Below are 144,179 nucleotides of genomic sequence, written 5' to 3' on the forward strand. Positions count from 1 at the left end.
AAAATGAATAGACCTATTTTCATATAATGAAATACAAAAGTGGGAATATACAAAACGGGTGAAATATGGCAAGAATGAAATAGAGTGAGGGTGAAATGGGTAAAGGGTGAAATAGGGTTAGGAAAAGGGTGAAATAGGGTTGGGAAAGGGTGAAATAGGATAAGGGAAAGGGTGAAATAGGGTAAGGGTAAAATAGGGAAAGGGTGAAAAAGGGTAAGGGTGAAATAGGGAAAGGGTGAAATAGGGAAGGGGTGAAAAAGGGAAGGGGTGAAAAAGGGAAGGGGTAAAATAGGGAAAGGGTGAAATAGGGAAAGGGTGAAATAGGGAAGGGGTGAAATAGGGAAGGGGTGAAATAGGGAAAGGGTGAAATAGGGAAAGGGTGAAACAGGGAAGGGGTGAAATAGGGAAAGGGTGAAATAGGGTAAGGGTGAAATAGGGAAAGGGTGAAAAAGGGAAGGGGTGAAAAGGGAAGGGGTGAAATAGGGAAAGGGTGAAATAGGGAAAGGGTGAAATAGGGAAGGGGTGAAATAGGGAAGGGGTGAAATAGGGAAAGGGTGAAATAGAGAAAGGGTGAAATAGGGAAGGGGTGAAATAGGGAAAGGGTGAATTGGGGTAAGCGTGAAATAGGGTAAGGGTGAAATAGGTTAAGGGTGAAATAGGGTAAGCGTGAAATAGGGTAAGGGTGAAAAAGGGTAAGGGTGAAATAGGGTAAGGGTGAAAAAGGGAAAGGGTGAAAAAGGGAAGGGGTGAAATAGGGTAAGGGTGACATAGGGTAATGTTGAAATAGGGTAAGGATGAAATAGGGTAAGCGTGAAATAGGGAAGGGGTGAAATAGGGAAAGGGTGAAATAGGGTAAGGGTGAAATAGGATAAGGGTGAAATAGGGAAAGGGTGAATTGGGGTAAGCGTGAAATAGGGTAAGGGTGAAATAGGTTAAGGGTGAAATAGGGTAAGGGTGAAATAGGGTAAGGGTGAAATAGGGTAAGGGTAGAATTGGGTATGGGCAAAATAGGGCAAGGGTGAATTAGGTTAAGGGTGAAATAGGGTAAGGGTGAAATAGGATAAGGGTGAAATAGGGTTAGGGTGAAAATAGGGTGAGGGTGAAATAGGGTAAGAGTGAATTAGGTTAAGGGTGAAATAGGGTAAGGGTGAAATAGGGTTAGGGTGAAATAGGGTTAGGGTAGGTTAGGAATAGGGTTCATGGCTTGGGAAGCGGGAGTTTTCCATAGGCAGCACTCCCTGGAATTCTGGAAGGTATGATAAATGACAGAAATGTAATGAAAATGAACGACGCTCTGAAGGAACCTAACCCCCCCCCCCCCTTTGCAGAATTTTTCTACACAGTGCTGGCGTTTGAATCCACCCTTTTGTAGATAAGAATATAAAATTTATTCAGCTCCGCACTCGCATTATTTATTTTTTATGATTGAAAAAAAGGTATTTAGAACGCCCAGAATCTACGTCTAAATCTAAACATGCACACGCACGTGTATTCAGAAAAACTTGTTTCTTTTTTATTTTAAAGGGGTACTACCGGCTGAAAATATTTATATCTACATAAATAGAATAAAATTCCCAGAGCAAAATGCTGAACGTTTTATCAAAATCTGATAATAAATAGTGAAGTTAATTAATTTCAAAGTTTAGCAACATTTTGTGTGTATAGTGATATGCACGTCGGTTGAAGATGTCACCATTTCACTATATCAATATTGTTTCATTTTTTTCATTCGAATGTGAATGATATATGTCTCCTTTGTAATAAAATAAGTTGCAGCAATGAATAATGTAATACACTAAATCAGTTGTCAATTTAGTTGTTTTGGTACTTGAAGGGGAAAAATGAATAGACCTATTTTCATATAATGAAATACAAAAGTGGGAATATACAAAACGGGTGAAATATGGCAAGGGTGAAATAGGGTAAGGGTAAAATAGGTAAAGGTTGAAATAGGGTTAGGAAAAGGGTGAAATAGGGTTAGGGAAAGGGTGAAATAGGATAAGGGAAAGGGTGAAATAGGGTAAGGGTAAAATAGGGAAAGGGTGAAAAAGGGTAAGGGTGAAATAGGGAAAGGGTGAAATAGGGAAGGGGTGAAAAAGGAAAGGGGTGTAAAAGGGAAGGGGTAAAATAGGGAAAGGCTGAAATAGGGAAAGGGTGAAATAGAGAAGGGGAGAAATAGGGAAGGGGTGAAATAGGGAAAGGGTGAAATAGGGAAGGGGTGAAATAGGGAAGGGGTGAAATAGGGAAAGGGTGAAATTGGGAAAGGGTGAAACAGGGAAGGGGTGAAATAGGGAAAGGGTGAAATAGGGTAAGGGTGAAATAGGGTAAGGGTGAAAAAGGGAAAGGGTGAAAAAGGGAAGGGGTGAAATAGGGTAAGGGTGACATAGGGTAATGTTGAAATAGGGTAAGGATGAAATAGGGTAAGCGTGAAATAGGGAAGGGGTGAAATAGGGAAAGGGTGAAATAGGGTAAGGGTGAAATAGGATAAGGGTGAAATAGGGAAAGGGTGAATTGGGGTAAGCGTGAAATAGGGTAAGGGTGAAATAGGTTAAGGGTGAAATAGGGTAAGGGTGAAATAGGGTAAGGGTGAAATAGGGTAAGGGTGAAATAGGGTAAGGGTAGAATAGGGTATGGGCAAAATAGGGCAAGGGTGAATTAGGTGAAGGGTGAAATAGGGTAAGGGTGAAATAGGATAAGGGTAAAATAGGGTTAGGGTGAAAATAGGGTGAGGGTGAAATAGGGTAAGAGTGAATTAGGTTAAGGGTGAAATAGGGTAAGGGTGAAATAGGGTTAGGGTGAAATAGGGTTAGGGTAGGTTAGGAATAGGGTTCATTGCTTGGGAAGCGGGAGTTTTCCATAGGCAGCACTCCCTGGAAGTCTGGAAGGTATGATAAATGACAGAAATGTAATGAAAATGAACGACGCTCTGAAGGAACCTTCCCCCCCACCCCCTTTGCAGAATTTTTCTACACAGTGCTGGCATTTGAATCCACCCTTTTCTAGATAAGAATATAAAATTTATTCAGCTCCGCACTCGCATTATTGATTTTTTATGATTGAAAAAAAGGTATTTAGAACGCCCAGAATCTACGTCTAAATCTAAACATGCACACGCACGTGTATTCAGAAAAACTGGTTTCTTTTTTATTTTAAAGGGGTACTACCGGCTGAAAATATTTATATCTACATAAATAGAATAAAATTCCCACAGCAAAATGCTGAACGTTTTATCAAAATCTGATAATAAATAGTGAAGTTAATTAATTTCAAAGTTTAGCAACATTTTGTGTGTATAGTGATATGCAAGTCGGTTGAAGATGTCACCATTTCACTATATCAATATTGTTTCTTTTTTTTCATTCGAATGTGAATGAGATATGTCTCCTTTGTAATAAAATAAGTTGCAGCAATGAATAATGTAATACACTAAATCAGTTGTCAATTTAGTTGTTTTGGTACTTGAAGGGGAAAAATGAATAGACCTATTTTCATATAATGAAATACAAAAGTGGGAATATACAAAACGGGTGAAATATGGCAAGAATGAAATAGAGTGAGGGTGAAATGGGTAAAGGGTGAAATAGGGTTAGGAAAAGGGTGAAATAGGGTTGGGAAAGGGTGACATAGGATAAGGGAAAGGGTGAAATAGGGTAAGGGTAAAATAGGGAAAGGGTGAAAAAGGGTAAGGGTGAAATAGGGAAAGGGTGAAATAGGGAAGGGGTGAAAAAGGGAAGGGGTGAAAAAGGGAAGGGGTGAAATAGGGAAAGGGTGAAATAGGGAAAGGGTGAAATAGGGAAGGGGTGAAATAGGGAAGGGGTGAAATAGGGAAAGGGTGAAATAGGGAAAGGGTGAAACAGGGAAGGGGTGAAATAGGGAAAGGGTGAAATAGGGTAAGGGTGAAATAGGGAAAGGGTGAAAAAGGGAAGGGGTGAAAAGGGAAGGGGTGAAATAGGGAAAGGGTGAAATAGGGAAAGGGTGAAATAGGGAAGGGGTGAAATAGGGAAGGGGTGAAATAGGGAAAGGTGAAATAGAGAAAGGGTGAAATAGGGAAGGGGTGAAATAGGGAAAGGGTGAATTGGGGTAAGCGTGAAATAGGGTAAGAGTGAAATAGGTTAAGGGTGAAATAGGGAAAGGGTGAAAAAGGGAAGGGGTGAAATAGGGTAAGGGTGACATAGGGTAATGTTGAAATAGGGTAAGGATGAAATAGGGTAAGCGTGAAATAGGGAAGGGGTGAAATAGGGAAAGGGTGAAATAGGGTAAGGGTGAAATAGGATAAGGGTGAAATAGGGAAAGGGTGAATTGGGGTAAGCGTGAAATAGGGTAAGGGTGAAATAGGTTAAGGGTGAAATAGGGTAAGGGTGAAATAGGGTAAGGGTGAAATAGGGTAAGGGTGAAATAGGGTAAGGGTAGAATAGGGTATGGGCAAAATAGGGCAAGGGTGAAATAGGGAAGGGGTGAAATAGGGAAAGGGTGAAATAGGGTAAGGGTGAAATAGGATAAGGGTGAAATAGGGAAAGGGTGAATTGGGGTAAGCGTAAAATAGGGTAAGGGTGAAATAGGTTAAGGGTGAAATAGGGTAAGGGTGAAATAGGGTAAGGGTGAAATAGGGTAAGGGTAGAATAGGGTATGGGCAAAATAGGGCAAGGGTGAATTAGGTTAAGGGTGAAATAGGGTAAGGGTGAAATAGGATAAGGGTGAAATAGGGTTAGGGTGAAAATAGGGTAAGGGTGAAATAGGGAAAGGGTGAAAAAGGGAAAGGGTGAAATAGGGTAAGGGTGAAAAAGGGTAAGGGTAGAATAGGGTATGGGCAAAATAGGGCAAGGGTGAATTAGGTTAAGGGTGAAATAGGGAAAGGGTGAAATAGGGTAAGGGTGAAATAGGGAAAGGGTGAAAAAAGGAAAGGGTGAAATAGGGTAAGGGTGAAAAAGGGTAAGGGTAGAATAGGGTATGGGCAAAATAGGGCAAGGGTGAATTAGGTTAAGGGTGAAATAGGGTAAGGGTGAAATAGGATAAGGGTGAAATAGGGTTAGGGTGAAAATAGGGTGAGGGTGAAATAGGGTAAGGGTGAATTAGTTTAAGGGTGAAATAGGGTAAGGGTGAAATAGGGTTAGGGTGAAATAGGGCTAGGGTAGGTTAGGAATAGGGTTCATGGCTTGGGAAGCGGGAGTTTTCCATAGGCAGCACTCCCTGGAAGTCTGGAAGGTATGATAAATGACAGAAATGTAATGAAAATGAACAACGCTCTGAAGGAACCTCCCCCCCCCCCCCCCCTTTTGCAGAATTTTCCTACACAGTGCTGGCATTTGAATCCACCCTTTTCTAGATAAGAATATAAAATTTATTCAGCTCCGCACTCGCATTATTGATTTTTTATGATTGAAAAAAAGGTATTTAGAACGCCCAGAATCTACGTCTAAATCTAAACATGCACACGCACGTGTATTCAGAAAAACTGGTTTCTTTTTTATTTTAAAGGGGTACTACCGGCTGAAAATATTTATATCTACATAAATAGAATAAAATTCCCACAGCAAAATGCTGAACGTTTTATCAAAATCTGATAATAAATAGTGAAGTTAATTAATTTCAAAGTTTAGCAACATTTTGTGTGTATAGTGATATGCAAGTCGGTTGAAGATGTCACCATTTCACTATATCAATATTGTTTCTTTTTTTTCATTCGAATGTGAATGATATATGTCTCCTTTGTAATAAAATAAGTTGCAGCAATGAATAATGTAATACACTAAATCAGTTGTCAATTTAGTTGTTTTGGTACTTGAAGGGGAAAAATGAATAGACCTATTTTCATATAATGAAATACAAAAGTGGGAATATACAAAACGGGTGAAATATGGCAAGAATGAAATAGAGTGAGGGTGAAATGGGTAAAGGGTGAAATAGGGTTAGGAAAAGGGTGAAATAGGGTTGGGAAAGGGTGACATAGGATAAGGGAAAGGGTGAAATAGGGTAAGGGTAAAATAGGGAAAGGGTGAAAAAGGGTAAGGGTGAAATAGGGAAAGGGTGAAATAGGGAAGGGGTGAAAAAGGGAAGGGGTGAAAAAGGGAAGGGGTGAAATAGGGAAAGGGTGAAATAGGGAAAGGGTGAAATAGGGAAGGGGTGAAATAGGGAAGGGGTGAAATAGGGAAAGGGTGAAATAGGGAAAGGGTGAAACAGGGAAGGGGTGAAATAGGGAAAGGGTGAAATAGGGTAAGGGTGAAATAGGGAAAGGGTGAAAAAGGGAAGGGGTGAAAAGGGAAGGGGTGAAATAGGGAAAGGGTGAAATAGGGAAAGGGTGAAATAGGGAAGGGGTGAAATAGGGAAGGGGTGAAATAGGGAAAGGTGAAATAGAGAAAGGGTGAAATAGGGAAGGGGTGAAATAGGGAAAGGGTGAATTGGGGTAAGCGTGAAATAGGGTAAGAGTGAAATAGGTTAAGGGTGAAATAGGGAAAGGGTGAAAAAGGGAAGGGGTGAAATAGGGTAAGGGTGACATAGGGTAATGTTGAAATAGGGTAAGGATGAAATAGGGTAAGCGTGAAATAGGGAAGGGGTGAAATAGGGAAAGGGTGAAATAGGGTAAGGGTGAAATAGGATAAGGGTGAAATAGGGAAAGGGTGAATTGGGGTAAGCGTGAAATAGGGTAAGGGTGAAATAGGTTAAGGGTGAAATAGGGTAAGGGTGAAATAGGGTAAGGGTGAAATAGGGTAAGGGTGAAATAGGGTAAGGGTAGAATAGGGTATGGGCAAAATAGGGCAAGGGTGAAATAGGGAAGGGGTGAAATAGGGAAAGGGTGAAATAGGGTAAGGGTGAAATAGGATAAGGGTGAAATAGGGAAAGGGTGAATTGGGGTAAGCGTAAAATAGGGTAAGGGTGAAATAGGTTAAGGGTGAAATAGGGTAAGGGTGAAATAGGGTAAGGGTGAAATAGGGTAAGGGTAGAATAGGGTATGGGCAAAATAGGGCAAGGGTGAATTAGGTTAAGGGTGAAATAGGGTAAGGGTGAAATAGGATAAGGGTGAAATAGGGTTAGGGTGAAAATAGGGTAAGGGTGAAATAGGGAAAGGGTGAAAAAGGGAAAGGGTGAAATAGGGTAAGGGTGAAAAAGGGTAAGGGTAGAATAGGGTATGGGCAAAATAGGGCAAGGGTGAATTAGGTTAAGGGTGAAATAGGGAAAGGGTGAAATAGGGTAAGGGTGAAATAGGGAAAGGGTGAAAAAAGGAAAGGGTGAAATAGGGTAAGGGTGAAAAAGGGTAAGGGTAGAATAGGGTATGGGCAAAATAGGGCAAGGGTGAATTAGGTTAAGGGTGAAATAGGGTAAGGGTGAAATAGGATAAGGGTGAAATAGGGTTAGGGTGAAAATAGGGTGAGGGTGAAATAGGGTAAGGGTGAATTAGTTTAAGGGTGAAATAGGGTAAGGGTGAAATAGGGTTAGGGTGAAATAGGGCTAGGGTAGGTTAGGAATAGGGTTCATGGCTTGGGAAGCGGGAGTTTTCCATAGGCAGCACTCCCTGGAAGTCTGGAAGGTATGATAAATGACAGAAATGTAATGAAAATGAACAACGCTCTGAAGGAACCTCCCCCCCCCCCCCCCCCTTTTGCAGAATTTTCCTACACAGTGCTGGCATTTGAATCCACCCTTTTCTAGATAAGAATATTAAATTTATTCATCTCCGCGCTCGCATTATTGATTTTTTATGATTGAAAAAAAGGTATTTAGAATGCCCAGAATCTACGTCTAAATCTAAATATGCAAACGCACGTGTATTCAGAAAAACTTGTTTCTTGTTTATTTTAAAGGGGTACTACCGGCTGAAAATATTTATATCTACATAAATAGAATAAAATTCCCAGAGCAAAATGCTGAACATTTTATTAAAATCTGATAATAAATAGTGAAGTTAATTAATTTCAAAGATTAGCAACATTTTGTGTGAATAGTGGTATGCACGTCGGTTGAAGATGTCACCATTTCACTATATCAATATTGTTTCATTTTTTTCATTCGAATGTGAATGATATATGTCTCCTTCGTTATAAAATAAGGTGCAGCAATGAATAATGTAATACACTAAATCAGTTGTCAATTTAGTTGTTTTGGTACTTGAAGGGGAAAAATGAATAGACCTATTTTCATATAATGAAATACAAAAGTGGGGATAAACAAAAGGGTGAAATAGGTCAAGGGTGAATTAGGGTAAGGGTGAAATAGGGTTAGGGAAAGGGTGAAATAGGGTGAGGGAAAGGGTGTAATAGGGTAAGGGGGAAATAGGGTAAGGGTGAAATAGGGTAAGGGTGAAATAGGGTAAGCGTGAAATAAGGTAGACGTGATATAGGGCAAGGGTGAAATAGGGTAAGGATGAAATAGGGTAAGCGTGAAATAGGGTAAGCGTGAAATAGGGTAAGGGTGAAATAGGGAAAGGGTGAAATAGGGAAAGGGTGAAATAGGGAAAGGGTGTAATAGGGTAAGCGTGAAATAGGGTAAGGGTGAAATAGGGAAAGGGTAAAATAGGGCAAGGATGAAATAAGGTAAGGGTGAAGTAGGGAAAGGGTGTAATAGGGTAAGCGTGAAATAGGGTAAGGGTGAAATAGGGTAAGGGTGAAATAGGGTAAGGGTGAAATAGGGTAAGGGTGAAATAGGGTAAGGGTGAAAAAGGGAAAGGGTGAAAAAGGGAAGGGGTGAAATAGGGTAAGGGTGACATAGGGTAATGTTGAAATAGGGAAAGGGTGAAATAGGGAAAGGGTGAAATAGGGAAGGGGTGAAATAGGGAAAGGGTGAAATAGGGTAAGGGTGAAATAGGATAAGGGTGAAATAGGGAAAGGGTGAATTGGGGTAAGCGTGAAATAGGGTAAGGGTGAAATAGGTTAAGGGTGAAATAGGGTAAGGGTGAAATAGGGTAAGGGTGAAATAGGGTAAGGGTAGAATAGGGTATGGGCAAAATAGGGCAAGGGTGAATTAGGTTAAGGGTGAAATAGGGTAAGGGTGAAATAGGATAAGGGTGAAATAGGGTTAGGGTGAAAATAGGGTGAGGGTGAAATAGGGTAAGAGTGAATTAGGTTAAGGGTGAAATAGGGTAAGGGTGAAATAGGGTTAGGGTGAAATAGGGTTAGGGTAGGTTAGGAATAGGGTTCATGGCTTGGGAAGCGGGAGTTTTCCATAGGCAGCACTCCCTGGAATTCTGGAAGGTATGTAATGAAAATGAACGACGCTCTGAAGGAACCTAACCCCCCCCCCCCTTTGCAGAATTTTTCTACACAGTGCTGGCGTTTGAATCCACCCTTTTGTAGATAAGAATATAAAATTTATTCAGCTCCGCACTCGCATTATTTATTTTTTATGATTGAAAAAAGGGTATTTAGAACGCCCAGAATCTACGTCTAAATCTAAACATGCACACGCACGTGTATTCAGAAAAACTTGTTTCTTTTTTATTTTAAAGGGGTACTACCGGCTGAAAATATTTATATCTACATAAATAGAATAAAATTCCCAGAACAAAATGCTGAACGTTTTATCAAAATCTGATAATAAATAGTGAAGTTAATTAATTTCAAAGTTTAGCAACATTTTGTGTGTATACTGATATGCACGTCGGTTGAAGATGTCACCATTTCACTATATCAATATTGTTTCATTTTTTTCATTCGAATGTGAATGATATATGTCTCCTTTGTAATAAAATAAGTTGCAGCAATGAATAATGTAATACACTAAATCAGTTGTCAATTTAGTTGTTTTGGTACTTGAAGGGGAAAAATGAATAGACCTATTTTCATATAATGAAATACAAAAGTGGGAATATACAAAACGGGTGAAATATGGCAAGGGTGAAATAGGGTAAGGGTAAAATAGGTAAAGGTTGAAATAGGGTTAGGAAAAGGGTGAAATAGGGTTAGGGAAAGGGTGAAATAGGATAAGGGAAAGGGTGAAATAGGGTAAGGGTAAAATAGGGAAAGGGTGAAAAAGGGTAAGGGTGAAATAGGGAAAGGGTGAAATAGGGAAGGGGTGAAAAAGGAAAGGGGTGTAAAAGGGAAGGGGTAAAATAGGGAAAGGCTGAAATAGGGAAAGGGTGAAATAGAGAAGGGGAGAAATAGGGAAGGGGTGAAATAGGGAAAGGGTGAAATAGGGAAAGGGTGAAATAGGGAAGGGGTGAAATAGGGAAAGGGTGAAATAGGGTAAGGGTGAAATAGGGAAAGGGTGAAATAGGGAAAGGGTGAAATAGGGAAAGGGTGAAATAGGGAAGGGGTGAAATAGGGAAAGGGTGAAATAGGGTAAGGGTGAAATAGGGAAAGGGTGAAAAAGGGAAGGGGTGAAAAAGGGAAGGGGTGAAATAGGGAAAGGGTGAAATAGGGAAAGGGTGAAATAGGGAAGGGGTGAAATAGGGAAGGGGTGAAATAGGGAAAGGGTGAAATAGGGAAAGGGTGAAATAGGGAAGGGGTGAAATAGGGAAAGGGTGAAAAAGGGAAAGGGTGAAATAGGGAAGGGGTGAAATAGGGAAAGGGTGAAATAGGGTAAGGGTGAAATAGGGAAAGGGTGAAATAGGGAAAGGGTGAAATAGGGAAAGGGTGAAATAGGGAAGGGGTGAAATAGGGAAAGGGTGAAATAGGGTAAGGGTGAAATAGGGAAAGGGTGAAAAAGGGAAGGGGTAAAAAAGGGAAGGGGTGAAATAGGGAAAGGGTGAAATAGGGAAAGGGTGAAATAGGGAAGGGGTGAAATAGGGAAGGGGTGAAATAGGGAAAGGGTGAAATAGGGAAAGGGTGAAATAGGGAAGGGGTGAAATAGGGAAAGGGTGAAATAGGGTAAGGGTGAAATAGGGAAAGGGTGAAAAAGGGAAAGGGTGAAATAGGGTAAGGGTGAAAAAGGGTAAGGGTAGAATAGGGTATGGGCAAAATAGGGCAAGGGTGAATTAGGTTAAGGGTGAAATAGGGTAAGGGTGAAATAGGATAAGGGTGAAATAGGGTTAGGGTGAAAATAGGGTGAGGGTGAAATAGGGTAAGAGTGAATTAGTTTAAGGGTGAAATAGGGTAAGGGTGAAATAGGGTTAGGGTGAAATAGGGCTAGGGTAGGTTAGGAATAGGGTTCATGGCTTGGGAAGCGGGAGTTTTCCATAGGCAGCACTCCCTGGAAGTCTGGAAGGTATGATAAATGACAGAAATGTAATGAAAATGAACAACGCTCTGAAGGAACCTCCCCCCCCCCTTTTGCAGAATTTTCCTACACAGTGCTGGCATTTGAATCCACCCTTTTCTAGATAAGAATATTAAATTTATTCATCTCCGCGCTCGCATTATTGATTTTTTATGATTGAAAAAAAGGTATTTAGAATGCCCAGAATCTACGTCTAAATCTAAACATGCACACGCACGTGTATTCAGAAAAACTTGTTTCTTTTTCATTTTAAAGGGGTACTACCGGCTGAAAATATTTATATCTACATAAATAGAATAAAATTCCCAGAGCAAAATGCTGAACATTTTATTAAAATCTGATAATAAATAGTGAAGTTAATTAATTTCAAAGATTAGCAACATTTTGTGTGAATAGTGGTATGCACGTCGGTTGAAGATGTCACCATTTCACTATATCAATATTGTTTCATTTTTTTCATTCGAATGTGAATGATATATGTCTCCTTCGTTATAAAATAAGGTGCAGCAATGAATAATGTAATACACTAAATCAGTTGTCAATTTAGTTGTTTTGGTACTTGAAGGGGAAAAATGAATAGACCTATTTTCATATAATGAAATACAAAAGTGGGGATAAACAAAAGGGTGAAATAGGTCAAGGGTGAATTAGGGTAAGGGTGAAATAGGGTTAGGGAAAGGGTGAAATAGGGTGAGGGAAAGGGTGTAATAGGGTAAGGGGGAAATAGGGTAAGGGTGAAATAGGGTAAGGGTGAAATAGGGTAAGCGTGAAATAAGGTAGACGTGATATAGGGCAAGGGTGAAATAGGGTAAGGATGAAATAGGGTAAGCGTGAAATAGGGTAAGCGTGAAATAAGGTAGACGTGAAATAGGGCAAGGGTGAAATAGGGTAAGGGTGAAATAGGGCAAGCGTGAAATAGGGTAAGGGTGAAATAGGGTTAGGGTGAAATAGGGAAAGGGTGTAATAGGGTAAGCGTGAAATAGGGTAAGGGTGAAATAGGGAAAGGGTGAAATAGGGCAAGGATGAAATAAGGTAAGGGTGAAGTAGGGAAAGGGTGTAATAGGGTAAGCGTGAAATAGGGTAAGGGTGAAATAGGGTAAGGGTGAAATAGGGTAAGGGTGAAATAGGGTAAGGGTGAAATAGGGTAAGCGTGAAATAGGGTAAGCGTGAAATAGGGTAAGGGTGAAATAGGGTAAGGGTGAAATAGGGTAAGGGTGAAAAGGGGTAAGGGTGAAATAGGGTAAGCTTGAAATAAGGTAGACGTGAAATAGGGTAAGGGTGAAATAGGGTAAGGGTGAAATAGGGTAAGCGTGAAATAGGGTAAGCGTGAAATAGGGTAAGAGTGAAATAGGGTAAGCGTGAAATAGGGTAAGCGTGAAACAGGGTAAGGGTGAATTAGGGTAAGCGTGAAACAGGGTAAGGGTGAAATAGGGTAAGCGTGAAATAGGGAAAAGGTGAAATAGGAAAGGGGTGAAATAGGGAAAGGGTGAAATAGGGTATTAGGGTGAAATAGGAAAATGGTGAAATAGGGAAAGGCTGAAATGGGGTAAGCGTGAAATAGGGTAAGGGTGAAATAGGTTAAGGGTGAAATAGGGTAAGGGTGAAATAGGCAAAGGGTGAAATAGGGTAAGGGTAGAATAGGGTAAGGGCAAAGGGGGAAATAGGGTTAGGGTGAAAATAGGGTGAGGGTGAAATAGGGTAAGGGTGAAATGGGGTAAGGGTGAAATAGGGCAAGGGTGAATTAGGTTAAGGGTGAAATAGGGAAAGGGTGAAATGGGGTTAGGGTGAAATAGGGTGAGGGTGAAATAGGGTTGGGTAGGTTAGGGTTAGGGATCATTGCTTGGGAAGCGGGAGTTTTCCATAGGCAGCACCCCTGGAAGTCTGGAAGGTATGATAAATGACAGAAATGTAATGAAAATGAACGACGCTCTGAAGGAACCTCCCCCCACCCCCCCCCCCCCTTTGCAGAATTTTTCTACACAGTGCTGGCGTTTGAATCCACCCTTTTCTAGATAAGAATATAAAATTTATTCAGCTCCGCACTCGCATTATTGATTTTTTATGATTGAAAAAAAGGTATTTAGAACGCCCAGAATCTACGTCTAAATCTAAACATGCACACGCACGTGTATTCAGAAAAACTTGTTTCTTTTTTATTTTAAAGGGGTACTACCGGCTGAAAATATTTATATCTACATAAATAGAATAAAATTCCCAAAGCAAAATGCTGAACGTTTTATCAAAATCTGATAATAAATAGTGAAGTTAATTAATTTCAAAGTTTAGCAACATTTTGTGTGTATAGTGATATGCACGTCGGTTGAAGATGTCACCATTTCACTATATCAATATTGTTTCATTTTTTTCATTCGAATGTGAATGATATATGTCTCCTTTGTAATAAAATAAGTTGCAGCAATGAATAATGTAATACACTAAATCAGTTGTCAATTTAGTTGTTTTGGTACTTGAAGGGGAAAAATGAATAGACCTATTTTCATATAATGAAATACAAAAGTGGGAATATACAAAACGGGTGAAATATGGCAAGGGTGAAATAGGGTAAGGGTAAAATAGGTAAAGGGTGAAATAGGGTTAGGAAAAGGGTGAAATAGGGTTAGGGAAAGGGTGAAATAGGATAAGGGAAAGGGTGAAATAGGGTAAGGGTAAAATAGGGAAAGGGTGAAAAAGGGTAAGGGTGAAATAGGGAAAGGGTGAAATAGGGAAGGGGTGAAAAAGGAAAGGGGTGAAAAAGGGAAGGGGTAAAATAGGGAAAGGGTGAAATAGGGAAAGGGTGAAATAGGGAAGGGGTGAAATAGGGAAAGGGTGAAATAGGGTAAGGGTGAAATAGGGAAAGGGTGAAATAGGGAAAGGGTGAAATAGGGAAAGGGTGAAATAGGGAAGGAGTGAAATAGGGAAAGGGTGAAATAGGGTAAGGGTGAAATAGGGAAAGGGTGAAAAAGGGAAGGGGTGAAAAAGGGAAGGGGTGAAATAGGGAAAGGGTGAAATAGGGAAAGGGTGAAATAGGGAAGGGGTGAAATAGGGAAGGGGTGAAATAGGGAAAGGGTGAAATAGGGAAAGGGTGAAATAGGGAAGGGGTGAAATAGGGAAAGGGTGAAATAGGGTAAGGGTGAAATAGGGAAAGTAGTGAAAAAGGGAAAGGGTGAAATAGGGTAAGGGTGAAATAGGATAAGGGTGAAATAGGGTTAGGGTGAAAATAGGGTGAGGGTGAAATAGGGTAAGAGTGAATTAGGTTAAGGGTGAAATAGGGTAAGGGTGAAATAGGGTTAGGGTGAAATAGGGTTAGGGTAGGTTAGGAATAGGGTTCATGGCTTAGGAAGCGGGAGTTTTCCATAGGCAGCACTCCCTGGAAGTCTGGAAGGTATGATAAATGACAGAAATGTAATGAAAATGAACGACGCTCTGAAGGAACCTTCCCCCCCCCCCCTTTGCAGAATTTTTCTACACAGTGCTGGCATTTGATTCCACCCTTTTCTAGATAAGAATATAAAATTTATTCAGCTCCGCACTCGCATTATTGATTTTTTATGATTGAAAAAAAGGTATTTAGAACGCCCAGAATCTACGTCTAAATCTAAACATGCACACGCACGTGTATTCAGAAAAACTTGTTTCTTTTTTATTTTAAAGGGGTACTACCGGCTGAAAATATTTATATCTACATAAATAGAATAAAATTCCCAGAGCAAAATGCTGAACGTTTTATCAAAATCTGATAATAAATAGTGAAGTTAATTAATTTCAAAGTTTAGCAACATTTTGTGTGTATAGTGATATGCACGTCGGTTGAAGATGTCACCATTTCACTATATCAATATTGTTTCATTTTTTTCATTCGAATGTGAATGATATATGTCTCCTTTGTAATAAAATAAGTTGCAGCAATGAATAATGTAATACACTAAATCAGTTGTCAATTTAGTTGTTTTGGTACTTGAAGGGGAAAAATTAATAGACCTATTTTCATATAATGAAATACAAAAGTGGGAATATACAAAACGGGTGAAATATGGCAAGGGTGAAATAGGGTAAGGGTAAAATAGGTAAAGGGTGAAATAGGGTTAGGAAAAGGGTGAAATAGGGTTAGGGAAAGGGTGAAATAGGATAAGGGAAAGGGTGAAATAGGGTAAGGGTAAAATAGGGAAAGGGTGAAAAAGGGTAAGGGTGAAATAGGGAAAGGGTGAAATAGGGAAGGGGTGAAAAAGGAAAGGGGTGAAAAGGGAAGGGGTAAAATAGGGAAAGGGTGAAATAGGGAAAGGGTGAAATAGAGAAGGGGAGAAATAGGGAAGGGGTGAAATAGGGAAAGGGTGAAATAGGGAAAGGGTGAAATAGGGAAGGGGTGAAATAGGGAAAGGGTGAAATAGGGTAAGGGTGAAATAGGGAAAGGGTGAAATAGGGAAAGGGTGAAATAGGGAAAGGGTGAAATAGGGAAGGGGTGAAATAGGGAAAGGGTGAAATAGGGTAAGGGTGAAATAGGGAAAGGGTGAAATAGGGAAGGGGTGAAATAGGGAAGGGGTGAAATAGGGAAAGGTTGAAAAAGGGAAGGGGTGAAAAAGGGAAGGGGTGAAATAGGGAAAGGGTGAAATAGGGAAAGGGTGAAATAGGGAAGGGGTGAAATAGGGAAGGGGTGAAATAGGGAAAGGGTGAAATAGGGAAAGGGTGAAATAGGGAAAGGGTGAAATAGGGAAAGGGTGAAATAGGGAAGGGGTGAAATAGGGAAAGGGTGAAATAGGGTAAGGGTGAAATAGGGAAAGGGTGAAAAAGGGAAAGGGTGAAATAGGGTAAGGGTGAAAAAGGGTAAGGGTAGAATAGGGTATGGGCAAAATAGGGCAAGGGTGAATTAGGTTAAGGGTGAAATAGGGTAAGGGTGAAATAGGATAAGGGTGAAATAGGGTTAGGGTGAAAATAGGGTGAGGGTGAAATAGGGTAAGAGTGAATTAGTTTAAGGGTGAAATAGGGTAAGGGTGAAATAGGGTTAGGGTGAAATAGGGCTAGGGTAGGTTAGGAATAGGGTTCATGGCTTGGGAAGCGGGAGTTTTCCATAGGCAGCACTCCCTGGAAGTCTGGAAGGTATGATAAATGACAGAAATGTAATGAAAATGAACGACGCTCTGAAGGAACCTCCCCCCCCCCCCCTTTGCAGAATTTTCCTACACAGTGCTGGCATTTGAATCCACCCTTTTCTAGATAAGAATATTGAATTTATTCATCTCCGCGCTCGCATTATTGATTTTTTATGATTGAAAAAAAGGTATTTAGAATGCCCAGAATCTACGTCTAAATCTAAATATGCAAGCGCACGTGTATTCAGAAAAACTTGTTTCTTTTTTATTTTAAAGGGGTACTACCGGCTGAAAATATTTATATCTACATAAATAGAATAAAATTCCCAGAGCAAAATGCTGAACGTTTTATCAAAATCTGATAATAAATAGTGAAGTTAATTAATTTCAAAGTTTAGCAACATTTTGTGTGTATAGTGATATGCACGTCGGTTGAAGATGTCACCATTTCACTATATCAATATTGTTTCATTTTTTTCATTCGAATGTGAATGATATATGTCTCCTTTGTAATAAAATAAGTTGCAGCAATGAATAATGTAATACACTAAATCAGTTGTCAATTTAGTTGTTTTGGTACTTGAAGGGGAAAAATTAATAGACCTATTTTCATATAATGAAATACAAAAGTGGGAATATACAAAACGGGTGAAATATGGCAAGGGTGAAATAGGGTAAGGGTAAAATAGGTAAAGGGTGAAATAGGGTTAGGAAAAGGGTGAAATAGGGTTAGGGAAAGGGTGAAATAGGATAAGGGAAAGGGTGAAATAGGGTAAGGGTAAAATAGGGAAAGGGTGAAAAAGGGTAAGGGTGAAATAGGGAAAGGGTGAAATAGGGAAGGGGTGAAAAAGGAAAGGGGTGAAAAGGGAAGGGGTAAAATAGGGAAAGGGTGAAATAGGGAAAGGGTGAAATAGAGAAGGGGAGAAATAGGGAAGGGGTGAAATAGGGAAAGGGTGAAATAGGGAAAGGGTGAAATAGGGAAGGGGTGAAATAGGGAAAGGGTGAAATAGGGTAAGGGTGAAATAGGGAAAGGGTGAAATAGGGAAAGGGTGAAATAGGGAAAGGGTGAAATAGGGAAGGGGTGAAATAGGGAAAGGGTGAAATAGGGTAAGGGTGAAATAGGGAAGGGGTGAAATAGGGAAGGGGTGAAATAGGGAAGGGGTGAAATAGGGAAAGGTTGAAAAAGGGAAGGGGTGAAAAAGGGAAGGGGTGAAATAGGGAAAGGGTGAAATAGGGAAAGGGTGAAATAGGGAAGGGGTGAAATAGGGAAGGGGTGAAATAGGGAAAGGGTGAAATAGGGAAAGGGTGAAATAGGGAAAGGGTGAAATAGGGAAAGGGTGAAATAGGGAAGGGGTGAAATAGGGAAAGGGTGAAATAGGGTAAGGGTGAAATAGGGAAAGGGTGAAAAAGGGAAAGGGTGAAATATAGGGTAAGGGTGAAAAAGGGTAAGGGTAGAATAGGGTATGGGCAAAATAGGGCAAGGGTGAATTAGGTTAAGGGTGAAATAGGGTAAGGGTGAAATAGGATAAGGGTGAAATAGGGTTAGGGTGAAAATAGGGTGAGGGTGAAATAGGGTAAGAGTGAATTAGTTTAAGGGTGAAATAGGGTAAGGGTGAAATAGGGTTAGGGTGAAATAGGGCTAGGGTAGGTTAGGAATAGGGTTCATGGCTTGGGAAGCGGGAGTTTTCCATAGGCAGCACTCCCTGGAAGTCTGGAAGGTATGATAAATGACAGAAATGTAATGAAAATGAACGACGCTCTGAAGGAACCTCCCCCCCCCCCCCCTTTGCAGAATTTTCCTACACAGTGCTGGCATTTGAATCCACCCTTTTCTAGATAAGAATATTGAATTTATTCATCTCCGCGCTCGCATTATTGATTTTTTATGATTGAAAAAAAGGTATTTAGAATGCCCAGAATCTACGTCTAAATCTAAATATGCACACGCACGTGGATTCAGAAAAACTTGTTTCTTTTTTATTTTAAAGGGGTACTACCGGCTGAAAATATTTATATCTACATAAATAGAATAAAATTCCCAGAGCAAAATGCTGAACATTTTATTAAAATCTGATAATAAATAGTGAAGTTAATTAATTTCAAAGATTAGCAACATTTTGTGTGAATAGTGATATGCACGTCGGTTGAAGATGTCACCATTTCACTATATCAATATTGTTTCATTTTTTTCATTCGAATGTGAATGATATATGTCTCCTTCGTTATAAAATAAGGTGCAGCAATGAATAATGTAATACACTAAATCAGTTGTCAATTTAGTTGTTTTGGTACTTGAAGGGGAAAAATGAATAGACCTTTTTTCATATAATGAAATACAAAAGTGGGGATAAACAAAAGGGTGAAATAGGTCAAGGGTGAATTAGGGTAAGGGTGAAATAGGGTTAGGGAAAGGGTGAAATAGGGTGAGGGAAAGGGTGTAATAGGGTAAGGGTGAAATAGGGTAAGGGTGAAATAGGGTAAGGGTGAAATAGGGTAAGCGTGAAATAAGGTAGACGTGATATAGGGCAAGGGTGAAATAGGGTAAGGGTGAAATAGGGTAAGCGTGAAATAGGGTAAGCGTGATAAGGTAGACGTGAAATAGGGCAAGGATGAAATAAGGTAAGGGTGAAGTAGGGAAAGGGTGTAATAGGGTAAGCGTGAAATAGGGTAAGGGTGAAATAGGGTAAGGGTGAAATAGGGTAAGGGTGAAAAGGGGTAAGGGTGAAATAGGGTAAGCTTGAAATAAGGTAGACGTGAAATAGGGTAAGGGTGAAATAGGGTAAGGGTGAAATAGGGTAAGCGTGAAATAGGGTAAGCGTGAAATAGGGTAAGGGTGAAATAGGGTAAGCGTGAAATAGGGTAAGCGTGAAACAGGGTAAGGGTGAATTAGGGTAAGCGTGAAACAGGGTAAGGGTGAAATAGGGTAAGCGTGAAATAGGGAAAAGGTGAAATAGGAAAGGGGTGAAATAGGGAAAGGGTGAAATAGGGTATTAGGGTGAAATAGGAAAATGGTGAAATAGGGAAAGGGTGAAATGGGGTAAGCGTGAAATAGGGTAAGGGTGAAATAGGTTCAAGGGTGAAATAGGGTAAGGGTGAAATAGGCAAAGGGTGAAATAGGGTAAGGGTAGAATAGGGTAAGGGCAAAGGGGGAAATAGGGTTAGGGTGAAAATAGGGTGAGGGTGAAATAGGGTAAGGGTGAAATGGGGTAAGGGTGAAATAGGGCAAGGGTGAATTAGGTTAAGGGTGAAATAGGGAAAGGGTGAAATGGGGTTAGGGTGAAATAGGGTGAGGGTGAAATAGGGTTAGGGTAGGTTAGGGTTAGGGATCATTGCTTGGGAAGCGGGAGTTTTCCATAGGCAGCACCCCTGGAAGTCTGGAAGGTATGATAAATGACAGAAATGTAATGAAAATGAACGACGCTCTGAAGGAACCTCCCCCCCCCCCCTTTGCAGAATTTTTCTACACAGTGCTGGCGTTTGAATCCACCCTTTTCTAGATAAGAATATTAAATTTATTCAGCTCCGCACTCGCATTATTGATTTTTTATGATTGAAAAAAGGGTATTTAGAACGCCCAGAATCTACGTCTAAATCTAAACATGCACACGCACGTGTATTCAGAAAAACTTGTTTCTTTTTTATTTTAAAGGGGTACTACCGGCTGAAAATATTTATATCTACATAAATAGAATAAAATTCCCAGAGCAAAATGCTGAACGTTTTATCAAAATCTGATAATAAATAGTGAAGTTAATTAATTTCAAAGTTTAGCAACATTTTGTGTGTATAGTGATATGCACGTCGGTTGAAGATGTCACCATTTCACTATATCAATATTGTTTCATTTTTTTCATTCGAATGTGAATGATACATGTCTCCTTTGTAATAAAATAAGTTGCAGCAATGAATAATGTAATACACTAAATCAGTTGTCAATTTAGTTGTTTTGGTACTTGAAGGGGAAAAATGAATAGACCTATTTTCATATAATGAAATACAAAAGTGGGAATATACAAAACGGGTGAAATATGGCAAGGGTGAAATAGGGTAAGGGTAAAATATGTAAAGGGTGAAATAGGGTTAGGAAAAGGGTGAAATAGGGTTAGGGAAAGGGTGAAATAGGATAAGGGAAAGGGTGAAATAGGGTAAGGGTAAAATAGGGAAAGGGTGAAAAAGGGTAAGGGTGAAATAGGGAAAGGGTGAAATAGGGAAGGGGTGAAAAAGGGAAGGGGTGAAAAAGGGAAGGGGTAAAATAGGGAAAGGGTGAAATAGGGAAAGGGTGAAATAGAGAAGGGGAGAAATAGGGAAGGGGTGAAATAGGGAAAGGGTGAAATAGGGAAAGGGTGAAATAGGGAAGGGGTGAAATAGGGAAAGGGTGAAATAGGGTAAGGGTGAAATAGGGAAAGGGTGAAATAGGGAAAGGGTGAAATAGGGAAAGGGTGAAATAGGGAAGGGGTGAAATAGGGAAAGGGTGAAATAGGGTAAGGGTGAAATAGGGAAAGGGTGAAAAAGGGAAGGGGTGAAAAAGGGAAGGGGTGAAATAGGGAAAGGGTGAAATAGGGAAGGGGTGAAATATGGTATGGGCAAAATAGGGCAAGGGTGAATTATATAGGTTAAGGGTGAAATAGGGTAAGGGTGAAATAGGATAAGGGTGAAATAGGGTTAGGGTGAAAATAGGGTGAGGGTGAAATAGGGTAAGAGTGAATTAGTTTAAGGGTGAAATAGGGTCAGGGTGAAATAGGGTTAGGGTGAAATAGGGCTAGGGTAGGTTAGGAATAGGGTTCATGGCTTGGGAAGCGGGAGTTTTCCATAAGCAGCACTCCCTGGAAGTCTGGAAGGTATGATAAATGACAGAAATGTAATGAAAATGAACGACGCTCTGAAGGAACCTCCCCCCCCCCCCTTTGCAGAATTTTCCTACACAGTGCTGGCATTTGAATCCACCCTTTTCTAGATAAGAATATTAAATTTATTCATCTCCGCGCTCGCATTATTGATTTTTTATGATTGAAAAAAAGGTATTTAGAATGCCCAGAATCTACGTCTAAATCTAAATATGCACACGCACGTGTATTCAGAAAAACTTGTTTCTTTTTTATTTTAAAGGGGTACTACCGGCTGAAAATATTTATATCTCCATAAATAGAATAAAATTCCCAGAGCAAAATGCTGAACATTTTATTAAAATCTGATAATAAATAGTGAAGTTAATTAATTTCAAAGTTTAGCAACATTTTGTGTGAATAGTGATATGCACGTCGGTTGAAGATGTCACCATTTCGCTATATCAATATTGTTTCATTTTTTTCATTCGAATGTGAATGATATATGTCTCCTTCGTTATAAAATAAGGTGCAGCAATGAATAATGTAATACACTAAATCAGTTGTCAATTTAGTTGTTTTGGTACTTGAAGGGGAAAAATGAATAGACCTATTTTCATATAATGAAATACAAAAGTGGGGATAAACAAAAGGGTGAAATAGGTCAAGGGTGAATTAGGGTAAGGGTGAAATAGGGTTAGGGAAAGGGTGAAATAGGGTGAGGGAAAGGGTGTAATAGGGTAAGGGTGAAATAGGGTAAGGGTGAAATAGGGTAAGGGTGAAATAGGGTAAGCGTGAAATAAGGTAGACGTGATATAGGGCAAGGGTGAAATAGGGTAAGCGTGAAATAGGGTAAGCGTGAAATTAGGTAGACGTGAAATAGGGCAAGGGTGAAATAAGGTAAGGGTGAAGTAGGGAAAGGGTGTAATAGGGTAAGCGTGAAATAGGGTAAGGGTGAAATAGGGAAAGGGTGAAAAAGGGAAAGGGTGAAATATAGGGTAAGGGTGAAAAAGGGTAAGGGTAGAATAGGGTATGGGCAAAATAGGGCAAGGGTGAATTAGGTTAAGGGTGAAATAGGGTAAGGGTGAAATAGGATAAGGGTGAAATAGGGTTAGGGTGAAAATAGGGTGAGGGTGAAATAGGGTAAGAGTGAATTAGTTTAAGGGTGAAATAGGGTAAGGGTGAAATAGGGTTAGGGTGAAATAGGGCTAGGGTAGGTTAGGAATAGGGTTCATGGCTTGGGAAGCGGGAGTTTTCCATAGGCAGCACTCCCTGGAAGTCTGGAAGGTATGATAAATGACAGAAATGTAATGAAAATGAACGACGCTCTGAAGGAACCTCCCCCCCCCCCCCTTTGCAGAATTTTCCTACACAGTGCTGGCATTTGAATCCACCCTTTTCTAGATAAGAATATTGAATTTATTCATCTCCGCGCTCGCATTATTGATTTTTTATGATTGAAAAAAAGGTATTTAGAATGCCCAGAATCTACGTCTAAATCTAAATATGCACACGCACGTGGATTCAGAAAAACTTGTTTCTTTTTTATTTTAAAGGGGTACTACCGGCTGAAAATATTTATATCTACATAAATAGAATAAAATTCCCAGAGCAAAATGCTGAACATTTTATTAAAATCTGATAATAAATAGTGAAGTTAATTAATTTCAAAGATTAGCAACATTTTGTGTGAATAGTGATATGCACGTCGGTTGAAGATGTCACCATTTCACTATATCAATATTGTTTCATTTTTTTCATTCGAATGTGAATGATATATGTCTCCTTCGTTATAAAATAAGGTGCAGCAATGAATAATGTAATACACTAAATCAGTTGTCAATTTAGTTGTTTTGGTACTTGAAGGGGAAAAATGAATAGACCTTTTTTCATATAATGAAATACAAAAGTGGGGATAAACAAAAGGGTGAAATAGGTCAAGGGTGAATTAGGGTAAGGGTGAAATAGGGTTAGGGAAAGGGTGAAATAGGGTGAGGGAAAGGGTGTAATAGGGTAAGGGTGAAATAGGGTAAGGGTGAAATAGGGTAAGGGTGAAATAGGGTAAGCGTGAAATAAGGTAGACGTGATATAGGGCAAGGGTGAAATAGGGTAAGGGTGAAATAGGGTAAGCGTGAAATAGGGTAAGCGTGATAAGGTAGACGTGAAATAGGGCAAGGATGAAATAAGGTAAGGGTGAAGTAGGGAAAGGGTGTAATAGGGTAAGCGTGAAATAGGGTAAGGGTGAAATAGGGTAAGGGTGAAATAGGGTAAGGGTGAAAAGGGGTAAGGGTGAAATAGGGTAAGCTTGAAATAAGGTAGACGTGAAATAGGGTAAGGGTGAAATAGGGTAAGGGTGAAATAGGGTAAGCGTGAAATAGGGTAAGCGTGAAATAGGGTAAGGGTGAAATAGGGTAAGCGTGAAATAGGGTAAGCGTGAAACAGGGTAAGGGTGAATTAGGGTAAGCGTGAAACAGGGTAAGGGTGAAATAGGGTAAGCGTGAAATAGGGAAAAGGTGAAATAGGAAAGGGGTGAAATAGGGAAAGGGTGAAATAGGGTATTAGGGTGAAATAGGAAAATGGTGAAATAGGGAAAGGGTGAAATGGGGTAAGCGTGAAATAGGGTAAGGGTGAAATAGGTTCAAGGGTGAAATAGGGTAAGGGTGAAATAGGCAAAGGGTGAAATAGGGTAAGGGTAGAATAGGGTAAGGGCAAAGGGGGAAATAGGGTTAGGGTGAAAATAGGGTGAGGGTGAAATAGGGTAAGGGTGAAATGGGGTAAGGGTGAAATAGGGCAAGGGTGAATTAGGTTAAGGGTGAAATAGGGAAAGGGTGAAATGGGGTTAGGGTGAAATAGGGTGAGGGTGAAATAGGGTTAGGGTAGGTTAGGGTTAGGGATCATTGCTTGGGAAGCGGGAGTTTTCCATAGGCAGCACCCCTGGAAGTCTGGAAGGTATGATAAATGACAGAAATGTAATGAAAATGAACGACGCTCTGAAGGAACCTCCCCCCCCCCCCTTTGCAGAATTTTTCTACACAGTGCTGGCGTTTGAATCCACCCTTTTCTAGATAAGAATATTAAATTTATTCAGCTCCGCACTCGCATTATTGATTTTTTATGATTGAAAAAAGGGTATTTAGAACGCCCAGAATCTACGTCTAAATCTAAACATGCACACGCACGTGTATTCAGAAAAACTTGTTTCTTTTTTATTTTAAAGGGGTACTACCGGCTGAAAATATTTATATCTACATAAATAGAATAAAATTCCCAGAGCAAAATGCTGAACGTTTTATCAAAATCTGATAATAAATAGTGAAGTTAATTAATTTCAAAGTTTAGCAACATTTTGTGTGTATAGTGATATGCACGTCGGTTGAAGATGTCACCATTTCACTATATCAATATTGTTTCATTTTTTTCATTCGAATGTGAATGATACATGTCTCCTTTGTAATAAAATAAGTTGCAGCAATGAATAATGTAATACACTAAATCAGTTGTCAATTTAGTTGTTTTGGTACTTGAAGGGGAAAAATGAATAGACCTATTTTCATATAATGAAATACAAAAGTGGGAATATACAAAACGGGTGAAATATGGCAAGGGTGAAATAGGGTAAGGGTAAAATATGTAAAGGGTGAAATAGGGTTAGGAAAAGGGTGAAATAGGGTTAGGGAAAGGGTGAAATAGGATAAGGGAAAGGGTGAAATAGGGTAAGGGTAAAATAGGGAAAGGGTGAAAAAGGGTAAGGGTGAAATAGGGAAAGGGTGAAATAGGGAAGGGGTGAAAAAGGGAAGGGGTGAAAAAGGGAAGGGGTAAAATAGGGAAAGGGTGAAATAGGGAAAGGGTGAAATAGAGAAGGGGAGAAATAGGGAAGGGGTGAAATAGGGAAAGGGTGAAATAGGGAAAGGGTGAAATAGGGAAGGGGTGAAATAGGGAAAGGGTGAAATAGGGTAAGGGTGAAATAGGGAAAGGGTGAAATAGGGAAAGGGTGAAATAGGGAAAGGGTGAAATAGGGAAGGGGTGAAATAGGGAAAGGGTGAAATAGGGTAAGGGTGAAATAGGGAAAGGGTGAAAAAGGGAAGGGGTGAAAAAGGGAAGGGGTGAAATAGGGAAAGGGTGAAATAGGGAAGGGGTGAAATATGGTATGGGCAAAATAGGGCAAGGGTGAATTATATAGGTTAAGGGTGAAATAGGGTAAGGGTGAAATAGGATAAGGGTGAAATAGGGTTAGGGTGAAAATAGGGTGAGGGTGAAATAGGGTAAGAGTGAATTAGTTTAAGGGTGAAATAGGGTCAGGGTGAAATAGGGTTAGGGTGAAATAGGGCTAGGGTAGGTTAGGAATAGGGTTCATGGCTTGGGAAGCGGGAGTTTTCCATAAGCAGCACTCCCTGGAAGTCTGGAAGGTATGATAAATGACAGAAATGTAATGAAAATGAACGACGCTCTGAAGGAACCTCCCCCCCCCCCCCTTTGCAGAATTTTCCTACACAGTGCTGGCATTTGAATCCACCCTTTTCTAGATAAGAATATTAAATTTATTCATCTCCGCGCTCGCATTATTGATTTTTTATGATTGAAAAAAAGGTATTTAGAATGCCCAGAATCTACGTCTAAATCTAAATATGCACACGCACGTGTATTCAGAAAAACTTGTTTCTTTTTTATTTTAAAGGGGTACTACCGGCTGAAAATATTTATATCTCCATAAATAGAATAAAATTCCCAGAGCAAAATGCTGAACATTTTATTAAAATCTGATAATAAATAGTGAAGTTAATTAATTTCAAAGTTTAGCAACATTTTGTGTGAATAGTGATATGCACGTCGGTTGAAGATGTCACCATTTCGCTATATCAATATTGTTTCATTTTTTTCATTCGAATGTGAATGATATATGTCTCCTTCGTTATAAAATAAGGTGCAGCAATGAATAATGTAATACACTAAATCAGTTGTCAATTTAGTTGTTTTGGTACTTGAAGGGGAAAAATGAATAGACCTATTTTCATATAATGAAATACAAAAGTGGGGATAAACAAAAGGGTGAAATAGGTCAAGGGTGAATTAGGGTAAGGGTGAAATAGGGTTAGGGAAAGGGTGAAATAGGGTGAGGGAAAGGGTGTAATAGGGTAAGGGTGAAATAGGGTAAGGGTGAAATAGGGTAAGGGTGAAATAGGGTAAGCGTGAAATAAGGTAGACGTGATATAGGGCAAGGGTGAAATAGGGTAAGCGTGAAATAGGGTAAGCGTGAAATTAGGTAGACGTGAAATAGGGCAAGGGTGAAATAAGGTAAGGGTGAAGTAGGGAAAGGGTGTAATAGGGTAAGCGTGAAATAGGGTAAGGGTGAAATAGGGTAAGGGTGAAATAGGGTAAGGGTGAAAAGGGGTAAGGGTGAAATAGGGTAAGCTTGAAATAAGGTAGACGTGAAATAGGGTAAGGGTGAAATAGGGTAAGGGTGAAATAGGGTAAGCGTGAAATAGGGTAAGCGTGAAATAGGGTAAGGGTGAAATAGGGTAAGCGTGAAATAGGGTAAGCGTGAAACAGGGTAAGGGTGAATTAGGGTAAGCGTGAAACAGGGTAAGGGTGAAATAGGGTAAGCGTGAAATAGGGAAAAGGTGAAATAGGAAAGGGGTGAGTAGGGAAAGGGTGAAATAGGGTATTAGGGTGAAATAGGAAAATGGTGAAATAGGGAAAGGGTGAAATGGGGTAAGCGTGAAATAGGGTAAGGGTGAAATAGGTTAAGGGTGAAATAGGGTAAGGGTGAAATAGGCAAAGGGTGAAATAGGGTAAGGGTAGAATAGGGTAAGGGCAAAGGGGGAAATAGGGTTAGGGTGAAAATAGGGTGAGGGTGAAATAGGGTAAGGGTGAAATGGGGTAAGGGTGAAATAGGGCAAGGGTGAATTAGGTTAAGGGTGAAATAGGGAAAGGGTGAAATGGGGTTAGGGTGAAATAGGGTGAGGGTGAAATAGGGTTAGGGTAGGTTAGGGTTAGGGATCATTGCTTGGGAAGCGGGAGTTTTCCATAGGCAGCACCCCTAGAAGTCTGGAAGGTATGATAAATGACAGAAATGTAATGAAAATGAACGACGCTCTGAAGGAACCTCCCCCCCCCCCCACCCCTTTGCAGAATTTTTCTACACAGTGCTGGCGTTTGAATCCACCATTTTTTTAATCAGAATATTAAATATATTCTGCTTGCGCTTCACGTTCGCATTATTGATTTTCATGATTAAAAAAAAAGGTATTTAGAATGCCTGAAATCTACGTCTTATTTTAAACATGCACACGCACGTGTATTCAGATGAAATTGTTTCTTTTTGTGTATTTTAAAGGGGTACTACGGGCTGAAAATATTTATATCTACATAAATAGAATAAAATTCCCAGAGCAAAATGCTGAACATTTTATCAAAATCTGATAATAAATAGTGAAGTTAATTAATTTCAAAGTTTAGCAACATTTTGTGTGTATAGTGATATGCACGTCGGTTGAAGATGTCACCATTTCACTATATCAATATTGTTTCATTTTTTTCATTCGAATGTGAATGATATATGTCTCCTTTGTAATAAAATAAGTTGCAGCAATGAATAATGTAATACACTAAATCAGTTGTCAATTTAGTTGTTTTGGTACTTGAAGGGGAAAAATGAATAGACCTATTTTCATATAATGAAATACAAAAGTGGGGATAAACAAAAGGGTGAAATAGGTCAAGGGTGAGTTAGGGTAAGGGTGAAATAGGGTGAGGGAAAGGGTGTAATAGGGTAAGGGTGAAATAGGGTAAGCGTGAAATAGGGTAAGCGTGAAATAAGGTAGACGTGAAATAGGGCAAGGGTGAAATAGGGTAAGGGTGAAGTAGGGTAAGGGTGAAATAGGGTAAGCGTGAAATAGGGTATGGGTGAAATAGGATAAGCATGAAATAGGGTAAGCGTGAAATAAGGTAGACGTGAACTAGGGCAAGGGTGAAATAAGGTAAGGGTAAGTAGAGTAAGGGTGAAATAGGGTAAGCGTGAAATAGGGTAAGCGTGAAATAAGGTAGACGTGAAATAGGGCAAGGGTGAAATAGGGTAAGGGTGAAATAGGGCAAGCGTGAAAAAGGGTAAGGGTGAAATAGGGTAAGGGTGAAGGAGGGTAAGGGTGAAATAGGGTAAGCGTGAAATAGGATATGGGTGAAATAGGGTAAGCATGAAATAGGGTAAGCGTGAAATAAGGTAGACGTGAAACAGGGCAAGGGTGAAATAAGGTAAGGGTAAGTAGAGTAAGGGTGAAATAGGGTAAGCGTGAAATAGGGTAAGCGTGAAATAAGGTAGACGTGAAATAGGGCAAGGGTGAAATAGGGTAAGGGTGAAATAGGGAAAGCGTGAAAAAGGGTAAGGGTGAAATAGGGTAAGCGTGAAATAAGGTAGACGTGAAATAGGGTAAGGGTGAAATAGGGTAAGCGTGAAATAGGGTAAGGGTGAAATAGGGTAAGCGTGAAAAAGGGTAAGGGTGAAGGAGGGTAAGGGTGAAATAGGGTAAGGGTGAAATAGGGAAAGGATGAAATAGTGTAAGGGAAAGGGTGAAAAGGGGGTAAGGGTGAAATAGGGTAGGGGTGAAATAGGATTAGGGTGAAATAGGGTTAGGGAAAGGGTGAAATAGGGTGAGGGGAAGGGTGAAATAGGGTAAGGGAAAGGGTGAAATAGGGTTAGGGAAAGGGTGAAATAGGGTTAGCGAAAGGGTGAAATAGGGTAAGGGAAAGGGTGAAATAGGGTTAGGGAAAGGGTGAAATAGGGAAAGGGAAAGGGTGAAATAGGGAAAGGGAAAGGGTGAAATAGGGAAAGGGTCAAATAGGGAAATGGGGTAAGCGTGAAATAGGGTAAGGGTGAAATAGGTTAAGGGTGAAATAGGGTAATGGTGAAATAGGGTAAGGGAAAGGGTGAAATAGGGTTAAGGAAAAGGTGAAATAGGGTAAGGGAAAGGGTGAAATAGGGTTAGGGAAAGGGTGAAATAGGGTAAGGGAAAGGGTGAAATAGGGTTAGGGAAAGGATGAAATAGGGTATCAGGACAACTACCCCCATGACAATCACCCCCCGGACAACTACCCCCCGGACAATTACCCCCCGAGGACAATTACCCCCCGGACAATTACCCCCCGGACAATTACCCCCTGAGGACAACTACCCCCGAGGACAATTACCCCCCGGACAATAACCCCTCGGACATTTACCCCCCGGACAACTACCCCCCAGACAACTACCCCCCGGACAACTACCCCCCGGACAACTTCCCCCCCGGACAATTACCCCCCGGACAACTACCCCTCGGACAATTACCCCCCGGACAATTACCCCCCGGACAACTACCCCCCGGACAATTACCCCCCGGACAACTACCCCCCGGACAATTACCCCCTAGACAAAGGGAGTGCACAGAGTCATACGTCGGCCGTACGTTTGACGTAAGAAGTACTCAAGGCATTCTCGAGTGTCTTGGAATCAAACGTACGCCGTAAGAAAGCTGTAAAATTGAGCTCCATCCATAGGCGGATCCAGGGGGGGCGAGGGGCCCGGCCCCCCCCCCCCCCCCTATCGGCAGAGCAAAAAAATGAAGAAAAAAAAGGGGGAAAGAAAGAAAAAAAGAAAAAGAAGGGGAAAGAAAGGAGGAAAAATAAGAGTTAAAATAAGAGGAGACGAGTGAAAAAAAAGGTCAGGGGATGACTTGGGAAATGATTAAAAAATATATTTCATGTCACTATATTAATTTTTTTGCTCGCGCTTCGGGCTCGCATAGCCTGTTCGATGAGATACACATCTTGCTAAATAGGCTGATATGTAGCTTAAAACGTCAAGTTTTGAAGTCGATATTACAAAGCATATTTCAGCTCGGACATTATTCATAATTTTGTTTGATTTACAAACTGATTTTTAAGTGCTCTGTTTAATGGTGTGACAATATACAATATATAACTTGCAGCTTGTGCTATGCGCTCACATTATTTGATTTGCCAAATTATATAACAAACTACTTAAAACCCCCCTTTTATGACAGTTTACCAAAAATTTCGTCTCACGATTTGCGCTCGCATTTTTGTTTAAAATATATCAACTCACAAATCCTATTCATGATTACAAAAGTGCTTAAAATATCCAGTTTTCAGGCCTCAGTGTCAACACATTTTACTCACTCAGTTAGGCTAATTACATTAATAAATATGATAATAAAATTTTCATGAATTCTTAATGACTAAATTGTCCCTTTTCAGAAAAGAATATCACCAATATCACAGTTTCATATGTTTCATATCGCGCTCAGGAAGAGGAATAAGAAAGTTGTCATCATTTTCATATGATGACAAAATGTCCTTAGACCTTGAATGTCCAGGTCCTAGGTCAAAATAATAATGAAGATATCAGCTCGCGCTTCACACTCGCATCATTTATTAAGTGCTTTCCACATCCACTTCACAATTTCCATACACAATGCTTTAGGTGCTCAAATTCACCATTTTCATACCGGAATATCAAGTATTTTCCGCTCGCGCTTCGCGCTCGCATTGCTTTTTCGATGAGATTAATATCTTGCTTAATATAGGCTGATATGGAGCTTAAAATATCAAGTTTCGAAGTCAGTATACAAAACATATTTCATCTCGGATATCCAGCATTCATTATTTTTAAATTTACAAATGGATTTTTCAAGTGCTTTGTAAAATGTCAGTTTTATGGTCTAAATATTAATATTTTCAGCTCACGGTGCTCGGTCGCATTATTTGATTTGCATAAGCCTACTTCTTTATAAATTCTTACAAACCGTCCTTAAAATGCACTTTAAACGAATTGTATACTATCATGATTGCCGATTTGTATAGAAAAAACACTGTATTTGATTATGTCATATTGTTTACAATTTAGTAAATTTGGTACTTAATTTCCTTCTTTAATGTTTACTTGCTTTCACCCAAGAATAATGCACACAAAAACACCTTGTAATTTACAAGGTGTTCTTGTGTGTATTATCTTTGCATACATTTTTTTAGCTTACTGTATTAAGTTATAAAGCCACATCTTAATCTGGAATGTGCACCAATTGTTTCATAATTCTTAGCTTCTTGTTTTTAGTTGAACTGTTTTTAAAAAACAGATTTATAGGTCTACTTGACAGTGTTAGTGTTCATAGTTGCGTTATCGACTTTCAATATTTCTACCTATAAAGGTGTTTTTTTACGTTTTATCTATTTGCCTGATTTCTTACCTGAAATTAAACCCAAAATAAATATTTTTAAAAATCAGATCAGTTGGAATCAGAGATATTCAGCATTTGTGATTATTATGACTAATCGTGTTCAATTGTTCTATGAAAACTTAGAATGAGGGCCAGTTTACAAATTTTCTGATGTATATATGCATAGCCAAACGGGAGGTTTCGGGTGCAAGCCCCCCCCCCCCCCCAATTTTTCATGATGCAGAAGGCGCCGCTAAAAAAAAACAAAAAAGGAAAAAAGAAGAAAGTGAGAGAACAGGAGAAAGAGCAATATAAAAGAGAAAGAAAAAGTTATTAACGTAAGATAAAGTAGAAAATATTTCGGAAACCTGTGCCACCGACCAAAACTTACAATGGGTCCCGCTTAATTCTAACATTGATGCTGGAGAGAAGGGGGGATTTTCTGAAGGTAATTGTCTGGGGGGTAATTGTCCGGGGGGTAATTGTCCGGGGGTAGTTGTCCGGGGGGTAGTTGTCCGGGGGTAGTTGTCCGGGGGTAGTTGTCCGGGGGGTAGTTGTCCAGGGGGTAGTTGTCCGGGGGGTAGTTGTCCGGGGGGTAGTTGTCCGGGGGGTAGTTGTCCGGGGGGTAGTTGTCCGGGGGGTAGTTGTCCGGGGGGTAGTTGTCCGGGGGGGTAGTTGTCCGGGGGTTAGTTGTCCGGGGGTAATTGTCCGGGGGGTAGTTGTCCTCGGGGGGTAGTTGTCCTCGGGGGGTAATTGTCCGGGGGGTAATTGTCCGGGGGTTAGTTGTCCGGGGGTAATTGTCCGGGGGGTAGTTGTCCTCGGGGGGTAGTTGTCCTCGGGGGGTAATTGTCCGGGGGGTAATTGTCCGAGGGGTAATTTCCTTGGGGGGTAATTGTCCGGGGGGTAGTTGTCCGGGGGGTGATTGTCCAGGGGGTAGTTGTCCTAGAACCGTGAAATAGGGTTAGCGAAAGGGTGAAATAGGGAAAGGGAAAGGGTGAAAAAGGGAAAGGGTGAAATAGGGAAGGGGTGAAATAGGGAAAGGGTGAAATAGGGAAGGGGTGAAATAGGGAAAGGGTGAAATAGGGAAATGGGGTAAGCGTGAAATAGGGTAAGGGTAAATAGGTTAAGGGTGAAATAGGGTAATGGTGAAATAGGGTAAGGGTGAAATAGGAAAAGGGTGAAATAGGGTAAGGGTAGAATAGGGTAAGGGCAAAGGGGGGGAATAGGGTTAGGATGAAAATAGGGTGAGGGTGAAATAGGGTAAGGGTGAAATGGGGTAAGGGTAGAATAGGGTAAGGGCAAAATAGGGCAAGGGTGAATTCGGTTAAGGGTGAAATAGGGTAAGGGTAAAATAGGGTTAGGGTGAAATAGGGTGAGGGTGAAATAGGGTTAGGGTAGGTTAGGGTTAAGGTTCATTGCTTGGGAAGCGGGAGTTTTCCATAGGCAGCACCCCTAGAAGTCTGGAAGGTATGATAAATGACAGAAATGTAATGAAAATGAACGACGCTCTGAAGGAACCCCCCCCCCCTTTGCAGAATTTTTCTACACAGTGCTGGCGTTTGAATCCACCCTTTTTTTAATCAGAATATTAAATATATTCTGCTTGCGCTTCGCGTTCGCATTGTTGATTTTCATGATTAAAAAAAAGGTATTTAGAATGCCCAGAATCTACGTCTTATTTTAAACATGCACACGCACGTGTATTCAGATGAAATTGTTTCTTTTTGTGTATTTTAAAGGGGTACTACGGGCTGAAAATATTTATATCTACATAAATAGAATAAAATTCCCAGAGCAAAATGCTGAACATTTTATCAAATTCTGATAATAAATAGTGAAGTTAATCAATTTCAAAGTTTAGCAACATTTTGTGTGAATAGTGATATGCACGTCGGTTGAAGATGTCACATTTTCACTATATCAATATTGTTTCATTTTTTTCATTCGAATGTGAATGATATATGTCTCCTTTGTAATAAAATAAGTTGCAGCAATGAATAATGTAATACACTAAATCAGTTGTCAATTTAATTGTTTTGGTACTTGAAGGGGAAAAATGAATAGACCTTTTTTTATATAATGAAATACAAAAGTGGGGATATGACATTATTAGTTTTCTCATTAAATATTCATGAAGACATGCCAAAGAACTGTTATTCCTTGTCCAATTTTGATCAAACCTTCATTGTTTTGTTCGTCTGATTTTTCTTTATTTGTTTAAACAATATTATCTCCAGCTTGGAATACCGTTTTATGTTCAAAATTATAAAGTTGCAGATCAGAATATCAAAAAATTTCTGCTCGCGCTTCGCGCTATTATTAATAAAGGAAGATACCCAATTACCTATCATCTTACCTACCCTCTTCAAGGTTAACTGCAAACAGTCTTAAAACAGGGCCCTTTTTGATCAGGCCAGAACGTATAAAAGAAATATCCGCTCGCGCTGATCGCGCCCGCCGTAAATATTTGTTACATGCACATCTTGTTCAGGACTGGAAACATTGATCAAAATGTTCAATTTTTAAGACAAAATGCATTAAATTTCCAACAACTTTAGATCACGGATCGCGCTTGCACTACTTCATTTATTTCATCGATAACCCCTCGGTTTTAGTGAATATTAATGTATGATTAGTACCGTTGAATAGATCATTTAATTCTCTTCATCCGTACATGATATGAGTATGGTTCACGCGGAGGTGCATTGCCTTGAAATGTGGGGCAAGGTTAAAATTAAAAAGTTGCAAAATGACACAATATTGAAAGTCACTGTTCTTTTTTCCATGGTGATGAGTGAGTTTCTCAGCGGTTTCTTTTGTTTTCATGCACTTTAACATCAACATTAACATGGAATCAAACACATTTCTGCACAAGCAAACACATAACAAACAAATAATGCATGGGTATTTCAAACCATGTTATTTCACAGAACATCACTACATAAACCACAACAAAACATCAAAAACGAAGAAACAGGGGCTTGATTTGAAAGGATTTTCATCTCTATTGACACAGACAAAAGAATCATGTTTTTTTTTTTACTCTTCATGACTATTTCTGCTCGTTTTGCAGCTTTTCGATTCAGACCTCATCCAACACTTTTTAATCCTGCTCTTTTTGTTATAGCATGACAACAAGCATTGTATCATTTTGAATGAAATCAAATATGCATTGTGTAAAATTGGAGATGGGAAACCCAGATTTTCAAACATATATATATATATATATATATTATATATACAAAGTTTATGTGTGTGTGTGTGTGGGTGTGCGCGCGTGTGTGTGTGGGGGGAGAAAAGTCAGTTGTGTCCCCCACCTTTGAGGAGAGATTTCAGCACCCTACTGAAAAAAAACGTTCCCAGGGCCCTGAGTGCGAGCTTATATACTGATCCCAAAAAAGTGTCATTTAAGATAAATAATGTAGGAATTAATGAACACTATAGGATATACATAGGCTTATCTCAACTAATATACGATCTTTAGGCCTATACCCAACAGGAACGTGCTCAGTTTTTAGTCTTTTTGGAGAAATCGACATGCAATAAGCAAAACACAATAAATGTTCTGATAAGATTTTTTTCAGAGAAATAAGGAAAAATTTATTTAAAAAAACACTCAAACATTATACAATTGCAAGACAAACATTTCAGTCTACAATTCTAAGAAATCTAATACAATACAACACTTTTAATTCATGAAACTATACTTTCATGGGTGCCTTCATAGTTTATATGGTACATTCTGCAGTTTCATTCTTATATAATTCCAATGTCATGAGTGTAGGCCAACTTTGCATAGGAATCAGACTTGTGCACATTTACATCTGGTAACAATGTAGCATGCACTTTTGCTGTAAAATACCCTATAAGGGTAAATTCATACCATAGAATATCTAACTTGATACCAGTAGATATTGTGGGGATAAACAAACATTCTTCACAGGCTCTTTACATTTTCAAAACACAGAAAGAAAGAAAGAAAGAAAGAGTGGATGTGCAATGACGAGGGAAACAGAGCAAAGACTTTGTTGTGTTTGATATATTACAAAAATCTAATTTTTGGAAAGATTTTGGCATATTCGGAGAATTTTATAATATTTTATTCTTTCCCTGCCTTTCTTCATTTTCTCCCCCATTTTTTTTTACTCGAAACTCTTTGGGGGACGTGCCCCACCCCCCCCCAAAAAAAAACTGTACGCCAGTGCGTGGGGGAGATAGAAATATAGGGGGAGAGGGGGAGAAAGGTAGATGAAAGATTGGAAAGGGTGAGAGAGAGAGAGAGAGAGGGAGGGAGGGAGAGAGAGGGGGAGAGAGGGGGAGAGAGGGGGGTGGTACAGAAGAAAATATGCATGGGAGAGGGTGAGATCAGAGATCCGGGAGAAGATAATGTAAAAGAAACAATGTGCAAACATGAAATTAACAGATAGGAAAACAAATTTGATGAGGGGGGGGATGTTAAGCCGATGCTGCAGCAGAATTGATCTTCTTTATGTAATCCAGTCTCCATTTGAATTGATCTCTGTCTGCTAATAGGTTCCCTCCTGGCGTGCCCACTTGGTGAGATGGAACGGTGATCAACAGAACAGTAGATCTATAAGCAGAAAAAACAGAATGAAACACAAAGGATATACCCCAGGTCAGTCACTATTCGAGCTTGATGCACACTAATTTTTTTCATTTCATTTCATATATCATTATTTTAATCACGGTGTATCAACTTCATCCTATCATGCTGTAACAAAACAAAAATATTTTTAAGAATATGAATAACGGTAAAAAGAAGGCACAGGATCTAAAATGATCAAAGAAGTATACGAAAAATGAAAATATTAACAATTAAAAGAAAAGGATTTTATAATATAGAAATTACATTAAAAACTATTATCGGGGTTATGGAAATCTCCTCCACCAACCCCCCCCCCCCCCTCGAAATCCGGAAAATACTTGCAATTAACTTTTGAATGGGATGTGGGATCTGACATGTGGATTTATGCTTTTTTTCTTAAAAACATTTATATTTTCTGTATCGGGAAGTGAGTTTCAAACGTTGGATCCCTGAAGGTTAGGCTCCTTAATTTATAATATGTATTATATTTTGAACTTGAAAAATTGTGGGAAGAATATCTGGTTTCATAATATAATGCGATATATTTAGCAAAAATATACAACTAATTTGGGGCACAACAGTGGCGTACCGTGGGTCATGGCATTGGGGGGGGGCACCAGCAAAAATGTTGAGTCACTTAGTGGGCGCGCAAAGCGCGCTCAATTACCAGGTATACTGACCTAATAGAGACATTTTAAGGACGGTGCCATTAAACGGACATGTATCTCACTTGTCAAATAATGCGAGCGCGAAGCGCGAGCTGAAAATTTTTGATATTCAGATCTAAGAAAGGATATCATAAGCAAATTTTTGTAATCATGATACGTACCTCTCTCATAAAACTTACAATGTATATATTGACCCAAAACAGGGACATTTTAAGGACTGTTTTAGGGAATTCATAAAGAGCATGAATATCTCACCATAGTCATCTAATGCGATCACCATGCAAGCGCTTGCTGATTTTGTTAGAATTACACCTAACCCATGTATGTAACACCTTTTTGTAGTAATTGTAATCATGAACATGATACATATCTGACTAATCAAATAGTGCGAGCGCAAAGCGCGTGCTGAAAATTTTTGAAATTCAGACCGAAAGAGGGGCATTCTAAGGCTTGTTTGTAGGAATTCACTAAGACCATACGTATTTCACTAACCAAATGATGCTAGCGCGAAGCGCGAGCTGATTTTTTTATATGAAGAGCAGACATCTCGCCAGTCTAATATTCAGACCTTAAAAGGGCGCAATCATGAAATAGTCATTAAAAAAAGCATATGTCACTACATAAAACAATAAATACTCGAAGTGCGGGGAAATATATTTGGTGTATATTGACTAGAAAACGGGATGTTTTAGTACAACAGGATTTATATATATATATATATCTCATTACTCAGACAATGCGAGCACCAGAAATGATGAACACATTAGCCCTCTATATACGCCCTAAGTCAATTATGTTTAATAAATTTATGAAAAAAAATCTTATGTAATATGATGTAATATATATGATATAATAATTTCTTCTTCCCCACTACGTTTCTCTTTCTTTCTCCTTCTTTTTCTCATTTTCCCCGGTTTTTTTTTTGGCCAGCCGATTGGGGGGGGGGGCACGTGCCCCCATGCCCCCCCCCCCCCGTAGTTACGCCACTGGGGCACATTATCATTCATTAATCATTTAATCATTCGGTTCAGCTTTAAGTGCATGATCGTTTTTTATATCATATCTATGCTGCAATAATACTTGTTATAATCATAAAGATGCCAAACAACATTTTGTCATATGTAATTGCGGTAACATGTGCTCAGTCGGGTAATTCGCAGTATATGGTTTTTTTTGTTACACCCAGCTGACTACTGATCTAGTCAAACTGACTAATATATTTGAGGGTAAAGTCAGAATTATATCATATTTACCTGTCAGGTGGGATACCAAGGATTCCTGTGACCTTGTCTGTCACTAGTTTAATAGCCTCCCTGTTTGCATTATGATCTAACCAAGCCTCGGCATTGTAGATCTGTATCATCAGCATGGTAGCATTGAGATCTGAACCTGTGTGTATCCGCTGGTCTGTGTACAAGTTCAGAACAACTCCCTGGGTAAAATGATAATAATAATAATAATAAAAGATTGAATAAGCCCTTATTCTTACTTTAAGGGTATAATTGTTTTCAACCATTTTGAATCATCACGATCTACCAATTAAGCTTCAGCATTATTGGGATTATAAGATCCGAGCTAGTGTATATCCACTGTACAAGTTCAATATTACTCCACTCAGTGACTTTCTTTAAGAGTATAAATCTTCTTCTTTTTGACCTTTTTAATCCATAATCAAATTTTGGGATGGATGTTGACATACTATTCAGAAAAAAATTATAACATTTCAATCTTTCCCTTTTGCTTTCCTTTTCTCTTTTATTCCTGGTCCTAAAACTATTGGGGGCCGCATGTACGCTAGTGATGGATGTATTATCGATCCTCCATAATCAAAGAAATTCATATTTCTGTTTTATACACACGCACTATCAGTAGAAATACACACCTTGAAAGTTGTTATAAGTCACCAAATTGTACACTTATGAATTTGTATTATGTGTTAAATCGTGTCATCAATTTATCAAAACCACATTCACTACAAGAATTATCATTCAACTAATTATCGCAATTTTCTGTACACACTTAAAATGTTATGGGCAACATACTGTCCACTGTGTTGAGTAATGTATGTTGGTGATATATATATAAATATATATTCTGGGCAATTATTATCCAATTGAGCAAATTAATTACCAAATTATTAGTTTTTATTACCCAATTTGGACAGATTTTACCAATAGTTGTTTGGACAGTATGTTGCCCAGGGTTGGTTAAATTAAAGTTTGGAATGTTTTGCCCAACTATTTTAAGAGTGTATAGGCCTACATCTAAGATGACAACTTAATCCCAATAAATATCTTGTATTCATACTTTATATTAATTTGTTTTTACAGCCTTTTATTATATTTCTTGCCTTATTACTCTGTTTTATACATTATGTTGCTTTTTATTTATATTAAACAAAAAATTGAATCGAATTGAATTCCACTGAAGATGATGAATATAATTTATTAGTCACGGTGTACATACCCTTGGGTTCTTATCAAGCAACCCACAGAAGAACTCGGTCAGAACATCGAAGAAGTTAGCTGGTACTTTATCAGCAGACAAGGTTGTGTACATCTCAATGCAAGGCATGGTGCTATCAACTGTTATCAATATGATAAACCATTGAAAATATTATCAAACAGTGATTATGATGTATATTTGACCATGCACATATCAACCAACATGGCATTTATTTTGCGATTTGAGAAAATTTCCTTAATTTTATTTGATTTCATTCCGATTGATTAGATAATATCGATCAAATACACCATCTTTTCAAATTTTTATCATCCTTGCTCTTGGTATCTTAAATGTCAGAAATGCAAAAATAGGAATATAACAATATGTTGAGTTAAATGGGATAATTTTAATGTCTTTCTTTTCTGGATAAAAACATTTTATATTATAAGAAATGCAGTGGCGTAATGAGCCAATGACAGGATGGAACATATTACCAAAAGTTGTTAGTGAGAATAGCGAGCGAGCAAAAAAGAATATTTTAATACAAACATTTAATGTTATTAGATTTGACAGAATATTCAGAAAATAATTATATTTCACCACTCTTCCTTTCAGTCCTTTAAAAAAAATTGCATTTTCATTACAAACACCTAATGTTCTCATAAACTCTACATAATATTACGAAAATAATATATTTCACCCCTCTTCCTTTCCTTACCTTCCCCCTTGTTTTCTTGGTCGTGAAAGTTTTGGGGACCATGGCACCCAACCCCCACCCCCTTTCCCCAATCTTTATATACGCCAGTAAGCTAAGCAAATGACCATAGTGTATGGCTAACATTAATTTAATGGACGAAAAGACTGATTTTTACAAAAAATACCGTATGGCTTATAAACACTGAAACGCTATCTGTAGAAGTTATACACATTTCATAATTTAGAAGTATGAGATTTGTAGAAAAAAATATAAATTGCTTACCTCAGTACGCCAAGAGAAGGACAATTGACAAATGCTAACCTGAAACAAAATTACACCTTTGTATTAACGATCCAAACAGTAAATGAGGACCATCTCAAGCTGTTATATGCTATAAATAATGGTTAGATACGATACCAGCAAAAATAATTCTTATCCTGAAGTGATATTTGTGCTGGTTGAAGAGATGAAATTCCAGCACCATTAATTCAACACTCGATCGTCAACCTGAACTGTTGGTACGAAAAAACAATGATTTTTTGCATATACTGTAATCATGATACAGTCACATCAACGAAAAAACCCGACTCCAAACCGACTGATAGTGGCAATTATTGGTAATAACATTTGATCTGGGTCCTGTCTCACAATTAGAGTTATACGTTTGGTCCGATCAACAACGTCAACATCTAAAATTTAGACGCTTGTTCAAAATGTTTTTCTAGATAAGATGTATATTGATATATTCACTTTTTTAGTATTAAGTCAGTGTGCTTCTTTGTTTGTTTACAATGTAAATTTCCTGTAAAAATTATGACGTTGGTGGATTTCCATATAGTTGAGGTTGATTGAATCTATCGTAACTTGTAAGACGGGGCCCTGGAGTCGATTTCGACGCTGTGACTTGGACATGTTGGATGGAGTCCGGCAGTAAGGGAGGGGGGTGGCTGGCTGGCGTGTTTTCACTGGTGTTGCCAGGGGTGGGAAAGTTCTCCTCTTCTTCTTCTTCTGAGTTGATCTGCCTCCTTCAAGATTGAAGATTCTTGCCGATATGATTGACAAAGTATGCGCGTGAGACTGCGAGTAGCTGGTGTCACATGGATATATACTCAAATAAGACTCAGCCAAACTTGTGCCATTCAATATCAAACTATTTACAATTTATTTCAGTGGAATTTGATTTGTTCACAAAATTAGAAAAACAAAATTTCCAATGAAGACCATGAGAAAACAAAATGCATTGTAAGTTCTCAACTATATTACTCGTTCCAACTTCAAATTAATCTTGTCTCGAGACACCCAAAATAAATATAATTCTTCACAACTGAATAATCCTTTGCTCGACCTATTTCAACGTTTCATTTTTCTATTTCCACTAAATCATTGTTTTTCCATACCACAACTTCTTCCTTATGAAGGATCCTGTACTGATCCACTCATAACCAACTAAATCACATTGTAATATAACATACTCAATATTCAGAATAACTCATGAACTTCTTCGACACTAATCACATATCAATATATATATCATTCCATTTGTACTTGACTCTGCATAATCCAGTTTACATTTTTACAATCGAACATAACTTCAAAATATAACATCGAATTCACTTCTTGTATCATCAACGTTTTCCTAAAACTATTTTATTTTCTTTCTTCTCATCTTTCTCACCATTTAGCTCTCACAACTAACATCACCTGAGGATCCTGTACTGATTCATCATCACAAAGAAATCAACTGTCTATATTCAACATCAGTCAAGGACTAAAACAAAAGGAACAATATAAATTGAAAATTCTCACTATATATATATATATATATATATATATATATTGTTTTATCAAACAAGTCTTCAGTTCGACATCAAACAATCATATCGTATACGTCATCATAGGCATAGCCGACCGTATATCTTGCGAACTTGGGTTCGGTTACTTTCGGTGACTAGCGGCGAATCTCGGCGTCCTCCGGCATCTTTCGACTACTCTCGGCTCCTCTGATTGCCATTAGTCTTCGGGGAAACACATCCCACCTCGGTATCATCTATAAATTGAAATAAACCGATAACCTTTCTACAATGTAGTCTAAAATATCTTATCAATAGTCAATAATACAAACATCCAACTTGAAACTTCTCTGACTTTACTATCATGATCACAAACCTTTGTTCATTCCACTGTTCAAACATTACTATAGCATCAGCTTCAAAATATCTTTCAGAATTATAAGTTTATACCAACGTAAGAAAATACATGTTAATTTTCCACAAAACTTTCACAATATATCTGACAACATATTATCTTTAACATGTCATTTTTCTATTAAAAAAAGGATGAAAAGTAATTTTTACACTCACCGATGACTTCAGCAAAACGGGCTTAAAATAGGTTTTAAAGACCTGTATTCTGACTTCATGCGGGTAGTAATGTTCGGGATTAAATTAAGCTTCTAACAGGTGAATATACTGTAATAAATTCTCCTCTGGCTGGCTCGAAAAAAACTGCACAGAGATGTGTGCTCATCAAAGTCTGGAAATTATGTGCAAAGCTAATGGAAAGCTACTGAACACTATACTCTTGCCCAGAAAAATCCCAAGCAGCTGGTCAAAAAGATTGGATCCCTGCCTGGGACAAAAGGGGAACAAAAGAAACCTATTCAGGCAAGGCAGAGAAAGATCACTGCCCTGGACAAACTTATTTGAATAACCTATAGTCATCGATGGTAACCTAAATCAAAGAAACACTGCTCATTAGAGAATAAAAAAGATAAGATTCCTGTCTGCTACCTTGGCTCGAGTACAGGGTTAAATTGTTTTGGTTTAAACAGAAAAATAAATAAATAAAATAAAATAAAATGCATTTTCAATGTGACAGCTGGGTTCAGGCATTCTTTCAATGAACAAGGTTGAACCTTGTTCTCCGTTAAGTCTCCCTGTGTGGGGGAAATGCATGTAAAGGTTGGCAAAATATGGCTTATTTTTTCTTGTTCTTTGGGACAAATCTGCTTCATTTTTTTACACTGTCAGTTTCCATTACAACTATTAATCACATAACTTGGCTCTTAGGTAAATTGAATAATTCTTTTGATTATTTTTTTTCTAAATTAAAAGTAGATTGAAGTTGTAATTTTTCGATCTCTCTTTTACTGTCCCAATTAAAGTAACTAAAACATTGAACTTTATCAGTTCAGTTTGAATGGTAACCCTATAATGTGCACGAGAGAATTAAAGGTACATGCATAAACATCGTCATTTTCAGAGAGATATAAAATACCCGCATGCATGAAACCCCGCAAACATAGTTGTCGGATCTACTTGTGTGTGTGCATGCATTCAGAGGAGGACAAATATTTATGGCCTACTTTATGAAATAAAATACTGAACTGGATAATTATAGCCAGTGCTGAGTCGTATTTTTAATTAATAGATTAAAAAGTTATTATGCTATTATCTCTGCCGCATCGAATATCGTTGATTGCTCTATGTCTGCCATTTTGTCTGGGTAGGCCTAGTCGAAAGAAATAAAGATGATCTTCTCGAAATTGAATGTTGATAAAAGACTGTTACACAGACTCTCTCGGCTAAAAGTATGTAGAAGCAATACGTTTTCTAATGGAGTAATCATAAGAAATGTATATGTCGGGCACTTTGCACTTTAAAGACGTGTATATAGGCCAACAATACACAACGAAAAAGTCCCCCCTTAAACAAGCATCAATAATTTCCGAACCAATGCGAGTTTTTAATATATTTTTACATAAGCGTGTAGGTAATTTTATAAGCTACCCTCTGAGTAAATGTTATGGACGTATTTTACGTCATGCTTCAGTGAGCACCGTCTGAAGCCAAAAATGTCACTTTTCAAAAGTCACAAGCCAAATATCATGACTTTGATTCCAGTTTTATTGGAACTAATTCCACATTCTCATGAAAAATAGTCAGAAGGCTTGTAAAAGGTACTTTCTAAAAGAGAATACAACTTTTTTTTGCTAAATTTCACGGTTGAATAAAGACAAGTCCAAATTTGTTATAATTGGATTTTTTACACATTTAATAAAAATGATCGAATATGATGATAGTTATTTTGGGGAAGAGTAGCTTTAACAATATTCATCGTTTCACGGTTCAATGAACATTTATTGAAAACAAAAAATACGATTTTCAAATATCATAGGCAAGTATTGTTTCATTTTGGTAACTGAAAATGATCTTTTCTCAAGTTTTTCGTTATGTTCATGACCAATTAACATGCTTCAATGATTCAAAGGCGTTTAATCAAACATTCACGCTTGAATGAACATGTGGAATGTGATTAGCTCTTTTTTACGTTATAGGAAAAAATGCAATTGCTAGCTATGGATATTTGTCACAAACCTCCTTGCATAGTTCATTTGATTTGATTTTTATGAAAATCCCTATGTCTAATGCATCAGTGAGCACACAATATTATGCAAATGAAAAGAAAGTTCAAGGCCTTGGCCCCACTCTGTGCCGTATCGAATTGTTATTTTGGTGTGCGAAGTTTCATGAAATAACTGTTGGCAGAAGTAACATAAACCGTCCATGAAACAAACCCTCATTTCACATTTTTTAGAATTTTGACTTCCTCTCTCATAGACATTGTGTACATTATGGGTGCATAATTATGTTTAAGAATAAGTAACCCCTTATTCAATATGGTGGAACCTTTTTTCAAGGCTGTCTTTAGCAATGCCATTTGGCAGTAATGTTTATCAATCTATGGGCAGAATTCTGTGCAAAAATGAAATCGACTTGTTTATTTATGGATGAGTGAGCACGCGTCAAAGTGGGAAAAGGGGTATTTTTAAATATTTAATCATTTCTATCACCACACACTATCCGAACTTTTAACATTTTCATGGTTGAGCGAGCACATTCGAAAACTTGGGAATACTCTTCATAATGCATAAATGTATTCTTTTCCTAACAATTTATAAGGATCAGTTTAATTTATGGACAAATCAGTGGTGGATCCAGAATATTAAAATGGGGGAGGGCCTATAATCGGGGGAGCCACCAACATTTTCAAATTTTAACATTTTCTAACAAGTTGTAGATGATTCTACCATAAACCGCTTTGATGATACGTCACAATACAGTGTGCTCACGTAACCATAAACATACGATATCAAAATTGTGTGTGGAGTGGCTAAATGAGTAAAACAGCATTAACACCATAAAATTTACATAAAATCAACTTTTGCCCAACTTTGTATTTACACGATCTGAAAAACGACTCTTGTGACTTTCAAAAATGGCCATTTTTAATTCAATCTTTAATTACTCATGCATGACTCAACCGATCAATCTTTTTTTTCCAGGAATTGCTTAATGAGTGTAGAAAACCACCTACGAAATATCATATCTCAAAATAATTCCCTTCAAAAGTTACAGCAATTTGATTTAGGAGGGACTTACTTTTTTGTGTATATATAGGAGTTATTGATGGTACAGGCAAATCAAGGGGGGTTTGAGAGGCACAATAAACATTTTGTAATGTAAAATGCCGTTAAAACAGAAGTGTGCCCCCTTTTTGAAAGTGAATACTTTTTTTTTGCTTGTCAATTTTTTCGTGGACGAAATCCTCGAAATTTTTGGTTAAAACCCTTTTTTGGGGGCTTGTCAAATTTTTCCTTAGAAAAATTTGCCCCCTCCACTTTCGAAAAATCCTGGATCCGTCCCTGATTGATGGCATATTGTAGGTTGTTTTTTTTTTTTTTTAATAGAGAAAACGGTAGATTTGCAAAAGATCGATTTCAGTTTTTATACGGAAAGAAAAAAATATATACATAATGATACATGCTGACAAAACCGACAAAACACGATTCCCGTTATATCGAGCAAGATTGAATTGAATATATTTTAAAGCAAAGTAAAATCTGTTCTTCTTTATTAAAACAACCCTCTGTGACTCTTCTTTGTTAAAAAATCCCAACAATGCCCCGAACAATGCATATATTGCGAACAAAAAAAAGTTTCTTTCTCTTCGAGAAAATTTTCTTCACGACACCATAATTATTTGGACGCAGATTCAATTTATGGTCGCCAAATTCAGTCCATTTGCGTTGTCATATCAACTTGCCGCTCGCAGTGCAGCGAGCAGACCCGTTTTGATTAAGAAATCTGTAGGCCTACCCCCTAGTGTAAGTTCACTGATTATTATTGAAGTTTTGAAAGGTGATTTTTTTCATTTTTATTAAATAAATATGTTTTATGCTTTCCTATGTTATATATTGTATGGAAAATTAGGTTATAACCAGTTAGATAGTGTCCTAATTTCACACTTGTTCATTTGGCGTCGCTCGCAGACCGAACAAGTCAAGCCAAGGGTAATCTTGTCAACATCGTGCGGGGCAGCCCGGGCGTCTCCCACCGTGGGCACTCGCCTGTCTCAATCGGAATGTAATCTTTGACTTTGCCAGTGCAGTGAGTGAGTCCAAACTTCGCGGACAATCAATATCTTTATTAAAATCTGATATCATTAACATGAAAAGCGACCTAAAAACTACCCAGTACTGTAGCATTAGGCCTAGTTTCTTTAGCCCGTTTAGGCATGTTATGATTATGAATATGAGTTCAGTATGGTACCGGTAGGCCTAGCCCTAGGCCTATTCATTAAAAAAAAAATTGACAAAAAAGTAAAAACTTTAAAAGTCCAGCAAATTTATCACGTTTTTAGCACCCCTTCCAAAATGAAATTATCTGAAGTCTGAACTTCTCAATAAGCATCACAATATCATCACTTTGCAAGCAGATATTAATTATGAATAAAATTGAGCAAAATGTGGCACTGACATGACTGACTGTAACGCTAGATCTAAGTTAGACCCTTCTTATATAGCATTTTGCTGTCCAGACCATATCTCACCCAATTTGTACATGATGTAGCTTGAGGTTTTTTTTTTATCTAGATCTAGAGTATCTGCGTTGGTGTGCGGCCACTTAACTCTTAAGGGTTATTCCCATCCTGTAACTATTTTGCACAAACCATTTTAATCCATACATATTATGTAAAAAGGACTGATGGGACTTACCTTTTTTATCGCAAAAATTGTCTGATAAAAGTGATAGCAATCGCGGTGGTCAAGGTTGACCACCACTTTATACCGCGATCGCATTCCCCAGTCGGCGGCCACCCTGTCTCCGGTAGACCCAGAGTCTACATGATTGGTAAAGATTGACATAGACAGTGCAGTGGGTTACTTATGACATCTAGGCCCTAACTTTCTTTCCTAATTAATTTTTACAAAAAACACTTTTGAATTTTTTTTATATGGTGGGTACATCTATTTGATTCTATTTATGTTTATTGCTATTATACTGTAACTAAACCTTTCAAATCCATAATGTCTGTTTGCTTGTGAGATATACTACTGAAACATCAGAGGGTCTACCAATATTTTTTCCATTTTAGGCTGCAGCATGAAACTTCAATAAAAAAAAAGACTTTAAAAGCAAGATGTCAGAAACAGTGCAAGATGAAAAGCCTTCCAACGACAGTGGATCAGTCGTTGGGGAGAGTGAAAAACAAGCAGATGGCTCAATTCCATCTCTAGAAGGAGAGAGTCTTCAAGCAGAAGAAGAAAGTCTGAAGTCTGCATCTCAAGATGGAAATGGTTCAATCGCTGGAAAGTCAGAAACCACTGGCGAAGAAGGAGAGAAGATGAAGGAAGGATCAGATGAGCAGAATGGATCACAGGTTGCTATTAATCAGTCTTACATACTTATCGGAGCTGTGAAATTAAATTCATCGTTGTTGAAAAATGTAGCTTAATTGTCAGTGGATTTATTTTACAATAAGTTAATGTGTCCATTTTTTTTTCAAGCGGTTACTAAACAAAACATTAATTAGCAATTATAGAACCAAAACAGCTGTCAACTTCGACCACAGATTTGGAATTCAGGCCATTTATCCATGAAAATCCTGCTTAGTTACATGTTTGATATTTGTAGATTACAAAATATTTCATAACTCGTTTTCGACCTGCATGAAAATAAAATGGGATTCAAGCATCAAATCAGTATATTATTTGCAAATCTGTATGGGAATGTAGTTGTATGAGATTAGCAAAGTATAGTAATCCTGGTTCTAGTAGCAATCACCTGATTAAAGGACCACCTGTCTTTAACAACCCCAAATTTGGTTTCTCTTTTCCCATTGAGACATGTGTTAAATAAACCTGGTTTATCAAGGCCACTTGATTAGGACAGTTTTCCTTGTCTTGCTTGGATGGTCTATATATGCAGGTTCCACCATAGTGTGTATCATGCAGTGTTAATTACATACTTTACACACCCCTCTCTCTCCTACAGATAAGTACACAATCCAAGGATGAAGAGGAAACGTCGGAAGCAACCGAGACGGCCGACTCCTTCAGCTCCACCGAGATTCATTCTTCAAGAAGATGGCGGGGCAAGAAGAAGAAAGATGAACCTGTGATACCTGATGGTGAACATACTGTTACCCTCTCAGTTGTGATCGCTAAAGCGATACCAACAGGTAAATCTAATCTATAAATAATAGTATTATTATTATATAGCTCCATCTTTCTAGATATAATCTATTGCAAGGTGCGCTATGAAATATTAACCCGGCTTTAGCTCAAGCTGCTCATTCTAGCGCTCGGGGCATTCAAGGAATTAATCCTGCTTTGTACCCGTTCACATTGCCTGGGTTGAGTCCCGGGGGGGCCACTTCCATTGACGAGTGGATACCATGCGCGACCATGGGGTCTCGAAAAGCACCCTAAACACGTATTTTTCATATTCTGAAAATGCACCCCTTAACAAGTATTGGCGTCTGAAACCCTACCCTTAACAAGTATTGGAAACAAAACGATACTCTTGGCAAGTATTCCCTGAAATGAACCCCTAAAAAAGTACAGCGATATTTCATTGTTATTTCACGGGTCCGTCGGTCGTCGGTTTTACCTTTACACAGTACGGCCTCATCGTCCACACCTCGCGTAAACACGTAGTGTTGGGGCAAAAAAGCCAAAAAGGACATCCTTTATAAAACATTTTAATTTTGTTTTATCATCCCCGCAAATTTGACCTTAAACACGTAGCTTCACTAGCGAAATAGATACACTTTTTTCATTATTTTTGTGTTTTTGACACCCTTATCACGTTACGTACGTAACGTGCCCTATCTTGAAAAAGACATCCTTTTTACGTGTTTTTTTGGTCGCGCATGGTATCCACTCGTCAATGTAAGTGGCCCCCCCGGGGGTTGAGTGCAGCACACTGGGTTTTTTTTTTCTCAGGGGGTGATTTGATTAGCAATTTTTGCCTTGGCATGTAACATTTTCTTCACAATTATTGTTGTTATAGGATTGAATATTCAAAAAGTGAAAATAGATAGTCTTAGCAGAGCTGCCAAGTAGTACGATTTTTCCGTATTTAGTACGTTTTTGCAACCAAAATACGGCAGTACGTTTTTTCTTTAAAAAATACGTTTTTTGTATTTAAAAAAAAAAAAAAAAAAAAAAAAAAAAAAAAAAACTTTTTTTTTTTTTTTTTTTTTTTTTTTTACAAAATCGAAATTTATTGAGAAAAATCATCTCTCTATGTCTCTATTTCATAAAACGTACACAAATATGGTTATTAGATCAATGTAATTTCAGGTAACTTGTTTTTTTTTAAATCATTTTTTTAAAACCAAGGTGAGATATACACAAGTTTCAATGTTTTTTTTTTTTCATCTGCAAGAGCAGTGCACATTTTAGCTTGCATGCAGCTTGAGCGCCGTGATGGGCGAGTGCGCCAAGCATTTTATTATGAAATACACTTTTTTGGAGAAAAATACAAAATATTTATCTCACATGGTAAAAATACTGATTATTTGGTCAAAATACTGATTTTGGGGGATAAGAATACTGAAAATGCAAAATACAACTTGGCAGCTCTGTTAGGGCTATAATTGTTGAACATATATTTTGCTTTATGAGTTTTAATGAAGTAATAAAAAAAATGAAAGTTATTATTTTCTTGAGTATTGATTATTGCTAGCGAGGAATGTCAATATACCATTATTTTCATATGTTTATTCAACAGTGGACGACCCGGACATGCCGAAATTGGAGGACGTGATGAAGAAGAAGAAACAGAGGATAGTTGAGGCGCCCAAGGCACAAGGCTACTACCACTGCCAGTACCACCTACTCCCTGATGATGCCGACCCCATAAGAACGGATGTCGTGACCTTTGGCATGGCAGCTAAGATCTACACTGAGCATGACTCCAAGGTGCTGAAGACATGGCAAGAAGGGGATCTGACATGGATTGCGTGGTCTCATAGGTAAACGCATGAATCAAATGTTTATGTTGAAAGGTCTGTAAATGACATTAAATTGGAAAATTATGATAATGATATGCAACATTCGTACTGGGCTTAGGAGATCTTACTTGAATCGCCTGCTCTCATAGGTAACAATATCAATTGAAATGTTTTTTGTTGCAAAGTGCAAAAATGACACTTGGAAAATTATGATAATATAATGTAACATTTATATAGTCTGCAGGCACATACCCTTGGATTGATTTCATATAGTGCATAATGCAGAATCTGAAGGAGACTAGATTCACTCAGATACTGTGGATGTTTCTACCAAGAATGTAGACAGGGAGTTTGTAGTCTTTGTTTTCATCAAAGACATGGGATAAGTGTGAAGTGTCCAATCGGAGTCTGAGCTTGCAGACTAACATCTATACGGGCTTAATTGTTTCTTATCACTACATAGTATTGACCCAGCCTAAACAGCACTGAGCCCTGATGGAGTATGTGGGCATTCAAGGAATATTTTCCTGTTGGTTAGCCCCTTTTACTACACCCGGTTGGAGAGTGGCAAATTGTAGAGTATCATTCTTTGGCATAGCGTCGATTCACACGTGGCCATTTCTCCACCGAGATATTAAATGGTTACACGTAGGATACAAACATTGATGACATTGGCTTCTTGATTACTCATTGCTGGAATACTCTAGGGAAGTGAAGAAAGTACATCACTGCAATTGTGATTAAGTCCGAATCCAATGACCAGGGTAGTCATATTATAACTTAAAGGCAACTTTCCGATGTGATTTGTACTATATAAAATCAGAAATTTATCATCATTATTATTATTATCAATTCCTATTTTCAGCCACAAACTTCACGTCACCAGGGACCTTCTTCTGAAGCTTTTCAATCATACCCTCGAACTACGGGTTTGGGAATCAAAAGAGAAGGTCTCCCCCAAGGCCCGCTTCGACCGCCCCAAGGCTTTCCGCCTGCCCCAGGGTAAGCCTGGAGAGGATGCCCAGGACATCGGTGGGGTGAGATCGCTGGTTCTCAAGCAGTCAAGGAGTTATGAAGCCTTGCAACCAAAAAAGTTCTGCCTGGATAGACCGGTGCCGACAAAGGGACCGCCTGAACTTGGAGATATGAAGCAGTACCAGAAAAGAGGTACGATGTAAGGTGTGGTGATGGTGAAATAAGAATGATGCTAGTGATGTTAGGATTCTATTAGATGAGAGAGTGATAATAAATAATGATTATTATAGAAATGGTGCAGTAATCATTTCAATAGGGATTCTGGTGATGATGAAAGTGAATGTGATGATGATGATGGTGATGGTGATGGTGATGATGCTGCTGCTGCTGATGATGCTGATGATGATGATGATGATGATGATGGTGGTGGTGGTGGTGGTAATGATGGTGATGAATAAAATAAGATGATAACAATAATAACAATGAGACATGCCATACATCAATTATGTACCTTTGGTATAATCAGTTTTGTTATTCTTTTTCAACAAATCAAAACTACATAATGAACTCATAAGCATCATCTATGTTAAATTAAATTAAAAGGTCATCATTTCCAAACCGTCAATATTTTTTTATAGTGTCAATAATATTTTTTTACAGATGAAAAAGGGAGACTTGTTCATGATGCAAAGCACAGTCACACACAGTCTCGTGAAGGTTCCAAGGCGCTATTGCCAAAACCCCCGCATGCTTCAGAACACATCGTCAAACCCCAACATTTGCATCATAAATCCCAATCTGCAAGGAAAATGAGCAAGGCAGAGAGCACTACAACATCCAAACTGTCCCAGAGAGCAGCTAGTTCACCTCCACATGGCAAAGATAGCAAGCAAAAGAAGGAGAGCTTGTCGGCTTTACAGGGAAAAGAAGGAGAAATTGACGGAGCTACCCCTTGCTCAGGTGTGTGTGTGATCACTATTGACACTTCCTACAGAAACATGGAATTGATTAGTTCCTGTTAGTAATGATACCAAAAATGTTCAGCATTTATACCGCTAAAGATAATTAGAGAGAAGAAGTAACAGACAACCAGGGCAGATTTTGATTGATTAATTTCAAGAAAACTAAGCCAAAGGAAAGGATTGTTAAGATGCAGAGTATGATAATTTGCCAGCTAAGTAGCAAAAGAAGAGACATGAAGTCAAGAGGCAGTGCCCGGGGGGGGGGGGGGGCGATTGTAAATGAGAAAAAGGTAGAGCAAAAAAGGGGAAACAGGGAAAAGAATTTATAAAAGAGGACATGAGTCGTGAATCTCAAGATACCCCAGTCAATATTCAAGTGGAAACCTCCTAGCCTAGAGTATGTATGTACATTGTAAGTAGATTCAAGAATTAGCAGTACAAAAATGATTGTTTGATCCTCAAATCATGAATCATTTGTCAATACCCTTCCAAATATTCTCTCTCTCTTTTACATATTTATTTTCATTTTCTTTTGAATCTTCCAGGAACGCGGAGAGTATTCAAGGATTCACCAATGCAGCGAGAAGCCAAGAGGAAATCTTATAAAGCTGAGCAAGCTGCAGCTGCAAATGCCGCACACATCAAGAAGTTTGGCAATGCCTGTATTCCCATCAGGATGAAGTTACTATTTGCAGGTAAAAATCAATTGGTAGATATATTTCTACCTTTAAATACTCTCATTGAAAAAAATGTGATATATTGTGCTTATTTCAAGTTGAAACAAATACTTTCAAAGCTAGTCCTTGATTTTCAAAGCCTTGATAAGTCATTTTATTCTCGCCTGCATAGCAGAGCGAGACGACAGGCGCCGCTTTTCTGACGGCGGCGGCGTTGTCAACATTGAAATCTTAACCAAGGTTAAGTTTTTTAAATGACATCATAACTTAAAGTATATGGACCTAGCTCATGAAACGTGGAGATAAGGTTAATCAAGTATTATTGAATATCCTGCCCGAGTTTCAGGTCACATGACGAAGGTCAGAGGTAATTTAGGGTCAATGAACTTTGGCCAATTTGGGGGTATTGTTTAATTACCATCATAACTTTGAATGTTTATGGATCTAGTTCATAAAACTTGGACATAAGAGTAATCAAGTATCACTGAACATCTCGTGCAAATTTCAGGTCACATGACCAAGGCCAAAGGTCAATGAACTTAGGCCATGTTGGGGGTAATTGTTGAATTGCCATTATAACTTTGAAAGTTTATGGATATATATCATGAAATGTGGACATACGGGTAATCAAGTATCACTGACAAGTCTGAGGTCACATGATCAAGGTCAAATGTCATATATGGTCAATGAACATAGTATTATATCATTATATAAATGGTATTTTTTGTGAATAATTATTTTATAGTAGTTTTCAAAGTCAGCACTGCCGCTATATTGATTCGCGTAATGCAGGCGAGACTGCCAGAGGCCTCCACTTATTTATTGTTCACTAATCTTACATTTGTTAGTTTTATTTGTATTCCTTCCTATGTAAACATACTTTTTATATTGATTTTCGTATTGTGTTTTTATTTCAATATATTGTATTCATGAATTTGGAATACTTGTAGATTTGAAGACGGTCACCAATCGCCTAGATTCACCGGTTGTAGGGATCCGAGACGTTTTCATCACCGTCTCCCTAGACGGCCCTCTTATGTCCCCTGACCAACGATTGGACCTTAACCCCTTGGTCCTCAAGGTCGTCTCTGCCTTAGATATGCCCGACACACCTCTCAGTCATGCTGAGCTTGAGAGGAGATGTTTGCCGGTTTATACATCATATAAGTTCTACAAGCAACCAGAATATATGAGTGTTAGGAGGGAACACAGTAAGAATATCTACTGGGATGACGTCAATGTGGAGCTGCTAGGTGAGTTTGGTGAAGATAGTTTTTCATGTTTACTTGGTGATTGGACTGCTCATGATTTTGAACTGTTTTTGTACAATAATGAAGGGTTCTTTAATATCACTAATTTTGGTTGATACCAAGAATATGCATAGCCAAGTTTAGTAACATTGGTAGTAATAATAGTTGACACATACATACTACATCTACTACTTCTACTACTACTACTACTACTACTACTTCTTCTACTTCTAAAACTACGCGCTATAATACTTGCAATTTTTATTTGTATTTTAGTCGTCCTTTTTTCTTCCTGTATTGTGTGTATGTTCGTTCTTTTTTCACTGGGCTTTCAGCACTCTACAGAGTAGATTTGATGCATTATAAATCATATCCATTATCATTATTATTCAGGTATCATTCCAAAAGGAGAACTGCTGGAGTACCTACGTGGAGCTCCGTTAGAGATCCAGGTACATGACCGAGACCGAAGACCTGAAGATATCAAGCAGAAACCAACTCTGTTCGGTGAAGATACAGAGGATGATAAGATTAGCAATGTGGGCATGGTGGCAAGTAAGTGATTGCTTAACATTTTAAGATAGTAGTGATCAATGTGGGAGTGTCATGGTTCTGACCCTTGCCTTGTCAGAGGATCGTGAGTTCAAATCCCCCTCCCCCCATGGCCTAATGTCCTTTGGCAAGAATGTAATCCACCTTTTGCCACTCTCTACCAAGGTGTTAAATTGGTACCTGGTATGATGTGAAAGCCTATATGTAGTTTGTCCTGCAATTGAGTTTTGAAACTCTTGCTTGAATGTATACATTGTATGTGGGAAAACGAAGATACAAAGAACGAGCTAATAATATGATAATAGGCATTTATATTCCGCCATCTATCCAGAAATAATCTATTCCAAGGCGCATCGTTATTATTTTTAGCTCAAGCTGCCTTCCAGCGCTCAGTGCATTTCAAGGAGTTTATCCTGCTAGGCACCCATTCACCTCACCTGGGTTAAGTGCAGCACAATGTGGGTGAATTTCTTGCTGAAAGAAAACACACCATGGCTGGGATTCAAACCCATGTCCCTCTGATTTAGAGACGAGAGTCGTAACCACAAGACCACAACACCCCCATGCATACCTGTAAACTGTAAAGTGCTTAGAGATTATGTTCTCTTATAAAGCTCTTCATAAAATTATTGGTAGAAGTGCTGTTATCTGAAGAAAAAAATCCTGTCTTGGAACTGTTCCAGCAAACCAGGAAATATGGTCACTTTGTTCTTAAAGGGTTAACAAATCTTACAGACTTTTTTCTGGCCGAAGGTAAGAGACCAAAATACAATCTTTTCAAAGGAAGAATCAAATTATGGAATCCAAATGCATCGCTGAGATTGATTGATTTATTAATTTGTTTACAAATCTTGTGATTTCTGTCTATTCTTTCTGTCTTAATTAAGTTGAGAGAACTGCACATAATCTTTTCAAATCTTTTGATTTCTGTCCATTGTTTCTACCCTATTGAAGGTAAGAGAATTACACACAATCCTTTCAAATATTATGATTTCTATGTATTGTTTCTACCCTAAAGTAAGAAAACTACATACAATCCTTCCAAATCTTATGATTTCTGTCTATTGTTTGTGTCATATTAGGTAAGAGAACTACACATAATCCTTTCAAGGGAAGAATAAAACCATGGGATCCGTATGGCATCGCCAAGATTGACCTATCTGGCTTGCTTCTTGGTGAGAAGATCATCTATCAGACATCACCCATCCATAACTGCCCTCTTCCTGACCTCTTGGGGAGAGGTGTCAAGAACAACAGGCTGATTGGTGTGTCCAACGCAGCCGATGGACCAAGTAAGTATTATTTATATGAATGCCCCCGACCTCAATGAACAATGTAGCCAATCAGACCCGAGGGTTGTAAATAAGAAGGCTGTGCAATTTGCCAAGTTCTGGCCTAATATCTGACATTCAATTGTATGTGAAAATGATTGACACAGAAGAACAAGACTTCTTTCTATGATTGATTGCTATGATTATTTTGTATAATATACTGTAAGGGCTGATCCAGCGTTATCCAATGAGAAGTGGGGCAAAAAAATAATCCATATTTTCCTTGATGGACTGCTTAAAAAAGCTAAAAGGCATTTGGAACAAAAAAAGGAACTTAAATGTCTAATGATGAGCTACAAGAGTCTTACAAATCAATTAAAAATTTTGGTTCCAAATGTTTATAGCTCTTGTAATCAGCCGCAGCTCAATTGTAGTTCTCATTTTTAATAAATCTTGCAATCAGTTGCAACCCAATTGTAGTACCCAATATTGATAATAAGTCTTGCAATTAATTGCAGATTTACTATGGAATGATGGTTTACTTCTTGCAACAGATGTATCAATTGATTGCTACAGTTAGAATTGATCTTTGATTGCAAGTTTACAATACAATAAATAGATGATCAGTAGATCCACATTGCCATACAGTATATCACCGTATTACATGATATTTGTCCTTTTGCAGAAGATGAGCCATTGCCTGTTGGACACTACATTGATTCAGATGCAAGGTTAAAGGTCAGACTAGAGGTTGCCCATGCTATCACGACCCCACAGAAAGTGCAATCTAAACCAGAGGTGGAAACTCCAGCAGAGGTAAAAAAAAAAATACAGACCTCTCAACTGTTTTGAATTTTGAAGAAAGAATGTGAGTTTTTGTCTCACCTGCATAGCAGAGTGAGACTAATCAAGTATTACTGAACATCCTGCCTGAGTTTCAGGTCACATGACCAAGGTCAAAGGTCATTTAGGGTCAATGAACTTAGACCATGTTGGGGAATCAACATCAAAATCTTAACCTAAGGTTAAGTTTTTGATATGTCATCATAACTTTGAAAATATATGGACCTAGTTCATGAAACTTGGACATAAGGTTAATCAAGTATTACTTAATATCCTGCTTGAGTTTCACGTCACATGACCATGGTCAAAGGTCATTTAGGGTCAATGAACTTTGGCCAAATTGGGGTATCTGTTGAATTACCATCATAACTTTGAAAGTTTATGGATCTGATTCATGAAACTTGGACATAATAGTAGTCAAGTATCACTGAACATCCTGTGCAAGTTTCAGGTCACATGATTAAGGTCAAAGGTCATTTAGGATTTATGAACTTTGGCCAAATTGGGGGTATTTGTTGAATTACCATCATAACTTTGAAAGTTTATTGGTCTAGTTCATAAAACTTGGACATAAGAGTAATCAAGTATCACTGAACATCCTGTGCGAATTTCAGGTCACATGACCAACGTCAAAGGTCAATGAACTTTGGCCATAATGGGGTATCTGTTGAATTACCATCATTACTTTGAAAGTTTATGGATCTGATTCATGAAACTTGGCCATAAGAGTAATCAAGTACCTTTGAACATCCTGTCCGAGTTTCAGGTCACATGACAAAGGTCATTTAAGGTCAATGAACTTTGGCCATATTGGAGGTATTTGTTGAATTACCATCATATCTCTGTAAGTGTATTGGTCTAGTTCATAAAATGTAGACATAAGAGTAACCAAGTATCACTGAACATCTTGTGCGATTTTCAGGTCATTTAAGGTAATTGAACTTTGGCCATTTTAGAGGTAGTTATTAGATTGCTGTCATAACTTTCAAAGTATATAGTGTATAAAATGTGGATATAGGGGTAATCAAGTATCACAACTGGGCGTTGTGGCGTGCGCCTGTAATCCAAGCTATGCGGGGAAGTTACAAATTGATGCAGAGGTTCGAGCCCTGGTCACGTCTTTCGGATGGTGACGTTAAAGGTCGGTCCCAGACGTAAATAATCATATCTGATTGATACACGTCTGACAAAACTCAAATACACACACACACACACACTGACAAGTTTTAGATCACATGATCAAGGTCAAATGTCAATGAACGTAATATTGTATCATTATATGAATGGTGTTTTTGTGAATAATTATTTTATAGTAGTTTTCAAAGTCAGCACTGCTGCTATATTGAATCGCGTGATGCAGGTGAGACAGCCAGAGGCATTCCACTTGTTTGCCATTTTGAGCTCGTTTCAAGATCATCTTCCTGTATTTTCTTTCTAACTTTAATTACTGTGATATTATTCATTTTGATTGCCAGAGCCCATTCTCTCGTATCATCTACATCTTTGACTACAAGAATACAAAATTCCTTCATCAGCTTCTGAGATTAGTAACATCAATCAATGCTGCAGCCCTAGACCTAGCACATCTTCCAGACCATATTGTAGAAGCAGCTTTATCCACCTACAAACTCTCACCGTAAGTACACCAACGGCTATGGTCGGGACTGCCAACTCTTACAAATAGTATTTGCTTAACAAATTATGACAGAAATATGAAAGGGCATCCAAATCATACGAATTCTGAGCTTAAAAGCAGGAGAAATTAAATGGGGGTGAAAGAGCTTCTTTGTTAATAATGATAATGGTGATGGTGATGATGATGATGATGATGTCGTGATTACCTTGGTAACCACTTTAGTCCTGAAGACTGTTCTCACAACAGGCCCTGCTTAACATGATGAATGTTATTTTTACTTTGATAGGTATACACAGAATATTGTATGTAAACACACATGGTAGTCCTGAAGCAATCTAGAATGCAGTGAAAGGCATATCCATTCGAGCTAATCTAAAAAAGTATAGTAGATTATCCCTTCAACTCATCTTAATCTCAAATTGATTAAACGGATGTTGCATAAGAGAAAATGGTTTTAGAGCTGTGATGATTATGAAAGTTTTCTATTTCTTCCATCCTCTCCAGGGCTCAGCAGAAGAGTTCCGACCTAGACATCGTAACTGGTTTCCAGATCCTAGACGGAGAGAAACACATTTTTGTGTTGGAGGGACTAAGGGATTATTCAATCAACAATTTATGGTGCAGTCTGCCCAGACCACAAAAACAAGGTAATCTATCAACTTTTGCCTCGATGATGGCTCTGTGACATCGTTCCCGCAGAGATTTCATTTGGGATAGGTTTCCTCTTAGTAGACTTGCCCTGCCCTCTTGGAAATTTTCAGGTTGGAATAATATCTGAGGGGGTGGGGGTTGTTCTCCTGTGGTTGCATTCCTGTGATATTCAGTTATAGGCTATTTGAAAAAAAAAATTGATTTACGTCACATAGTGTATTCCAGATATATATATTGATCATTTCATTTTAAAAAGTTGGATTGGGCAATTGAATTTTAGCATTCTAAGCACTAAACCTTGAAAAAACAATGCATACTGTGAAATAAAGGACAGTGTTCTCTGCTCATGAGATTGTTTTTCAAAGAAAGCAACTCATCCTGAACAATTTACGCTATCGTAATCAATTTTCTGATCTTTTATCTTTTAGGAAATTAAAACAGGAGCAAGTGTTAATGTTGGGTAATTTTTCATTTCCTTCCCTATACTCTGAATTTGTCCTTTGTACGTACAGATGGAGTAATTTTCGAGGCCCTGTACAACTCCGATATGATGTTTAGCGAGAGGAAGTATGCTGCCCTCGATGTTGACCTGTGTCGTATCAAGCTTCATGAGCCTATGTCTGTCATTGTTAAGCAGCCTTTGCTGTACGTCAGGGACATGGTGCCAAGACCTTGCTTTGAGGCACTCATCAAACTTGATCAGGTGATAAATTGATCCACATTGTGTTGCACTCAACCCAGGTGAGGAGAATGGATACCTGGCAGTGCTTTGTGCAGCATAAACACTAAAGCTTGCTTGATGATATCCAAGTCCTCTGAAAGTGCATATAGATGATATATCATAATGTAATATGTGCTACTGTAATTTTTCGCGCTTGGCGGCTTCAAAACATATTTGCGGGTTCTTGAATTCGCGCTGCACACTCCATAATCACAAAGTCACTTCCTTCTTCCCCATCTGTGATTGGTTTTGATTAACATTTCAGCAACAAAATTGTATTTTCTGATCATAATTCTTGCTCTAAAGCGGCGTAATTCAGCATTGTTTTGATCCAATCATGAGCTTTTGTGACATATAGTGCAACTTTTCTTTGCGGGGCGGACATCTGGGAAGGCAAAACGGAGGTGCTGCTGGCCTGGTATAGACGGCCTAGCACCGGGTAAGGACTGGGGGGATTACGGCTAATCCAAGTGCATGGGATCAAGCAACAAACCTGGGTGATCGACAAGACATCTTCTTAAAAAATAAACTGATCTAAACACTCACCAGTCAAAAAGCAAAAAACAACATATATTTCAAGCAAAATCATAATTTAAATACCGATCTGCGAGTGTTTAAAAAAAATGATCGCATTGGAACAAATTCTCGCGATGCATACGATTTTGGAGCTCAAGCTTGCTTGCTTAGATAATGCAGTCTCTTTGCCAAAACGATATACTCAATTGAACTGCGGTTCAAAACTTGCATTAAAATAGATGCTCATAAATTCATGCTCGCCGATCTTGCCTCGAAATCCGCAAAAATTTGCACACCGCAAAAATTTCCACTTTTACAGTATACTAGAACTGTAACAACTTTATACCACCACGAAAAAGCTTCAAACATTATCTGAGAGAACTGTTTGTCATATCATTTATTTTTTATTATTATTGTGAATCTCTTCAACAAAGAGAGATGCTCAATTATTTTTGTTACCAAGTCTTACAATTTGTGTCTTTGATTTAAAGGGGATGAGATGCAATATACCTCTCATTTCCTCAAAAGCAATTTTTTTATTTTCAACAAATTAATCCCTCATAATACTTCATAGATGTAAAAAAAAAAAAAGTATTCTCACTCTGTTTTTTACTTTTGTTTCCAATTCTTTTGATGCTTTCACAGTTGGTAAATCAAGATAAACTGAGGAATGTTAGTAAGAATGACCTGTATCCTTCTGCTGAGTCTATCGTCTCATTAAGTCGAGAGTTTGGTGTTCCTCTCACCACAGCCGACTTTGAAGGTGAGTTCATGTCTTGATGAGATGGAGGAGGGGGCTTAATTATAATGTTTTTTTGGTAATTCCATAAAATAACCAACCTTTTTGTGTTTCCACCCCCCATTTTTTTTTTCCTTTTTATAAAACTGCTTGAGCCTTGATAATATGAAAGCATTTCAATTATTTTTTTTTTCTATAAACTTGAAAATAAACTTACATTTCTGTAAGGTTCCACTGATCATAGGGGGTTGGACGTACATACTTTATGGAATCGCCCCTTTACATGTACAGATTACAGTGCTATATTGATAAGTTGTTAAAGATATTTAGATCAGTATTTTTTCAGATATCTAACTCATTTTATCCCTCAAAAATGTCAAAATACTTTATTTTATTTGAGCTATGCAATTAATTTTGAAATGCGCAATATAGGTTGCCCAATATTTTTCAAATGTTTCACAAAAAGATGTCACCAAATTTTTTTGAAAAAAGTTTTCCATCATTGGTTTCTATTCCATTCAGCAACTAGCTGTATGAAATTTTGTGGGAATGCTCCTTAGGGAGTGGAGAAAGTACTTTTATTGTGTGCAAGAATCTGATGACCATAGAAGCAATTATTATTATCATTATCTTTGATATGTTTCAGATTTGAAGGAGCGTGATGAGCCGGTGTACCTGAGTGAGGATGCCGTCAGATCTCACTCTGCCTCTCAGGTCTTACCTAGTCTTAGACCTCGTAGGATCTGGACCCCACTACAGATCTATAATCCGGACTACATCATGTATAAAGAACAGATGGAACTCATGGGTCCTATGCATGATTTTATCAAAGAGAACATTGTTAGTCAACATATCTTTTCCTTGATAATAATAACAATAAATTTGATTTAAATAGCTGAAATTACAGCATTCAGGATAGAATCTGCTAGGCATATTGGGTATCTTCCTTTTCATTAAGGACTGCATGTATTCAGAATGGAAATTTAAAAAGAAATGGAAAATCCTTGTTATCTTTCAAGTTTTTTTGCAAGGGTATGCAAAATGTTGAAGGTTTTATAACTCTATTTTTTAAAAGGTTTAAAGGATATTTTAAAGTTATTCTGAATTTTTACAATACAATATCTTAACTTCACTGAAATGGTTAAATGCAAAGATCTGATGAAGCTTGCAGCTTCGTAAGTGAAAGCTTTCCAAAGCAGGTAAAATTTAATGATTGTAAAAAGAAAATTGTTTTCTCATGCTATCTGAACTTTTTTCATTTGTTTTTCTTTGGGACAGAATCATGTGAACAAGATAAGCGAGGAGAATACGGCTAAGAAGGTTAAACCACGTACCATTCGGATTGAGCCTGTTAATGGTGTGGCCCATAATTACAGCACACAGACACTCAATGCTACTGAACAAGCCAAGGAACTACTAAGACAGGAACTCGCACAAGTAAGTAGTGATGTCTTTTCTCATTTTATGGGGGGATGGGGAGTGTATCAAAAGTATCTCGTGTTTTCTTTCAGCAAGAAATTCATCCACACTGAGCTGCACTCGACCCAGGTGAGGTGAATGGGTACCCGGCAGGATTAATTCCTTGAATGCACGAGCGCTGAAAGGCAGCTCTAGCTAAGGCCGGGGTAATAATGATAATAACAATGCGCCTCGGAATAGATTGTTTCTAGTTAGATAATAATATAGGGTATTTATATTGCGCACATATCCACCTTGTTAGGTGCTCAAGGCGCTCCTATATTACCCGGCTAAGCTAGGCGTTCATAGCGCACACAGCTTTTTATGGAATTACTTCCTACCGGTACCCATTTACCTCACCTGGGTTGAGTGCAGCACACTGTGGATCAGTTTCTTGCTAAAGGAAATTACGCCATGGCTGGGATTCGAACCCACGACCCTCTGTTTCAAAGTCCAAAAAAACTAATCCACTGGGCCACAACGCTCCACTGTAGATGGCGCTATACAAATGCCTATTATTTTTATTAAAGGAAGGATTATATATTTGTATTCATAATGCACCATTGAAAGGCAAACTTCCAGTAAGGAGATAATGACCAGCTATTTTGCACTCATACTTATCACACAGGGACTGTGGTGCAGTGTAGATAATATTATTGTGGTTATAGCTTAAAGGGGAATGAAACCCTTGGAACAAGTGGGCTTGTGTGGAAAGAGAAAAATCAAAGAATAAGATCAAAGAAAGTTTGAGAAAAATTGGACAAATAATGAGAAAGTTATGAGCATTTGAATATTGTGATCACTAATGCTATAATAATAATAATAATAATAATAATAGTGATATTTTATATAGCGCGCACACCGTCCAGAGACGCTCATGGCGCTAGGCCAGCAACAGTTCCTTTAGATAGCAAATATTATATACACGTACATTACAAACAGCTACTTAGATATAAATAGAAATCTTGAGTCACTACAAGTATCATCCTGGAAATTCCCAGCTACATCCTGGTGGGGCCTGGTGCCCTTGTGCTTGCTGCCCCGTTCACCAACAATTTAAGGGGCAAGCCCGGTCAGCTCAGTACTCACAGGAGCTCTAGCAAATAAGGGCACCAGCCCCCATAGGAAGCTAGTCAGACCAGCGTGTGATGACACAGAGTGTACCTTAAATGCATACAAAACAAATATTATTTCTTTAAAAATGTACATAATTATACAGTGTATATAGAGTTAGTTGTGAAGATATTAAAGGTTGAACATATAGGTCTTAAGGTGTACTTTAAATGTTTCATGTACTTTAATGGAGCGAAGTGACTGAGGAAGTTGATTCCACAACTTGGCCGCAGCATGTGAGAAGGACCTATCCCCCCAAGAATGTCGGGTACGAGGAATCAGAAGCAAATTGTATGAAGATCCTCCCATTGGCAATGCGACAGATTTGTGTGATGTCCCATGTGAACAACTTTCCCTTTGATGGACTATAAAATACCCCCAAAATGTCTCTTTTTGCTCTTATGGTGATACAAACTCTTTATCCATAATATATTCTTTGAAAATCTGTATTACAAGTCCTCCTCTATAAAGAATTAATGATCTACTGATAGATGTGATAAAAGAGGCAGTTTAAGTGAAATATATACAAAAGCAATGAGAAAGTTGTTCACATGTGATATCACACATTTTTGTCGCGTTGCCAATAGGAGGATCTACATTACAATAATGATCTAAACTTCAAATGCTCATAACTTTCTTATTATTCATTCAATTTTTCTCAAACTTTCGTTGATCTGTTTCTTTGATTTTTCTGTTTTCACACAAGCTATCTTGCTCCAAAAATTTCATTTTCCTTTAACCCTAGTACTTAAGGAAAAATTATTTCCCTTTTCTATACTCAATATGGTAACCTTCCAGGATTTCAACTCTGTGTGTGTTTCCTCTTTAAATTTTTAGCCCTTGTAACATTCCTTTTTTTGTAAATCTTTTATCTTCCAGGAACCAGACAGAAGGTTCACCTACTGCAAGGACTTCAACTCTGCTTCTGTTGTTCCTGTCAATGTGGAGGCAGTCAAGAAGGCAGAGGAACAGAGATCAAAGGACATGTGGCAGGCCGAAGATGGTTTCATCTACCCTGGCATCCCATCAGCAATAGAGAGTAACGTCCATCCCATGAAACCAGACCCAGCAAGAAGGGATGAACTAAAGGAGGTGAGTTGAGCATTTTTGTCTCACCTGCATAGCAGAGTGAGACTATAGGCGCCGCTTTTCCGACGGCGGCGACGGCGACGGCGGCGTCAACACCAAATCTTAACCTGAGGTTAAGTTTTTGAAATGACAGCATAACTTAGAAAGTATATGGGCCTAGTTCATGAAACTTGGCCATAAGGTTAATCAAGTATTACTGAACATCCTGCCTGAGTTTCATGTCACATGACCAAGGTCAAAAGTCATTTAGGGTCAATGAACTTAGACCATGTTGGGGGAATCAACATCAAAATCTTAACCTAAGGTTAAGTTTTTGAAATGTCATCATAACTTAGAAAATATATGGACCTAGTTCATGAAACTTATACATAAGGTTAATCAAGTATCACTGAATATCCTGCATGAGTTTCACATCACATGACCAAGGTCAAAGGTCATTTAGGGTCAATGAACTTTGGCCGAATTGGGGGTATCTGTTGAATTACCATCATAACTTTGAAAGTTTATGGATCTGATTCATGAAACTTGGACATAATAGTAATCAAGTATTACTGAACATCCTGTGCAAGTTTCAGGTCACATGATCAAGGTCAAAGGTCATTTAGGGTCAATGAACTTTGGCCAAATTGGGGTATTTGTTGAATTACAGCCATAAATTTGAAAGTGTGTTGGTCTAGTTCATAAAACTTGGACATAATAGTAATCAAGTATCACTGAACATCCTGTGCGAGTTTCAGGTCACATGATCAAGGTCAAAGGTCATGTAAGGTCAAAGAACTTTGGCCACGTTGGGGGTATTTGTTGAATTGCCATCATATCTCTATAAGTGTATTGGTCTAGTTCATAAAACGTGGAAATAAGAGTAACCAAGTATCACTGAACATCTTGTGCGAGTTATAGTAGTTTTCAAAATCAGCACTGCTGCTATATTGAATCGCGTGATGCAGGTGAGACGGCCAGAGGCATTCCACTTGTTGTTAAAGTCAGTCTAGGAAAAAGTTGTAAATTTTACATTTATTTTCATTTATTATTTCTATTGAGAATTGTGAGGAAATTCATTAATTAATGGGTCATCTTGAGCTCACTTGTAATTATATAATGCTGGATTGCCAATTGACGAAATTCTTATTGCCTTTTCTCTTGTAAAGTTGCAAAACCATATCTTGTAACCATATGTGATTGCATTATGTTCAGAAATTATATTCAATGTAATGTATTAAAAGAAACTAGACCTTAGTGTATTAACACATTTTTATTGGTTATACATCCCTAAGTATTGTAATATGTTGTGAATTTAATGTAATCTTCTTTTTGAAATACATGGTATATTTGCAGTCCTGGATAGAAAACGTCTTGCATGCCAACGTCTTGAAGCCAACCCTAGAATATCGCAACCGTTACGAATGGGCGCAACGGGACCAGGATATGAACCTCTGGCGGAAGCCCCTCCCAGGCGGCTTTCAGCCTGTCCCACCAATCACCATCCATCTCGCCGGCGACACCCTCAAGGGGGAAAAACAGGCCGTCAAGAACACCGAACAAGACGTCTGGAGGTCGAAGGTCAAAGTGTACGATACGCGGATGCACTTTCACCGGGTCGCCCCGGATACGGAGCTGATGGCGGCAGGGTTCAAGTCCAGCAATCAGATCGACCGTCTCCGTGGCCTGCTCAAGGATGACGCCGAGAAACTGTCACTGGTGCAGGAGAACTTCCAGGACATGCCTGCGCTGTCCGTTGTCATGAACCCATCGGTTGACACGGCAGCCAGGGAGGCGGGGCTGCCTATCCCTGAGGTCAACAGTGATAGGGCATCCATGCTTGGAGAGAGACCAAACTTCATGCCCGGTGCCTACCCCCATGCCAGCCTGGCCCTCTCCAGTAACAGAATACCCATCAGGGATATGGAACATGCCAAGTTTGAGGAACTCAAGGGATATGATTTTAGGTAAATATTGTTTCCCCATCAATACTCAATATACTCTTTGAAAATTCATTTAGAGTACCTGAACTGCTTTTGAATAACAATTTCCAGCAAATTCCTTTGAATCCAAGAATTGCATGTTCTGAAGATATTTCTTGAAGATGAAAATCTTTTCAAGGTGATTTGTTAATATGTGTTGAAATTTGGATGTATTTTAATATGAATAAATAGAGGTAAAACTATCTAAATATATTGAATATGGGGATTTGTTTACCAATTAACTCGTTTGATTTGGTGGGAAAATGATATAATTTACAAAAATATATTTATACTATAACAATTTCACTGCATTAGTTTTGTGTAGAATGACAGAAAGGGACACTCTGAACCAACCTAAATATTTCACACTCTTCCAATTTCCCCTTGTTTACGTCTGGACAGGCTTTACCACAAAGATCGAGGACCAATGCACAAACGTCACATCGAGCCTCTAGCCACCGCAGACAGGGACAACCATCTCTTCAGGAACATGCCCGCCAAGCCTTACCAAGAACCTAGCAAGCTTAGACCGGGCAACGTGTGCTTCCACAAACCCCCACCTGGCATCTACCCTGCCCACGTTCACACCGAGTTTTATTACCCTGATAGAGAGAAGTTCCTCGACATGGGAGAGACCAGGAAGAATGCGACGCAGAAGAAGAAAGTTCTAGAGTCCGCCATGTAAACTGTTCATTCTGATCATTTGTTACACCTATGTGTGAACTCTCGTCATTTTAAGTGTCCTTCTTGCATTGAAGATGCTTCGAGTTGGTGGAAATTCAGAAAGTTATAGTTTATAAAAGACTATTGCAAAAGACAGACCATGTTGTCAAGTAATGCTAAAAAACAAATGTACGTCTTGCACTACTTCACCTCTTCTGCTTTTACACCAATATGTGTATATGTATACTCTCTTTGTCATTCCAAAGTGTTTTCCTTGCTTTACAGGTGCTTCGAGTATTGGAAATTCATACAGAAGATAGTTCAAAGACTATTGCAGAAGACATGCAATGCTGTCAAATTATGCAAGAAAAAATTTTTTTACACAACTTTACTTCTTCCTCTTTCAGAGCGAAAACATAGTTCAAGGACTGTTGCAAAACATGCATCATGCCATTAACTAATACCAGAAAACAAGTGTTCCTTTCAAAAATTTCACTTCTTCCGCTTTCATATGGTGCAAGTTATTTGCGAGATTATGGTGTTTTTGGAATATAATTTCCAAGGAGAAAGGTGCCTTCAACTTCTGTTGCAAGAGTATTAGGCTTTCAAAACCCAGAAGGATTTGAAATATCCCAGTACCATTGTATTTATCGTATTTGGTGCTTGACTTTGTCTTATAAAACTCACTTAGATATTGGAAATACACATACACTCATGCGCACACCAGGTTAGACATGGATTACTTTCTGGGTTAATAAAATCTTATCTATTAACTCAAATTGTTTACACTAATCAGGTCGATTTCCCATGTTACAAAGCCATTGTTTATGATAGAAACTATTACAATAGAGTAACAATTCAAATTCACTTGCAGTTTAACTGTTGATAAGAAATCTTGGTAGACAGGAGCTGCAGTCCATGTCCAGTAGAGATATATTTGGTGCAAACTACAAATTAAAAGAAACTGCCACGCCCACTTTCAAGAAGCACAGACTAAACATACTGCCATTGCCAGACCCTGTTGGCATAGCTAGCAGGCTAGCTACTTAGATATTGCATTCCCCTCTTAACGACAAAGACATTGCTAGAAAACTATTCAAACCATCGGATCCTCATAATATATACGGAGCAGAATTTAGAACTTGCAGTGAGTCTAAGACTGAGCCATGTAAACTTATGAAGCACATGAATGAGAACAAAGATATGCTAATAAGCCAGCTGCACTGCACAACTCTGTACAATAAAACATTAATGGCCAAGACAAGCTATTTGGGTCACTGGCATAGTAATATTGATCAAGGTTTACAAAGTCTTAGATAGACATGACCTTTAACACTTGTATTAGAATATATTGTACTCGTGTAGTGAAAATTTCAGTGCTTTTTACCTGTGATTTCTATTTAAAGAGAAATTGTATATTTATGTATATATTGTAAAATTATAAATACTTAATATGGTTGTAATATATTGATGCAGGATGTGTATATTATATTCTGAATAAGATAATCTGAGATTGGGAGATATTTAACTTTGTAAATTCCATGCAGTTTTATGCTTCATCACTACTTATTTGTATCCTATTTCCGTCCATAGCCTACCTTTGCACAGCTATAAGTATTCAAAAATATTGATGCCTTGGTAGTATAAGGGGGCGTTGCTAGAAACTCATTTAAATGCAATTTCAAATATCAATTTCATAGTTATAGGTTGATTTATTACAATTTTAAATAAATTCAAACTCTCTGTTGTACAAAAAATATTTTCAACCAATTGCAAATTTGCAATTCAAACCTGTCTTGATTTTGTGATCGTGAATTGACTTGCAATTGATTGATCAAAATTATCTTTATCAAAATCAATTTATACTCTTTGTTGTACAAAGCAGATTTTCAATCACAATTTCAAGACTTGTTATAAGTTTGTGATCTCAAATTGACTTGCTAGTGATAGATCAATTTTCATCACTTCAATTAATATTTTCTGTTGCCTAAAGCAGACCTCAATCAATCGTAAGATTGATTGAGGTCAGCATTTTTTAATTGACAAAATTCAAGTTTCCTGCAATTCCCCCTTAGTTTGAAATACTATCTTCCACATTAAATGCTGATAAATTTTAACTTTATAAATTTACATATATGTGCTAGAATTCTTCCTTATATATATCATATCATGTTGGTGCAATATTTTTATAATCTTGATTTTGTTTTGAATATTGAATCCATTGTGGTAAATTCACTTAATTGAAGGACGTTGCCATATCTATCAGGTTAGCATCCATTGCAAGTCATTACTACAGTAGTTCTTATGTGATGCATTATGGGTAAAAGTAGATAGATTTGTCAGCTGCGATACCAGGGCCCCGTCTTACAGAGAGTTATGATTGATCCAATCAATCTCAACTGTATGGAAATCCATCCATATCATAAATTTTTCTCCAGGAAATTTCCACAATTTCCTTTGTAAACAAAGAGAATCACACTGAATCTTCAAGAAAACGATGAATGTGTGAATATACATCATATCTCGAAAATATAATGAACAAATATGCATTTTAGATGTTGATGTTGCTGGCCATCCATTGTTGTGGTTGATTGGATCTATCGCAACTCTTTGTGAGACGGGGCCCAGGAATTCATCTTTCTCATGGTCTTGTGCTCGGGCTAAAGATTTCAACTTACAACTGAAAAGCCTTGGCCAGAAAAATGAGTAATATACCTATATTTTGACTTTTGACAAGATCCATGGCCATTTTTGGTATGCAATTCATGATTCTGGCCATCTTGATATGAATTTGCTGGAGCATTTCATGAAACAGTTCAGATTATTATTATAAGCTACTCGGAATTCTTACATCTGATTCGATGCCGTGTTATTGTGCATCTGGTTAGGCTGATGGATGCGACTTTTGTAAGCAGCTTAGCTGTTATTTAGATGAAAAGTTTTAAGGTTGTATAGAATAAACATTCTTCCTATCAATTTATCTACAAATTGCCTTGTTCATGCTAAACACTGCAATCTAGAAGCAAACTTTTTCCAGAATTTCTCATCATTACAGCACACTTGTACAGAAAATGTAATAAAAGAATATTAACAAAAACTATAAATCTGATTGCATTCGTATGTCTTTATTTCAAGCATATAATTAATAAGATCATCCTTGAAAATACAGATTCTATTAAATCTGACTGAAATAGAGTAGTTTGATGATCTCATTTGCCTTCGATCAAATTGTCCATGATACTGATCCTTAAAATGGAATAGTAAAACCATAGAGCTATAGCTCTATGGTAAAACAGTATAAAAGGATGATGGAGGAATGAGCAAAATGGTTCAAAACATAGAAATTATGCAATTAATCTTCAGTTTTTAGTTTTCTTGCTCAAGGTTAGCAGAAGAAACATAATTCCTACCTGTAATAATATTACAATATATCCACTCTGCAAAGTGGTAGCCCGAGCTAACACCAGGGTAATACTAGTATCCATTTCTAGCTGAAGAAAACACCTCAGCTGTGATTTGAGCCCATGATCCTCTGATCACAGTGCATGATCAAAACCACTAGTCCACAGTCCTTCAATGTCGGGGAATTATTTTTTTACAGGGAGTGCAAATGTAAATTTGAAAAGCAAAAAAAAAAAAAAAAAAAGTTTCACTCCACAAAATGGAGGTCATTTTGGTCCAGAGAAATTTGACAAGCCCCCAAAAAAGGTTTCACTAAAAAATGTATGTCATTTTGGTTATATTTCTCCATTTTGCTACACCTGCCAGAATTCCAGGGGGGCTGCCTAGGATAATCTTGGGGGTGCTTCACCGCTTCCCAGGGCCATGTTCAATTTTTACATCTCCAATCAAATCAGATTTTTGCTTTGCTTTATAAAGCTAGTATGAAAGATTTCTGTGTAAAAGAAACATTTTGGCTTCAATTGAAATTAAATAACACTTTTTTGCCATGCATTCTATAGATTAGATTATAATTTCATGCAGTTTTTTTCTACAGTATAAAACAATGTATATATATCTCTTTTAGATTTGATTTGTATATAATGGTGACATTTACAACATTTTACAACACAAATTTTAAATACATGATACAATTCTTCTTCATTGGTGCTTACTCTAGTTCTAAAAAATCTTATGAATGTTTGTTATGGAACAAACACATTAAAAAAAATTAAACGGTAAACTTGAAGGATTGACCGAATTAAGTCTAAACTTATGCCTCTGCGTTTCCCACAGCAAGATGATATTACCTTCAACTTTCCTTTTTACCTCCATCATATCACCCAACTTAAAATATTCAAACATTAACCCCTGTGACCTTGTGACCCCTAAATCTATTCAGATCATATTCACTCCCACATGCGTAAATGAACCAAGCTTGAAGTTGAGCCGAAACCTTGAATGGTTTATCAAGCTGTCGCGAGAACAGAAATGGGATGGACGGACGGACAGACAACCCCAAAATACATTGCCAAGCCCACCCGAGTGGGGAGAGAGCATATAAAGGAATGTTATTTTCACAAATTATTCACATAAAGGAAAGGAAAGACATTGACATAAGTATTGTAAACTACACAAATCATAGATCTGAATTGAATAATGTCTATAGTCTCTTCATGAGGTACAATTTAGGTGCACTTAAATTCTCAAGGCATGAAAGATTGAATAATTTTTTTTCCCAGCATAAAATCATAACTTTTTTCATCAGTCATAACGCATCTACAGAGAAAAGGTGAAATCAAGCATCAGTTTTTTTTCCGACAGTCATATATCAAGAAATAAATGCAATTGCAAAAGTACAACATATCGGTAAAAGCATTGCTGGGGTGTTTTTAACACATAATACATAATGGGTAATTATTTGGTTGAATAATAGCACTATATCTTCAACTCTCAATGAATCTGTGTGAACTTCTTTTCAATTTCATTACAGAGTATCTATTATGCTTTATGAGGGTAATCGTTCCCTGTCACACATTAAAATCCTAATATCATAATTATAGTAATAATAATTACAATATTCAACCTTTATATAGCGCATAATGCCGTAATGACGTCTTCATAAAGCACTCTCTTTTTTAGTTAGTAGGTCAGGTGCCTGAGCAGGGTCCAATAACACAAAGATTAACAATTGTCCGCTCGATGTTCACAATTGATTGTACATTACTGTCAATGCAATCAATCGTTATAAAAAAGTCCTACGATGGTTGCTAAGCTTTGTGTTATGGCCCCGGATTGTAAGCTGCCTAGCTGGCCATGATGGCAGGGAGGTTGGAGCTCGGTGGTGCTTGGATAGCTACGGAGGCAAAATATAATGGTGGTGTAAGTGATCAACAGGTCAAATATTTCAAGTAAATCAATGATATTCTTGCCTGTCTTTACTCTTCATTCTGTTAACCTTTTCAACCATGTCTTGAATATTTCAGTTGCATCATGTTCATTATTATTGCTGAATTTTGTTGATGATCCTAATCCTCTTATATCTATCTATCATGGTGTTGCATTTTGCATGCTGTGCAGTAATGATTACCCTTTAATGGTGCGTGCTAAATGTATTTTATTTTTATATATTCTTCTATATGGCTATCAAATAATGAGAATATTTTTTAACTAAAAGAGACCTTGACTGTTAAATAAGGGGTCTTTGATCAATAAAGATTGAAAGAAAAAAAGAATAAGGGTCATAGGAATCTTGTACAGATGACTTTTCATCAGATAATTCTTTTTGAGAAACAATTTAATGTTAAGAAGTATATTATCTTATACACATTTATCAAAATGCCGTATTAGAAATCCCTGATAGCAGAGGATCATTACCTGGTGTGTTGTTCGTTGCTGGTGCGGGTAAGGCTGGTCTCTCTTGAGGGGCACCCTCTATGGCTTCTGATAAATAAAAGTCAATACAAACATGATTAGAACGTTATCGAGAGTAGAGTTCTCTTTAATACCACGAGAGAATGTATGTTGCCTCTGTCTCGCAACAGACCTTGCAAATAACTTGCAACACATTCCTTGTGTGTGTTCATTCTACAGCGATTTATATTCACTTGATCTACAAGCAGTTGGTCTAATACTCACATAGTCTAATACCACATGGGCTAAATCCCATTGGTCCAATTTCCACTTGGTCTAATTCTCATTTTGCCTAATGCCCAGTTGGTCTAATTTCCACTTAGTCCACTAATTATTCTTTATGTTAAGTTGGTTTGTCTACACCCAGTTCATCTACGAACCATTTTGTCTAATTGCCATGAAGTCCATTTACCATTTTGTTTCATTTTCAGTTAGGCTATACCCATTTAGTATCATATCCACTTGATCTTGCAGTAGCAGTATATTACTATAATCATCATCCTGCTCCTCCTCATCACCACCATTATTGTCACCATCATCATCATAATCATCATCATCATTATCATCATCATCATCATCATCACCATCACCACCACCATCATCATCACCACCATCATCATCATTATCATCATCATCATCATCACCATCATCATCATCATCATAATCATCACCATCATCACCATCATCACCATCATCATCATCATCTTCCTAATCCTCCTCTTCATCATCATCATCATCATCATCGTCATCATTTTTAAGAAACGCAATCTCTTTTTAATCAATCCATGAATTTATTTCTACTCACTGTTTTCTCTCTCTTCCTTCTCCTCCTTCTCTTCCTGTTCCTCTGCAGCTGTCTTATCAGCTCTGAAGAAGATCCTTGCACTGCTAAGACTGTAGTACAGTAAATCAAACTCCTACAAACAAAAAATTATAATAATCATTAAAGCCTATTTCAATCTAATATAATCTGATTTTACCCCCCCCCCCTAAAGTGTCTGTCCCTATTCTGATTCATTACTAATTATACAAATGTGTAAGCCTTTAACCACCCTCCCCCCTCCCAAAAACCCCTTCTCAAGAATGGAATGTGTTGACAATTTCAGGATACAATCTCCGTGGGTAGCATTTTAGAATCCAATTACTAAAATTTGTAAGATACATGTTAGTGTTCAAAAAGGTACATTTTCAAAGCAAAAAAAAAAAAAAAATACAGAGAGCTGTCACTAAATAAACCAAATTAAAATTTTCACAAAGAATTAATGGGTTTCCTGATATGTGGTCTTAGTCTTTCTTACCCTTTGGTATGTATCCAGTCTCTTGATAGTGAGTTGTGCTGTGCTTTGTAATTTTTCATCTCCTCCTATCTGTTTCCTTACTGCTTCCTAATGGAGAAAGCAATCATTTTAGACGAAAAAGATAACTCTCAGCTTCTGCAAGCATTTCCTGACTGAAATAATACACAGTAAATGCTCATTATTTATTTTTTCTTATTCCAGACGATGAATTATCATACACCTTGAAAGTGCATCCAAAGACTTATTTGTTCAACCTTCAATGCTTTCAAAAACTGAACAGAGATTTATAATAAAATAATGTTAGTATTCATGAATTTTAGTACACATCTAATCTAAATCTTGGTTTGTCATCACTCACTGGTCTGACCGACTTCCTGTAGAAGGCTGGTGCCCTTACTTGCTAGAGCTCCTGTTAGTAATGAGTCGACTGGGCTTATCTCTTTAGTTATCGGTGAAAGGAGCAGTGAGCAGAAGGGCACCAGCCCCCCCCCCCCCCCCCATCAGGAGTGATGCAAAATTGTATTCGAGTCTAGAAATTGATTTACCTTATCTTTGTTGTATTTGAACTTGACTGAGTGGAACCAATGAAGGGAATCAAACTCCTGGTACTGATCCAACAGCTTTAGGATGTATGCCACACCTACAAACAAACCAATCAATCATTTCAAAACCAATTGTCAATCAAATTTGATCGCTTGGCTAAACAACATGCAGTAAAGGAGCCAAATGAATAATGAGACTTTAATAGGGTTTAAAGAAGCAGATGCCTGGCAATAGAGTTAGGAAGCACTTGTTGGGAAGGCTCCCCAGGGAGTGGGGAAAGTGCATACGTCAAGCCTGGATCCAATGACAGGGATTACAAGATTAGAGACATCATATGCTGTACTAAGTGCTATACAAAAGTGGAATATTATTATCACTGCTCGCATTCAAATGATTAGAATGTTAGATGTAAAACTTACATAATTGACATTTTACCAATTCATTAGATGGGCTTTCAGAAATAGGAAAAATCTATACTTCTTGATAAAATGATTTTTTTTTTAATATAAAATAAGCTATATAAAAAAAAATGAATAAACATGTATATGATTAGCAATCACTTGCTGAACATGTTCAATGTCAATGTGAAAATGACCCCTGAAGTCATCACTGCTATGCATCTTTTACCTACCCATGGCAAATCCATCATCTGTGAAAGCTGCTCCAATCTTGTTCTTCTTATTCAACTTTTCCTTGGCACTCACAGAGTACTCTACAAAGTTAAGTGTCTGTAATATGACAAGACATAGGGAAAAATCACTCTTATTGGGAAATATCTACTTGTTAAAGTCGGTCTTTGTAAATACTATTAAAAAGATCTAGGTGTTACTGACAACTTTGCATACGACTGATGCCATATTCTTGTGCTATAAATGGCATAAATATACCTCTATTTTTGTTTCTTCCCATGAGTGGATTTTTTTTATAATGGAATTATGTTGTTTAGTCTAGAGAAAGTTTCATTAGTTTTACTGTAACACAAAGAAGTTACACATCCGTTACAATCATGTCGCAGTCACAACAACGAAAAACAAATAGCATTTCATCAACATTTTAGTCTGACAAGTTGTCAAATCAGACAACTTTCCTTGATTTTGATTGGCTGAGAAGCACAGTTCCTATGGTTACTGTCGGATAGAACAGGACTTGTTGGATAAAAAGTGTCAACAAGTCCTTTCATTAAACGCTCCTTAGATCAATAAACACTATTGCATCATCTTTAATGACATACCATCGGTCAGTTTTGAGTTCGTTTCGTTGATGTGACTGCACCATCATTTTGAGGAGAGGTGTTATTTTTTTCTTTTTTATACTCACCAAAGCAGGTAGGATGGTGTAGAAGTTTCTGAGATGCATATTCTTAGGGTTCCTAAACTCGGGTGAGAACACATCCACCAACATCTGAAATCCATCAAAGAAATCAAACAATAGTTACTCAATGATTTTTTTAATATATATATACAGAGGATCCTACTAAAAAGGAAAATTAATTTTAGAGACATATATCAATATTATTTGGTTTCAATTTCGACATTCATGGAATGAGTGGAGTACTCTAGGACCAAATACTCTGTGGGTCAGTTACGCATTCGCACTTGAATCTGCATCCACAGTCATTTACAGATTCAGTGAAAGAAACATCACAAAGAATGAAGAAATGTTGATGAGCCATCCATTTAAGTCTTGATCAATTTTTATGCACAATCTGATTTTGACATTGAAAATTCAGACTCTTTCTAATCAATATATAAACTTTTAATATCAGATAAGTTATTAAAATAAAGAGGACAAACTAAACTTTATGATGATTTACACAAAATATCATACATGCGAGAAAAATAATTAAGAATCTTGGTTTGTATGGGGCCAAGATGCACTTATGACATCACATATTGAAGTAAGGTCCTATCTTACCTTGAAATACTCTGTTCCCTCAGCAAAGTTCTTTGTCAGGTTTCCGATGACGTTGTCAAGATTACTAAGCATGAACAAAAGACAATACAAACCTCTGTGAATCATGACCTATTAAAGTAGTGTCAAAGTTAGTTCAATAATAAACATTGAACATAGAACAAAACGAATGAAAATATAACGTCATAGCTATTTAACCAGATGTACCAGCAGGCAAACAACAACACTTTTCCAAAGACCAAGGCTCTGATTTGATCCGCAACCCTACAATAATAGTTTTAACAGGTCAATATATCCTCTACTGAAAATAAAAATAAAGGTATGATGTAATATTTACATTTCTAAGATTGGAAATCAAAGGAATGAATATTGTTTTCATTTCTATATATGGATGCTTTTTTTAATCAATATTGAATAGAACAATGTTCTCTTGGTCTGTCTTATTCAATACAAATCATTTCTATTATACAGATACAACTAATATATCATAAAGATGGAATGTGGGACTGTAAGAAGGGGTAAAGAATATCACAATTAAACCTACCTTGCAGCTTGTGTGACTTCACTGGAGAGCTTTTCTTCCCCAACCAGCTCTTCAAAGCTCACAATGTCCTCAAGGTCTGGTACAAACCTAATAAAATAATAATGATATTTGATAATCATATAGCAAGAGTAATCGACATAGGAGATTTTGGATGAATGCTGAGAATTAATGTTAGAAAAGATAAAACTTTAGCTTAGACTTAAAAAGTATACAAATAATGCACGTAAGCACGTGCATGCAGGGCCAAATAATGAACGATGTGCGAGAAGAGCCGATGGATATACTGCACCGAGGTCCGCAGGACCGAGTGCGGTCAGAGTTCATTATTTAGGTCCTCTATGCACAAGAATGCGTGCATTGTTTGTTTTATACAACCCCCCTCCCCCATGTTACTCAGTTGCCCCGAATGTTATATTTGATCTAAATTCTACATAATTCCAGACCTCGCACTATCCTGCACTTTGACGTCAGAGTGCAGGATAGTGCATTTTGGATGCAATAGTGCAATTCGCTGAATATCATGTGATCTGATTTGAACCAATCAGATTTCAGAACATTCTTGGGAGTTGTATAATCTCTAAAATTGAGAGATTTCAAAGATCAAATGGTAAATTATTCCAAAGAGAAGGTGTTGCAGCAGTCTATTTCAAACCATTCTAAGCTTTCCATGCAAATCCCCTGACACCAACTGTCAACACTGAACTTAAAATCACCTAGTGACATCCGGACGAACACTAGCCTCATTTTGAGGTCAGTGATGTGGCTGGTGTAAATATCTATCCAACACCAGCTGTCAACACTGAACTTGCCAACACTATCACCATGAGTAAACACCATATTTGAAATTGCCCACTGTAGATGTAAACATACCTGATAGCATTGCTGCAGCACCTCAGTCCTCCTGATCTGATCATTCGGATGTATCCCATTGCATTACCTGGAAAGAAACAAATTTGACTTCAGCATCATGTCTAATCACTTGTAAGATTCATTTTTTATTTTTCAGTTACAGATTTACTAGTTGCTCATTCGTAGACTATCAACAATTATTTAATTTCAGACAAAGGACTACAATTGGGCATATCAGACTTGTTATCAATTGGAGGTATTATTTTGGTTCTATCACCACTCATAATCCATCTTATTATTACATGAAATTGATGCAGAAGGAAAATTTCAAAAGATGATAATATACAAAGTTACTGTAGCGGTTAATACGTATCTAAATGCTGCATACTATTATACTGGCAGTGGCATGGCTACCCTGATCAGGTGCTCAAGCATTCAATGAATTCCTCCCTGCTGGGCACCCATTTACTTCACCTGGGTGGAGATTGGCAAATGTAGAGAAATGTATATCACATATCAAAATGAAAAGAGAGGAAACAGAGAAGATGGAATAAAATGACCTTTCACTCAACATCAATATCAAACTTAGGTTACAGTCATACCAACAAACTGACACCAAACTGATCAAAGCTATAACATTATTTCTAATAGCATATCATCGGTCATTTTGTGGTTTTGTTCGTTGGGGTGTGACTGGGGCATTATTATCGAGAAAATACTCACCAATCTGACTGAGAAGGTTCCTGAACTGATCAAGATAACTGTCACCCTCTGGTGTCAGGCCGAGTTTCCTGATGCCCTTGTTAAACTTGTCCGCACGGTCAAACGGGTACATCTGATTCAATTCCTGCTTGTTCTCTCTGAAGTACCTCAAGTCCTGCAAACAAGAATATTGACGAGTAAATATAATATTTTTTTCTTCTTCTGTTTAGTACAGTCCTGTTTGAAGTGTATAGTCATACTAGATTGTTGAGGTCACAATCACAAGAAAACAAGATATTGAGTGCAGTAGGAAAACATATCATTGAAAATTACACCCATTGTTATCATCAGCAATTTTCTATTGATGGAAATTCAAAGGCATAATAACACTTGAATTTAATTGAATTGATCATTTATTATCCACGGATGAGAAATTTGCCATTCAATGTATGTGCAAATCACAAAATATACTGGTAAAACAAAATTATGCAACCTTATAAAAAAAAATTCAGCAATTGCAATGTTAAGGAGGAAATAAGTGTTCGTTGGGTAGGCTGAAGTGCTGGAGAGAATTTCTAAGGGGTGAATGGCTCTCACCAAAGCAGGCAATTATACTTAGGCCTACAGCATTGATTATTTCATTCTCATATCTAATATCTTCCTTACATTTAAGATTAAGACAGAATCTAAGTAATTTATAGTGTTACATATACATGTATGGTAAATTCATACACACCTCCACAAGCACAATAAAATGAAAACAATTAAAACATGAAATGGCAGAATCATTAATAAACAAGGACATACTACATTAGGATTTCTACAAACACTCAACCTCAAGTCAATATTTGAGTACAACATTATGGAGACTCTACAAACCTTGATGAGCTTTGACTTGATGTGCTCATCATACATGAACTGAGAGAAGATGAAGAACTTCTTGCGTAGGAACTGATAGGTGAAGTTGACGGTGGTGTTCATGATCCCTGTGCCGTGGGTTCGGATTGAGTTGGCAATGTGACGGATGTTGATGGTGTTCAGATGCTTGTTATTGCTGGATCGTTCAACAAAGATCTAATCACACAAAAAAGTAAAAATATAAACAGATAACTCTGGACAATTTATGTGTTTCATGAGCCACCGACATTCATTATCATGAGAGACTACCCCCCCCCAAAAAAAAAAATAAAAAGAAGAACATCACAAAATAATAATATAGCTTCTAAGATATTCAAAGAAAAATATGTTACCTGATTGTTGACATTGTAGAGATACTTTGACACAAATATGTGTATATTCCTCATTATCTCCAACACATCCAGACCCTGCACAGAACAACAGATTGTGATATATGATTAATTCAAACTTGAGTAACATATAGCTACAAATACTTTCAAGGTAATATGGACAGGAGATGGGCATTTCATGGATACAAAGATGCAAAATGAAATTTTTCAGCAACGTTAGGGGAAAGTTTTTTGTTTCTTTTTGTGCCCCAACCCCCCCCCCCCCCCCATGGTTGACATTGTAAAATCAGTATGCTTTGACCAGTTGTTTGAATGACGGTTAAACATTCTGACTGAGCCCTATAGATTAGAAATCAGAACAACATTTTTAAAAGGTGACTTCTGTCTGCCTTTGATGTGACAAGTCACATATGTTTGGATTGAATATATCTATCTCTATTGATTTCAGTTGGAATTCTATTTCACTACATCTTTCCAAGCTTCAAAGAGTTCAGTTGTAACTGTAATGCTTGAATTTACTTACTTGTTCTAGCGTCTGTGTAGGTAGGTGGGCCTCTGTCATCTGAAGACCGTATTTCTGTGATGCCAGGTTGCGCATCTCAGCGTAGGTCTTCCAGTCATGAAGTGCCACGGTGGTTAGATTGTAGAAGGTCTTGTCCAGGTAGTGTGTTACATGGGCTACATATAGAAGAATAGAAAACAGTGTTTATTCATTTCAGATATTGAAAGATTAAAAGAATGGTTCCCTGATATCTGCTCCTCGACAACTGCTCCTATTTAAAAGATACACATTAAGCCAAATATAATCTCAAGTTTCAAACCTTACCATAACCTTAATCCTTAAGTCGAATTCTGAACCAAAACCCTATCACAACCCTTTTCCTCACCTTATATCTTCAGATAACTTAGCGAAGGAGCAATTTTCGTAAGAGCAAATGTCGCTTTACCAAAATAATAACCGAGTCAAATCAAGGAATTCAAATGTGAATAACCTATCTTCTTCTTTTGTATGATCAGTGCCCTGGAACATAAAAGAAACCAGCAATTGTACAATTGAGCATAACTGTTATTTGTGATATGTCTCTGAGAGTTACGTCAACAATCTAATGAATCTTCATATATTTAATCCATTAAGGTAATCTTACCTTTGATATCAATGAAGTAGTTGAAGAACCTGATAGGTTTCATCTTGAGGAAGTGTGATATGTCCTTGAGAGTGACCTTGAAAGGATTCCTGTCATCCAGTTGTAGATGGTTGTGTATTGAGAGACGAAGGTCAGTCTCAACAGCACGGCACAGTGGTTCAAGCAGATGCTAGATTACAGAAGAAATGCAAAGATTGAATCATATGAAAATTCAAGGGTTTTCTTAAGATCGAGAGGTCAAATATCCAAGACAAATAAGATTCAAGATCATTTAGTATGCTCAAATTCTGAAAGCAATCCTCTTAAAATACAGTGACAACATATTAAATGAGAATGATAAAGGTCTTTAGGTCCCATTAGGTTTGGGATTCCATTCGCATTGTAATACTGAGGTCCATTGGCATGACATTAATCTACACCCCATCCAGGTAAGGAATATCAGTACCCAACTGGAAATCATTTCTTGAAATGCTGAAGCATCTCATTGGCTGCTACGCTACAGCCCAGGTTGTACTATTGTGTGGCGCCCGAAGTGTCATATCTGACAGACATGAGAGCTATATAACACACTATCAATATCAACAAGTAAAGAAAGGCATTGATTAACATCAAAGATGATGAAAAGATAGCTTGGTTTTCTTGTCCCAAAATTATTTTTCAATATCAAATGAAAGAGTTACTGTAGCTTGTTTGTTTAGAAGAGAACTGTTGCTAGGCTAGCGCCATGAGGGTCTTTGGATGGTGTGTATGCTCTACAGAACTACACTACTCATATTATTGTCATTTCAATATTTCTTCTGATCAGTAGACATACCTCTTTGAGTTGTCCATTGATTTCCCTATCAAAGCAATCCAATAGCACTTCAGTAGTATCTAGATGTCTCGTCTGCTTCATGGGTGCTACACAGTCTGCTAAGGCACCCATCATGTACTAGAGATAAGAGAGGGTAAATGTCTACATTACGGACAAAGCATTACAAATATCAAGAACTTAGTAAACTATTTGAAATGTAATTCCATATAACAGTACAACAATATTTATCATCAATGGATCAAATGAAAGTAAAACTCCTGCCCCCCCCATATTTTCAATATTCCATCTTCAGCAATGAGATAAGTGCCATGTAACATAAAGAAAAATTCAATGCACATGGTCTTCCATTATGCTTAGTTGTACTACTGATTATTTTATCACCTGGCTAGCAGAAGGGCAATAGGTTCTATGTGCACTGTGATTTTCAATTCCCGTGCAGCTGACGTACGGGACTACGTGAAATGTAAAGTGTGGACCTTCTGCCTAACCAATAGGAATGGGAATTTGAGATAGATGTAAATAGTAGCGCCTTTCTGCAGCCAGGCAGCAAATTATTATTTTTTATATTAAAGGTAGCAGGAGGAGGTTAATATTTACATGTAACCTGTGAGCATCTACTGCATTCTCAAACCTATCAGCCAGGTAGAGAGGGAAGACTACACGATGCCAGTAAAGAAAGCTACAATTACACGCCTCTCTCAACCTGAAAACAAACAAATAACAATTAGAGATACATGTGGCACATTCATTGATAAGCACACAATTTTTTTTAGAGAAAGATTCCACAGAAGAAGCTTACATAAACAATTCCTCTCAATCTGAAAACAACCGAATAATGAAAATGCATATTCTTCAGAACGTTTATTGATAAGCACATTGATTATCATATGTAAGGTCGTCCTAACAATAAAAATTCAAACAAAATATAAAATAGAAGGAAGCAATAAAGAAAGATTAGAGAAAGCAAGAAACAAAGAAAGGGAAACAGAAATATTTTATTTGATTTTCAACACAAAAACTTAATTTAAAATTATCACGAAAGACGAGTATACAAAACAAGAATAGACATTTTGACATGGACATTTCAAAGGAGAACAAGTTACTGCACATAGAAATAATTCTTTTTTCAATAAAAAGGATATTGAATAGACTGAAATACTACCTTGTTCTGAGGTCACTTATTGCAGCAAGCTTGTTCATTAAACTCTTGAAAGACACAAGCTCATCTTCTTTGAAACATTTCTGTGAAAAAATAACAATGTATATTGAGATTATCACCAAAATCATTGCACATCAGTTCATACTTACATGGAAATACAATATGAATGCCTTATTAGTATTAATGCATATTGGTACATGTAAGTTCCACATTTATGATAAATGATACTACTGCTATATTTATGGCAAACTATTGAGAAATGCCATTTATGACACATTAATTTACTGTAATTTTGCTTCAGTAAAAAAAGGTGTATACAGTATATTATCGCACTTATAAGAGAGATTTTTTTTTAAATTCTGAGTTGTGAACCTGAACTAATGAAAAAAAAATTATCCTTAAATTACTTTTGTCCTCAATGTTTTAAATTGTTTGAAATGTTTCATTTTGTCTCAAACAGGGCCATATTGTACCACTTTCTCAAACAGAGCGTTACTCTACCACTGATGAAGCTAGCCCTATATATAAATACTTGATAAATAAATAAATGAATGAATCAATAAATAAATAAATAAATAAATAAATAAATAAATAAATAAATAAATAAATAAATAAATAAATAAATAAATAAATAAATAAATAAATAAATAAATAAATAAATAAATAAATAAATAAATAAATAAATAAATAAATAAATAAATGAATGAATGAATGAATGAATGAATGAATGAATGAATGAATGAATGAATGAATGAATGAATGAATGAATGAATGCATGAATGAATGAATGAATGAATGAATGAATGAATGAATGAATGAATTAATTAATTAATTAATAAACACATAGATAAATAAATAAATAAAGTAATAAAGTAATAAAGGTATTTTGCTGAATAAGTGACACTACGACTGGGGTTATAAAAAAATTTTATAAATACTCTGAGTACATGTCAAAAAGATTTTAGAATGTCCATTTTAATGCTTTTTAAAATGTTCTGATCATTGTAATTAAGAGCACTATGGAAGTATTCCAATATGAGACTCACCATTTGAGTGCCTACAGCAAGGGCAAGATTGGCAATCAATCTTCTCTCTTTCGTTGCTGTCAGAAATAAAACAAATGATCAATGTGATCAGCATGTTAATGATCACATCATAATAAAAAAAAATATTCTACATGGTCAGGATTGTACACAATCCATATCAAATCCAGCATTTTGTCCCTTTACCTTTATGAAGTTATTTGCAAGCTGCAGGAGTAAATTACACTCTAGATTGCTTTTCACTGTCATATTTCATAGCTGTTGTCAAGATTTCAAGCAATATCTCAAACTTCTACAATCAGCTTTTCAAATATCTCAAATAAAGATTCATCGTCAAAGAAATCATTATAAACAATTTTTAACTTAGTACCTACAAATCTTTTTTTTCCTTTATTTTAGATGTATTCAATCATACATAGAGAATGAATAAATCACTTGACAAAAACGAACATTAGTTTGAATATTCAATGGATATGATTTGAAGTCAATAGCCATGTCAACCTAATTCCACTATCATATGGCACCTTCAGAGGTAACATAAAAGGATGAAACAAATCTCATAGCTAGTTTATCCAGGACTTAAAGGTTTCAAATTTTGTCAAATATCTGTCACAAGACAAACTGATCAGACTCAACATAACAAAGAGTTAGGTTGTACATACATGGTCCATTGAGGGCGTTCTCCACTAGCACCAAGGCAGACAGAGCATCCAATCTCTTCTCACTATACTTCTTGTCAGAGATGATACGTTTCTGAAAAATAAAGAGTTTGTCTTATCACGTTATTTCCCTTCATCTCTATTCTCATATTGAAACATAGAATATAGGTATTACTGTTATCTAGGCATTATACTACATTCCTTGATAATGATGAAAATATCTTTATTGCAAAGACATTATGAATGAAGACTAACACCAGGGCAACATTTTCTGGACATTATCACTAACGACACCCCCCTCCCCCCCCCCCCCCCCTGATGGTCTTATGTGAGGAACATTTATTTATTGACATTTGGGCTGTTACCATGACAATGCAATATCAAAAAGTTTTAAACATTTTGTCTTTCACATCTTCACTCCCAGACTACTATGTGTGCCAAGTCTCATGAGCACTGGATGAAAACTGAGGAAGTAGTTCACTCAGTATGAAGTTTCATTTGTACTGCAAAAATATGCCATTATCATGAAAATGCAATACCCAACACATTAAAAAATTGTGTCTAGCACATCTATAATGTGTGTGCCAAGTCTCAAGAGCATTGGATGAAAACTGAGAAGGTACTTATTGCAGAATTGAAAATGAATTTTAATCAATCATAACTTTTATAAGACACACCCCTGGGACCCATTTCATAAAGATGTAAACTTAGGTAACTCTGCCATTATGGTAACTACCATGGTAACAGGGCTCAGCAGCCAATCGCAATCAAGGTTTTCTTTGGTAATTGCAATAATGGTAAAGTTACAATAGTTGTAACTCTTTATGAAACGGGCCCTGGGCTTTAACCCTTATTAAACTGGGGGGAGGGGGGTCAATTTGACCCCCCCCCTCAACAAATTTTTTCACTACGCCATCGCACAAATTTTTTTGACTGCGCCGCTCACTGACTTTTTACTTTCAAGTCTTGTGCATCTTTTGAGACCAAATTTGCGATGCCCGGGTACGCGGTTCCAAAATTACGCAACGTTTTTGTAAGTGCATGTCAGACCAGAAATTGCTCAAAAACGTGATTCCGTGTAAAAAGTCAATGCAAATTGTGTTTTTCAACCAAAAATCATAAATGTATGATTACTTTTAGTTTTGTTGTTTTGAATGGATTTATTTTATGCTATTTATGACCGCAACAGGGTCCTCGACAAAGTTCATCAGGAAAAACAATAAAAAACAAAGGTTTGAAATAACAAAGAAACACATAAGAATTAAAGAAACAATAAAATACATAAGAAATTAATTATATTTTTACTATTTTTTTGTAGATATTTGTTAGAAATGTAATAATTGATACTCCCACCAAAAATTAGCATTCTACTAGCTATATGAATTGAGTTAAAGGCAAATACAAACACAAAAAAAAAATTTATGGCAAATTTCATATGCTTATTTGCATAATTAATTAATAAAAAATATTTAAAAAACAAATTTTGAAAATTTTACTATACACTCTTGTAGTTTAAATCCGGCTCTACGCGCTTGCGCAATCAGCGGCCGAGATCTGGGGGGGGGGTCAAATTGACCCCCCCAGTATATACTGGTCCGAAATAGCCCAGTTAAGATAGGGTTAATGAAGTTGTTATTGACCATTATTACCTTTGCTGTGTTGACAGAGGCCAAGGCCATGAACTGAAGATGCTGAATGATGTGAGTAACAGACTCTGCTACAAGCATGGTCCGACGGTGGAAGGTGTGCTCAATGCTCTGACGAAGAAAGACAAAGGAATCAAAAAGTAGACAAAAACACTAGGATACAGCTATTATCAAGTAGTGTGCATTACACCTATAACAACAAAGCACATATCTGCAACTTATAATTTGGAGAAAGTAGCTTTTTAATTTTATGATCAAAACATTATAAATATCAATCAATGGAGGCAGGTCAGAATATTTGTCCTAGTGGTGTGAAAATATTTTGCTAACATGCAAATGCCCGCAGATTTCTGTTAACTAAAAAGTAAATTCTGCGTTTCTGGATGTTTTAAAATCAAATTCTGGGGGTTTTTTCAGGACAAAACAAACAAATTTTTTGCAAAATATGTTTTAAAACATATTGATGTTTGATTTAGTTTTGCATTTTAACTGTATTTTGGAATGTCTATTTTTATTCTGCCTAAAAAATTGAGGTTTCTTTGAAATACTGAGATCGGTGTTTCTCCCAAATTTCATTTATTTGTTGCTGTTGCTTTTGTACCGCAAAAAAATAGGACTTCTATACCAGATTGTATACTAACCTTGAGCATCTCAATGAGTCTACACAGAGCAAGGACGGCTGTTTTAGTCATGGGTTTGTTCATATGAGCATGAAGATTCATCACAGTGTGAACAAGGTTGCTGATATTGTAGGCGAATAGTAACCCCTGAATGTTAAAGATAAAAGAATGTGGTTAAAGTTGTGGTACCAATATCTCAAAGTTCTCAGATGTTTCACTGTAATATAGTGAGGTTGGTGATTTAATAATTTTTTTTTTTGGTAATCAATAATTTCTTACTATAAAACAAGCAAATCTTTGTGTTTTCCTTGTAGACGGAAATATCTCTGGAGATAAAATTATAGTGTAATTAATGTCTATCATTTACTTATTTACATACTTGTTTATTCATTTGATCATTTATCAATTCACTTATTTATTTCATTCATTCATCATTCATTAATTCATTCATTCAATCTTTTACTTATTGATTACTCATTGATTTAAAATTAATTTGTTTATTCAAACATTTATTTATCAACTTGATAAAGATTTGACCAGTGTGTTAGTTACTAAGGTTGTGCGTAACTTTAAGAACAGCTTTATGAAACACCAACCAGCCGTGTCAAGTCAACCAATAAAGACTTTATTTAAAATCAGTTGCATCAAAGACATTCCATGCAGGTGAGACATTACTTTCTACTGGTAAACTCACATGTATGAAGAGAGTGCACTTGTGAGTTAGGTCTTCAATGACAGTATTGGCTTGAGTTAGACTAGATTCCATACGAACCATCCAAGAACAGACCTGCATGTAATACACTTGAACCTCCCTGTTAGAACGCAATCATTGCATAATATTTAGATTCATAGGCCCGTATTCTGAAATCAGGTTTAAGTTAGACCACGGTCTAACTCTGTGCTAAATTTATGGGGAGCCAACAATTCAAAAATTCTGTTTTTATTGTGTATTTCTTGTTTACTATTTGGTTTCATTTTGCTTTCATAACAAAGAAAAATACTTCAGTTATCATTCCCAGACAATTATGAACAATTTGGGTGTCATATGAGTTGATAAAATGAATGTGTACTGTTAGGGATTCGTGCCCAATTGGCTCTCCATAGTTAAACCACAACTTTAAACCAGGGTTTAATTTAAACCCGAGTTCAGAATACGGGCCATTGACACATACCTGGTACTTAATAAATGTCTAAGAATTATTCTTTTATGTAAGTCTTTCTTAATGCCTATTTCATCCCTCCTTCACCACATGCCCATACCAATGTTCACAGTCAGCCTTCATCAACCAGGGGAGCATTAATCAGACATTTTATCCATCATGTCCCGTTTTATTACACAGATACCGTAGTAGCAGTGCTTCTCAGAAAATCAAAATCAAGGAAAGTTGCCAGATCCAACAACTTGTAGGACAAAAACGTTGATGAAACAGTCCCCTGTCCACCACTTCTTCGAAACCCAACAATAGACTGTTATTAAACTATGCCATTAAAGCTTCAATTAATCTAACACCACCATAGTTATAGCCTTGGATGCCCCTATAGATTTGCCTAACTGCCCCTCTTATTGGCATTGGACATTTCTTATGCCTATTTCTCTCATGGCCTGACCCTGAAAATATTGAAATTCAAGGCCAAGTGCTACTATAATAAAGTAAGATTTCCAAACTTACTAAGCTGCCAACCTGAACAAGAACATATCAGCATTTTAAGATGTGAAAACCAGTAGTTTGGTAAGAAAATCAATATTTTCAAAGAAATAATAATAATAATTACTTCTTATTAAGCGCTTTTTCAAAAGTTACAAAGCGCTGTACAAATGACAAAACAAATACAATCGGTAAAAACTTAAAACAAAACTACACAAAATGAAACACTACTTGCAATATGTTAAAACAAATGAGATTTAAGCAACTTTTTAAACACATCAATAGAAGAACATTGTCTAAGTTTATTGGGTAATCTATTCCAATATTTTGGGGCAAACACAGAAAATGACCTATCACCTACTGATTTGAATGTTTGGGGGATGTGAAGAGGGATATGTGATGATGACCATTAGACAACACATAAAACAGAAACTTTAGAAATCAGTATTTTGCATGAAGCAATTCAGTATTCTTCAAATTTTTCCATACTAAATACTGAAAATCAGTGCTTGGCAGCTCTGCTTACTTGAGTAGGTTTTGGCTCTTCTGTTGTAAGAACAAGCTGGTTTGTTGAAGAACATGGTGCTGGGCTTTCCTGTCGATCAATCGAGCTACGTGAGGCGATAGACTCTTGAGTAAGAACTGATTGGCCGACCATACAATGTTCGCTGTCAATGTGATAGCTGGAATCTACATGTGTTATAGTCCACAAACAAGATCAAATACATTAGATGAAGCAGACACATAATTAAGAAGTGATTGGCTGACCATAAAATGTTAGCTGTCATTGTGATGACTGGAATCTAAATACAACATCAGAGTATACTAATATTAGGTATTTAATTGTTGATAACTCTACACCCGCTTTGCTCTTTTCCCATACGTCTCATTCGGCACAGTATAATCATAATCCGTCTACAACCAGTTCGGCTACTAGCTATTTTGGGATAATTATCATTTAGCTCATTCATCATTTTGTATAATTTCCTAAAAACTCTGCCTCATTTCGTATAACATCAACACTATAAATCTATTGATACTGCATATATTATATAATGTGCCAAAATTTTGCTGCAAGGAATATTTAAAAAGCATATTTTCATGATTTTACTACATTTTATTCAGTAAAAAATGTCAGTAAATAGAAATAGTTGCAAATAGTATAAAGTATATTGGGCAAAAATTTGATACAACATTGTCTGGATACAGTTGTTTTCTTTGCATCTACATTGTTTAAAAAAACTCGCAGGAACACAAAGGCCCATATTTTTAAGTCAAGTTTATATTAGGCCATGGTATATAAACTTTGTGCTAAAGTTATGGAAAGCCAAAAATGTTATAACCTTGTTTACGTTATTTTTTTTTCCTCTATTCTTTCCCCATGCTTTAGCAGTTAAAAATAATATTTTAGTTACAATTCCCAAACACTTATGAATGATTTAAGTGCCAAAGGAGCTGATAAAACACCCTGTACTGGTAGAAATTTGTGTAACAATGTAACAACTGGCTGTCCATAATTAAATCACAACTTTAAATTCGAGTTCAGAATATGAGCCATAATGAATAACTGTACATAATCCAAGCTAACCTTTTTATAGACATCCCATAGAGATTTGAAGACCTTCTTGTCTATGACTCTGAAGATCTGATAGTGAAGTACATAGAGACCACATACACCAACATACTTCAGTCTTTGATCTGTCTCATTCACCTCACCTGTATCAATGAAATTCATGAATAACTTATCACAATAAAAACAAAAATATCAAGTAAATGGGCATTAATTGTATAAATATACTTCCCCTTATATTACACCCCTAGATCCTATAAATACATGATATGCTTCATTTCTATTTTTAATGGAACAATTAATTTTCTTAGCACTTTGTTTAAGTAATATTATGACATATATTTGATCTCATTCAATTTCCAAACTCTACCTCATTTATATCATGCTAAAGAACCAGGTCACCATTCTAACATTTGCATTTGAAATGATACAGCAAATATGATTTTACTCCAGTCATATAACTCATAAAAGTACATGTATTGACACTTTTTTTCATTCATTTATTACCATTCTTTATTCTGCCTCTTCATAAATTAAAATTATGATGTTTAAATAGACATAAACAGTAATAGCATCTCGAACACTCATAGATGTTTTATATCAGCCGTGTTCATTTTCTCCAAGGCCATATACATAAAGGTACATTTCAAATAAGATATCAACAATCTGCTTTAACATACTGTACTCAGTCATTTATGATATGATATTTATTGTATTAATTCAAAAGATCATATCTTCATTCATAAAACAATATTTACTCTAATTATAGACTATCCAATATGTGATACGGACCAATAAAATTGGAATACTATAAAAGCAAGTTCAACTCGTCTAAAACTGCCATCGCACACCTTATGACTGGACTACGACCCAATTTTGGAAGAAATAACATTTGGTACATTTTCAAATAATTTCAACAAATAAAATGAGCTTATTTGATGAGAAAAGCTATTACAATTTTAATATCAAATGGTTAAATAATTCTAAGCCTCTAGTGAATGATTTTACTACGATTCTATATTGAATTTGCCTTTGAATACCTATGAAGAAGAATGAAATTCTTAAGTATCATATGACGATTCAGAACTTAAGACAGTGCTTCTTTTCCATGTTTTAATCTTCTCATAAATTATATCAATGTCTTCAATGATTTTTGATTAAGAACAATTGTAAGCTGTGTGGTTCCAATAAAATCTGAGACTTACCTATCCTAGGTTCAGTATTGGCAAACATAGTTCTGATGTTGTAGGCAAATTCTTCTGCAAAGTAGGTATTCTTGGACACAGTCACTCCGCAGTCATCAAAGTTCTGCTCAACACAGTTCTATTCAAGAAACAAAAAGAACCTTCATTTGAGACTAAGACATTTAACAATGATCAACCTTGACTTCACCAGGTGTGGTGGGGGGGGGGACAGAAACACCCTTTAGTTTTTTATGCTATGTATAACCGCAGAAGTGTCAACAATTTCATTGAAAAACCAATGAAAACGGAATAAAGAAGTGCAAAGAAATTCTGAAAAAAATAGAAAATAGAAATAAATTTTGACACCACATTTATATTCAAGCAAATTTGTTGAAAATACAAAAAAAAAAAGAATGTTAAGAAAAATGAGTTTATTGGAACCACTATTCAATGACTAAGATGGATAATGAAACTTCATGCATAAATTGGTGTAATTAGCCAGTTTTAAAAAAACAGTATTAAGGTTATGGAGATGACGTCATGAGTAAAAGGTGTGCTGCTTTTTTTCCAGCTAGACTGCGTGGTTGACAGTCGTAGTATAGAAATGTGCCCTACATAAAAGTGGCTTTCCCCAAAAAATGTAGAATTCTGGGCTCAGAGTAGAGTAGATTTTTTAGGAAGCTACCTACTAATAATACTTATTTATTGATTTGGACAGTAGAATCATTAATATTGATTGATTTTATTTGTCAGGTATAATATAATAGGTACAACTATGACATATCAAACTACCTTGAAAAGAAGGCCCCGGAATACTCATCCACTCTGTTATCATAAAGGTAATATTTGATTTGAAAGAAGGGGAAAATGGATAGAAGTTTGTTGTAATCAAACCTGAAAGATCATGCCATCTAAGAGTTGTCCTTGAAGTCCCATGAGAAGCTTCTCAAACGGCCTCAGCTTGGATTCCTCCATACCAAACCTCTGAGGGTTGTGATGCACAGATTTCAACATTCTAGGAAAAAAAATGAAGAAGATAGTAATGAGAGGTTCATTTAATAAGAGTAAAGAAAAAGCATGAATAGTTGGAAATAAAAGACAGAATTTTTTTTTGCTCTGAGTGCTCTGTAAGGGACCTAAAACGGCCACGGATTCAGGCAGAGTGCAATTTCTTGATTATCACAATACAGCAATGGCAATATCTCCATTATATCAAGAAACATAATTTTGACAGCTTTTCCAAAAATGTGACGTTTTTTTTTCAATATGCACTGTATGCGTATATATATTCATTATCCTTTTTTCCTACACATTACCTTCTATCACCTCTCTTAATCCTCTCCCCCACTCCCCCCTTCTATTTCTTTCTCACACATACACACATGCACCATATCATACATGTAATATACACATCTTACCTCTTATAGAGTGTCCAGTGATCCCTGAGCGTTGCTTGATTGGCAACAATTTCATCTAGTGTGATCAAGATACGTAGGAGCTCGCCGAGGTACTCGTATGTAGTCTGAAACAAATTAAAATGATTATCATTGTTAAAGATCCAGACCGGACCCGAAAATGAAATTGATAAATTATATACCAATCGAAAGCTTATAAGCTACTAAATACACCAAGGTATGCTTTATGCATTTTCACCGCTTCCCAGCTGAGTATTTTGCTTAAGAATATTCCAATTATCGGGTTTCGAACCCCGCTTAGAAAATAGGCTTTATTGTGCTTTTCACCTGCCTCGAGACCATGACGTCACGTTGTGTAAGAAGCGTCGTGATTCCATAGGTTTGTACACAGAAAAACTGGGTGATTTTTTTGCTTTCCAGATAACGCATTTTATTCTCTTCACTTCTCTCACAGAGGGATATCACATATATTTTTACCCACAAGCTTGAATTTATGAAATCTGCAGTTTTGAACTAGTTTTTGCAATATTTTATTTCCTGCTTATTTGGCGCAGATTTCAATTCTATCTGCATTTAGATTATGTATAACAACTTTTCCTGACATAGCAATTTAGGCCCAATAAGAGCCAAACAAAGAAATCACAAAAAAGGTAGTGAATAGTAGTAGGTTTACAACAATTTGAACAGTGAATAATTTTGAGTGCCATTTTCATCTGAAAACGAAAAAAAAAAATGAATTCATAACATGGAAATGGAAGAAAATACCCAATGCTTTTGTACACAAACCTATGGAATCACAACCCTCCTGACACAACGTGACGTCATCATTTCCAGGCGACGTGGGGGTGCTCAATCAAAGCGTACTTTGGAGGAGCAGTTTCTTTCAATTGATTTTTATTTAATATTTTTAACTATTGGAAGGAGATATATGTAATATTTTTGGTATATTCGTATTGTATGAATCATTACCTTTATTTTGATATATGATTGTTTTTACACCGGTCAGGGTCTTTAATATCAAGAAAATAAACAAGTTTCATACATTTCATAAAACATGCACACAAAATCGCACCCTTTTTGTGAAGACCTCCTTCTCATTAATCCTGACAGATTGGTCAACCACTGTGTACTCAATATCATTCATTAATCACACTTTTTCTTTTTCAAAGTGATTACAAATCTCATTGGCCGAATTCACAAAGGTGGTTTTTAAAACAATTTTTCCATGGTTATATACGCTATTTTATTCATGAGTCCACTGTTTGAAGAGTGGACTCATTAATAAAATAGCATACTTAACCATGGCAACAGGCGTCAATTTGGACAACTGAGACAAGAGCACGCATCAGCATTGGAATGTTTTAACATACACAGTAAATAAGCATAATTTATACAGGAAATCTGCATAAACCATGGGTTCAACCGATGGTTTTAAAAACCACCTTTGCGAATTCGGGACATTAACATTAAATTTTCCTAAGATCCAACTTATGGATCCTTATTCTTTCCTGTGCTTGGGATCTACTGGTCAGTGATATCTTTCCTTTATTTTGCAACACTCACTCGTGATCCATGCAATTCTGTATGCCCTAAGAGAAAGTGGTAAAATAATTACCATTGATGCCACATGCATATATTACACAATGCATGAATTCGGGTATTACGCGAGAGGCAACTTGCCTGAAAAAAATCTTTTAAAGCCTATTTCAAGTTTTGGGATATCTTTCCGAAGGTGCAAGTCACTATTCCAATTCATTACTAGATTATTTGAATGTGTATGCCTTAAAATATTCAGTGTTACGGATTGAATAATGTTTATTTAATAGGAAAATGTACAGGCCTACATTATTATTATCAACGGTGTTATTCAATAATTTGGTTCATGTTGTCCCTTTTTTATCTTTTCTTTCCTATAAATACAAACTAAAAACTATTTTTAAAAAAACACACACAAGAAACAACTTGATATTATATATAGTTGATTTTTTCTATGAAATTAATACTTACAAGAAAATGAACATGAGTAACATCAATGATCTTTGGAGCAGTCCTGCAATACAAAGTATTTAAAAGATTGGAAATCTTTAAATATATAAAATATAGTTGCAACAAACAATTACTTTATGGGAAGTCTTTAGAACCAAGGTTGATTGTTATCATATCATGGAGGTATTTTTTTTAACCTGGATTTACAATGATTTTCACCGAGTAAACTGGAATTTACCCCCGGGGGGGCCACTTCCATTGACGAGTGGATACCATGCGCGACCACGGAGTCTTGAAAAGCACCCTAAACACGTATTTTCCATATTCTGAAAATGCACCCCTTAACAAGTATTGGCGTGTGAAACCCTACCCTTAACAAGTATTGGAAACAAATACTATTGGCAAGTATTCCCAGAACTGAGCCCCTAAACAAGTATAGCGCTGTGTATTTTCCATATTCTGAAAATGCACCCCTTAACAAGTATTGGAAACAAAACGATACTCTTAGCAAGTATTCCCTGAAATGAACCCCGAAACAAGTACAGAGATATTTTATTGTTATGTCACACGTCCGTCGGTCGTCGGTTTTACCTATAGACACCATTATTTTGGTTAAGTACCGCCCCACCTTCCACACCTCGCGCAAATCGGACTCTAAACATCTAGTGTTGGGGCAAAAAGGACATCCTTTATAAAACATTTTGATTTTGTTTTATCATCCCCGCATATTTGACCCTAAACACGTATATTTTTCCGAGCGAAATAGATACTCTTTTTTCAATATTTTTGTGCTTTTGACACCCTTAATACGTTATACGTACGTAACGTGCCCTATCTTGTAAAAGACATCCTTTTTACGTGTTTTTTTGGTCGCGCGTGGTATCCACTCGTCAAGGTAAGTGGCCCCCCCCCCCCCCCCCCCCGGAATTTATCAGTTCTTCTCACAAAGGCTAACTTCGAAGACTGAATTTGAAGTAAAATATCTGGGGTGTTTCACAAGAGTTAAGTGTGACTAGAAGTGAATGAATTTGAATTAAAAATGACTGAACTTGAATTCCACTCTATGTGTAGTCTAAGATGCATCACACCTTGGTAAAATCTTGCTCAGGGCATGCATGCTAATAATCAATGGGATTACATATTCAATTCAATTCAATGATTTATTCAGTTCCAATTAAAAAAAAATACAAGGTATAGAACAAGCTGTTAACAAATATAATTATAATAAATTTTTATTAGAAAAGAACAAAATAATAAACATATATATATGCAATACAAAGATATAGTATCATTGGAAATGGTTTGTCATTAAACACCATCTGCACAGATATAAAAGCATAACATTAAAAAAACAAACTACAGCCTGAACAATAAAATATCCTCATCATATACCAATTACTGACTTACTTTGCATTGTTGTACAAAGCAGCAAGTTGATCCACCATGTTCTTGACAACTTCATAGCAGCGATTCACATAGCAAGACAACTCCTACACCAAGAGCAAGGGGGGAAAAACACTTTCAGAAATATAAAGAAAGGTAGGAATTTTAGGTCAATTGCTGATTGTTCATAAACCCGCTTGTCTTCTTTCCTTTGCTCTTATTCTATGGTCTACTATTAAACCATCTGGAGAGTGTTTCATAAAGCTGTTCTTAAGTTAAGAGCGACTTTAAGAACGACTGGTGAACCTTTCTTATGTGCTTTATAATCACCAATGAACATTTAATGGTGAATATCATTTGCCACAAGAAAGGATCACCAGTCGTTCTTAACTTACAACAGCTTTATGAAATGGCCCCCTGGTCTAATTACCATTTAACCCACTCACGATTTTGTCTAATTCTAATTTAGGATATACCCATTTTGTCAACAAAGTTAAAAGCTGTTTATGAATCAAAATTTCAAAATAGATAGTAAATAGAGTGGAAATTAGACTATCTGGGCATTAGACTAAAAGAAAATTGGACTAAGTTGGTATTATACTAAGTGCAGTGTAGGCCAAACAGTAATTAGACATAATTTATAGTAGACCAAATGAAAAAAAGATTTATTTTCATACAAATTTTTCTTGGGATATTGTGAGGTAAATGGATATTGGCAAGAGTCTCATGTATTCTTAGGTCTGAATCTGTAAATTCTACACAGTATATATAGCTTGGACATTTGTTTTGTTGGTCAATTCATTTCGAAGTCCACTCTGACAAATTTTTACAGAAAACATTACCAAAGCAAGTAAATTTCTTTCATTAGAATATTATACCGATACATATTATATATCTGGACTAGGAATTACATTTCTTCCCTAGGCATAAATAAGACCCATTGCTCTATCACTCCAATCGAATATTTCATGACCAGTAAACAAAGAGATGATCCTTGAACTTATAAAACAATGCCATAAAAATATAAAAAAGATTCAACACTTTAAACATGAGAGTCTACACAGCTGTTAAAACACAACATTTTCACACAGGGACACGACCTAGATGTATAAAAGCTCTTCATGTTTACGTGCACATGAACACATGTACTGTGCACATCTCCAATTCCTAGGTAATACATTTAGATCTGTCTTCAAAATGTGAGGCCACATCTTAAATGTCAAGAGTGACACATAACTTCCTTTATAATATACAAGCTGTCACTCAACGATCAACAACTTGGGTAGTAACCCTGATTGTTTATACAGTATATTTACATTGCATGTCACTGCACAAGGAAGAAAAATGATTGTCCTTGACAAGAACTCTACGACCCTACAACCAAGACTAAACAATTTATGCACATCAATATGTTATGGCAGATGAGATTCTTGTGCATGGAATGATACCGAAACAGTTTATTCTTTCTGAATTGTAGTTTTAATAAAAATTCAGAAAATGTATACCTATGTTTGGAAAAAGTAAATGTTTTTTAAGTTATAACCTTTTTATACTGATAGGTTGACTATCATTTGGGTGACGTAACACAAATGGGCAAGGTCGAAAAGCATGGCCATTTAGAAATAAAGATTATTCAAAGGAAGGGAAGAGTGGATGGAAAGATCTCTGAATTCTCACCTGTAAGAATGGCATAAGACGTCCCATCTGAACCTGAGCCTCACCTTCCTCCAAACCCGATTCAGGTTCTAAAAATTAAAGAATAAAATCACAGAACTTCATGTCAGTTTTTTAGTGCTCTGGGTTTTTTTAATTCCAGTGATGGAGATATTTATCGTCAATAAATTTGCATTCTTACCCCCCCCCTCAAAAAAAAAAATGTGATAAACATGACATGGTTCAGTACTCATTTCTGCCAGACAACAAAATGTGAAAGCATACATGCACATCCTAAAAAATGTTTTGAAATGAATGAAATGCTATAACTTTAAGTAGAAAAATTCATCGGAAAAAATCTAAACATTTCTTTGTAAATTCTAGTTCAGTTATAAATACATTAAATATAAATTTTGATCATGAATGAAACAAAAGTTTAGTTCAATATAAGGGTTAATCACCATCCCCTCCCTTTGGGAAATAGTTTAAAATCAATACAGGTATTATTTGCCTTAGTATAATCTGGTCTCAAAAAATTGCTTCGACTTGGGCGAATATTAAACTTTAATCTCTAAATCAGTTTAAATGTGCATGTCTCCAAACAACGCACTTCTAAACACAGCTTTCCATTTATTGTAATGATTTATTTTCACCCCCCCCCCCTTTTTCTCTCTCTTAGACTTATTTGTAATTATTTTATGATTATGATTATATTGTTATTGTTAATTTTACATGTATTAATATGATTTATTCTTACAATGGGGCCAATTTTGTACAAGCAGTTGTGCTTTCTTTGACCCCTCCACATGTAATATATCTCTTAATGTCAATGATTTGTATATATGTATATTTTTAACTGTGGAAATTAATTTGAATTTGAATTAATATGGAAAATTAACTTAGGCAAATTTACCTGTATAAGGTAAGTGTATAAAATTTCACGGCTGGTCATTACAATTCACAATACATTCTATACATAAACGGTTAAAAAAAATATTGGGGGAAATATTGGGCCTTTGGGATGTAATCTTTCTCATATCGTATGACTCAACATCCTAAAAAACCTACACACAAATTGACACCTTGTTACACGTACATCCTTCGTGACCTCCTGACCCCTAATCACATCTGACATTATGCCAAACAGGGGGCATGAGTCAAGATTAGTCATCCACTATCTACACATTTAACATGTGTCATCGTTTCACTGGACTTTTATGGATATCCCTGTACCCTTTTCAATCCAATCCATCAAGTATTTGGTGCATGCATAGCACCATTTAATTCCGATTACAGAGCACTTCAAAATTTGCTCAACAAGAATACATGTTGGCCACTCAATATTGATAACATTTGAAAGAGACTAGTGTCCTATTAAACAATGACTTGTTATAATAACAAATTCACCATTTCTGTAACAATCAGATTGAATGAATTCAGTAGTTTTAAACTGTTATTACAAATTTGTTATCATAACAACTTATATGAAATGGGGGGGGGGGCAGTTGAGTGATAAAAAGAGTGAAATTCGTTGTATCACCCTGTTTATTAACTGTAGTACCTTATAGAAAGGCTTTTGGTTTTATTATGGCCGAATACATATATGCATGTAAGGGTTATCACTTCTTTCTAAAACTTTTTCAAGCAATTCTTCTCATTGTATTACAAACATGTAATTCCATATTTCATTTACATATAAGTGGAGGATATACCACACCAAAACAAAATACACTTTAAAAGGAAAGTTTAAAAATAAATTATTTCTACCAAAGTTGGAAAGTTTAGTAAAAAAGTACTTGATTTATATTGTATTCCTCTTTGACCAAAGACATAATAGAAATATGATATGAAACACTTGTCACTGAGTTGGATCAATTAGACAAAATAACAGTTCATGCGTTCAAGGACAATTTAATATTCCTTGAAATCATAAAACATTAATCGCTAGAGGGTATTCATTTGTCTCGCAATCTACTATGGTCAACAAGGAAATTTGTGATCACTCTCGCAAAAAAAGTTCACTAGCTTTCTAGGAAATTCGTGATCACTCTCGCAAAAAGTGTTCACTAGCTTACAAGTTTGCGAGCTTTCAAGTGCCGCTGCAACTCTTTATCAAGTGACGAAAATTATCTGATAACGTAGTCTATTTATACCAAACCCCAGGACCGTACACAAATGAATACCCTCTAGCGATTATTACAGTCCGCAATAATGAACCTATTTAGTATCATAAAACATTGTTACGTATTTAATAGGACAAATAAACTTGCATGTATACTTAATATAGAACGGATTGGATCAGAATGTACAGAATATGACATTACGAGTCAATGTGTCCAAGGACAACACTCAATGATTTATGAAAGTCATAAATTCTGTTATCTATTTGATATTTGTCAAATACGGTTGCACTAATGTTTTATGATGCTCGATGGTTTGTATCAAAATTTACAAAAATATGAGTTCATTTGTTCAAGGACACTGAAAGATTTATTGAAATCATAAACTGGGGCTATATATCTGAAAAGATCTTAAAACATCATGGGTGGTCTCTAATAAAGCCACAGTTTAATCATGGGTTAACTTAGATCACTCTTTTTATGCAGTGCCAGTTGTCAATTCATTTTGATACCTATTGAAAATTGTTCTTATCCTGTTGCAAAAAATTTGCCAATAAAATTAATTGAGCCATGAAATGGAAATCGTAGTAAAGTCCAAAAATATTGTGAATTCATTGATACATTATAATTGCCACAAATATATGAATGAAATATTATAAGCCCCGGCGGGTGTTGCATAAAGCTGTTCATATTAAAGTTAAGAGCGACTTTAAGAGGGACTTGTGATCCTTTCTTAATATGGTAAATCATATTCACCATTAATGTTCATTGGTGATTATTTCGCGCTTAAAGGGGAATCCAGCCTTGGCCATAAAATGTTGTGTTGGGAAGGAGAAAAATAAATTAAACAGAATGGTGAAAGTTTAAAAGAAATCGGACAAGCAATAAGAAAGTTATAGCTGCTTTAAAATTGAGATCACTAATACTATGTAGATTTCAAATTGGCAACTGGGTAAGTGAATTATGACAAGGGGCAAGGACAACTTTCCCATAGGCCATGTACTTTATTATCAGGGATTTGTGGTTTTCTCCTTAGTACCCATTCCCCTGGGGCAGTAATCTAAATATAACCCAGGTAGTATATTGTTTTATGTCCTCATGAAAGAAAAATATAATTTGAAATAAAATTTTTGGGGAAAATGACATTTTAGCCATAATATGTATTGGAGTACATGAAAGAGTATAGTCCTTGCCTTACATCACTTTGACATCCCATATGCGGCCAATTTGAAGTCTCCATGGGTATAGTGATTACCAATATTTACAACTTTTAAAAATTCATAACTTTCTTGTTGTTTGTCCAATATTGTTCAAACTTTTATCTATCAACTTGTCTGATTTTTCTTTTCCTTATAAAAACAAGTTTTTATTTGGGTTGGATTCCCCTTTAAGAAAGGTTCACCAGTCGCTCTTAACTTATTTCATAGAAGTGTGGTTTAAAATTCTAGTTTAGACTAGGGTTAAACCTAGGTTTAATTATCAGAAATTCTCGGGCAGCAATCTGCAGTGGGCGGAGGCATAATAGAATGTGGTATATAATACTCACCCCCCTCTCCGTAGAATATAAGTGCAGGGAAAAACTTGTATTGGGCCTTGGGAGAAAAAAAAGCATGGAATTTGTCACTCAATGATAGTAGAACCATGTACACTGTCCTCGAATACCATGCTGTGTATGGTACATAAATTACTTTAAATTGAGAAAAAGTGGCATCATTTGTTACATAATCAGTACATTTGCAGCCCACACACTTACAGCAGAATATAGTCATGTAAGGTGGTTTCAGACCGCCTCGAAGTTCGCCAGTTCCAGGTATTCTCTGATCGGGAAATTTACCCCGATCAGAAAATACCAGGTATTTTGGCGGTGTGAAAGCAAACTACGCGTAATATCCCCGAAAGAAAATACCCGATAAATAGTAGGTACTTGGCGAAATTACGAGAACTTTCGCGGGGATTTTTCCAAGGTCGTGGGTATTTTGGCGGTCTGAAAGCAAATTACGGGAACTTTTAGCCCAGCGTGTCGTTGGGTGCGGCGCCGTGCATGGGTTGCTGCTGGGCTAATGATTTTGAATTTCGCGCCTTGCTGCTTATCAGACCATACTGCGCATGTTCGTAACTTCAGGAACTTATCCCGAAGGGTATGTTTCAGGGCGGTGTGAATGCAGGAATAATTAATGGGTATTTTTCAGCCTAAAAAAGTTCTCGTAATTTAACGGGGATTCTTGTGATCGAGGCGGTTTGAAACCACCTGTAGATTGTTTCACAAACAAGAAACCTGGGGCGGTATTCTGAATTTTAATTTTGTTCTTATCTACGTCACGTTCTCAAATTGGTATTCTAAAAACGTTCTTATCTTTTTCTTATCTTTTGTTCTTATCTCTTTCTTATCTTGCTTTCCATCCTATGCTGAGCGCGTAAATTTATTACTCGCGCATATAATACAAAAGCGCGCTAAAAAGATAACAAAATAAAGATAAGTGGTATTCTGAAAACTTTCTTATTTTTTTTCTTTCTTATCTTTCACGATATTTATGATAATATTTAAGATAGCTAGAGGGTTATCACATCTCATGATGTCCGCGTTCTTTCTTGCTCAAAATAGATGGCCACTGGTTGTAACAAGTATTCTTCCCATCCTTTCTTTCATCCACCCTTTATTTTGTTTTGTGTCTCTTTTTTCTATCTTTTTTTCTTTCTTTATTTATTTTCTCTTTTTCTTCCTTTCTTTCTGTCTTTCTTCCTTTCTTTCATTCTTCTTTTATATCTTTGTTTTTATTCTTTTGAACTTTTTTCTTTTCTTTTTTTCTTTGTTTCTTTTATTCTTTGTCTTTTTTTTTTTTAATTCATTCTTAATTTTTCCTGCCTTTTTATTTTCCCTTTTCGTTCTTTTTCTTTTTTTCTTTGAATTAACCTTTCTTTCGATTTATCTTTCTTTAGTCTTTATTTTTGCTTTAATTTCTCTTTCATCTTTTCTCTCTTACCTTTTTCTTTCTTTCTCTCTCTCTCTTTCTTTGTTTCATTTTCCTTTTTTCTCTCTTCCTTCACTTTTTACATTTTTTTATTCCTTCCTTCCTTTTCTTTCTTTCTTTCTTTCTTTCTTTCTTTCTTTCTTTCTTTCTTTCTTTCTTTCTTTCTTTCTTTCTTTCTTTCTTTCTTTCTTTCTTTCTTTCTTTCTTTCTTTCTTTCTTTCTTTCTTTCTTTCTTTCTTTCTTTCTTTCTTTCTTTCTTTCTTTCTTTCTTTCTTTCTTTCTTTCTTTCTTTCTTTCTTTCTTTCTTTCTTTCTTACTTCCTTTCTTTCTTACTTTCTTTCGCTCGTTTTTTTCTGACTGTTTTCTTTTTTCGGTTCTTTATTTCTTCATTTTATCCTATTTAATCTTTTTTTATTTTGTCCTCATTCCGGGTTTTTTCCTTTAAGTTTCTTTCTTTCCTTTTCTTTATTTTTACCTTCATTTTTATTGCTCACTTTATCATTCATAATCGTTCTATTTCTCCTCCTTTTTATTTCTTTTATTTATTCTTTTTTCTTTCTTTTAATCTTTTATTTTCTTTTTAAGTTCTTTTTGCTTGCTTTCTTTCGTTTACTCTTTCTTTCATTATTTTCTGCTTTGTTCCTTTCATTTTTTTTATTTCTGCTTCATTCTGACCATTTCTGTCTCTTTTCTTACCTACTTACTTTCTTTCTTCCTATTTTATTCTTTATTCGTACGTGCTTTTTTTACTTTTTTTCTTTACTTTCTTTCTTTCTTTAATTGTGCACATGTCTCGAAATAATAATCAGTCATTGCGTATAAAATGCATATTTCGTGCAATGGGCCAGAAACAGTGTACGCGCAGCGCCCATGATTCTCTTGACATAAGGAACGCTTCTATTGGTTAAACTGCCAATATAAAGCGCATTTTGATTGGTAATATCCTAACAATGGGCGTGTTGAAGATAAGAAGGAGGCAGTCCTTACAGAGATAAGAACGCGTTAAGAAGATTTTCAGAATACCGATTTGCAATGATTTTAGCGTCTTCTTATCTCAATGAAATAAGATAAAAGATAAGAACAAAGATAAGAACGTTTTCAGAATACCACCCCTGGAATATTATCTCTTGGTTTTGATTTGGAATAAAACTGATCCCCAAAACAAACATGCTATTGTAAACTTGTATTTCCTCTGGAAGGATTTAACCACACTTTTTGCTTATCTTTGGTACTTTATTATACATGTATGCTGCAAATGCATTTCTTGATTGTGCTATTACATACCATCAGGTATTTCAAACAAGTTTAAAGGTTCAAATTTCTTCTGGGGTTTGTGACAACACTGTTGTGTAAAAATAGGAAAAAATGTTTTAATTTCCAATGCATTAAATAATTTTTGTATTTTAAGAAATATCATACAATATAATCATGAACCTTGATAATAAAGTGTTTATCAGTAAAAAAAAAAAAATGACAACTAGGAATGAAGATAGATTAATACATGAATATATAGGTAACTTTGCCTAAATCAAATCTATTGGGACAAGAGAAATCACGAGAGTAATAGAAAAAGTATGTTACCAAATTTTGCATAAACTGATCTTTAAAAAAAAAATTGCCTCAACTTGGAACAATCTTCAACCTATGGAAGGACCATTTCACCCATATCTATAAATGCCAATTATATCACCAAAATGAGGTCTCTAAATGATTGAAATACATGTATATCTCATTACCTACCTCATATTTCAGTTGTTCCACCTCACAGCAGAGAGATGCAAATACCGTTATGACTTTGTTGAAGATCTGTGTGATGTAAAACATTCAGAAATATATCCTCAGTTCATCAAGAACATAACATGGTAAATTGCTGATCTACACACACCTTGTCAAATTTCCGTTTAGTTTCATCTCACATGGTCTCAATCTTTACTCACCTACAACCAGTTTGTCTATTAACCATTTGGTCTAATTGCCATGATTTAGCCCACTCACCATTTTGTTTAATTGCCAGTTGGGCTATACCTATTTTGTCTAATATCCACTTGGTCTAACACCTCCTAGTCTATGTGGTTACAGGAACTGTATATGAACCAACTTTTCATTTGACAAAGTGAAAATATAATATGCAGACAAAGTGGAAATTGGACCAACCGGCCATTAAAATTAATGACATTAAGACCCAGTGATGGTTGGTCTTGGACCAGCCGGTAATTATGTAGACCAAATTTATAGTGCAGGCCAAATGGGATTCAGCCCATCTGGTAATAGACTGTCTGAGAAGTAGGCCAAATGCTTCTAGACCAAACAAATTAAAACCACATGAGACAACCAAACTACACAATGGCATACATAGTGCGTGTAGAAATAAATTCTTTTTTTTCTTATTTCATTACCATACTGCATTGGATTCAATAAGATGCAAAATGTAAAAGCACTTTGCAATATTTATGGGGGTTTTCAGAACTAAAAAAAATGCTTATGTTAAAGACAAACCATCGCTTATTAAACTGCAATATTGAAAATGGTGTTTTAAAAAGACTCGCATATTTATTTCACAGAAACTATGACCTGATGATATGAACTTTGGAAAAAGATACTTTCCCCCGTCTATGTAACACAAAAGTTTGTAATCAATCCCTTAATTGCAATAATGGCCAATCAAAATCAATGTTGTATGAATGCTTTGCTCAAAAAATTGACTAGAACCAATTAGAATTGTTATTCCATATTTGCAATCCATCAAAAACCCTTGTATTACATAACTATGTATGATACTTGATAGATGAATCATTTGTGTTTCAATATTTGTGTAACCCTATAATTTCAATCAATAAAATTTCCATGAAAACAAACAAATTAACAATATTAGAATGTAAAACAAAATCATAAAGATTGTTTGAAGCATGGGTCATAGTGATTCAGTTCGCTTTTCGCCTCCTAGGCACAGGTGACGCCAAAAATTTACAAATAATGTTAATAATCCTTTAGTGGATCTACAGTTGAACAAACTTATAACAAATTTTAATCCCATTTTTACAAACAAACAAGATCCATATAGCCTGACGGCAAGTAAAACTAATTCATATTCATGTAACAATAGCAAAATAAGAGACATGTTACAGTTTATAATCAAACAGCAATGTCTTATCCCTACATATATATGCACCTTTTCAATATAGGATATGTACTAAGTATCTTCATATATGTACTTCTTCCATGCCATAAAACTTGCTTTTTTGAAGATAAAATGAATTCTTAATTCCATTACAATAAAAAAAATTGAGCAGATTTTCATGTCTGGACTCCTAGAGATCGTAATCGACAGACAATATTCATTCAGCATTTGAAGGAAAGATGTGTCTCATTATCATTTTACTCAGTCGTACGTGGCCAAATCTTTCATGCAGATATTTCATACACTGTAGTAAGTCAATAACAATTGGATACATGCTCCATAATATAAATGCTTCTTCAAGAAATGGTAGAAAATGCACATTTTAAATGGCATGTCTGATCAGATTTGTGGCTTTATCAAAACAACAAGTGGAACGCCTCTGGCAGTCTCGCCTGCATTACGCAATTTGATATAGCAGCAGTGCTGACTTTGAAAACAGCTACTAAATTATTATTCACAAAAGAAAACACTCATATGATAATAAAATACTATGTCCAAGTCCACTGACCAACATGACCTTTGACCAAGATCATGTGACCTAAGACATGTGCAAAACAATCATTCATACTTGATTACCCTTATGTCTATGTATCATGAATTACATGTGTAGATCCATAAACTTTCTTAAATTTAAAGTTATGATGCCAATTCAACAAATACCCCAAACAGGGCTCAAGTTCATTGACCCTAAATGAACTTTGATTTTGGTCATGTGACCAGAAACAAGCACAAGATATTCAGGGATACATGGTTATTCTTATGTCCCAAGTTTCATGAACTAGATCTATAAAGTTATGTTGACAATTCCACAAATACCTTTAACATTATCAAAGTTTGTTGACCCTAAATGACCTTTGACCAATGCCATGTGACCTGAAACTCGCACAGGATGTTCAGGGATACTTAATTGCTCTTATGTCTAAGTTTGATGAACTAGATCCATAAAATGTCAAAGTTATGATGACAATACCCCCAAAATGGTCAAAGTTTGTTGACCCTAAGTGACCTTTGACCTTGGTCATGTGACCTGAAACTCATGCAGGATCTTCAGTGATACACTATCACTCTTATGTCCAAGTTTCATGAACTAGGTCCATATACTTTAGAAGTTATGACGACATTTCAAAAACTTAACCTTGGTTAAGATTTCGATATTGATTCCCCCAACATGGTCTAAGTTCATTGACCCTTAATGACCTTTGACCTTGGTCATGTGACCTGAAACTCAGGCAGTATATTTAGTAATACTTGATTACCCTTATGTACAAGTTTCATGAACTAGGTCCATATACTTTCTAAGTTATGATGACATTTCAAAAACTTAACCTTGGTTAAGATTTCAATGTTGACGACGCCGCCGCCGCCGTCACTGCCGCCGTCGGAAAAGCGGTGCCTATAGTCTCGCTCTGCTATGCAGGTGAGACAAAATGAAACCAAAGAATTCAGCATCCAATATTCCAATGAAAATCAAATTTAGGCATATGTAAGCCAAGTTTGGACTTGATTCCTAAAGCAGTTCTTAAGGTCATTATGGCAAAACTTGTCTGTGAACTAAGGTCACACTTTTTATTAAATTTTTTCCCACAAGAACAAGATTATCTCCAGATATATATGACTTCTGTACCCTTTGACCTAGGACCCTGAACATAATCGGATCAACATCATTCCTATATATGCATAATTGGAGAATTTGAAATTAATCTGTCAAATGGTTTTTCATTTTAATATTGCGAGAACAAAAGACAGACAGATGGACACAACGGAAACATAATGCCTCCAGCACCTCCTACGGTGGGCAGAGGCATAAAAGGTCTTAATGAACCTCAAAAGAATCTATGTAAGTTACTTTATAGCATTGATGCACATTCCTCCATTCCATTCCATTCCATGCACTTGTTTCTACTTGGCATGCGAGGAATAGAATGAAAATGTGTATCTTACATATACCTTGTTGTCAGTCTTGATGAGGTCCAGCAAGGAGGTCTGTTCACATGGTAGATACTGGGGAAAGAAAATATACACACACATTGTTATAGAAAAGTATGAACACTGCATAATGAGATTTACAAAGCAGTGTCTGGTTTCATAAAGAATTATAATAACAAATGAATGATTTCAATAAGATATTTTACTATCAGCACATCAAATTCAATAATCTTCAGTAGCTTTACACTGTTACTGCAATTTGTCATTACACTTAATAAAAGAGTTTTATAAAGTGGACCCTAGTAGTCTGGTAAGCAGTCACATTCCACAATCTTTGAAAGAGTGAAATATAACAAAACAGACTGGACAGAGGACTCTATTCCAGGATAGTATTTCATCAATATTTGTTGTCTCTTCTTACAATTTTCCTTGATTTTGAATGACCGAGATGCACAGTTATTATGGTAACTGTCATTAAAAAAAATGCTGCATGAAATGCTCCCCCGTCATTCATAATGACAAAGAGTTATTTATTTAAAAAATATAGAATAAATGAAACTTTTTATAAAAAAAACACTACATTCATTTCTTACCAAAAAAAAGCATTGCAAATTTCTCTTGCAATTTTAAAATTGTGGATAGATCAATTAAAAATAGCTGTAGTAAATAAGTTTACACTCATTGTTTTTAAGAATTATGTATATGAAGATCGATTTTGAAACCCAAATTAGATTTGCAATTGACTCCAAATTTCCTGTAATGCCATGTCAGTCTTATCAATATAATTTACGATGTCTTCAGATTAAATAATGAACTTTATAGTACTAATACAACCAGTTACAAATGTACTTCAATTCAAAAGATTGGCAAGATGGCACATTTAAATATGAGAGGGGTCTAGATTAATTGTTTGATTGTTTGATATAATTATCAGAACCACACCTGTAAAACAATTCAAAGATATGATCACCCCATTGGAGTCTGGCTTGCCTGCATACAGTTGCATGCACAATCTCCACTCACTGAGGGAGTATCCCAGCATTGAGCTGATGGTTAACATTACTTACTTGTAATGAGATGGGATCAAGAGTGAAATCCCACACATCCCCTATGGAGTCATCCAAGGCATCTTCAATTCCTTTTAACTGACTAGCATACTCTTCAAGGAACTTCCCATACTTCCTCAGTTGAACCTCACCAACAATTTCTGTAATATAAAAAGTATTGAAATATATGATTTTTCTAATGAAATGAAAATTGCTTCGATAATACCGTCATTTCTTGCAATGTAACTATTACTTCTATCCTAAACTTGGTAAATTAAACAGGTTGTCACTCCTTGACTCAAAAGGAAAAAAAAGGATACTGTAAACATAAAAATATTGGAAGGACTAAAGCCCCCCCCCCCCTCTGAATTGACATTCTTTTTTAAATTTTGGAACAATCCAATTTCCAATTCCGTAGTCTTTCCAGCCTCCAATATGCCACAGAATATTAGGGCAAAAGTTTGTCACATAGGCTGAATCAAAGAAATTCTGCAGAAATTAATTCTGCATGCAAATAATGTACCTGGATTGTGTCAGCTGTTTCATTCTACAAACATTTACATATTCCATTTCGATTTAAAGATTTTTTTTTTTTTGTAACAAAGATATATGACTCTTTTTGTGAACAAATGACTACTAGTGAAATATATCTATATACCGGAACATGATGTAAATCCCCCAAATCTAACAAAGAAAGAATGTACATGTATACAATTTTAATGGTAACCTTTGGTTCTTCTACATTAACAAGATTCACTTTTTATTTGGGGGGGGGGGACTATTCACAATTTATTGCCTAAAAATGCAACATTTGATAAGCTTTAATATTGCAATGAATTGGGATTTTCCAGGGCTCCTTTTTTTTATAGTTTCCATGGCTCTTTTGAGCATTTCGAGGGCAAAACTACCCGTGCCCCCATTTAATTTTTCCCCTGATTCAATGATTGTGAACTCTTGCACATCAAGGCATGATTGTTATCACAAGTGTAACGTGCATGCACTAGTTGTAACAAGGAGGCCTGTCTGATACTTTCCATGTTAACGTTAACCAGACCGGAGCGTTTCGTCACAGGAAGCTACAATTAGGGTGTAAGGACATGCACAAGAAAGCTCCCTGCTTAGTTTAATACTCAAGTAGTATGAATGAGGCATGTTCACATCCTGGTGAACTTAATGGTTCAGTCTATGAGCAGCTGGTTGACTTCTTAGTGAATACCGAAGGGATAAACCCATTTGGTTTTACATGTTCATGTAAGGTTTATACTACAATAGGATGTCCACAAGAAAGAACCTAACAGCTCCCTGCTTAGTTTAATACTCAAGTAGTATGAATGAGGCACGTTCACATCCTGGTGAACTTAAATGGTTCAGTATATGAGCAGCTGGTTGACTTCTTACTGTATTCTTAATAAATACTGCATGGAATAAACCCATTTGGTGTGGTCTATACCGCAAATGGACATACACACGAAACAACCTTACAGCTCCCTGCTTTAAAGAGAAATGAAACGTTTGGAACAAGTGGGCTTGTCCTCCAATTGGCAATGCGATGTCCAGAGATGTGTGATGTCACGTGTGATGTTACATGTGAACAACTTTCCTTTTGATGGACTATAAAATTCCCCCAAAATGTCTCTTTTTGCCCTTTCTTATGGTGATACAAACTCTTTATCCATAATGTATTCTTTGAAAATCTGTATTAAATGCTCTCCTGACAGATGTGATAAAAGAGGCAGTTTATTTAGCGAAATGTATACAATTTAAGTAATTGCAAAGTTGTTTACATGTGACATCACATATCTTTGTCGCATTGCCAAAGGGAGGATCTACATTACAATACCAGTAATGATCTAAACTTCAAATGCTCATAACTTTCTTATTATTTATTCAATTTTTTTTTTCTTCAAACTTTCGTTAAACTGTTTCTTCGATTTTTCTGATTTGGCACAAGCTATCTTGTTCCAAAGGTTTCATTTTCCTTGAAAGGAGAGGTTCACCCTGACAAAAATTTTATTGTAAAAATAGCGAAAGAAATAATGAAAATATTGGTGGAAGTTTGAAGAAACTCTATCAAATTAAAAAAAAAGCTATTGAAAGTTTAATTTTTTGATTTGTGACATCATATGTGAACAGCTTTCCATGTATAAAAATTATGAATTTACAAAATCAATGAAATGTCATTTTCTAAATTCTAGAGAATTTTTTTTTAATTGTTTATCGTGTACCTTCAGGATATCCATAAAGCATTTCCCACCTCTCCCTTAAAGAAAAAAAAATCCTAGTCGTCATGAACCATTAAAAAATTGAAATTCATTCATTTATATTACATATAGGGTAGCTGTGTATGACGTCTTTCTTAAAGTTAAAATTCTAATTACTCTTTTAATCTTTGATGGATTTTTTTCTCAAACCTTCACAAATGTGTTTTTTTTTTTTTTTTACAACAAACTTTTTTCTTGTGGTAAAATTCCCCTTCAATAGGCTCTCAAGTAGAATCAGGCATGTTCACATCCTTCTATGGTGAACTTAATTCACTTGGTCTACAATCAGTTGGTCTAGTTCTTATGTAGATACAAAGATAAACCCATTTGGTCCACTGTGATCTACATTACAATTTGTTTAATACCTGTTTATTCTGATTAATTTAATACCCAGTTATTAAATCTAATTTTCACTTTGTCTTCATGTACACTGTACTTAATTCCTACTTTGTCAAATGAAAAATTTGGTTCACAAATCATAATTCTATCAACCAAGTGAGTGGGTAGGCCCATAAACCTAACTGGAAATTATACAAAATTGTAAGTGGGCTTAAATAGTAAATTAATAATCAGACCAAATGGTTAACAGAAAACTGGTTGTAAATGAACTAGGATAAGACCAAGTGGGATGAGATGAAACTTAAAGTAGTTGAAGCAAGAGTACACCAATCAGCAATTTACCAACTTAATATCTCATTTAAATAATTTATACATTAGCTGCATGAAATACTAACCAAAGTGTGACAGAATATTCCATTTCTAATTGTAAACATTAGTCTCTGATCAAGACAACATTATCAGTGATCATGATCTATGCAGTAATAAAAAAATCTCATTCAAGAAATCAAAATCTTTTTTAAGTCACACCTATAATGTACTGTATCACCAATCAAGTTTTTTTTTTCAATTATGATTTTAATGCAATCCTGATCCAGTGGAACATTTGAACAAACTTTAACCAAGAAAAAAAATCAATAAACAAACTAAACTTCAAACATGTACAAGAATCTGCAAACTAAATTCTGCTTTATAGCAGAATTTAGTTTGCAGCTCTATAGAAACACAGTATTGCTGTACATTATTGTGTTAAGTGATAAAGTGATATGCTCTATTAAATCTTTGAATTGTCTCTTTTAAAATATGAGGGCAAAAAATCTAATAACATGAAGTAAATTTCTCCCTCATAATTTTCACATGCATCAACATTGGAATGTCATGTACACTCTGCATGAGTTTTCATTATCATTTATAAGATGGGGGCAGCGATGTTTTTTGACATAAAATCCATCTCAGACAGTCAAATCTGCATGAATGCTATCACATTGGACATTCATACTTAGAATATACCCCTGGCTGTCTTGTCTCACCTGCATAATTTCATTTTAGCAGCAATTTTGACTCTGTGAAAATTTCATATAAAACATTTTCTCTCTTTAGTATATCATTTGAATTTAATCTAAAGCCAAGGCCACTGAGGGCTAAGGTTTAGGGCACCAAGTTGACTAGCCTCAATGCCCATCTTATTTCCCTTGGAAGTTTAAGAGCTCCTTTTAATATCTATATATCTGCTTAAATAAAGAAACATGCTATATAATATATAGTACATAGCAAAGTAACTTAGCCCTAGAAATATTACAATTGATTAAATATACTTTCATGTGAAAACATGTATGGCAAGTTCCCCCAAGTCTGCGCAGTCCCCCTTGTCTGCGCACACGCGTATTTGCGCGATTCTAGTAAGAAGATACGCAACGAACACAGACTTTACACATGCAATACATAGACAGGTATTCATAAAAAAATCTGACTCAAAATGGTGGAAAAATAATGAAATTTGGGCATTTCATGTGACGGCCTCAAAATGCAGCCTTTCTCATCAAAATCCCCGAATCGTGTGCAAAGTGAATGAGTGCGCAGACATGGGGTACCATTTTTTTTTTCAATCTGAAAATGACTGCCCGAGGTTTTTTCAAGAAAATCCTATATTTTCTTTCATTTTTCAATGAGAAATTTGGTACATTTACTCATGATAATATAAGGAACCTTATTAACTGAAAGATTTTGTGAAATAAGAAGAAATTCATGTGAAATCTTAACTCAAATTGTTAGGTGCGCAGACTTGGGGCCCACCATCATACAGTACTTGACTTGACAGATCTATTTTCTTTATAAATTACAAGGTTCAAGGATAAGGCAATGTACTAAATAATTTTTTTTAAATTAGGACAAAATATAAATTTTCCTCCATTTTTTTTTTTTTTTTTTTTGGGGGGGGGCATGAAATGACCTTTGACCTTGATCCACTGACCTGACATTTGACTCACATGATGGCTCACATGATACTCCTTTATAAAACCTTCATGGAATATTACACAAATATAGTGATTTTGTAAACCTGACCGTTACCCTTGACTTGGCAACACATTATTTGTTTGATATCATCCTTGATATCCCATAAATATCTCATAAAAGTTTGATTTAATTTGATTAATTACTATTAAAATGATCAACAAAATGTAAATTTTAACAAAGTGTATTGACCTGAAATTATCTTTGACCTTTTCCAATTTATCTGAAACTATAACTATCAATACCTGATAGTGATAACCATAACATTTTTAATTTATTACAGAATAAGGACTTACAGTATGACTGCATAACTATCTTGAAAACTACAGATAGAGTACTGTACATTATGTATGTATGGCAGTGAGTCCAAACTTCGCGCGTGTCCATACTTCGCGGACGGTCATTATCTCAAAAACTAGCCAATATCCTTAAAATCTGACATCATCATCGTTAAAAGCGACCTAAAATTACCCTTCAGTGAAAATTTCTTTAGGATGAGTTCAGTATTCATGAAAATATTGGCAAAAGATCGGCAAATTTGCCACCGCTAGCGCCCGTTTTGAAGAAATCAACAAGCATCACGATATCACCATTTTGCAAGCAGAAATCATCAAAAATGTGAGATAAACCGATTCCATAGCATTTTGCCATCAATCTGATATAAAATTTCACTTTTTGAGCTTGAGTTTTTGTTTGAATCTCCACAAAAGCTTTGGTGCGCGAAGTTAGGTCACACTTTTTCTGAACGGTTTTCCAGCACAGCCCGCATTCGCCGATCGGAATAGAATTTTGAGATCGCGATACCGGCGAAACCCCTTGACCTACTTTACATTTTTCGTCCATGATTTTATAGTTTACGATCTTGCCGTCAATGTGGTAACTATTTCTTGACTTGGTTTTGTATAAATTATGAATATTTTGTGAACAAAATTAAGCCTGATGAATATTTTTGAAAAGTGCGCGAAGTTTGGACACCCCATCATACCAGTTAAAGTAAGCCCCTGGGCTCCAGCCCGCTGCGCGGGCCGGAGCTCCCTGGGTTACATGATAGCGAGCCGTCTGTGTACGAAGAGAAATGAAAAAATAAAAAATGTTAAAAAACTCCTCGAAACAGACGGCTGCCAGCTGTCTAGCACCAAGTGAAGTCAGTCTGTCTCTCTCAGTCTCACTCTCACTCTCAGCTCTCGGTGTCTGGCCGGGAACCACCCACTTTTTTATTCCGTTTTGATGTTAAAAACCAGCCGGCTGCCCGCCCCAGACATTGTCTTATTTACAAAAAAGATGCCAGAAGAATGATTATCATTGGATAAAATAAAATAAAAACAAGTCTAATGATTTCGTTGTTGTAACAGTCCCATTTTCTAGCTGTGCACATCACAGCTCATCACCCTCCCTCGGCCTCGGCCTCACAGACACAGTCACAGTCAAAGCAGTGATGTGAATGTACAGTGCTAGTGCAATCTACACACACAGACCTCAATTGTGTCATGTGATCCCAAACAACATCCGCCTCCGAGCTCCAACCCGATCCACCCGCTCGAACAAACTCACTTACAAAGTTGTTTTCGACATTCATACTTTGTCAAATATAAAATTAAATAAATACTGAATACTTACTCAAAGAGCCGTCATCAAATTTATCAAATTCCCAGCCAGATTTAGCTTCTCCCGTCATTTTAAGTTCACTTTGGAAGTCAGTTGCAGACGGAATTGGAGTCGTAGCGGTCCTCAAATTTTTTGCCCAGAGAAAAATCAGCTACGGAAACTCGGCCCCATTCGCTAAATCGGTTGAGGGGGGCGTAAATGTTAAGGCTCAGGGCCCGTATTCCATAAACAAGATAAGCTTTTTGCTTAAGTCTTAGCAATTTGTCTTAGCATTTTGCTTGTCTAAGAAATCTTCCCTAAGGATATTCTATAAACTTTAAGACACTTGTCTCAAGTCAGACGATATGGCTAAGCCAAAGTCTCAAAGTCAAATTCTATGACCTTCTAAACTGCTGCAGGGGTGACTGCAACAAAATAGCAAAAATGTCATTGAAGTTGTTTTTTCTTAACAAGTTTGATTTTATTGAAACTAATTACAACTATTGTAGTAAAAGAAGAGCATTCATCACCCATATGTGGTAAGAATTCTTTATTCAGTGTATTCTATATTTTGTTAATTACCAAAACATTTCAATCCCAAACCGAGTGACTTGCACAGTTTTTTATGTATCAGTCCCATTCATTACTTTTCATGTATTGTTTGTCAAAATCTAAATGGGATTGGGTAGATTCCTCTCGACATCTTTATTCTACTTCAGTTGAAGTAGACCTAGGGTCTAAGGGAAAACATTTGTAACTTTTGAGACTAGTCTTGGGTCTAACATTAGGCCTAGATCTAGCCTAGGCCCAAGATCTACAACTAATATCCGTCTGTTTGGAGGAGAATTGAACATTGTTTTTACTTTTTACTTTCCTGAAGGCTGAAGCAAAACGTAACTTTGACTTGTTAGTCTAGTGCCGTAGTGGAGCAACTGAGACTGAAGCTACATACTAGGCCTAGATCTAACGATAGACCTATATTAGTATTGGTCTAGGCCTAGAACATGCAGGACTTAGCCTGGCTTAGCCTTAAGACAGGGATAGATCTATCTAGATCTACATGTAGGTCTAGAATAGATCTGACTTAGGCCTAGACCAAAAGCTTCAGTCTCCGACTGTATTTTGGTTGTTCCGCTATTTTAGTATTACGAGTACGACACTAAACAGTCTAACGTTACGTTGGCCTAGTCTCACCAATGTGATATGACAGTAAATGTCAGAAACTTTTAAATAAATCCCCAGAAACGACGGTTATTCCTGTCAACAGTGCTAGATATATCGCTATTATGCATTGCTTGCCAACTATGCCTAAAGTTAGATCTAGTCCTAGTAGTAGTCTAGACATCTATCTAGATCTACTCCTGCTTTAGGTCCATCTGTTTGTTTGGAGTTTTTATTTTATACATTTTGAGGACTTGTTTAGATCTAGGTTTCCAGGACTAGAAAACAGGCCTAAACCTAGACCAACACTGGCAACAGCTCAGTCTAGACTAGGGCCTAGATTTATATAAGAATTTAGATCTAGGGTAGGGCCTAGGCGGCCTAGCCTGTGCTTTCTTCTATTCATTCTAGATTTTATTTCTAGCCTATCCGGTAGCCCTAACGTTAGGACTGGCTGATCTAGTCTACTGTTTGATCTAGAAATCTCTAACCTAGGCCTAGATCTAGACTAAATGACTTACTCACTTAGACTAAAAGTTAGACCCTATCTAGATCTAGACTATACCAATCTAGGTGTACATAGGGTCATAGTAATAGGTGTAGATCTAGAGACTTGTAGACTCTATCTCAATGTAGATTCTAGATCTAAAAATAGTAAATGTAGGCTAGATCTAGTCTAGTCCTACTCATCTAACGTTAGGCCTGAGAAAGGAAGTAGGCTAGGGATCTAGCATTGGGTTATTTCTAGGACTAAAGAATCTTGATCTAGGCTTAGATCTAAACTAGGGGCTGTAGTTCGAAATCTTGAGGTCTAGCCCCCCCCCCCAAAAAAAAAAAAAAAAAAAAAAAACTAGAACTAAGCCCTCAGCTACATGTAGTTCTCTATGTAGCCAAACAAAAGTTAGCATTGACCATTGTCTTAATCTTTTTTGGCGTATACATGTAGTTATCATACAAACACATATTTTGATGAATGAGAAAATGTGTCTTGCAGATTATTTTAGCTCAAAACCTACATTTTATGGACATATAGGCCAATGTCATAAAATGAAGAAGTAGTTCAATACACATCATGCTGTTTACACATTTATTGATCTGATATGCTGTTACCATGGCAACAAATTTTCAAATATATGTCTTGCAGATCTACACCTCAAAATCAATGTGTGAGCCAACTTTTATAAGAATTGGTAAAACTAATAAAGGGATTCAAACCACAAGATTTTCACCTAATTTCTTTATATAACATGTTGTTACCATAGCAACACGAATTCTGATACAGGCAAAAGTATATCTTAGACATCTTCAACTCAAGACTATTGTGTGCGCCAACATTTTAGGAGAATTGACCAGTTGAAAACTGATAAAGTAATTCAAATTACAAGATTTTCATCTAGTTTTTGTTATTTTATTTGTTGCCATGGCAACGCAATTTTTGTATATAGGCATAAAATATGTTTTGCACATCTTCACATCAAGACTAATGTTTGTGCCACATTTCATGAGAATTGGTTAAAAACTGAGGAAGTAGTTGGAATAGCAAGATTTATACATAATTTTTGCCATAATATACTGTTACCATGGCAACACAATTTCCGACACATGCAAAATTGTGTCTTGCACATCTTTTCCTCAAATCCAATGTGTGAGCCAACTTTCATGAGAATTGGTAGAAAACCGATGAAGTAATTTAAATTTTAAATTTTGGCCATAATATACTGTTACCATGGCAACACAATTTCTGAAAAAGCAAAAAAAAAAATTCTTACACCTCCTTACCTTAAGACCAATATGTGTTCCAAATTTCATGAAAATTGGTTAAAAACTGAGGAAGTAGCTCGAAATGCAATATAGGTATAAATTCTAAAAAAAAAATTGGCCATGATTTGTTGGATTTAAACGTTGTCTTAAAGCAATTAAGACAACTCACAACTGTCTTAAAGTTAGGGCAAAATTCTTAGCCATGTAGAATTTATGAAATACAGACTCTGCATATTTAAGAAAAGTTACTTAGCCATTCATCCTAAATCTGTCTTAGTCGCGCAAAAATTCTTAGCCAAATTCTTAGACAAAATTCTTAGCCAATTCTTTATGGAATACGCGTTTTGGCTAAGAATTTTGTCTTAGACAGAAAACTAAGACAAAATGCTTAGATTTTTGACTTAAGCATGCTTATCTCGTTTATGGAATACGGGCCCAGGGATTCAGGAATTTTCAAAGGGGACCCAAAATTTATTGTGAAATTTGGGGGTTGATATTGTGAGGGAGCAAATTGATCGAGGGGAGAGTGTGTAGGAATTTGTCCCCTCCCCCTCTGGCTATAGCGCTTACATGTCTTTTTCACTTTCTTCACCAGCTAGTGCAGCAAGCCCATATCACTTGCCATGAGTTTTATTTAAAGGACAACCAACCAACAAAAAGTTGATTTGAATAAAAAGAGAAAAATCCAACAAGCATGACACTGCAAATTTCATCAAAATCGGATGTAAAATAAGTTATGACATTTTTAAAGTTTCGCTTAATTTCACAAAATAGTTCTATGCACATCCCTGTCGGTAGGCCCTATACAAAATGAGGGAACTGACGACATCACTCACTCACTATTTCTTTTGTATTTTATTATAAGAAATATGAAATATTCTAATTTTCTTTCCATTGTCCTGTGAAACAAAGTTTTATTTCTCCCTGAACATTTGTATTTACCATTGTTTAACATTTTATGGGTCAGTCAAGTTTGTCCTTACTTGTCAAATCTGTAAAAAAATTAAATAATGTATAATTCAAACAATAAAAAACGAAAGAAATAGTGAGTGAGGGACATCATCGATTCTCTCATTTGTATGTGACTAAATTGTGCATCTAACTATTTTGTGAAAAATAAGCAAAACTTTAATATGTGATAACTTTGATTTTACATCCGCTTTTGATGAAATTTTCAGCAGTTTAATATGCTTTTCTGAGATTGCTCTATTGATTAAAATCAAAATTTTTTTGAGGTGGACTTGACCTTTGCAATGGTATATATAGACATAGAAATATAAATATATATATATATATATATATATATATATATATATATATATATATATATATATATATATATATATATAGGCCGGCTGTGCCCCCCCCCCCCCTGGATCCGCCAGTGTGTCAGAAGAACAAATTAATGAATAATTCATCAATATTACTACTATTTGTACATGACTTCTTTTTTATAATATTTTATTTTCTTCCTTCAAATCAATAAGTTTACAATCACAATTTATATAAATCAAGATTTTGTACATGTATACGAAACAAATAAATATATCAATGATATTACAAATATTTTTAGAATTATTAGAAATGAAGTTAACTGCCCAATTTCTCTTCCATGGGAAAAAACAACATATCAATTGACAAATAAAAAAAAATACTCCGCCATCTAGTGTCTTTAACAGGAGATTATAGAAGCGATTGCGCAAACGAAACCAGTGAAGAACGTCGCCGTCGGCGACTGAGCTGAAGTTGTGAGCTTAAAATCATCAAGAAACCCTTTTCTTCCCATTTCCGTGTTTGTTCTGCGTGTGAGTAGTCATTTCAAACGTATTTATAAGTTATTCTCTCACTTTCAGGTCTTGAAACTTTCTGTTATGCGTTTTATTTATAAGTTACTTGCTCAAGTAATAGGTCAAGCCATGTCATGAATGAATGAATGACTGTTACGTCATACCGTTATCCGTATGCGTACGTGCAGTTTCGTACATGCAGCGCAGGGAATTGTTCCTGGTACTGAGATTACTGATTACTGATTACTGGTACTGATGTGTGTGTGTTTTCAAGTCTTGCTTACAACAAGTTACAAACGATGGCCATGACCGGTCCATTTGACTTAAACACAGTAACATTATTCATTAATTTGTGGCAAGTCTATGATTAAGTTCCGACACAAATCTATAGTATAGATAAGCCTTTTTATGCCTGACAAATTCAGTTGAGTAATTATCTGCAAGAATCTTCAATCTTGAGCTTGAAGGAGGCAGATCAACCCAGAACTAAGTAAGAAGAAGAAGATTAAAAATTTGAATTGAATTGCATTTTGGCACAGCTTATCTAGAAGTAGAATGACTTATAAATTTAAAATAAATGATAATTATAAAAGAGTATCATTTACCCTTTCCAATGATGATGCAATAATATTTGATTTCACTTGAGGATAAAGTGGTTAAATTCTTTGAGAAAGAAAGTCTCACAATTCAGGAGATTTTGTTGGGAGTTAAATTCAGCGAAATGCACCCGGGGGGCCACTTCCATTGATGAGTCCGAGTCCATTGACTCGTCAATGCAAGTGGCCCCCCGGGGAAATGCAAGAGAGGGCTAGAATGAATCTTGTTTATTTGCTCATTTAGCACAGGGCTCTGCAGCCCGGGGGGGGGGGGGGGGGGGGGGGGGGGTTGGGTGCCAGTCAAATATATTGCTGTACACGCGTGACCAAGTAATTTCCAAACACCTCCTAAACGAATTTTTCTCTGTGTGCAAAATAACCCCCTGAACAAGTTTTTCGCTGGCTTTATTTACACATTTTGGCCCCTAAACAAGTTGTCGCCAAAATATGACCTCGGGGGGAAAAAACATACCCTAAACACATTTGGCTAGTCTTTAAAAAAAAGCATTGGGGAAAAAAACATACCCTAAATACGTTTGACCCTGCGATTGACCATTGACCAGTCTTTCAAAACCACCCTTTTTCTTGAAAATCAGTGTTTTTGATACCCTTAACGAGTCCACGCGCGGACCGCGTCCAAAATTGAAAAAACACCCCTTTAAATGTGTTTTTTTGGTCATGCATGTGTACAGCAATTTATTTGACTGGCCCCCCGGGCTCTGCAGTCTGGCTGAAAGTGGGGATGTGACATCATCATCCGACCTAATGAATATTTATGATGACGTGCACATTTCCAAACATAAAAATTAAATAACTTCGCTGTTTGTTATCAGATTTTGATGAAATTTTCAGCATTTTGCTTTGTGAATTTTACTTCATTTAGCTTGATATGTTTTTACCCAGAGTACCCCCTTTGAAGCTATGACAATGTTGGAACTGTAAGGGTTAAAACCGAAATTCTACCATTTTTTCAGAACGGTGTTGATATTGCCAGATTTGGAAGGGGGACATTTGCCATGAAATTGGGAACCACCTTAAGTTTCAGTTTTCAAATGAATTGGATGAAGTGATAGTATAATGAATTAAATCTGATATGGTTATTCATTGGGGTTGTTTTTCTTACTTTTCCCAGAAATCTGCTGGCCTCATCACCTTGCCAAAGTCGTGACAATTGGACATATTTTTTAAAAGCAAAATCAGGATATTTGGAGAGCCATATTTCCCTCGATCATCTTTCCATAATGTCTAGACCCATACCAAGGATAGAGTATGAAGATTACAATGAATCACCAACTGAAAAGCTGAAAAGGAAAGCTATTGCTGATCCATATGTTCCTGTTGGTAAGGATTTCTCAGATTTTTTCTTTGTTTACAATAGTAATTTAAAAAAAACGGGTGGGGGACAAGGAAAAAAAATTCTCATGAGGAACAACTTTTATCTCCCACTGTACAGGAAGATATTTCTTATACTTATTTCCATGATTTATTTATAAGTGAATAATGTTTTTATTTTAATTCAATAAAATCGATAATAGACCACTGTGATGGAATGTAAGGTGTAGAAGTTTTTGAACTCAATGAAATTATAAATACTTTGATGGAAGCAGGGGTATTGAAGTTTTTGAACTCAAACAAATTTCTATACATTCTGATTGAAGCAGAGGAATAGAAAAACTAGTATTTAAAGTCAAAATAATTAATGGAAGCAGAAGTATTACAGTTTTTGAACTCAAATGATTTGATAAACATTCTGATGGAAGGAGAGGTACGGTAATGAAGTTTTTTTAAACTCAAATGAATTAATAAACATTCTAATGGAAGCAGACGAGCAGAGGTATAAAAGCTTTTTAACTCAAATGAATTGATAAACATTCTGATGGAAGCAAGGGTATGAAAGTTTTTGAACTCTTTGTCTTTCTGTTGAAGCCCACAATCAAAATGTTGATTATTATGGCTAAATTAAAAACCTTAAATACTTTTCAACAAACGCCATTTAAATGAGAACAACGGACGAACTTAGTTGACGTTAAGGCTGGCGACAGGGACCATTTTATTGAACACAATATAACAGACGAAGCTACATAGCATTTACCGCAGAGGGCGACATTATACAACAATCAACATATGGGCGAAATATAAATCAAATATTCCGATAAAAGCATAGGTATATAATTTTTTTTAAAACTCAATTGAGTTAGTAAACATTCTGCTGGAAGCAGAGGTGTATAGATTTTAAATTCTTCTCTTGTCTTGTTTTTCTGTTGACTCCCAAAATCAAAGTTTTGATTGTTATGGCCAAAAGACAAATCAAATTAAATTGATAAACATTCTGATGGAAGTCTTTTGGAGCTGTATTTATTTTCATTTTATTTCAATGCAGGAATAGAGAAGTTTTTGAATTCTTGTCTTGTTTTGTCTTTCTGTTGAAACCCACAATCAAAGTGTTGATTATTATGGCACCCCCAAATGATGTCATTAACATTCCGATGGAAGCAGGGACAGTATAGAATTTTTTGTACTGGAATGAATTGTTATAGTGCATTAGAGCCATATTTACTTTTTTATGATTTGAATGCAGGTATCCTTGGTTTATGTGGAGCCTTAGCATGGGGTGCCTACTCGTACAAGAGCCGTGGCAACACATCAACTTCCATCTTCCTAATGAGGCTTCGAGTGGTAGCCCAGACTTGTGTCGTTGGAGCAATGGCTGTAGGAGCAGGAGTCACAATGATGAAGAGCTTTTCCTCAGAAAAGAAATCATAAATCCTACCAGAGACAGTATGATACGTATTAATGCCAAATTGAGGAATAGGAAAAGGAGATACAGCTTCATTTGTGTCACCTTGTAATTCAGATGTCAGCCTCTGCATTTTTCTTAAATGTATTTTAAGGCCTTTATATAAAGGCCGACATTACCAGCTTGCATTCTTAACTCGCTTTAGAATTTTAAAAATACATTTGGCTCACTGAACGTACTGTTCTTGGTCGCCAATATTTTTGTAAGTTAAAGAATGTTAGCTGTTACAATTATGGACTTGAGGGCGTTTGTTCCTTCATGACTCAACTATTTAAAAAAACAATTGAAAGATATCTAGCTTTCAGATGCACATTTGCCATTTACAGCATGTCTAGATAAAATTCTTTTTAAATGCCCTTGAGAGATCAAAGGAAGTGATCTAAGGTGGTTTTAAGATCTGCTAAATACATATTTATTCGATTTTATGCTGTGACAGCAATAAAATATTTTTTATTTGTAATAATGACAAATTGAAATCGGTCGCTTCTATTTATGAATGTTTATGATTTACAAACCAATATAAATCATCTCCTAAAATTTGTGTTTAATTTACAATTGTCAACTTGTGGAAAAATGCTTTGACATAAAATTTGTAAGCGCAAATTCACTTTACTAGATGAAGATTTTTGGGTCGAGATTCTTTTAATTGGTCTGGATCATTTAAGGAAGGATGTTAGGCTGACTTTTAGGGTTTGGTTAATTTTTTATTGAAGTTTGTTTTGTTGTACTTTGGTTCTTCTTCATGCAAAACTTTGCAGGAAAAATCCATAAACAAGAGAATATGGAAGCATGATTACCTAATATAGTCTTCTCTTGCCAGAACTATATGTGTCCTGTTAAAGTTGCATGATAATATTGAAACAAGTATAGTGACATTTAAACTTTATTGAATAGACAATGTAGGGACCATGATATTGCCTATCACAATATTGTACACTTTATTGAGGTTTTAGTGTGTTTCTGATCAGACAATATATCTGCCTGGAAATGCTATAAAGAAGAGACACTTCCCATTTCATCAATCCAATTCACCAAGGTCTGTGGAAAAGAGTTTTAAAAGTGTCATCCCAAGACCAATATTTCATCCCCCCCCCCCCATTGTAATTCTGCAAGTTTCAGCTGAAAAGTAGTATGTGAACATTACTTGAAAGTGTTTGGCATTTATTCATTGGGGATGATGATATGTTGCTGTATATATATATATATAATATATATATATATATAATTATATATATATATATTTTACAGCTGATGATAATATATAATATCTTTCAGCTTTATTTCCTGACATTGTCACCAATAAGATGTGAAGAATAACTCAAATAAGCTTCCTGAAGTAGCCTATATTGAAATTATATATTGTACTCATACTATAGCATAAAACATTTCCCTAGAAGACATTTTAACTCTAAAAAGACTGGACAAATTTTTAAACCCTAACAAGACAGGCGCCCTCTTAAAAGTCTTTTTAAAAAGTTGTGCAAGACTTAAAAGAAAAAAGTTATGTAATGATGCAGCTCGAAGTTGACATGTTACATATTTATCACAAAAAATCTCAATATGTAAGGGTTAGAACCAGTTTGATTTTTTTTTAATTATGTTTGCAGAGAATATATTTGCTTTGTCTATTGAGACCAAACACACATATCTATGATTGCAGTGAATAAAAAATATATTTTGAGAAAAAATTGTTAATGTAAGATAAAAATGACTGAAATAAAACTGATGTAATTCAATAGATGTGCAAGACTAACATTTAACTGGGGTGGATCCAAGATATACCAAATGGGTAAAGGGGGCATATAGACAAACAAAACGGAGGTCAAAGGTCACTACCATAGGAAGTAGTTTGCTTTCTTAAAATACCCCCAAATTTTAACAAGCAAAAAAATAGAGTAAAAAATGGTGGGAACATGCCCCAACCCCTATCCTGGACCCATGCTTGGATGTTTTTTATCTTCGGTTTTAGTATGGAAATATATTATTTTAATTCCTTTTGTTTGACATTTAGACTGAGGATAGATTCTATGAAACTTTTTTAATTCTTTGCTTCCCATTTGATCACCTTGTACATTTAGTATAGATTTTTACTTGTCAGTTAATATGATTGATAGATACATGGAACTGCTGTTAGTCATTCAAGAAAGGCATGTAAACCTTCAGTAGTTATAATAGTCCAATATTAGATACATAGAATAAAATTTATACCATGGTTTAGTCAGACCATCGTTGGTGAATCGCAACAAGGTTTATTCCATGGACTAAAATTCAGTCCGGCTAATTAAACCATGGTTCAGATTTTGACCAGGGCTTACTAAACCTCCTTTGCCTATTATCATTAAGTAATATCCTTTGATCTCAGTACCCTGTATATGTTCTTACCATCGACACCCCCCCCCCCTCCACCAAGCCGTGTTTCAATATTTTCCATTTTCATGCGTGTGAGATTTACACCCTTTTGAGTTGTAACCTGGCTGTTGAAATATATATAGATTTTATTTGCTTGTAATGTCAATCTATATTCTAGATAATGCATATGTATGTGTACATGTCTCTATAGCATTGATGATTACCAAAGCCAATTAGTATGAAATTAATGAGTGAGTGTAAATTCATATGGATACGGTTTAAATTATATATTTGAAAAAATGAAAAACCATCAACCAAGACTTGTTCTTATTATATTTTTGATGGATTGATTTATGAGTGGAAAAAAGCTCTAGGGAAAGGGATACTTTGAACCATGTGTCTGTGTGTTTGCGTTCATGCTGGGTGAATTTTGAGGGGGGGGGGGAAGTTGTAGTAGGTGTGAGAATATGTGGGGTGGGGCGAGGTATGGGAGTCAAATCCATTTCATTTTCTCATTCCTTTTTTGTATTTCTTTTATTCATACAACTGTTTCTCTCCCCCCGCCCCTAATCATTCATCATTTAAAAGCCTTTTCTTTGATTTGATACCACCCCGGCCCCAAAGTCAATGTCACTATTCCCATTCATTACTAGTTTATAGGAATATGTATGCCCCAAAGCAGTAGTGCGGAGAGTATTAAATAAAAATGTAATGTAAGGGATGAAATTTGCAATTGGAATGAAAAATAAAACACTGCCAAGAGGGGGCGCTAGATAACTCAAAATCAATATGCAATTTTCTGAATTTTCGAAGAACAGAACATTGAATAAAAACTCTTTGCACACTGCTCTTTGAAAGATTGGATGGTATTAAATAATTCTCATTTTTGTCTCGCCTGCATAGCAGAGCGAGACTATAGGCGCCGCTTTTCCGACGGCGGCGGCGGCGTCAACATCAAATCTTAACCTAAGGTTAAGTTTTTGAAATGACATAACTTAAAAAGTATATGGACCTAGTTCATGAAACTTAGGCATAAGGTTAATCAAGTACAGTCAGACGGCAGGTCCCAAGAAAGTGGCTTCTTTCATCCAAGTGATATTCATGACTTGAGATGTTTTGCATATTTAATGAGCCTGATGCGGACCAAAACACCTCTTTTCATTCGGTCATTGCTGCTCTAATTATGCATCGAATTTCATGAATTTGGTGTCATTGTAAAGAAGAAGAATCATTCTTTCAGGTCATGTGTTTGAATTTATTCAAAGATTTTGTAATATAGGTAAAAATTTTGATCTAAAATATGCTAGAAAATAATTATTTTCACCTGACAAAAGCTGCTATTTTCACACTTTATTTTTGTTTGAGCCCAAATGATTTTTAGATCATGATAAAGCTGAATATGTATGCTTTAAAATGATATAGGTTTCAAAATAAGAATTGGTTTAATCGGGTCAAGATCACACTTTTCATTTGCCAAGTACATAAAGCAGCTTGAAAACCAGAATACTGCACTCTGATTGGTCAAAGAGACCACACAGTGGCAAATTTCAACGGTTCCAGTGCCTGTGTTCATGGGAAGGTCACACTTCCCATGTGGTAATCTCCTCAAATACCCCGCGCCTGTTGTTCTGTGAACCTTATCCAGCCAATCAGAACACTGGATTTCATGCAAGTACAAAATTTCAGAAATCTCGTCTTGTACCTTGGTGGGAAAAGTGTGATCTTGACCCGATTAAAAGGTGCCGCATATCAAGAGTGGCATTATGAGAAAGTACAGAGGTTCAGCTTTATGGTGATATAGATATCATTGAGGCTCAAAATAAAAAGTTTTGCACAATTTGCAAAAGAAAACAGAGGAAGAAAATTCAGTTTTGAGGCACATTTTCAGGCCAGAAATTTACTTTTTTAACGAAATATTGTATACAAAATAAATGACCAATATGAAAGAGTAACATTTACTCTATCTGATGGTGCAATAATATTTCATTTAACTTGAGGTTAAAACAGGTAAATTCTTAGAGAAAGAAAATCTCACGAATCACGAGATTTTGCAAGGAGGAGGATTCAGCTACGAGATGATTTGGATGAATCTGGCCTTTTTGCTCATTAGCATAGGGACCTGCGGTCTGACTGAGTATTAGTGAGCATCCTGCTCGAGTTTCAGGTCACGTGAGCAAGGTCAAAGGTCATTTAGGGTCAATGAACTTTGGTCAAGTTGGGGGTATTTGTTGAATTACTATCATAACTTTGAAAATTTATGGATCTAGTCCATGAGACTTGGACATAAGGTTAATCAAGTATTAGTGAACATCCTGCCTGAGTTTCAGGTCACATGACCAAGGTCAAAGGTCATTTAGGGTCAATGAACTTTGGCCAAGTTGGGGGTATTTGTTGATTTTCCATCATAACTTTGAAAATTTATGGATCTAGTTAACCTAGTTCATGAAACTCGGACATTATGTTAATCAAGTACCATTGAATATCCTGTGCGAGTTTCAGGTCACATGACCATGGTCAATGGTCATTTAAGGTCAATGAACTTTGGCCGTGTTGGGGGTATTTGTTAAATTACCATCCTAACTCTGAAAGTTTATGGATCTAGTTCATAAAACTTGGACATAAGAGTAATCAAGTATCACTGAACATCCTGTACGAGTTTCAGGTCACATGACCATGGTCAAAGGTCATTAAAGGTCAATGAGCTTTGGCCGTGTTGGGGGTATTTGTTGAATTACCATCCTAACTCTGAAAGTTTATGGATCTAGTTCATAAAACTTGGGATATAAGAGTAATCAAGCATCACTGAAAATCCCCTGTGAGTTTCAGGTCACAAAACCAATTCAAAGGTCAGTTAAGGTCAATAAACTTAGGCCATGTTGGGGTAATTGTTGAAGTGCCATCATAACTTTGCAAGTTTATGGATAGAGTGAATGAAATGTGGACATGGGTGTAGTTGACAGTCTTAAGTCTCCGTTCAAATGTCATTTATGGTCAATGAACGTGGTATTATGTCATTATATGAATGATGTTTTTGTGAATGATTATTTTATAGTAGTTTTCAAAGTTAGCACTGCTGCTATATTAAATTGCATAATGCAGGCAAGACTGCCAGAGGCGTTCCTCTTGTTAAAATCTTTTTCCCAAAGATTTTGGCAGTAGAATACTGCATTCTGTAATTGCAATTCGTAAATAATGGCTGGCTTTAACAGAACACCAATAATAAAATACAGCTCACAAGAGATTACACAAAAATTACTACAAAATTTATTTTGATTGCTATAAAATAAATCAAATATTAGAAAGCATGCTTACACAGTCAATACTCCTAAATCAATGATATAAGTTTATGATACAAAAAATTGTGATTTCAAGGCATTTTTAATTTAATATCTGTTGTTCAATGAACTTCAAATTGAAGTACTTCACTGACATGATATCCCACAGTTACAATTAAATTTGCTTATAGACACATTATACATTGTATCTCTCTGGATAGAAGTTTTCATTCAATACCTTACGAATGCCTTACATAGCTCCAACACCTAATCTGATTTTTGAAAAATGATCAAAATCATATTATTGTTATATTAAAAAAAAAAAGTGATATTCGTCCCAGGATCAGTTTCATTTAAAGTGTTTTGCTGTGGTAACGATAAAATACATAGACCAAACACCAAAACCCAAAGTTCAACAGCAAATTTGATATCATTCTATGATATATTTGCATACATAACACAATTTCAAAATAATGTCCAGCAAAAGTCTATAACAATAGGGTACTGAGATTCTGTGAAAACTGTTTCTCGCATTCATAAAAAGTGTAAATATGAAATTATGAATAAACATTTTGTCACTTTTTTTTAGAGAACCCCCCCCAAAAAAAAAAAAGAAATTTAGAATAGAAATTTATATGAAAAATATCACTCTTACACGAGAAATGAGATGACTATTACATCAAATTTACAAAATAGCACCATAGAAAGAAATCTTGACATATCAAATATGATTTAACTGAATTCAGAATATTAACACTCGGTCAATGCTTTACATATTAACCTACAAAATATATGTAAAAAGCAATATATTACTGTTGCATGGTTTCAATGACAGCAAATTTCAAATGAGCATGCAAACAGACAAGCAAACAATAAATAGTGTAATAATGTCACAACTAATAATATCAATTATATAATTTAGGATTCTACAAGTATTTACAAACAGTTTTTAAGGCAGGGGTCATGCCGCCCTTCCAGATAACTAATGACTTAACAGAGATGTACATGTATGTCATTCAGTCCGAAAGTTAATTCAATATTTTGGACATGAAGGAAATTCAGCTCTTGCACGATTACATAATCTCTTCCTTTTTGAGTCCCTGCTCTCAATCTAGGCCATTAAATTGGGTCAAAGGAAAGACTATCCCACGCCCATGTGCTTCTCTCTCCAGAACCTTTTCCCAATTAACAACAATTTTTTTTTGCCCCGAGCAGCAATATTGTTGATTTAAAGCTATTTCAGAGCATAAAAGGAAAAGTGTCTTTGTTAGTTAAATCTACCTCTCCCCCCTAAATCTATGCATAGCATTTTGTCCACACATGATAATTTTTAAAGATGACAATGTGGATTGGTTGCCTGCATGCATGTGACCGGTCATTTATTTGGCCTAATGCATAGATTTACTAATGACCGGTCATGAGTAGAGTATAATGACCAGTTATGCATACAAATGAGGATAATTTATCAAATAACAAGGATCCACACCAAGATCTAATGAAACATAAAACACATCATTTTGCTCAGGCCTAGAATAATCACCCACACTTGTTACCATTTAAATAGTCCAAACGCCCTCGGCTAAGCCTCGTGCGCGTTAGATGAGTTCCAAGGAACCCCATGCATGTAATTCTTTACTTTTGCCCTTGATGACTCATGTTCCTTGTATACTAGTCTTTGACGTATAAGTACGTGAAAAGATAGATTGTATGTCACATTACTTAACTACATTTTTACATTTTGTCCAGAAACATTTTCATTTAATATCCACAGACAAAATAAAATAAACAGACTCTAACAAAAAAAAACTTATACATCTCAAATCCTTGCTCAATTAAACTATGAATAGTTAAGGAAGCACAAGTCTCTATTACTGGATAAAAATATAATAAAAATATATTCTTTTATGTCACCTGAAGAATACACATTCACTACTGGGTACCTTCATAGAAAGATGAACTGAAACTCGATTATCGACTGCGCACAAACAGAATGAAATTTATGCCAGATCAAGGATACATTACACACCTAACTTCTGAAATCTCTCAAATAGTGACCTCTATGACCCTTGAACGTAGACCTCATGACCTGAAAATCTGATCAGATCATCCCTCCCATATGCATTCATGAGCCAAGTTTGAAGTTGAATCGTCAAATGGTTCTTTAGTTCTAATGAAAAATATTTTGAGGTATATGACCTTTGTGACCTTTGACCTTGTGACCCCCCTTATTGATCTCATAACTGTCACTCCTTTATGTATACTTATTTTTTTAAGTTGATCGGTAAAATGGTTCTTTACATATCACAAGGATGAAAATGGGATGACAGACAGACGAACGGATGACCCCCAGAACATGGACGCATAAAAACAGAAGAAGCATCCAAGTCGAAAGAAATCTCAATCTATGGCAATGAATAAAGCTACTTATAATTCTCCTACGACCATCATACATTTTTCGCAACAGAAAATCAATCAAAGATATAATAATCATTCCAAACAAATGCAGTTTGATTATGAAATCCAGAGGAAATAAAATTAAATACATCAGAATTAGTTGATTACATTTCATAAGGCAAGTTACTGACAAAGAACACAGGAAGATGAAAGGTAAAATCACTCAAAATTCATGCGAATAAATACCAATTAAACTGAATATAACAGTCAGCTCTACAACAACAATATACATTGCATATTATCAATCACTTATCTTAAAATGGAAATTCAGTAGACTACGTGTCAGAAATTCAAAGACAAGTTTACTTACATAAAGAGAGAAATTCAAACAAAAGGATGCTAAAATTTCTTAATATCATATGTAACATAAGGAAGTTATGACACTTTCCATTTCTCTTTGTGATTTCACTTAACAGCTACATGCAAAAAATAGATGTTGTGCAAATGCGATAGCCAATGCTGTCACACACTCACTTTTCTTTGTATTTCAGAAAAATAGAATATTTCGATTTTGTAGAATAGACAATATAGGAGCTCATGTTTGAATCACAATCGGTTACAAAAAGCTATTTCTAAATGTTCACAGAGGAAGCAAACTATGTTTTACATTATGACGAAAAGTTGGACTATTTCACATAAAAAAATACAAAAGAAATAGTGAGTGGTAGACATCATTGCTCTCAATAACATTATCACCCATTGTTGTGCTAATAACTGTTTAGTTTTAATTGAAATACTTTTAAAGTGTCATAACTTTCCGACTTACATCAGATTTTGATGATAATTTTAGCATTGTGTATGTTTGATTTTGCTGCACCTATTCAAACTTGATGGGTAGACTTGACCTTTATTAAAGAAAAATAGGGGCAGAAAAACACCAAGAATGCACTATGGCCTGTATAAAGTTTACAAAGGATGGCACAAAGCATTCATACTATTTGGCACCTGTTACTCTCCCATGGGTACTTCTCAAAGTAATATAGCTAAAAACATTGCTAACAATATTGGGGAAGATAATCATTCATGAAGTAAAAGGTCTCTCATGACACTAAAATCCAATTGTTGAGAGACATGCATATGTCTCAGGGCCTTTCACACATGAATCTTGAATCAACATTATAATGATGATTGCTATTGTAATCGTGACGGTGATTAGCGTTGGTGACTCTAATCATGTTCTAGTTTGGTTTCACACATGCTAAATCTTCGTCATTAACCTTATTTTTCACTGGCATCATTCTAATTACAATTTTTTTACCGTTTGAAAGGGCGGCAAATTGAATGAATTGTTGGGATTTATCATGAAGTCAACTATTGTGTGTCCCCATGCATAGACTTACTTTGGTATCTAACAATCCAACTCAATTTTCTTTCCATACATCCTTCGAGTTATTAAAGTTGGATTGTCATCCTGCCTGTCAAGCCAAAAATGCTGTTTTTTCCCCCTACCTATTCAGTGACTGCAGTATCGACCAGCAATGTATTACAAAACACGTGCATTGACGCTTCAGAAAATACTCATGCTTGGATCTATGCAACATTCTCCCACATAGAGTTTCAAGAGAAAGACGGCAAACAGAGGCAAAAATATATTAACAGTATCTCTGTTTTCCTGAAAAGACTGAACATGGTCAATTTGCTGATTGTTGCTATGGTAACTCATCCAACTATCTCCAATTAAAAAAATGCACATTCGTTACTACAATACCATTTTCATGTCACTAAAATTGGAATCTGGGAAGAGGATTTTAATTAATTAGAACGAAGCAAGTTCAGATAGAATTCTTTCAGTCTCTCTTGTCCTCTTTACCTTCAGTGATAATTTCGTAATATCCCTAACCAGTGGCACCAGAACGTTCTATTCATACAAAGCGTGGGAGAGGCAAATTTTTGTGTGTAACCACCCCCCCCCCCATCTTTGTCTGAGCTGAATGCTCTGGCCCCATCATCCCTTATAGCTGACACCCTAGGAACACTCTAATTTCTAAGGTGAACTTTAACCCCTGGAAGACCTAAAGGACCACTCTTTGATCACGAAGGGTTGAGTTGCATACAGACTTTGCACAGGTGGGTTATATAGACCTAGTGGTAATCTCTTGGCCTGTCTAACTCTGTACTCTATTGAACTTTTTTCACAATGACATTTTCTGACTCCAGACTTTACTTCTTGCGAAAGACCTCCCTCCTACTGATCTTCTTGGCCTTAGCATTGGTCTTGGGTGGTGGTGCTGCTCCTGCTTCAACATGTCTGCGGTGCAAACTGGACAAAAATAAAGACAAAATGGAAATGATTGAAGCCAAGTCCATATTCTGGTTTAGAAATCTAATTTTGATAGGAAATGGTTAGAAGCAACCCTAACATGTTCATCATATGCCAGAGTGCTTATTCAGAACAACAAAGTTTGATTGAAATAATTCAGGTTTGCTTGAAATTATATTTAATTAATTACCACATGCTTTTCCTGGTGTAACTAACAGAGGAAACTACATGTGGGACCACACTGTAAACAGAAAAGCATTTTTCAGAGTTTTCTGATCTTCCTTTGATCATTACATAATTATACATTTTCATGAAAATCATTCAGGAGATGTCATTCATTTCTTTATTTCTGTGAATTATTTTTTCAATTTCATTTTCTGTTGTTATCACTACCAGCGTTTATATTTAATAGTTATTGAGAGGGAAAATGGGCCTGAAACACAAAGATTAGCCATGGATCGTACAGTTGATTTGTACACTTGATTGCACATAATGACCAATGCAATGTAATCAGTGAGAATTCACAGTACATCATTAACCACAAGAAAGGATAACCAGTCGTTTGTAGAGTCACTCGTAACTTTATAAAACACCCTCTTTGGAGTCCAAAGAGAATCAATGTCATGCTCTCCTTTCTATACTTACTACTTGTATGTTTCTGATCTGATGTAATCAAAGACATGTGACACACCCACTTGGAACTGATCAGCAATGGGTGGTACCCAAGGGTTGTTTTCTGCCTTCATGATGTTTCTTCCAGTAAACAGATCTAGCTTACCTGTAGTTTACAAAGAAGGGGGGGGGGGGTAGGGGTGGGTAGAAGACAGTTAAAATTAAAATGGTCATATTTAAAACAAAACAAAACTAGCACACCAATGATGTGGAGGTCATCCAGCATCTTGCAAAGAAATTCAACACAATTTTTAATTCCAGCCAAGTTGACACTGTAGTGAATTATATTGGTGACATATATATGAGGAAACAGAATTGAAATTGAAGAAATTACACAGAAGCATTTTTTTCTATTTATGAATAAATTAAAAAAAATTAGCATAAATAATATTCTAGTAAATATTTCTAAATGCTGTGTAGAATCTTAGGGAACCTCATGTAGCTCTCAGATGTGATTCTCTGTGATTTATGAATAAATTTTGCATAAATTAGCCTAAATAATTTCATACTCAAATTTTCAAGATTCTGTGTAGAAGTTTGGTGAAATTCTTGAAGCTCTACCAGATGGAAAAAAATAAAAATAGGTCAACAAATAAAGAAGAAGCATTTTTTGTGAGTTTTGAAAAATGTGCATAAATTAGCATATTTAATGAGTTTCAAAATTCTGTGTAGAAGTCTTGAATCCCCACCTAGTGCTATCATATAAAGTGAACAGAATTGAAATCGGACTTGAAATGATGAAGAAGAAGCATTTTGAAATTGTGGACGAACGACAGACCACGGACGCCAAGCCACGGCATAAGCTCATCTGGCCCATATGGCCGGATGAGCTAAAAAATTGATTTGCATGGTATTCAATATTGTTCATATGGATTTATTTAAAAAACAGCAAGGAAAAAGAAATCGTATTCATGCTAACAATTTCAAGATATCTGTGATTGAAAAATCATCATTTAGTTTTTCTGCTGGGGACCTTAATTTTAACACATGTGGTATATGGTATGAAATTAAGTCTGTGTTTCTGGTAACTTTTTCACTTTTTTGAGGCATGAAATAATAATATTCAGGTGCAAATTTCAGGGCTTCATCTTTATAACATACAGACACAGTTAAAAAGTGGCACCTTGCATTTCAGAATTTTAAAAGTTAAAGTCATTATTAATCAAAGTCTTTAAATAAAGAAATTCACAAAGCTACACACGTTAGGAAGACAAAATAAGCCTTGATAGCCACTGGCCACCAGATATAAACGGACATTCCAGGGGACCGTTTCATGAAAGTTGTCAGCACCAGGGTTGTTGATTTTTTTGATTTTTTAAAAAAAATCAAAAAAATCTGATTTTTTTTTATTTAAATCTGATTTTTATGATTTAAATCAGATTTTTTTTATTTTTTTCCAACGAAAAATAATGGTCACACTTAACAAGTTTTAAACTATATTTAAACTGTTTTACACCAATAATAGTGGTCAAGTAGTCTTTTGAACATTGTGTATTGTACTATTTGACACAATAATCCACTTATATACAGGTAATTTTTTTTATTTTTTTTTTATTTATTTGCATTATAGAGAGGGACATTTTATGGAAGCCCAAGTAATGTTATGTATTATGTATACATTCAAACTCTTGAAATTTTTATATCAGTCAGTTCAAAACATCCGAAGTGTTACTCCAATGCATGAAGTACTCAAAGAACTTAAATAATAATAATAATTCAATACTTATATAGCGCCTAACAAAATTTCTCTAAGCGCTTTACATCACAAAACAAAACTACTTAACTTAATAAACTAAACTTACTTATCAACTTAACTACCTTACATAACTAAACATCCAACGTAACTACCTTACATATCTAAAATACTAGCTTAACTACGGGCATATTAACTTTAAAAATCATACTATTTACGGAAGAGATATGTCTTAAGTGCTACTTTAAAGGAACTTAGAGAAGAATGGGATCTTAAGCTAAAAGGAAGTGAGTTCCAGAGTGTAGGAGCCACAATTGAAAAGGCTCTGTCGCCATGGGTGTGGGAGGTTGCACTGGGAACAACTAAAAGGTTCTTGTTGGATGACCGAAGTGATCGGGAGGGTTGGTAGGTGTTGATCATGCTCGCGATGTATGAGGGGGACTTTCCTTGGATGCTCTTGAATGTTATGACGAGGATTTTGAAGATAATACACTTCTCTACTGGTAGCCAGTGCAGTTGCTTGAGTGATTTGGATATATCCTGTTTTCGAGGGACTTTATTGACAATTCTAGCAGCAGTGTTCTGTATTCTTTGTAGCTGAGAGATGAGATTTTGTGAATTTTTGAGAATTTCCAACAAAATTGACATTATTAAAGGCACGCAAATATACATGTAATTCTTATCAAATGTACACATATGCCTTCAACTTAAGTAATTGAAAGAATGGGTATTAATAGTAACAAGAAGGAGGTACATACAAGTAGTTCAGCTGTTTTGTAAAAGTATCCAAGTTGTGGACTTTGAGCACCTTTGTAGATTTTATATATTATTTTATTGAAGATTTAACAGTTTGGTGTCATACAGAGAGTTATTTATCATTACTTCGTTAGAAACTTGTTGTTTTCATCAGTTTTGCTTGTTTTACAATTTGAAAATAAAACAGTGGTGTTAAATCAGACTCCATGAGGGTGTATCATTCTTTTAAAGTATCTCTAAAGCATGTGGAACAGAAATGAAAATGATTACATTGAAAGTATCTGTTAAGAAGAAGAGAAAATAGAGAAAACTAATTTTTTTTATAAAAGTTGATTTAAATCAGTGATTTTTTTGAAAAAAATCAAGTGATTTAAATCGTGATTTAAATCATGATTTAAATTGACATGATTGAAATCAAACAACCCTGCACTGACAAGATGTCTTTCTCTGACAGTTACCATAGTAACAGTCAGTGGCCAGAGCTTCTCAGCCAATAAAAACCAAGGATTTCACTGAAATAGTCAGCACTGACAATTTAGTCAGTGCTGACAACTTTCATGAAACACCCCCAGATCTGGCCAATGTAAGCTATATGAGTGACTTACCCAGTTCATGGGGCAGAACTGTGATTCTGTTGCTTTGAATATGAAGCTCTCTCAATTTCGGCAGATTTCCAATGGCTTTAGGGAGGGAGATCAGGTCATTGTCTCTTACACAAAGCTAAAATGCAAAAGACATGTGACATGATTAAGAGACATACCTTCATGTAATATAAAGCTAAGGGATTGTATACTGTCTACTGAACTGAACAATCAACCTAATGCTTGTTATTCTCTCTCTAAAAAAAGTTTATTTTGAAGGTTTGGTAATTTATAATGTTAAGTTTGATATCCCATATCATCCTCACTCACACATGAGCCAAGTTTGGTATTGATCAGTCCAATGGCTCATTAGTCATTGTGAGACAGGTGGACGAATGAAAGACCCAATAAATTACATCCCCACCAACCATCAAAGGTGGGAGGAGGCATAATGAATCAGGAGTGCTTTATAATTTATTTCAATTGAATTGAATTTAATTTATCTTATTTCATTCTTCATAAAAACACATATACAAGATACAAGTAAAAAAATGATGAACATATTTACATGGTTATAGAATATAGCATTTAAGATAATAACTTAACATAAGAGAAAAACAAAGAAAACAATTTATGTTGAATGAGGGGTCAACAAAAAAGAGCAATTTGACTTGTTGAGCGTTGACCCTAAAATAAATATGTGATAGTAAGAGGGGGGGGGGGGGACAAAAACGAAAAAGTCAAAGTCGTGGTGGTGAACATACATGTATAATATTAAGTTACTGAGTGCAAGTTTAATAAAAATAATCGAAAGGAACGTTTAAAGCTATTAACAGAAAGTTGATTCTTAAGGTGGTTTGGAATAGTACTCCAAAGATGAGGACCTCTATTTGACATTACTGCCTAACTGAACTGTCTTTATTTTGTTGCTTCTGGGGGCCGTTTCATAAAGCCGTTTGTAAGTTAAGAGCGACTTTAAGAATGACTGGTGATCCTTTCTTACGGGCTAAACCATCGCCAATGAATATACCATTTAACACAAGAAAGGATCACCAGTCTTTCTTAAAGTCGCTCTTAACTTACAAACAGCTTTATGAAACACCCACCTGATCACACCACCACTACTAGGTATTTAAAATGTGCCATCTCTCTAAATATAATATATCCTTGAGATGCACCATGATGATTACCCCCAGCCTCCCCCCCAAAAAAGTCTAGACACTCAGACAGATACTTCCTTTCAATAATACGAAACATTTCATGACATTTTTCAAGCTCATCTGACAAGTTTTTATTTTTTTTCTTCTTTAACATTTTGTTAATGATTTACTAGAATTGATTGTACTTCAAATACATATTTTTAAAGTAAATAAATAATGAGGTGAAATATATCTTTTTTAAAGTATTAGTTTGTTACTCACCACTTCTAATTTGCTCAGCTGTTCAATTTCTTCAGGAAGCACTTCAAAGTCATTGTCGCTGAGATACAGTGCTCGCAGTGTGTCTATTATAGAAAGATATATTCATACAATGTTGAATAATAAAATGCAAATCAAACCAGAATAATGAGTTTATTGGTATGAAATAAAAGGAAAAAAATCATAAAGCTGTAAAGTTACACTTAACTTTACGCACGACTGCAACAAGTTCTTAGGTGCAAATTCAGCTAAATAGTCACCAATTTGTGTAAAGTCATTCATTACTTACAAACAGCTTTATGAAACACTCACCAAGAGTGACGGCAGGAATTTTAGATAAATTATGGTTTGAAAAGTGGAATCCCTTTCCTTGTGAATTTACTAAATTGGCAATTGTTATTTAGTGGATATCAAAAGTTGTCATGTGGTTACTCCCAGGGTAGTTGTGTATGAAAATTGTTCTTATTTTCTTGCAAGTGTCATTTCAGACAGAGCCAGTAAACTTACATCAAAGACAAAATATGAATACCGGTATGTGCACATAGGCAATACATAAAAGGAATTAAACTCCTGTAAATGAACATTCTGAGGGGAAAAATTCATCATGTATGTTGAAACACATGAGAAAGAAGCAAAACTTTTCCGTATCTGGGATATTACTAATTTATCCAATTTGAATTGCTTTCTAGCTCATTCAGCTTGTCTTCTTATTTTTTTCCTTCACTTTTCTTCTCCGTTACATTTAGTTTTGGAAATGTGCCTCTCACTCTTCCCTATATGTTTAGGAAGAATAATGGAAAGAATGCTTGAAATATAAATGGAAGAATTAGAACAATTAGAATAAAAGGAAGGAAAATAAAAGAGAAACAGAAAGGAGGTATATAAATTGTATAACTTACCCAATAAGAAGAAATTTCCAGGCAAGCTATTCTCATTGAGGTTGTTGTATGTGAGATCCAGTATTTCTAGTTTGGGAAATGATCCAAAGCCTCTAGGTAAGCTGTACAATCTGTTCATGCTGAAATCAATAAATAATAATAACAATAATAATAGGCATTTCTATACCACCAGCTACGTGCATCTATTATCTAATCCCAGGTACACTATTACCCCGACTTTAGCTGGAGCTGCCATTCCACTGCTAAGTGCATTCAAGGATAACACTGTGCCAGGTACCCATTCACCTCACCTGGGTTGAGTGCAGCACAATATGGGTATACTCCATGCTGAAGGATAACACGCCATGGCTGGGATTCAAACCCACGACCCTCTGATTAAAAGATGAGATTTATACCATGACATGCTCGCACAGAAGGAATCATACATGTGTCAACTGCCATGGATCTATTTTGGATGGATATTCTCCATTTTGTCAATAGATTTATTGTGAATGTCTCTGCCAATGTTGTCTCAATAACATTTTATTCATGTTAATTTAGTTTGATCTCCCAAGGTCGGCCATCCAAATAAACTTAGCAAGCCATTGTGAGAAAGCTAAAGTAAAAAAAAGAATCCCTAAAGTTTTACTTATTAAGATCTTTTGTCAGCATGAAATGTACATGTACTTGAATGGGAAAAATGTCACCAGAATGTGATTGCTTCGGACAGATCATGATGCCATTGTCTTTGAACCCCCGACTTGGGCATACTGAAAGCCGGTAAAAACATTGTAATTTATTTTAGCTTAAAATCCTTGTACTTTGATCTTATGTGGCAAAATAGATGATATAAAATTGAGAAAGTAATTCATACAAATTGAAATTAAATTGAAATGACAATGCCACCTTAATGGTAGTCTACATATGGACATTATTTGTTAAGACTCACTCACCTGCACCAATACATCAGTCTTCTCTCTTCTCACCTTCTCCTACTAGAAGGTGAAAAGAGAGAGGACTAATGTATTGGTGAAAGGTGAGTGAGTCCTAACAAATAACTCCTAATGTCCAGATCTAGACTACCTTAATGGGGGAAAAGGTTTCAATGACTGTATAAATTTGTAAAGTTTGTCAACATGACGAAAACTAAATCTTATGGGGCTCTGCAAGAAACTTATGTTCAATTCGAAATTAAGTGTAAGTCCAAAAATCAAGTTCAATTCCTATAATCTAAAAGAAAATTTGTTGTTGATTTTGCATTAAATACTTCAATTGCAACTAAACTTTCTTACAAAATGATCTTACTCTTGATTAAGGGACTTATGCCTGATTTGCAATTGAATATAAGTTTCTTGCAACAGCCAATAAGAAATATAAGTTACAATTTAAGAGACTTACCCAACATTTAAGATTTTGAGATTTTGCATCGAGCTTATATTTGTAGGTAGCTCCTCTATGTGGTTGTTGAATAGATTGAGGGATTCCAGATTTGTCAGCTCTACTATATGTGGTGGAACAACTAGATACAAAATAAATATACACGCATATTAATTATATTTCACAACTTCAAGATTTTATATAGATATATACTGTTATATTTGTGCAAAGTAAATGGTGACTATAATTAATAGTTGGGTGCTGGAGAAAGAATTCTACACTGACGTTAGGCTTGCATCAAATAAATAACACTTGTAGCATATAGAGCTACTTAACCCCAAAAGGACTGGGCTATTTGAGATGTATTGAGGACGGGGGGGGGGGGGGGCATGATGGCCCCCCTTTTGATCCCGGCTGTCGTTCGCGCGATCGCGCCGAAATTTGGCAAGAACATTCTTTACCACTTAAACTACAAGCTAGTATAAAAAAATTCTGAAAATAATTATTTAAAGGTTTCCACAGAGAAAAGTTGCGAAAGCCAATTTTTCCTTATAATGTATTTCTTTGTTTTTAGAATTCATGTATTTCTTTGTTTTTTCATCTTTTGTTTTTCATTGTTTTTTTAATGGAAATTATTACAGACCATTTAACAACTAAATTAATTAACCCTATAGCACCTACAGATTCCTATGCATAATGGCAATTACTCACTGGAGGAAACAATAAAACTGGTAATAAGTAGGCATTGTTCCAAACAAATTGAAATAGTTTTTTATAAATTTACTTTTGTTCATTACAAGTTATATTTATTTTGTAGCATAGGACCTGTTGAATAGAATGGTACATGGCAAAGTTCAATCAGATGTATGAATATTGACCTTTGACAATCATTTGCAGAGCGAGAAGAAAAAAAACAAAAGTTCGGGTTTCAGCCGCCCCAGTCCCACGCCTTAAAAAAAATGTAAAGTATCACTGACAGAATACTAAAGTTTTCGCCAAACCTTGGATCAAATATGTCAAAAATTAATTCCAACTCACATCTAGATGTCACTCTGTGTGATATTCAACGTTTTGATGAACATATAGCAACACCCGAGCTTCTTCGGCGAAGTAAGTGGTTTTCCGAGACATAGACGCAGCCATCTTTGCTGAGATCGACTGCGCAAGTCTGGAACTTGCTACACACCGATGCATGTCAATCGGTTTTTCTCTATTATACTCAATAGAAGCATACACTTTTCTATGCAGATCTATGTAGCAGCCAACCTATACGGTATGCACACGCAATATTACCACGGTAAGAGATACTATAGCGCAAAGAAAACGTACGGGCGGTTAAGGGCGGTTCAGTGTGTAATAGGAAGGGCGGTCTCGGGCGGTTCAGGTGCTAAAGGGTTAAGCAGACCAAATTAGAACGAAAAATAATCACCCTTTTATGAATTTCATCTCCCATAGACTTTGTACACAAAGTATAAAAATGAGTCATTTTCGGCATGACATTGTCTCGTAAAAAGTCACGTGACGCCACGATGCTATACCTGTATGTGGCGAATTTGGTCTCAAAAGTTGCGCAAGACTTTAAAGAAAAAAGTCATAAAATTTTGCGGCGCTATCTTTTTGCGTTTTGGAAATGTTGCGTAAAGCGTTGAGGGGGGGGCATCATGGCCCCCAGTCCTTTTAGGGTTAAAATAACCACAATTCAAAAGTAGAGTACTTTATCATTGAGGTATCAGTCAAAGCTTCATCTTTTTCTTACTTGCAAAGTCTTGCAAAAGGTTTGAATTCTTACAAGTAAATTTTAATATCAGTTTAAAGTAGAAGAGTTGCTCTTTCATATTCAAGTAAATTTAAAGTCTGATTCAATCAGCTTTGAACCAACCCTTGAAAATTGGCAGATTATTACTAGTATTTGTTACATGCACTGTAATGTTGAGGTATCTACACAGAGATAAATAGATCACCATCTACAAATTTCCCTCTTTTAACATTGCATGTTCAATTTACAAAACAGGAGATAGGAATGACCAGACCAAACCAGACAGAAGTATTTTTCAAACTTCAAACATAATATAGCCGACCTTTGGCTTGCATGAATAACAAGGCCTATTCTAAATCAAATGCTTATTAGAAATGGAATTGGAAGGCAGCAAACTGAAGGGGAAGAAAAGTAGAATGTTTTCTAAGCTTACAAAAACCACTTCCCCTGAAAACTATAAAGTCACAGGAAATCGGTAGTACACTTTTTTGTAACTGATCTGCTCTTCCTTTTCCGCAATATACTCTTACTCTAGAATAAGTTCCTCAAGAAAAGGGTGGTTTAAGATTTAATAATCATATGCAAAGGAAGTACACATCAATGTACAGTAATCTATAACAAGCTTTTTTCAAATTAGCTATTGCTTGATATAAATAATTTCACTCTTGATAAGATGAATTGCCATTTGTTAACATTACAAAAATATATACCAGAAATTTATTCTCGATATCAATAATAGTATTACTTCAATATATATCAAGAAATGGAATAGGATTAAAACTTCAAACATTAAAACAGCTTGCCATACATACACTAACGTATGCTTGCTAAATCTTAGGGTGTGACCACTCATTCTATGAACAAGGTTATGATATAACCTTGTGGGACATGATATAACCTTGTGGGACAGCCCATTTAGAGAGACAGAGAAAAATAGGTAAAGAAAGTGACAGATCTCGAAATTGAGAGAAAGAGAGGAGCAATTAAAAAATTATAGAACTTACCATCAATCTTATTGTGGCTCAAAGTCAGCCTCACAAGATTACTGAGCGAAACTGAAAGAAAATATTGAAGATAAAGATCATTCATTAACACACATTTGACATCTAACCCCTCTTAAGGAATGCCAATAAAACTCTACAGTGACTAAATTCTGAAATTCATTACCACAATATTTTTAGTATTCAGGATTTTTCGGGTGAACTTCCTTATTTTTACTAGTTGGAAAATTTACACATTTTTTTCGACAGTGA

The 144,179-nt window shown here is 36.1% G+C and overlaps 5 protein-coding genes across 9 annotated transcripts in view; 2 read left to right on the top strand and 3 right to left on the bottom strand.

The window, feature by feature from the left end:
• Positions 1 to 34,826: 34,826 nt before the first annotated feature.
• Positions 34,827 to 40,045, bottom strand: LOC129257438 (uncharacterized). Its single transcript, XM_054895758.2, has 4 exons — positions 39,956 to 40,045; positions 38,998 to 39,116; positions 37,785 to 37,963; positions 34,827 to 35,848 (listed from the first exon to the last, which is right to left on the bottom strand). The coding sequence occupies exons 2-4, from the start codon at positions 39,103 to 39,105 to the stop codon at positions 35,713 to 35,715; spliced, it is 423 nt and encodes a 140-aa protein (XP_054751733.2). The 5' UTR covers positions 39,106 to 39,116; positions 39,956 to 40,045; the 3' UTR covers positions 34,827 to 35,712.
• A 5,704-nt stretch (positions 40,046 to 45,749) lies between these two features.
• LOC129255695 (uncharacterized) lies at positions 45,750 to 70,156 on the top strand. Of its 4 annotated transcripts, none has more exons than XR_010293037.1 (21): positions 45,755 to 45,839; positions 47,111 to 47,395; positions 48,010 to 48,196; positions 49,753 to 49,996; positions 50,841 to 51,142; positions 51,611 to 51,910; positions 52,458 to 52,607; positions 53,540 to 53,842; positions 54,233 to 54,394; positions 55,474 to 55,683; positions 56,348 to 56,478; positions 57,981 to 58,141; positions 58,646 to 58,788; positions 59,305 to 59,495; positions 60,675 to 60,792; positions 61,415 to 61,608; positions 62,047 to 62,205; positions 64,219 to 64,431; positions 65,764 to 66,374; positions 66,792 to 68,690; positions 69,128 to 70,156. XR_010293037.1 is itself a non-coding variant. In XM_064096825.1 (20 exons), the coding sequence occupies exons 2-20, from the start codon at positions 47,156 to 47,158 to the stop codon at positions 67,072 to 67,074; spliced, it is 4,302 nt and encodes a 1,433-aa protein (XP_063952895.1). In that variant the 5' UTR covers positions 45,750 to 45,839; positions 47,111 to 47,155; the 3' UTR covers positions 67,075 to 70,156. The 4 variants fall into 4 exon arrangements, 2 of the variants coding, with proteins under 2 accessions (XP_063952895.1, XP_063952896.1); XR_010293038.1 differs by having other exon boundaries at positions 45,793 to 45,873; XM_064096825.1 differs by having other exon boundaries at positions 45,750 to 45,839; positions 66,792 to 70,156.
• On the bottom strand, positions 70,157 to 115,772 carry LOC129255694 (WASH complex subunit 4-like). 2 transcript variants are annotated; one of them, XM_064096828.1, is made up of 36 exons: positions 115,389 to 115,772; positions 109,183 to 109,322; positions 108,137 to 108,190; positions 104,752 to 104,817; positions 101,589 to 101,634; positions 97,947 to 98,014; positions 96,294 to 96,376; positions 94,908 to 94,950; positions 92,904 to 93,007; positions 92,380 to 92,500; positions 91,507 to 91,624; positions 90,320 to 90,447; positions 89,258 to 89,421; positions 87,780 to 87,897; positions 87,107 to 87,232; positions 86,469 to 86,576; positions 84,823 to 84,913; positions 84,164 to 84,219; positions 83,121 to 83,200; positions 82,556 to 82,661; positions 81,959 to 82,075; positions 81,145 to 81,313; positions 80,523 to 80,677; positions 80,003 to 80,077; positions 79,632 to 79,826; positions 78,774 to 78,927; positions 78,072 to 78,138; positions 77,202 to 77,288; positions 76,661 to 76,724; positions 76,064 to 76,147; positions 75,378 to 75,474; positions 74,749 to 74,843; positions 74,204 to 74,290; positions 73,711 to 73,822; positions 72,870 to 72,935; positions 70,157 to 72,348 (listed from the first exon to the last, which is right to left on the bottom strand). In XM_064096828.1, the coding sequence occupies exons 1-36, from the start codon at positions 115,444 to 115,446 to the stop codon at positions 72,299 to 72,301; spliced, it is 3,552 nt and encodes a 1,183-aa protein (XP_063952898.1). In that variant the 5' UTR covers positions 115,447 to 115,772; the 3' UTR covers positions 70,157 to 72,298. The 2 variants fall into 2 exon arrangements, with proteins under 2 accessions (XP_063952898.1, XP_063952897.1); XM_064096827.1 differs by having other exon boundaries at positions 108,131 to 108,190; positions 115,389 to 115,754.
• Positions 115,773 to 121,796: 6,024 nt separating this feature from the next.
• LOC129257437 (HIG1 domain family member 1A, mitochondrial-like) lies at positions 121,797 to 123,512 on the top strand. The gene is made up of 2 exons (XM_054895757.2): positions 121,797 to 122,001; positions 123,239 to 123,512. The coding sequence occupies exons 1-2, from the start codon at positions 121,902 to 121,904 to the stop codon at positions 123,421 to 123,423; spliced, it is 285 nt and encodes a 94-aa protein (XP_054751732.1). The 5' UTR covers positions 121,797 to 121,901; the 3' UTR covers positions 123,424 to 123,512.
• A 5,535-nt stretch (positions 123,513 to 129,047) lies between these two features.
• The window catches only part of LOC129256367 (ras suppressor protein 1-like), a 15,802-nt gene continuing 670 nt past the window's right edge, over positions 129,048 to 144,179 (bottom strand). Inside the window, exons 2-8 of the mRNA XM_054894598.2 lie at positions 143,931 to 143,981; positions 141,192 to 141,312; positions 139,815 to 139,933; positions 138,919 to 139,001; positions 137,522 to 137,636; positions 134,441 to 134,573; positions 129,048 to 133,795 (exon numbers count right to left, since the gene is read on the bottom strand). Coding sequence (XP_054750573.1) covers positions 133,696 to 133,795; positions 134,441 to 134,573; positions 137,522 to 137,636; positions 138,919 to 139,001; positions 139,815 to 139,933; positions 141,192 to 141,312; positions 143,931 to 143,981 — 722 coding nt within the window. The 3' untranslated portion in view covers positions 129,048 to 133,695. The remainder of the gene's footprint in view (positions 133,796 to 134,440; positions 134,574 to 137,521; positions 137,637 to 138,918; positions 139,002 to 139,814; positions 139,934 to 141,191; positions 141,313 to 143,930; positions 143,982 to 144,179) is intronic.

This window comes from Lytechinus pictus, chromosome 3, assembly GCF_037042905.1.
Source record: "Lytechinus pictus isolate F3 Inbred chromosome 3, Lp3.0, whole genome shotgun sequence".
NCBI lineage: Eukaryota > Metazoa > Echinodermata > Echinoidea > Temnopleuroida > Toxopneustidae > Lytechinus > Lytechinus pictus.

What these genes read in the sequence shown, in the direction of transcription:
- LOC129255695 (XM_064096825.1), top strand. Translation starts at nt 47,156, where the DNA reads ATGTCAGAAACAGTGCAAGATGAAAAGCCTTCCAACGACAGTGGATCA. An exon ending in CAATGTGGGCATGGTGGCAA is followed by an intron (nt 54,395 to 55,473) that starts GTAAGTGATTGC and finishes GTGTCATATTAG; the next exon opens with GTAAGAGAACTACACATAAT. An exon ending in GAAGGGATGAACTAAAGGAG is followed by an intron (nt 64,432 to 65,763) that starts GTGAGTTGAGCA and finishes GTATATTTGCAG; the next exon opens with TCCTGGATAGAAAACGTCTT.
- LOC129257438 (XM_054895758.2), bottom strand. Translation starts at nt 39,105, where the DNA reads ATGCCTTGCATTGAGATGTACACAACCTTGTCTGCTGATAAAGTACCA. An exon ending in TGCTTGATAAGAACCCAAGG is followed by an intron (nt 37,964 to 38,997) that starts GTATGTACACCG and finishes CATTTTACCCAG; the next exon opens with GGAGTTGTTCTGAACTTGTA. An exon ending in CTTGGTATCCCACCTGACAG is followed by an intron (nt 35,849 to 37,784) that starts GTAAATATGATA and finishes TTCTGCTTATAG; the next exon opens with ATCTACTGTTCTGTTGATCA.
- LOC129255694 (XM_064096827.1), bottom strand. Translation starts at nt 115,446, where the DNA reads ATGACGGGAGAAGCTAAATCTGGCTGGGAATTTGATAAATTTGATGAC. An exon ending in CTACACAGACGCTAGAACAA is followed by an intron (nt 80,078 to 80,522) that starts GTAAGTAAATTC and finishes TGTTCTGTGCAG; the next exon opens with GGTCTGGATGTGTTGGAGAT. An exon ending in GAACCTTCTCAGTCAGATTG is followed by an intron (nt 78,139 to 78,773) that starts GTGAGTATTTTC and finishes GTTTCTTTCCAG; the next exon opens with GTAATGCAATGGGATACATC.
- LOC129257437 (XM_054895757.2), top strand. Translation starts at nt 121,902, where the DNA reads ATGTCTAGACCCATACCAAGGATAGAGTATGAAGATTACAATGAATCA. An exon ending in TGATCCATATGTTCCTGTTG is followed by an intron (nt 122,002 to 123,238) that starts GTAAGGATTTCT and finishes ATTTGAATGCAG; the next exon opens with GTATCCTTGGTTTATGTGGA.